This window comes from Bufo gargarizans, chromosome 2 (assembly GCF_014858855.1).
Source record: "Bufo gargarizans isolate SCDJY-AF-19 chromosome 2, ASM1485885v1, whole genome shotgun sequence".
Taxonomy (NCBI): domain Eukaryota; kingdom Metazoa; phylum Chordata; class Amphibia; order Anura; family Bufonidae; genus Bufo; species Bufo gargarizans.
Genome location: NC_058081.1, coordinates 595,479,138 through 595,623,316, shown reverse-complemented (window position 1 = coordinate 595,623,316; position 144,179 = coordinate 595,479,138). Strand labels below are relative to the sequence as shown.

The window sequence follows — 144,179 nt, the reverse complement described above, 5'->3', positions numbered from 1 at the left end:
GAGATAGTGTGCACACGTCAGTATATTTGTGGAATTGGAGTAGTGTGGGTCCTATGGTGGGGTGAGCAGAGAAAACAGTCAGTGTCCGCACCATTGCCCAGGGCAGGAGTGCTAAAGGGGTCCGGGAGCATTGCTGTTCAATGGTAACCCATTGTTTAAAGGAAGCGTGTTGACACCAGTCCATCACCTGCTGAAGCATGGTGGCGGCATAATATTTTCTAAGGTCTGGGATACCCAGTCCCCCCCCCGTTCCTTCGGTACATGAAGCAGAGAGCGGGCCAGTCTCGGGCTCTTGCCCGCCCAGATAAAATTAAAAAGGTCTTGGTGTATTTTGACAAAGAAATTGGGAGGCAGTTTAATCGGGAGGGTCTGAAATACACTCACCTAAAGAATTATTAGGAACACCATACTAATACAGTGTTTGACCCCCTTTTGCCTTCAGAACTGCCTTAATTCTACGTGGCATTGATTCAACAAGGTGCTGATAGCATTCTTTAGAAATGTTGGCCCATCTTGCAGTTGATGGAGATTTGAGGGCTGCACATCCAGGGCACGAAGCTCCCGTTCCACCACATCCCAAAGATGCTCTATTGGGTTGAGAGCTGGTGACTGTGGGGGCCATTTTAGTACAGTGAACTCATTGTCATGTTCAAGAAACCAATTTGAAATGATTTGAGCTTTGTGACATGGTGCATTATCCTGCTGGAGGTAGCCATCAGAGGATGGGTACATGGTGGTCATGAAGGGATGGACATGGTCAGAAACAATGCTCAGGTAGCCCGTGGCATTTAAACGATGGCCGATTGGCACTAAGGGGCCTAAAGTGTGCCCAGAAAACATCTCCCACACCATTACACCACCACCACCACCAGCCTGCACAGTGGTAACAAGGCATGATGGATACATGTTCTCATTCTGTTTACGCCAAATTCGGACTCTACCATTTGAATGTCTCAACAGAAATCGAGACTCATCAGACCAGGCAACATTTTTCCAGTCTTCAACAGTCCAATTTTGGTGAGCTCGTGGAAATTGTAGCCCCTTTTTCCTATTTGTAGTGGAAAGGAGTGGTACCCAGTGGGGTCTTCTGCTGTTGTAGCCCACCTTTCTTTCCCATTCTGACATTCAGTTTGGAGTTCAGGAGATTGTCTTGACCATGACCACAACCCTACATGCGTTGAAAGCAACTCCTATGTGATTGGTTGACTAGATAATCGCATTAATGAGAAATAGAACAGGTGTTCCTAATACGGTAATTCTTTAGGTGAGTGTAGGTACAGTAGGCAAAGCAGGACATTCATTTTAAAGATGGCGCAACGGCCAAAATAAGTGTACATACCCTCTGCTTATTTTGTGAGGTCTCCTTTAATCTGACCTAACAAGGGGGAATAGTTCCTGCTGTAAATTTCTCTAAGGTCTTTCGGGATCCAAGTTTTCAAATATTTAACCGCTCCAACAGACCATTGGAATGGGAAATAGGTCATTAAGTTGGATTCCAGGGAGCTTGACAAAATATTGTGAACATTGGGTCATCGGCGTATGCCGCAATTTTATATTACTGCCCCCCTACTGAAAGACCCGTGATATTAGGGTTCGACCAGATTGTTCAGAGTAAAGGCTCTAAGGAGAGTACAAAAATCAAGGGTGATAGGGGTCAATCCGATCTGGTCCCGTTTCTTATTTCAAACCGTATGTGATAAAAAAAATCATTCACCTTCGTTGCCACATAGGGGCAGGTATATAGGGAACGGATCCAGGCCAACATTAAGCCATCTATGCCTACATGGTCTAGGACTTCAAATATCCACTGCCAACTCACCCTATCAAAAGCCTTTTCAGCGTCTGTGGACAACAGGCAGAAAGGTATGTGCTGAAGATTAGCTTGGTGAACCAGGTTCAGTACTTTAGTGGTATTGTCTCGAGCCTCCCTGGATGGGATGAAGCCCACTTTGTCAGAGTGGATCAGGCTTGATAATAGGGGAGCCAGGCACGTGGCTAAGATTTTAGCAAACAGCTTGAGGTCCACATTAAGTAATGAGATTGGGCGATAACTTGCGTAGGCTGCTGGATCCTTTCCCTCTTTATATATAACTGTAATGTGCACATGAGTCATGTCTCTGGGAAGGGGAGTTCCTGTTGCTACTATGTTCAGGGCCTTAATAAGTGGAGTCTGCAGTAGAGGTAAGTACTTCTTATAATAAGATGCAGGTAGTCGATCTGGACCAGGGGTTTTGCTCGGCTGCATGGTTTTTAAGACTTCCGAGAGATCTTCTCACCGAAATGGAGATCTCTATCATAAGTGGCATCAAAACTTTGGACCAACGTGTTCAGCCACTTCCCATGGCCACCGGGACAGTTTCCATGCGTGCCTCCTGTTCCGGGGGCTGTGTTCCTCGGGGGAGTCTGCGTGGAAACTTCTTGCTGGTGTGCAAGGGAGGGGAGGGTGGTTGAGGCATGAAAATAGGGACATCCAGCCAGTCTAGCAGAGAGAGGGCAGTGATGTCCAAGAACCGAGCCAAGTCCTCTGTTTGGTTTGGAGAGTGCAGAGTGAAGGAGAGTCAGTTTTTACGGATAATTAGATGAAAAGTAGGTGGCTCCTGCTTCTGTGATCAATTGTAGGATATGTTTGAGGGTGCGACTCATTAGCAGGGTTCACCTTCGACACATCTGGCAAAAGTTGGATTTGGTTCCCTGCGAACATTGTGCGGCTCTGTCTTCAGGCCCGTTGTAGAATTTCCTCTTTTTCCCTGAAATAGTGAACCCTGCATAAAACATCTCTAGGGGCTGAGTTGTTTGGGCGTCTTGAACCTAACACTCCATGGACTCTGTGCAGTTCTATTACGGCATCTGGAGGTCTGGCTAGGAGAGAGTTGAAGATGCAGGTAACCACTTTACGTAGATCAGAAGCAGGCACCTCCTCTGGAATCCCACGTAGTTTGATGTTGTTGCGTCGACCTCTGTTTTCTTGGTCATCTACTTGTAGTAGTATGTGTCTGTTCAAAGCCTTTCACATTTTCTTCAACTGTAGTAAGGCGAGATTCTAGTGCAGACGAGACCTGTATTTGTGTGGCTACTTGAGTGGAGATGTTACACAGGTCTGTCTTGACAGCAGCAATGGCCTGAGCTTGTTTGGATTCCACCTGTGATATCATGGCTTCCATATCATGTTTAGTCGGCAGGTTACCAAGGAGGGCCCATATATCTTTTCATTTTGGGCGTTTAGAACGTCTGCTGCCCACTGAAGAGGCAGAGGATGAGGATTCAGAGAACTCTAAGAAAGCAGGGGTTTGGAAAAGTGCAGGCGCAGACACGGGGTCTAGCAGGTTGTCAGGCACAGGAGAAGGTCTGCCATTAGTGTCTGGAACAAAGTCCTTAGCCATAGGGGAAAGGGAGCCCCGGTGAGTCATCTGGGTATGTGGTCTGTCTTCCAGCTTGAGTGATATGTCTCCAGCTTTAGCTCTGGGCAATAGCAGCATGGAATGTGGCAATTTGGTGGACACTGGTGCTGGAGAGGCTGGGAAGCGCGCAGGTGGAGTGTCACTCACCAGGCCTGTCGCTATGCTTGTGTCCATCAGCAGTAAGTCTCCCTGTGACATGGAGGAGAGGGGTTGTTGTGGCAGACGCCGGGAGCTGTGGAGGCAGCTGTTCTGGAGCTGAGGGTCGTCCATGAGGAGCGGAGCTCGGCAGCGCTATTCTCGTAGCTTCCCGCTCTGCAGTTGGCGCCATCTTGGAACCTGTAGCCGGGCGCTCTGCGGTCAAGGCCTGGTTGAAATAGTGAGCTATTTTAGGTTCTGGGGCCAAGAAAGAGGAGCCCCGGCGCCCGATCGTCTGACCATCCTTTCTTAAAGCTGGTAGTGTCCGGCTGACCATTAAATAGATAAGTTGGAGAGGCCCAGGGTCCGGGAGCTCAGCGCTGTGCATCTTCACGGCTGCATGCTCAGGCCACGCCACGATATATAGGATTTCTGAGTAAAAAGCAGAGCAATTCATGACAGGACTCCAAAGAGAGACAGTAAGAGTCCTGATTACCCCGCCCACACAGGATAACGGACAGCTGTCCATGAATTAGTGTGTGTGTGTGTGTGTGTGTGGAGAAAACTGTCAATCATCCTGTGTGGGTGGGGCAATCAGGACTCTTACTGGTTCTCCTAGGAGTCCTGCCAAGATTTATACTGTTTTGTACGAAGAAATCCTACTCAAAATCATATAAACCTATACATCACCGAGCTCAGCTTCTCTCCCTCTATGATATCCTGCTTATATAGGGCAGGTAACAGGTTCACTTTAAGTGTCACATCTATTAGGACCTTGACAAGATAGAGTTTCTAAAGGCGTTAAAAATGTGTATGGAGCTGGAGGGTGAATAACTTGATCCCTAGCTGGCGTCCTTCACGCCATAGTATTTCTATCACAGCCCAGTGTTCACTTTGTATGTTGCCGCTTGTATTTCAGAGTGTGCATGTACAGTTTGAAACCCAACACTCTTACACTGCGACCTAAGGCACACTTTTTCACGCTTGTGGAGTCTGATTATCCACAGCTCTGCACATACATGTTTAAGAGGTTAAATTAACATCAATGTGTTTTTGGTGAACTCTTCGTCCAGAACCGTGCTGACTGATAACATCAAATGTTAGAAATCCTCAATGCCCGTGGCTACAATACTTGACATGAAGTTTTCATCATGTGAATGTGACATGTTAAATTATACTTAAGACACTCTTCTGTTCTCCTGTGCTTGAATGAAAACGAATCTCATACATATTTGTACAGATTCTAACCAGACAGTAATATAAAATAGGTTTGTATCTTGTTATTACCAATAGAGATGAGCGAAGTATTTAAAACATTCGATTTGGCTGCTTCGTTGAATTTTATGAAAAAAATCTGCTTTGTGACTAATTACTTTGTCACAAAACGCATTTCTTTGTAAGTAGTGGGTGCAATGACAGGGAGCGGCAATTGCGCTGATCCATTTCATTGTAACCCTCAGATGCTGGGTTCATACATGATTGCAGCATCTGATATAAATAAAAGAGTGTAAAATAAAAAAATAAATATATATACTTACCTGATCTATTTGCTCGCAATGGGCTGGCTGCCGCCATCTTGCTAGCCGGCAGACTTGGTGACGTTATAAGTCACTGCGCACAGGATTTCGGCAGAGATATTCAAGCTGAATGGCGGCGGGCAGCCAGTTGTGAGCAAATGGAGAAGGTATTATTTTTTTGTTGTTATACACAATTTCAGGTTAAATGACTTCACTACCGCGAAGCACGAGGAAATTTGACTTTGCGGTGAATCGAATTTATCCTGAAATTCGGATCGAAGTCCACGGATTTGCTCATACCTAATTACCAATAATCAATTTATCAAGGAAGGTTGGTAACATTTTGTGGTTATATTGACTAGAATGGCTGCACCTCTATCAAGCATATGTTTATGGCATACCGAGTCTATGGTCTATTTTGAGAAGGGGGGTGTCTATTTCTCACCACTATGAAACCTGTGGCTACCCACCAGTCTCCATATACCGTATTTTTTGCTTTATAAGACGCCCCCGCAACTAGGTTTTAGAGGAGGAAAATAGGGGGAAAAAAATTTAATATTTCATACTGTTATAAGGGATCTTCGGATGACACACTGTTATGAGGATAATTGGGAGATCGGTGGATGAGGCGCTGTTGTGTGACTATAATCCCCCTCATCCTAAAGAATACAACCATGTACTGCAGTACATTGGTGTATTCTTAAGGATGAGGGGTTATAGTCACATTTAATATTAACAATGTCCAGGGACTATACTGAATTTGGCATGTGTCTATATTAAATATGACTATAACCCTCCTCATCCTTAAGAATACACCCATGTAATGCATTACATGGGTCCATTCCTATGGATAGTGGGGTTATACTCATATTTAACACACAGTTAATTTTTGGCCCCTGAACTGTCACTCACCCAGGGCCTTCAGGTGCAGGGAATAGCACAGGGTGATGGAGGCCACTAAAACGCCTTCCTTCCTCCTATCTCACATCAGCAGTGCTCTGTAGCAACATCGCTCATGGCCGGGCTGGAAGGAGGGCGTAAACTTATAGGTGGAGGCGGAAGTTCCCGCCTGCGCTTACCACCAATTAGCAGTATATGTGGGCGGCAGAGGAGTAGGAGAACTGCTGTACTCTCTCCTCCACCTCTTCTATGGAGCGGACCCAAGCGGCAGCTACGTATTAACTGCCGCCGCCCACCCCACACTTAAATCGCAGGAACAGGAGTAGGCTGAGTAAAATCTCCTGCGATCCTGCAATACTGCTGGCCAGCTTGATTTTCTGCATCTATTGCTTTATAAGATGCACTGAGTTTTTACTCCCACTTTGGGGGGGAAAGAAAGTGCGTCTTATAAAGCGAAAAATACGGTATCTCAAGGCGTTTTAAAAAATATATTACTAACCTGCCACTGGTACTCCAGATCCAGCGCTGAGCTCCCTTTCCTCCACTTCCAGCCCTACTGTACCAGAAGTACGACGTGCCTTCTCTATACATGTCACCATTATCCTTTAACCTCTTCCGGACACAGTACGCCCTGATGTCCCGGTACTTAAGGACCCAGGGCGGAGCAGGCACCTTGGCTAAATGTGCAGGGGGGGGGTCAATTTCGACCTGCGCTCTGCGGCTCCTACCTGGTGCGGCGGCAGCAATGCCATCGGGTCCCCATGCGGCTGTAGGGGAGACCTGATGGCATGCCTTCCTGTTACGAGCCTGTGAGATCCAGCCCCCTGGACCTCACAGGCCGGAAGGTGTATGAGTAATACACACAGTATTACTCATACAGCCAATGCATTCCAATACAGAAGTATTGGAATGCATTGTAAAGGATTAGACCCACAAAAGTTGAAGTCCCAAAGCGGGACAAAAAAAAATTAAGTGAAAAAAAAGTTGGAAAAATAAAGTTTTCCCCCCAAAAAATTTAAAGTTTCAAGTAAAAATAAACAAAAACGTCCTTAGGTATTGCCGCGTCCGTATCGACCGGCTCTATAAACATATCACATGACCTAACACCTCAGATGAACACCGTAAAAAATAAAAAATAAAAACTGTGCTAAATAAACCATTTTTTTGTCACCTTACATCACAAAAAATACAACAGCCAGCGATCAAAAAGGCGTTTGTCCACCAAAATAGTAACAATCTAACCGTCACCTCACCCCGCAAAAAATTGAGCCCCTACCTGAAACAATCGCCCAAAAAATAAAAAAACTATGGCTCAGAATATGGAGACACTAAAAAAAATTTTGGGGTTTAAAAAAAGCTGTTATTGTGTAAAACTTACATAAATAAAAAAAAGTATACATATTAGGTATCACCGCGTCTGTATCGACCGGCTCTAAAAAAAATATCACATGACCTAACCCCTCAGATGAACACCGTAAAAAATAAAAAATAAAAACTGTGCTAAATAAACAGTTTTTTGTCACCCTTCATCACACAAAGTGTAATAGCAAGCGATCAAAAAGTCATATGCACCCCAAAATAATGCCAATCAAACCGTCATTTCATCCTGCAAAAATCATACCCAAGATAATCGCCCAAAAACTTAAAAAACTATGGCTCTCAGACTATGGAAACACTACATGATTTTTTTGTTTAAAAAATGAAATCATTGTGTAAAACTTACATAAATAAAAAAAAAGTATACATATTAGGTATCGCCCCGTCCGTGACAAACTGGTCTATAAAAATACCACATGAGATAACCTGTCAGATGAATGTTGTAAATAACAAAAAATAAAAACGGTGCCAAAACCGCTATTTCTTGTTACCTTGCCTCACAAAAAGTGTAATATAGAGCAACCAAAAATCATATGTACCCTGAAATAGTACCAACAAAACTGCCACCATATCCTGTATTTTATAAAATGGGGTCACTTTTTTTGAGTTTCTACTCTAGGGGTGCATCAGGGGGGCTTCAAATGGAACATGGTGTCAAAAAACCAGTCCAGCAAAATCTGCCTTCCAAAAACCTTATGGCATTCCTTTCCTTCTGTGCCCTGCCGTGTGCCCGTATAGCGGTTTACGACCATATATGGGGTGTTTCTGTAAACTAAAGAATCAGGGCCAAATTTTGAAATTGTATCTCTATTTTCCATTAATTCTTGTGGAACACCTAAAGGGTTAACAAAGTTTTTAAAATCAGTGTTGAATACCTTTAGGGGTGTAGTTTCTAGAATGGGGTCACTTTTTTGGAGTTTCTACTCTAGGGGTGCATCAGGGAGGCATCAAATGAGACATGGTGTCAAAAAACTAGTCCATCAAAATCTGCCTTCCAAAAACAGTATGGCATTCCTTTCCTTCTGCGCCCTGCCGTGTTCCCGTACAGTGGTTTACGACCACATATGGGATATTTTCTGTAAACTACAGAATCAGAGCCATAAATTGAGTTTGGTTTGGCTGTTAACCCTTGCTTTGTAACTGAAAGAAATTATTAAAATGGAAAATCTGCCAAAAAGTGAAATTTTGAAATTTGAAATTGTATCTCTATTTTCCATTAATTCTTGTGGAACACCTAAAGGGTTAACAAAGTTTGTAAAAATCAGTTTTGAATACCTTGAGGGGTGTAGTTTCTAGAATGGGGTCATTTTTGGGTGGTTTCTATTATGTAAGCCTCACAAAGTGACTTCAGATCTGGACTGGTTCTTGAAAAGTGGGTTTTTGAAAATTTCAGAAAAAGTGGCCACCAGAATCTACGAGAGGTGAGATCGACCATGGATCTGCTCCAAGGGTGTCCTGTAAGAACAGTACAGTGATGTTCCTCGAACACCTTGTGCTGTAATTCCAAAGAAACAAACAACTTTCCCGGAGGACAAGAATCCAGTGCATCTCCCTGGGCCTCCAACATCTCTGCCTCAAGGTCAGGATAAAGGGCAGATATTACTACCCCTTCAGACAAGATAGGACCAGAATCTTCCAAATCCCCCCCCCCCCTTTTAGGAAAGCTACACGACAAGGCATCCGCCTTGATGTTCTTAATCCCAGGGCGATAGGTGACAATGAAATTAAATCTGGTGAAAAACAACGACCATCTGGCCTGCCTTCGGTTGAGACGTTTACCTGACTCCAGGTAAGTCCGATTTTTGTGATCGGTAATTACCGTAATAGGATGCATCGCTCCTTCCAACCAATGACGCCATTCCTCAAAAGCCAACTTAATGGTCAGCAATTCTCTATTGCCTACGTCATCATTTCTTTCAGCAGCCAAGAGTTTCTAAGAAAAGAAAGCACATGGGTGCCATTTACTAGATGAAGGACCCTGCGAGAAGACTGCTCCTACCCCTACCTAGAATGTGTCAACTTCCACAATAAATGACTGTGACACATCCGGCTGCACACCTATATAATAGCAGAAGCAAAACACTTCTTCACTGCTGAAAAGGCTTGTAATGCCACATTAGGCCAAACTGAGACATCCGAACCTTTCCTAGTCATGTCTATTAAAGGTTTAACCACAGTCGAGTAGTTCAAAATAAATTTGCAGTAGTAGTTGGTGAACCCCAAAAATCACATAAGTGCTTTCAGATTTTTGGGTCGATTCCAGTACAACAGAGCACAGACCTTTTTAGGATCCATACTAAAACCTGAAGATGAGAGTAGGTAACCCAGGAATTGCACTTCCGGAACTGCAAATACACACTTCTCCATCTTAGCATACAATTTATTCTATCTTAGGATTTGTAACACGTGATCCTGATGAGTTCCCATGTCTGGAGAATAAATTAGTATATCATCCAGATACAACACAACAAACCTGCCCACCAGATGATGAACGATGTAATTAATGAAATGTTGAAAAACCGCAGGAGAATTGGTCAACCCAAAAGGCATGACCAAATTCTCAAAATGACCTTCAGGGATATTAAAGGCTGTCTTCCATTCGCCCTCTCCTTGATTCTTACCAGATTATATGTCCCCCTCAAGTCCAACTTAGAGAACACATTGGCACCGACAATCTGATTGAACAAATCCGGGTTCAAAGGAAGGAGATAAGGATCATGGACAGTAATGCGATTAAGCTCACGGAAGTCCAAACAAGGCCTAAGAGTTCCGTCCTTTTTCTTAACAAAGAAGAACCCTGCATCCACTGGGGATTTGGATGGTCTAATATGACCTTTAGCCAAACTCTCGGTAATATATTCTCGCATGGCTACTCTTTCAGGTTCAGAAAGATTATACAACCGAGACTTGAGCTCCGGGAATAAGGTTGACAGGGCAATCATACTCCCGATGTGGAGGTAACTCCTGGTCTCCTCTTTCAGAGAATACATTGGAAAAATCTGAAATAAATGAAGAAATGAACTTTAGTGGTTATAACAGAAAGCGAAGTGCTAAGACAGTTGTCTATGCAATAATCACTCCAATCAAGAATCTGTCTCGCTTGCCAATCGATGGTAGGATTATGTTTGCTTAACCGTTTGTGGTGATGTGAACAGTGAAATGTGTGAGAGTCCCGGAAGCAACTGGATGAGGTAAGTAAGAACCAGGATGGTGCTAGCTTAATCAAACAGTTGCTGGAGCTATTTTCTTTATTTGTTGTATGGCCTGGATTTTATTTGGATTGGGAAGGTAGGTTTGGTAGTGGGAGCTTTCCAATCCACCCCATTCCAGGGAAGGTTTTCCCCTAGCATGAGGGATCCCCAGGTGTAATCCACCTGGGATCGTTAGTGGGAAGTAAAAGCCCATCCCAGACTGTCAGTCTGGGGAAGAGACAGAGGATTGTGATACAGAGACCTGCGGAGGCTCTGTGTAGTCTCAGTCATGAGGGCTGAGGAGCCACAAGGCTATGTGACGCCTGATACCTTCCCGTGTGTGGACTGTTTGTGGACTGTTTGGCTGTGCAAAGCCGGACCGACTTGCACGTGTGAACGGTGCTTTACAACAGAGGTATGTATTTATATTTTGTATCGGTAGTGCCCAGACAGGCTGTTTATTTTGTTTTGTTTTGTTGATGCTGAAGTGCCATAATAAATCATAAGTTTGGACCTTAAACTTGGTGTCTGGCAAAGAAGTCTGAAGTAAAGCGATCCCTTACACATGGTAAACCTGGCACCAAGGGAGCAGGCAGACCCTCCAGCACAACACACAAAATGGATTCTTGATGAAAATCACCCACCTTTAAACAAATGTCCTGCACCATTTGTGATAAACATTTTTTGCGTGAGTGGAGCGGAATCAATTGCAAACACCAAAATATTTTTGTCCAATGCACTTGTTGTCAATCTATGCATACGAACGAACTAACCACCAACTAGATTAACCCCTGCCCCAATGTCAATAAATACTTCAATTCCCACAGTTTTGGAGTCTAGCGCCACCTTGGCAGGCAGGAGAAATCGGGTACTACCGGCGGCCGTCACCTCATATGATAGTAAGTCCTGAGTGTGAGGAACCTTAGATCTCTCCCTCAGGCGTCCATAAATACGTACAGCAAGGGACTTAGCCGCCTCCAATGACTCGGGATATTCGTGAAACCCCAATGCGTCCTTCAGGCTCTCAGATAGCCCTTGACAGAATTGACTACGGAGAGCTGGATCATTCCACTCCGTATCCGTAGCCCATCTCCTAAATTCTGAGCAATCGGTCTCCGCAGAACGCCCTCCCTGCCCGTAAGCCTTGCAGCTTGGTCTCGGCCAGAGAGATCTGATCTGGGTCATCATAGATAAGCCCTAGAGTTCTGAAAAACTAATCTATTGACTGGAGGCACTGTGATCCGGTCGGCAACGAAAAAGCCCAAGACTGAGCGTCACCTTTTAGTATAGAAATGATTATACCCACTCTTTGACTCTCTTCCCCAGAAGAGCATGGACGCAGTTTAAAATATAATTTGCACAACTCCCTGAACCGACTAAAATTGTCACTTACCCCGGAAAATCTGTCCGGAAGAGCCACCTTGGGTTCAGGGCAGGCCTGGTTCCCTGGTCGGAACCAGCCACCTGTGGTCTCTGGATCTGTGAGACGGTCGTGTGGAGGTCAGCTACCTCCAGAGGACAGCCCCTGGAGTTGTCCGACTAGTGCAGACATTGGATCCATTGCCGCACTGATACAAACAAAATGGCGGTTTAACGGTGGTTGATAATGTCACAAATAGTGGGGAGGGGAGGGACACCAGAATAACAACAGAAAGGAAAAGACAAAGAAGTAGGCCTCAAGGCTAGGGAGAGGGGAACGGTCACCTCCTAGAAAACCCCTAGACCTGGCCCTGACTCCTGTCAGTATGAATAGACTCTGAAGGAGCCCTGAAATGCCCTAGAGGTTGTGACAGGGAATGAGACTACTAGTTCCTTCCCAGGTGAACGAACCAGCGTCTTCATGAGGCCTAGTAACAACAAGCACAAGGGAACAACCAAATACAAAGAGCAGTACAACTTATCTTATAGAAAATAGATGAGCAGAAACAACGGAAAGGTCCACACACCAACTCTTCCAAATCCAAGCAGAGAATATCAACCGCATGGCATAAAGTGTGAGACCAAACTAAATAGGGAAGCAGTAATAACCACAAGCTGCACATGACAAGAAGTGTGGTCATTACCAAACAACAACACTGAGAATCAAGAGACTGTCAGTTAACCTCATGTGCAGTCAGTCTCTCAGATCTTCTAACCTCTGTCACAGGAGGTACAGTGAAAACACCCCGATCTGCCACCTGAAAACCATAGTTTTTAACCTGTCAAAAGATATGGATTGCCTGATGAACAAGCGTTTGCTCGTTCATCGGGCAATCAGTGGCAGTATTACACTTCAAGGTTATCGCTAACCAGCGTTACTATGAATGCTCATTAGCGATCATCTTCCAAAAAATAGGCAGATGTAATACAAGCTTAACCCTTTAGTGACCACCAATATGCCTTTTTACAGCGGTCACTAAGGAGCCTTCGGCTGAGCTCCTGTGGGGCGGAGAGCAGGGGCCTGGCTCTCACATGAGCGCTGCGGCCCTGCTCTAACAGCCCGGACTGGCAGGAGTGCCAATCTGGGCTGTTTAACACTTTACACGCCGCGGGCAATGGCGCCTGCCGCATCTAAAGTGCTGACAGAGGTGCCGATGTGTGTGAAGGCTGGCTAGGGTCTCGTGTAGGCCCCAGACCAGCCTTGAGTAATTTCCAGCAGGCTGTGCCTCTCTGGCACAGCCTGCTGGTCAATGTCAGAATAGCACTGACTTTAAAATGCAATGCACTTGACTATAGGGATAATGCATTTAAAATCAATCAAAAGCTGTCTGTTATAGTCCCCTTGTGGGGCTATTAAGTGGTAAAAAAAGAAAAAGAAAAAAAAGACACATTTATAAAAAAATCATATTAAAAAATTAAGCTTTTTTTACATTGAAATTACGCTTTTCAATGAAAAAAAACAACTCCCCCATATGTTTGATATTGCTAATGACCTGGACTACATAAATATCATGTAAATTATCCTTTCCGGTGAATGCCGGAAAAAATAATAATAAAAAAAAAGACAGAATTGCTCATTAATTCTTAGTTGCCACCCCAAAAATGTAATAACAAGCAATCAAAAAGCGCCATTTACTTAAAAATGATACCAATGAAAAATACACGTCGTCCTGCAAAAATCAAGCCCTCACAACTCCATAGAAAAAAAAAAGTTATGGGTATTGGGAAGCGGCGATGCAAAAACATTTTTTTCTTTTAAAAAAAAAGAGGTTTTTATGCAAAAAAAGTTGTAAAATGTAAAAAGCAATATATGTATTTTGTATCACTGTAATCGTACTGACCCAGAGACTAAATATATTATGTTATTTATACCGAAAAATTAACGCCGTAAAATTTATAAGGTAAAAGCGCAGTGACAGTATTGCTGTTTTTGCCATTTCCCTCCCTGAAAGAGTTATTAAAAGTTCATCAGAAAGTTATGTGTACCTCAAAATGGCACCATTAAAAACTACAACTTGTCCCTCAAAAAAAAAAACAAGCCCTCATAAAACTATATAGACGGAAAAATTTAAAAGTTATAGCTCTTTGAACGTGACAATGAAAAACGCTTGGTAAGTAAGGCCCAAAACAGGCTGGTCACTAAGGGGTTAAAGGCTATGTACACCTTCAGAGGCAATTTTTTCAATTGGCCTTTATTATGGAGCAGTTCACAAAGGGTTAACTGTTTTTCTAGCTTTGTGACTAGCACTTTCACTTTGTGCTGGTCATCTAATAAACCTTATCTCTGAACTACTGAGCTGTCCTAAACACTTATTTAAGCCTCATTCTTATCAGTAAGATAAGAACTGAGCTATAATGAGTGTTTAGGAGGTCAGAGAACAGAGATAAAGAGTCTGTCTGCTCCTGGTCTGATGGAAAAGACAGAAAATCCAAAGGGTGCTACTAGAGCATGTCAGCTCTGTACAGAAGAAAGGACCCAATATTTTTTATAAAGACCAATAAAAAAAATTATTCTTAGCTCGAAATGAGTACAAAAAAGGTGTAGATGGCCTTTAAGGCTTCAGCAGTCCCTCAGATCTACAGTACAGAAGGTGGGCTGTGTTGTCACTACATAACCCATAAGTGAGTAGATGAAATCTTCTATCTCTTTAAGGCCTCTTTCACACTACAGTATGTTGAATTCAGTGTTTTGCGTTCCGTTTTTCACGGATCCGTTGTTCCGTTTTTTGCTTCCGTTGTGGTTCCGTTTCCGTTCCGTTGTTCCGTTCCGTTTTTCCGTATGGCAAATACAGTATACAGTAATTTCATATAAAAAATTGGGCTGGGCATAACATTTTCAATAGATGGTTCCGCAAAAAACGGAACGGAAACGGAAGACATACGGATGCATTTCCGTATGTGTTCCGTTTTTTTTGCGGACCCATTGACTTGAATGGAGCCACGGACTGTGATTTGCAGCCAAATATAGGACATGTTCTATCTTTTCAACAGAACGGAAAAACGGAAATACGGAAACGGAATGCATACGGAACACATTCCGTTTTTTTGCGGAACCATTGAAATGAATGGTTCCGTATACGGACCGTATACGGAACGCAAAAAACGGACCGTATACGGAACGCAAAAAACTGTAGTGTGAAAGAGGCCTAAGGCAATGAAACAACAGTGTGAAACTTTGGCTGCTGCTGTAACTTCTGATCCACTCATTTCTGGTTGTATTTACGTTTTGGGCTGGTCCTCAATAACATAAGCATCCAAACAGAACAGAATGTTAAGTATCGTTTGCGGTATAAACTGCATAATCGCGGCACGATTGTCCTTTATATTGAAACGACTCCCAATTGCTGCATAAATCATTCATAATGTTTAATTATGTGTACAGAAGTGACACTTTAATGTTTGTGGCTGTGGATAGTTATTAGAAGATACCGCAGGATTATTTTTGGAGCCCTCGTGATACATCAGTCTATTATTTTCCTCCACTCATTTTATAACATGGAGAACACGCAATACATCATCATGAACTGCGCCCTTACTGTTCCTGAATTGTTGTTGGTTTGTTTATGCAGCGGCTGCCTGGGAGGAGCGAGTGGAGGATGGGAGTGGTAGTGGCTCTGGCAATAATAATAAGTTGTCACAGTGGCAATCCTCCCACGATGCCCTCCTAGGGCCATGCAGTGGTAGATGGGCACACTTTCTTCCCTTGGGCACACTCTGATATTGGGGCTCCTGTCTGATGGTAGTTGGGGTGACCTTGGTGTTGGGTATTTTGGCAGAGTGCAAGGCCAGTAGATGGTGCTGGTAAATAAATAAGTCTCTCTCTTTACTAAACTTCAGGATAGGAGTTAAAGTTTTTATAATATTCCCTAAACACACCTATTATCTCAAATTGCAGCAATATTTACCGCTGTCTCCATCTTTCTAATTATCCTAGACAAGAATGTACCTGGTCTACCCCCTTCCCAGTATCTTCTATTTTTAACAAATAAATCCATATTCTTTGCTTCTTCCCTAAAGGCTCCTGCACACGAACGTGTGATGCCCGTTGTCTTATTGCGGACCGCATTTGCGGACCCGCAATACACAGGCGCCGTTCCGTTGGCATTCCGCAAAATGGATGCGGACCCATTCACTTCAATAAGTCCTCAAATCCGGAGATGCTGAATGGTGTGGAACGCAAGCATGGAACGGAAACCCACCGAAGCACTACGGAGTACTTCCGTGGGGTTTCGTCCCGTACTTCCGTTCTGCAAAAGAATAGAACATGTCCTATCTTTTTGAGGAACGGGCGGATCGCGGACCCAAATAAAGTGAATGGGTCCGCGATCTGCTGCGGCTGCCCTATGTTCGGTGTTCGTGCATTGCAACCTGCAATTTGCGGGTCGCAGCATGGCCACCGGGCGCACACGTTCGTGTGCAGGAGGCCTAAGATAGTTATTATAATTATTAGCCGCCCATTAACCAAGCTTCTCTTGTTTTCTCTGTGTTTTGAGTGATCATCTTTACCTCCTTATTTTCCAATATTAACCTTAAATCAAGCTCCTTTTTCTTAAAGCCTTTTTTTTAACTCAATAATCTTTTTATTTAGCAGCCCTCTCACATAAGCCTTGGCAGCATCCCAGACCATATTTACCCCAGCTGAATCCTTGTTTAATTTAAAAAAAGATTAAATCTCTTTCAAATTGCTCCTCTCGCCCCAAGACTTAAAGGTTCTTATCTGCCAACACATTCTATGTTTCTATGTTTCTATTAGGCCTATGTGCCATTGTGTATGGGTGTGTGGGTCTTCGGATGCTGTCTTAAGGAGTTGCAACCTTTTTTCATCTTATATTTACTGGATAACAGGGTACAAATATATGAAAAGTAGAGATTTCAGCTCACCCACCGTCCTCCCTTCCCGTGCACGGATCCCGGACCAGGAATCGATCGGAACAGTGGAGGGGGTCCAGCGGCAGGCTCAGGATGAAATCTAGTTTTTTTGTTTCTTCATTGTAGGATCTGTGGGCTGACCAGACAGGCAAGGTCTACGCGTTTCGACCACGTGGTGGTCATGAGTAAGACGTACAACCGAGGCGAGTGGACTTTGCCTGTCTGGTCAGTCTATGGATTTTGTAGTGAAGAGGTAGGGAGATTGGATTTTGAATGGAAAAATACTTCTCATAATAAAAACACTCTTCTAAGGAAATCTGAATTTCTGAGATATACAGTATGCTAGGGGATTATTGTGCAAAGATGATGTGCTTTCTGTTGTGTCAAGCTATAAAAAAAATAAATAAATAAAAAATCAGGATAGGAGTAGTAGTACATCCGGCAGTGTCAAGGTTTAGCTCCTAGAAAATTACGGTGTACGGATAGCAGCAATGCTGGGGGTTGTAGAGCTCTTTCTAAAGTCTCTCTCTCTCTCTCAGTAGAATCCAAGGCTGGAAACTAAGGTTCTTATAAACTCTTCTGTAATTGCCAGGCTGAGGGCCACAGACATAAGATACAGCTGGCCTAGCCATCTCAAAGTGTTGAAGGCCAAAGTGTGGATGGCAATATTCCCTCTCTCAGCGCCAAAGTCTCTATCAACTTTAAATTAGCACAGTACCTTGCTGTCTGACTCCAGTGCAAGGCCTTGCAGATTCTGGACCTGCTAATCTTCCTTCTCTTTCTGGAAGACCTTGGATAAAGTTGCTTCTTTAGTTGTAAATGTATCAGAGTTCAGAGATGATGGTTCTCTGAGCACAGGCCTAGTACTGAGGAGCAAAGACATGTAAAACCTCTCACTTGCTTTGCTTCTGTTTAGACTTTTGTAGGAACTCCCTCTAGGGGACGACCCAGGTCCATTTCCTAGTATCTTAAAGGGCTGAGTAAAGGTTATTAACCCTGACCTATCCATACAATACCATTAAGTAAGTGTATGTAGTAAATCAAGACATTTCAATTAACCAGATAATTCAACAATAAACTATTTTGCAGTGACCTTGTTCTGTGGTACTGCATTTATACAACCGCTATAGAAGAGATACATTGTTTCCTATGTGAGTGTCATTACTTTAGATGGTCAGGCTATCACTCAAAGTTTAGGCATGTCACTCACATTAAAGGATCTTTCTCAAGAAGACAAACCCATTTATAACCTCTCACGACCCTTGGTCATGGTCGTGACTCCTTGGGAGCCGCATGCGGTTGCCCGCGGCTTGGTGTTGTCAACCGCAGCTGGGGCACTTAGTTGTTTGCCTCAGGTGCGGTTGCCGCAGACAATAGGCATGTGTGCGGTTGCCCTTGGCAACGTGTGATATTGTGCACCTCCTTGTTTGTTTGTTGTGCACGAGGTGATGTTTGTATGCACTTGGACTCCTCCCTCCACCTGCGGTTGTCCGCGGCAACGTCTGGTGCTGTTTGCATGCTGTGGAAGTGTCTCGGCCTGTGGGCTGTTCTTGAGGACACGGTTGCCACGCATGCTGTTGCCGTCGGAGATAGGTGAGTGAGTTTGTGTGTATGCACGTTTGTATGTCTGTGTGCACTTTGTGTTGTGTGGTGTGCACTGACATCCGTTCCTTCACTGTGGCTGTCTGTGGTTATGTTTGGTGTTTTCCCTTCTGTGGTGCTGGAAGGGTTAACTCCCTTCCCAGTGTGTCTGTTGAGTCACTGGGCGTGTTTGACCGTTGGGTGTGGCCACTTGGCCTATAAAGCCTCAGTTCCTGGCTTGGTTCAGTAGGTTGCTCTCAGCCATGCTGGCTGGAGCAGCCTCCTGTCTCCTCCATCTGCCTGGTGAGGACCATCCTTCTGGTCATAAAACCTTTGTTACCTTGTCTGATGTTATGTTTATGTGTATGTGGTTGCTGGCTTGTTGCACCTTATGGTTCCCTGGTTCCCTGTGTGATGTATGGTGTGTGCTGTTGTCTTTTCTGTTGTTGTAGACAGACAGCACTTTTGCATGGGTTCCGGGCGGTGTGTTTGTGGCAGGTAGGTGAGGTTGTAGTTCCACATACCTGCCACTGCCATAAGTGGTATTGGATTCCCCTTATTTACCAGCTTGGCCTTTCTAGGCTCCTGTTCCTCCGTGTTCTGGAGGAACAGGTAGTCTATCCAGCTCCTAGCCTATGGACCTGCGGAGGGATAGTAGGGACCCGAGGTTCCTGCGCATGGGTCCTCCTACCCTAAAGGTCGGCCCATGCAGGTTAGGAGTTAGGGTCAGATCAGGGAGACTTTAGGAGGTGACCTGCTCCCTGATCCTGTGGTCCTGGCCTTGCAGCGACCCAACATCTACGGGTACCGCACGGCTGGGGGTTTCCCCCACCGCCAGCCGTGACATAACCCCTATTTCTGCATATGGATATCATGTAGGATCACCGTGTAATACTACATTTCCCCCAATGACCATGAAAACGGCTCTAATCTGAAAATGGGTTGTCTAAGCCATGCCTCAAACTCCACCCAGTGCCTATTTATACACGCCCAGTCCCACCCAGTCCTATTAGTGCCCACTTATGGTAATTATTCTCCCTTTGAGACCCCCACACAGTAGTCAGCTCACATTCTGCCCCCACACAGTAGTTATTTCCCCCTTTAAGTAGTGCCCCCGTACTGTTAATAAAAAAAAGTAATACTCACCTAGTCCTGTTCAGACGATAATTGGAGCACATTGTGTCTGCTGGGCTGTTTAGGAGGAGTGCACAGGCCATTAGGCACAATGTGTCAATGTCTCGCACCTGCAGGAGAGCGCAAGCCAGTAAAATGGCTCCCTGCTACACCATTGCATTCAACTGTATCTGCGTTATCAGAATGCAGATACAGTTGAAAGCGAGACATATTTTAGCCATCCCTGGACCACGGGACAGCCACTGAAATATGGGACTGTCCCACCGGATCCGGTATGGTTTCTCTTGGTGCCCCTTTCCCCATGCTGCCCACTTCCTGTACTACACTGCTGCCGGGGCGGACTGGCTATAGATCCTACAGTGAATATTTCTTGTGGGCTGATGTCAAGGGGCAGCCAGAGCCCTCTATATGGCCATCAGCTAGGTAAGTAATGACCTGACTCTCCCAGACCTTCTGTAGGCTTGGAGAATCAAGTACTTATGTACCTGCACAGCGGCCCCAGGCATCCTCCAGACTCCTGAATTCAGCTATATTGCCATCCTGAGGCAACTGGAGTAGGAGCACAGCATGTGGCAGCTGCTGAGGAGGTATTATTTTATGCTGCACTGTTGTATTTGGCTCTGCTGGAGCGGTATTTTGTACCGCAATATGGTAATGTTGGCCCCCATCTACTGTCAGTTTGGACCAGTGTATTACTGTAGTGCAGCGGCGGCATGAAGCGCACGGCATCATAGCAACCAATGACTCTGTGCGCTCCTGCTGTCAGCAGGATGCCAGGCCGGGATACCATGAACCGCTCTCGTCCGTGTTCCACGGCCGTTTGCATTCGGCCTAATACTAAGGAAATCCTGCAAACATGACTGGTAGGTGCGTCCCGAGGACCGAAGTTGAGAAACCCTGGCCTAGGGCAACATGAGATGTACCATAAATATTGCCCATGCGGTAACAGATCCACATGTCCCATTCATCTTAGCCTCCATTGGGTTGGTATTCATCCAGGATACCGTTTTTTGTTTTTTTTTGCGGTATTTCACAAAGAGACTTCCAGTTACAAAAATATACTGCTTGGTATACATATTTTTTTTACTTGGGGGCTAATGTGTCATATGTCTGAGGTTTCCATTTATAGATGTTTTTTTGCAGTTTACAACTAATAAAAGATGACTTGATATTTGCTCATATACTTGTTCGTGACTCCGGCACAAAGGCCTCCTTTATCCCTAAGCTTATTAATAATACACCTACCAACCTGCCTGGTGTTTTCTTTGTGGTATTGCCAGAATCCATTGTCTCCTCTCTAAAACCATCAGAAAAAATTCCCACATACACGCCTGTTCTTTCACACGTTACCTACAACTACAACGCCCTTGCTCCCCTATTTCTAATTCTTCTCTCCTACTGCTAGGGGCACTATAGGCAAGCAACAATGTCAGCCAGTGAGGCACCTATACTTTTTGGACAATTGGAAAATTGTATGTTTGGAGTCATCAGAGCCAAGTTTCACACAGTTTCTTTTCTATTTTTGGTGACTTTTGCAAGGATTTTGTGCTGCAATTTTTTATGCGTATTTGGTTAATTTAGAAAAAAAAAAAAGACTTGATGTAAGTGTATGGGAATTATGAAGCACAGAACATACATTCATTTTTTTTGTGGTGTTTTTTTTAACATGCCATGTATTTTGTTTAGTCCATGTTTTTTTCTCATTTGCAGGCATTTTTTTGCATCTATTAGGTTTTTTTTTTGCCCATATTTTAAAAAAATGCAATACGCCAGGGCCGATTTTAGAACTGTGGCCCTGGGCAAAATTAAAAGTGGGGCTCGAAATCCTGAAATTTTGGCCTTGCAGTCTTGGTCAGTTATTCCATCAGTTATTGTGAGCCAAAAGCAGGTGCGGCTCTAAACACAGAACAGGTACAGATCTTTCCCTATACCACTCCTGGTTTTGGCTCACAATCACTGATGGAAATAACTGACGTGTGGCCTAAGCTGCTTATCCTGCAGCTTCTTTGGGTTTGTTCACACAGAGTATTTTCTGTGCTTAAAAAAACCTAATGCAGAATCCGCATCAGTTTTTCCTTTTTTTTTGTGTTTTTTTTTAATGTGTTTTTGTTTTCTTATGCATTTGATGCAGTTTTGGCGTGGATTTTTATTCCTTCCCACTTCCAATAGGAATTCTGGACTTGGACCCCACGTTATGAATGTCCAGAACACTTCTTTATTTTTCATGGTGCAGTTTATAAAACCACAAAAAGGTGTTGTCCCATCCGGGCTCCTGAAGTTATGCTGCACATGCACACTGTAATGGAGGATCTGTGGATGACACCGTTATGGGGATCTGTGGATGACACCGTTATGGGGATCTGTGGATGACACCGTTATGGGGATCTGTGGAGGACACACTGTTGTGGGGGACCCGTGGAGGACACACTGTTGTGGGGGACCCGTGGAGGACACACTGTTGTGGGGGACCCGTGAAGGACACACTGTTGTGGGGGACCCGTGAAGGACACACTGTTGTGGGGGACCCGTGAAGGACACACTGTTGTGGGGGACCCGTGAAGGACACACTGTTGTGGGGGACCCGTGAAGGACACACTGTTGTGGGGGACCCGTGAAGGACACACTGTTGTGGGGGACCCGTGAAGGACACACTGTTGTGGGGGACCCGTGAAGGACACACTGTTGTGGGGGACCCGTGAAGGACACACTTATGGGGGATCTGGCTGTGATACTGCCTCAATGTGGGACATAGCTTTACAGATTCCTTTATTAGCAACCCTGGTCTGCTCCCCTGCTAATTTGGACTCAGGTTCTTAATCTATACTCCAACGCCCCCCCCCCCCCCAATTAACAATACAGACCACCTAAACAATGCCGTCTTCATAAGTTTAACTAGTCATGCAGAATTTAACGCAGCATGGCCACGTCACAAGCACCACACGAGCATGCCGTTTGGTTGTGCCCTGGAGTCACATGGAGCCCACAGGACACAAGGAGCTCACACAGGGGTACAGGGAGCACACACAGGGGGTACAGGGAGCTCACAAGGGGGGCACAGGAAGCATACATAGCGGACACAGGGATCACACACAGGTAGCACACAGGGAGCTTACATACGAAACACAGAGAACACACACAGGGGGCACAGGGAGCGCACACAGCAGGCACAGGGGGTACAGTGAGCTCACACCGGGGCGCAGGAAGCACACACAGCGGACACAGGGATCACACACAGGGAGCACACAGAGGGGGCATAGGGAGCTCACACAGGGGCACAGGGAGCTTACATATGAAACACAGAGAGCACACACAGAGGGCACAGGGAGCGGGCACAAGGATCACACACAGGGAGCACACAGAGGGGGCATAGGGAGCTTACACAGCGGCTACAGAGGAGCGCACTCAGAGGGGGCCGAGGGAGCTCACACAGTGGGCACAGGGATCACACAGGAGGCACAGGGAGCACACACAGAGGGGGCACAGGAAGGGCACACAGGGAGCGCACACAGTGGGCACAGGGAGCAACACAGGAGGTACAGGGAGCTCACAAGGGGGGCACAGGGAGCGCACACATGGAGCACACAGGGGGCACAGGGATCGGGCACAGGGAGCAACACAGGAGGTACAGGGAGCACATAGGAGAGGGCACAGGAAGCACATAGGAGGGGGACTTACCAGCTGGAGAGGGAACAGGCCGGGTGCTTTGATAAGAGGGTCCTGGGAGCCCCCTGCAGTCCAGGAGCTGAGGTCAGAGTCTGGGGGTCGGATGCAGAAGAAGGCCCAGCCATCCCAGTATGAAGTTTAGGCCTACAGCTTGGAGCAAGTGCAGGCAATGGATGGGGCGGAGCTTAGTTAACTCCACCCACAAAGAACGTCGGCCGGTCTGTGGCATCACTCACCATTGTGGATAATGCAGCATGCTGGGCTGTCACTGAGGTCTGGGCGACTGTTCTTACATGGACCGCTGCAGCATGGTAAAGAGACACTGGGGAGCATGTGGAGGAGGAAAAAAAAGGAATTGAATAAAAAAAAAAAAATCTCCTATGCTGAGCCTACTTAAGTATCTAACAGCAGGGGTCCCCTTTTGGAAAGGGGGCCCTGGGCAATTGCCCTGTTTTCACCCCTCTAACGCCAGCCCTGCGTGTTGCTTTTTTTATATAACATTTTTACTTTGTGTTTTCTTACAATGGATTTTTTTATATTGATCAACATAGTTTCCAGTTTCAAAAATGAATAGATTGATTAAAATGCCACAGAAAACGCAATAAAACATTAAAACACACTTTTTGTAAAATAAAAAAATGGCACCAAAGTGCCATAAGAATGTCAAATGCGAAATAAAAAATGTATGTGGCATTATATGTATATTGTGTGTGTGTATATATATATATATATATATATATATTTTTTTTTTTTTTACATTAAAACATCAAAATATATGAAGCCTTGAGGGCTGCCACACTGTATTTTTTTTTTCTAACTTTTTTTTGTTTTTGCTAGTTGTCATAAAGCCACCAAAAAAAATCAGTGGCTCACATTTACTAATGCACCTATACCATGGTATTTGGCTCTGTTGGAGTGGTATAATGTGCCACAATATGGTATTGCTTGCCTCGCCTGCTTGTGTTGGCCCTGACTTCCATCAATTTGGACCAGACTACAAAACAGGGCCACTTTAAGTTCCAAGTCCGCCCCTGAAAGTAGTTATCCCATGACTAATGCAAAAAATGAAAATCACATATATAGTGTGATGACAATCTCTATCTAACAAAGCTGGAATCAGCCCTATACCTCACATGGATTCAGAGATCTCCACATTCATTGTTCTGCTAGATTTATATCAAGCTGGCCGCTCAAGAGGAGTGTCTTTTCTGCTGCAGATAAGGGTGTGTGTCCATGCTCTCCCTATCACAGCTCAGGAGGCGTGTCCATGCTCTCCCTATCACAGCTCAGGAGGCGTGTCCATGCTCTCCCTATCACAGCTCAGGAGGCGTGTCCATGCTCTCCCTATCACAGCTCAGGAGGTGGGTCCCTGCTCTCCCTATCACAGCTCAGGGGGCGTGTCCATGCTCTCCCTATCACAACTCAGGAGGCGTGTCCATGCTCTCCCTATCACAGCTCAGGAGGCGTGTCCATGCTCTCCCTATTACAGCTCAGGAGGCGTGTCCATGCTCTCCCTATCACAACTCAGGAGGCGTGTCCATGCTCTCCCTATCACAGCTCAGGAGGCAGCTGAAGGATGAAACTGAGCATGTGCGGCCATCTCAGTGAGCCGGACAAAGAAATAAGAAAAAAATAAACAGAAGGTGTTGCTATACAGATACATTTTATTGAATATATCAGTCGCTTTGCTACATTTTTAATTACATGCAATTACAAAAGTATTAGATCCAGTTGCTGATTTGAAAACTGGATAATATTTTCATGGGAACAACCCCTTTAATGGTATGTATCATTATTTTATGCTTTTAATATGTTAATGCCCTGTAATCTGCCATCTGATCTCTGTATGGATCAGTCAAGCTTAATTATCCTGACTCAGCCCCTACAGGAAGTTAGGTGTGGGATTTATGTCTGCCCCTCACTCTAGTCTAGAGTTAGCAGAGGAAGTGAGATGTTGTGCAGATTTAGACACGGTCTTGACCACCTAAATCTCAATCCTGTACCCCTTCAGTTAGGAATTACAACCAGCATTGCAAGAGTAATGTTGTCAGCCTTAGATTCTGAAGAGAGAGGGAAGATAGAGAGGAAGGAGTACTACAATTCAGATTCTTGCTCAAATCCATATATTGCTGTCTGGGAATATTTGCACTGTAAATAATTTGGAAATGTGTTTAGATACCATTGGATGTACTACAACTCCCATTCTGCACTCAAGTAAAGAGAGACATTTATTTTCCTACAACTGACCTGGTTACTGACTCCAGCATCATACACCGGTCACTACACCTACATGCCCTGCCTTGCATCCATACAAAACAAGAACAACAAGGGCACCCCAACAACCTGGCTGGAGTCCCAATATCATGTTGTGCCGGGAGGGAAGAAAGGGTGTGTCCTTCTATTCCTGCCCTGGCCTTAGGGAGCGTCAGTGTGAGGATTGCCACTGTGAATAAGTATTGCAGCCAAGTGATCCGCTCCTCCTGGGCTTGCGGCATATCCCTGCACCATATTTATTATCCAGCCTGAGCCCCTCTGATAAATCTGGAGAGGCTAAACAGTCTGTTTACGCTTGCGCCATCTATAGGATTAGTTAATCTGTCCTAGTGTCTGCATGACGCTTTATATGCTACTGTACTGTACTCAGTGCCTTTCATTTGCAAAAAATAAAAAAATGCAGCAAAAAACACAGCATTTTTGCAAAACAGACGTAGCGCGACACCAGCTTTACTCAGATTTTCATATTTCAATTCTAAGGTCTCTTGAAAAAAATTGCTAATTGCGGGTTTCCCCACTGTTTGGAGCCTCATCCATCAGCTGTGATGGAACTCAGCAGCAAGTGTTCAGTTGCTCCACAGCGCCACCGCGGTGGAAATGCAGCTTGCACACCTCTTTGCTTGCAAGTTAAAACATATTGCAGCATCAATATTTTAAGGGTTAATATGAAACATTTCCCACATTGCGTTTTTGTCATATTCAGTCTTTTCCCCTGGGGTTAAAGAAAAAGTTTTTATGGGTCATTAAAATGTGATTAACATCTCTGTGGAGAAGGGCTGAACTGCTTATCAGCTCCACTTTAATAGGGCTGTTAAAAATACTAGGATTGACAGATGAGCAGGGTGAGTTCCCTCCCTCTCCTTCAAGTAGCAGCTACAGGAAAGAAGGATATATTTGGTGAAATGAGCAGCCCGGAGAGCAACTGCCAATTTGCAGCTGGGGAGAGACAGAGTGAGAGAGAAATTGAGACAGGACTGGGACACAGAAAGAAGGAATAAACCATCATTCTGAACAATCAGAATCACAGGGAGAAATTTCTACAGGACTTTTCCCCCACAATTTTTACCTATTTTTGAGCCTTTTTTTTTAACCCAGTGAGCCAAGAGCAGATATTTAGACTTCTGCATGTTATCATGATTTATCTGTGAAAGGACACAACTTTTATTTTTAAGAATTAATGCTCAGCAGAAGTGTGAGGCGGCTGCCAACGAGTAGTGTTTTGTGGAGACACTTCATCAGATTCTGAATTTTATCCTAAAGGTTGCATCAAGTCAAGCAGAAGACATCAGGTTGTCGGCTTACAGTAACAGAGGAGAATGACTACTGATCATCAGAGTTTCCGTTTCCTATTGTCCACCTAATGGGTCCACTCATTGATCATCATTACCAAGGAAGGTCTAAACCGATGGGGCTTTTTGCTGGCAGATGTGGGCTCAGATGTCACCCTGATCCCTTTAATGTTACAGACTTCATAGTTGAGTGATTTTTAATTATACTGTTTGGACTTTTGAAGAAATTGATGGGAGAACATTTGCTTTCACCTTCTCACCTACTTGTCATGTGTAAAAAGTCCTGGCGGAGTTAAGTAGATTGATGCTTTATCTTGACCCTTTTTGTCTTGGCAAGTGCTTATCTACACTGAAGGATCACTTTCCACTTGTTTTATTCCTCTCAGCATCTTCTTGAAGGTACTTGGAGCTTTCCACAGTTTAACTTTGTAAACTCTGAAGGATATATTCACCAGGCATAATGAGGTGTTGGGTATGGCTCCTGGTGGCCACACTACTGTGCCAGCAACTTGCAATTTTCCCGGTCCTGGCAGCTAAAAAAGAACGTAAAAGGGGAAAAGATCTACATCAGTTCATTGATCCTTTTAATGTTACACTGTCCAACAGTGAGGAGGTACATGAACTTGACAAGGTATGTGAGCCATGCATAGACACCTCCACTGCCTCTTACCTTCTACGCAAGTCACTTCGCATCATCCTTACAAAATCACTTATTTTCATGTGATTTATTTTACTGCTCGAGTGTTCCAGGCATGTTTGGTGCTAAAATGACCTCAAACAATGGGGAAGTTCAGGAATAGGTTTAGTTAGAACCTAGAATGTCATAGAAAACTCGTAGGAGAAAATTCAGAGATGACTTCATGATCATTCATGAAGCTATGGGTTGGAGAGATGTTCACTGATAGCTACCTTAATTTTTTTTTATTCTTTATTCTAATTATAGTCTTTGCCCTGTTTAATTATAATATGGTAGAATGACCTCTTTAGGTTAGGTTGTAAAAGTTCAACCAGACCTTACAAAAATACTTCCATTATAGAAAATGTGAATATATCTCATTGTCTCTAATTGTAAAACTGTACTTATACAGTATATGTGTGGTTATGCATTTATATATATGGGGTAACCCATAGTAAATACATTGTAATCTACATTATGCTAAAGATACACCTGGGGGAATGTGGGAAGGTTTTATGGGTAGGTTGAAAGAATGAAATGAATCTGCTGTTATTTTGAAAGTATATTGGACTACTAATAGAGACATGGTCACCTCTCATAAGTACATTTTACTGTTTGTTATTAGGCAGTGTGAGATAAATAAAATATATAACGACCATTACTTCAGTAACTTTTAGATATATTCCCAAGTTTTACTGATTTGGGCCAACTTCTCTATATCAGAAGGAACAAGTAAGGCTGGCACCTGATCCTTACATTTGAAAGAGTTGTGTAGAACACAAGATCTTCTGTGTAGGGTCATGGCCATTTAAAGTCAAAGAAATGTACGTGAAATGACTTGATATATTGTTTGCTATATCTTCAGAATGAATGGGCGACACTGTCAAGAGGAGTAGGATTTCTTGAGAGAGTCTCGGTTTGGCTGTGAAGAGGTAGAGATGAGCAATTGAGCGTAAGCTGTTGAGATAATGAGGGTGAGCGTCTGGAATGAAAGAGATGCATTTCAGGAAGAGAGAGGTGTTTACGTTGTGGGCGGCACTGGAATGTAGTGGAAATATTGGACTCAGGCATGTTGGTTGCGTTGGGACCAGAGAAATGGGTTGCCAACATGAAGTGGTAAATAAAATGTACACAGGAGACAGATGATGGGGCTGGGACGAGTTGAGCACAAGATGGAAATATATATAGACAGAAATAACTGGGAGGCAGTTAGATAAGAATGTTCTGCAGAAATAACCCATAGGCATCCACATAAAGGAAGCACGTATGCCGAGGAGTGATGTCATGAAATACCTGCTGTATGCATGGATTATACAGAATATAGAAGTGAATGAAGGGCTACTAGAGATGGGGGAGAGGGATTGCAAATATTGTAATAATAAGGTGCAACTCGGGGGGTGAAATCTGTGGAAAATCCACAACACAATCGATGACAGATTTAACATGTGCAGATTTTGCTCAGATTTGGTGCAGTGGAAGTAATTCTGCTGCAGAAAACTGGTGCATACCCCTAGGGTACGACCACATGTTCAGGTTTCTGGAGGCAGTTTTGGAAGCTAAAACCAGGAGTGAATTGAAAAAAGAGGAGTCCTATCCGTCCTTTATACTTTTTCTCCTTTTATGATTCACCCCTGATTTGGGCTTTCAAAAATGCAGGAAACCTGACTGTGTGGCCATACCCCCATAGTAGAAAAATACTTGGTGCCACTTATCAGGGTATTAAATGCCACAAACCATCTGTACCATGTACATTGCTTACATCTCAGCAATAATTTTGGCAGTTTTGTACTATAAATTATAATAAATGTATCTGTCTGAGGGAGCTTTGTCCCCTTCTGCAAAATGTGGCTTTTTGTACGCCAGAAAATTGACGTACAGCATTGATAGTCATCACACACACCATGCACACAATTATCTAGTACAAACAAAACACAATGGGACAGATTTACTAACGTGTCTGCGGCAAAAATCTGTCTAAAAAAGTGGTGAAATCTGGCGCATCTATGGTTTCTACACTTTTTCTTGCATGCGAGACAAGGGGCGGGACTTATCAGAAATGGGCAGGGCCTAAGATGCACCGTTCGACAACAAAATTGCGCCACAAATTCACACTAACGGCAGGAGTTCCGGTGTTCTAACAAAAATCCTTACTTCATGAAAATACCTTATCCCTCGTGACTTCCGGGGGTGTGCGCCTCAACCCCCAGGGGTGTGCGCTTCAGCGCAAGCGCACTACCATGGTACGGGTAAGGTAAAATTACAGGAGCGCTGACTAATGGACACCGTGCGTGCGCCCTCAGGGCTAAGATCTGACAGTCTTTTCTCCTTACCCTCACACTGCGCACGTGCGGATTGTGAAATCTCCTTACCCTCACAAGGGTTAGGGGTTAGGGTTAAGGGTTAGGATTAGGGTTATGCCCCCCAATATGCTTCACCCACCACCCACCCCCCGGATGGCAAAAGGAGATTTCACAATCCGCGCATGCGCAGTGTGAGGGTAAGGAGAAAAGACCGTCAGATCTCCTTACCCCTGAGGGCACATGCGCAGTGTCCGTGAGTCAGTGCTCCCTGCAATTTTACCTTACCCGTGTCGTGGTAGTGCGCTTGCACTGAAGCGTACACCCCCGGAAGTTGAGGTACAGAACCCCGGAAGTCACGAGGGGTAATGTATTTTCACGAAGTAAGGATTTTTGTTAGGACACCGGCAGAGATCAGCCGACCGCAGCTCTCTGAATCCAGCATTGCCAGAAGGTACCAGAATGCCTGCCAGCCCCATTAACTATAATGGGGTCCAATGGAGATACCCGGCAAATATGCACACAGTGGTTTTTGTCCCAGCAATGTCCGCCAGACCTGCTGGCCAGAACACCCAACTGCAGGTCTGAAAGAAGCCTGTTATCACTCCACACCCTTGGCACTAGGTTCCATGTCTCTGGGGTCATAGCAGTGGTTATTTGCTACTTTTCGCAGATCATTGACCTCTTAACACATGGCAGCAGCTACAGTAGCCACTGTAATTACTGTAATTCCTGCCCGTGACACCTTTTGACCATGGACCACACAGTCTTTAGGCCAATGTAATCTTTAGTTAGGCACTGTCAACTTAAAAAGCTCGCAGCTCAGAAGAACACAGTATGGCAGCACTGGTAAACTACTGCACGTTCCGGTATGGCTCACACTTATAGAATAGTGCTGTCAATCTGAGGACTTAATAATAGTAAAAAATGATGGACTCAGGAGGAGGAAGGAACCAAAATGGCCACCAGCACGAGTCTCTTATACTCAGAAGAAGGTTGTGCAGTTCCAAGGAGTTTTTAAAGGGCATTTTTAAGGAGTCTGGATTGCCATTTTTTATTTTCCTACTGCCCCCCGTTTCACCGCTGTGATATACACAGTCCAGACTGCTGTGCTAACATAATGGAGAGGACTCCTGTGTGCATGGACAGCAGTCCTGACAGTGTACTTCAGTACAGCCTTAAAGAGCAGATTTGTCCCTATGACACTGGCTGACCTGTTACATGTGCACTTGGCAGCTGAAGACATCTGTGTTGGTCCCATGTCCATATGTGTCCGCATTGCTGAGAAACATGATGTTTTAATATATGCAAATGAGCCTCTGGGAGCAACGGGGGCGTTACCATTACACCTAGAGGCTCAGCAATCTCTGCAACTGCTGCTCCCTCTGCACTTTCATTGATAGGACCAGGTAGTGAAAGCATCATCACGCCTGCCCGGCCTGGTTATTCAAAATGCAAATGAGCCTCTAGGAGCAACTGGGGCGCTGCCATTGCAGAGAGAGCTGAGCCCATTGCTACTAGAGGCTCATTTGCATGTATTTAAGCATCATTTTTCTCAGCATTGCGGCCACATATGAACATGGGAGCAACACAGATGCCTTCAGATGCCAAGCACACATGGAACAGGTCAGCCAGTGTCATAGGTACAAATCTGCTGACAGATGCCCTTTAAAGCTGTAATGAAGTATACTGTCAGGACTGCCGTGCATGTGCACAGGAGTCCTCTCCATTATGCTAGCACAGCTGACAGTGGCGGAACAGGGGACAGTAGGGGGAAAAAAATGGCGATCCAGACTACTTATATGTACTCAGGGCCGTCTTTACCAAGGGGCAAAAGGGGCAGCTGCCCTGGGCTTAGTTGCTCCTGGGGGGCCCAAGGCAGCTGCCTCTTGAGCCCTGCTAGCTACTGCCCCGGGTGTCAGGCTGTTGGCTACACAGGCATCATGATCGTACTGTGTTAATGATCTTAATTCTAGGACCTTAATGAGTTTTGCTCTAGGACCTTAATGACATCATTACCATGTGACCAGTAACCTAGCAATTACTGGTCACATGGCTATGAAGTCATCACAGGTCCTATCAGGAGTGTTGCAAAAGTTAACTGTGGAGCTTTTTTGTGTAAAGATTACATCAGAAAAAGGTGACAGGGGCTGTTATGTTAATATACTGTAAACCACTGTATAGTGGGGTGCTGTATACTGTGTGGTGGGCTGTATATTGTGTGGTGGGCTGTATATTGTGTGGTGGGCTGTATACTGGGGGGGGGGGGTGGCCTGTATACTGTGTGGTGGGCTGTATACTGGGGGGGGGTGGCCTGTATACTGTGTGGTGGGCTGTATAGTGTGGGGGGCCTGTATAGTGTGGGGGGGGCCTGTATAGTGGGGGGGGGGGGAGTTCTATACTGCTGTACTGTATAGTGTGGGGGGCTGTATCGTGTATAGTTTGGGGTGCTGTATACAGTGAGGTGTTGTATACCGTGAGGTGCTGTATACTGTGGGCTGCTATACTGCTCTACTATATACTGTGGGGTACTGTATAGTGTGGGGTGCTAAACTGCATATTGTGTGGTGCTGTATACTATAGGGTGCTATACTGCATACTGTGGGGTGCTGGGGTGCACTGTAATGCTAGGGTGAGCCGAGCCCTGGTCTCCTTCCTGCAGAGCGGTGTCCACTTCCAGCCCAGAACACTGATCCTGAGCCGCTGAAGTCTTCAGAACTGGAAGTATTTACAGTCATTCACTGGACTCTACCAGATGTGTGGATTTTTTGTGTGTGTGTTGTGGTGGAGGGCGTGATTGCCTGCTAAGGTGTGGGAAGGCGGGATCCAGGGGGCCCAAGTAAATTTTTGCCCAGGGTCCAATCAATATTAAAGACGGCCCTGTATGTACTGCATATAATAGTCCAGAATCATGGTGACAGGTTTTTATAGTGTTGGAGATAAAATATCCACTTTGGAAAATACCTTCTTGTTAGATAGGATTGGTGATAATGAACTGATCACATCATTTCCCACATCTGGGACCTTATTTTGTGTGGAAACCCAAGAAAATCCCTGCAGTATCACCACATGGGGAAAAAAGGTATTACAAGACCTTAATAGATTTCAGTGGACTGTCTGTATAAGGGCTCGTTCACAGGAACGTATGGGTTCCGTTGCCAAATTGCGGACCGCATATGCGGATCCGCAATAAACGGACACCGTGTGCAAATCCGGAGCAATGCGGAACGGAAGCACGGAACGGAAACCCACGGAAGCACTATGGCGTGTTCTGTGGGGTTCTGTTCCGTACTTCTGTTCCGCACAAAGCTAGAACATGTACTATCTTTTTGCGGAACGGATGGATGCGGACCCATTCAAGTTGAATGGGTCTGGATCCATCCCGGAGGCCCCACGAACGTTCTCCGTGCATTGCGGACCGCAAATTGTGGCCCCGATGCACGGAACGGAACCCATGCGTTTGTGTGAACAAGCCCTAATATGCAGACATGCTATCGTAGGTCCTCCAGAGAGAGAGAGAGAAGCTCCTTCTATTGAATAATAGATAAGGGCAGTGACTGGTGGACCCCTCTGATAAGGCATTTGAAATTGGTTCTTTTTAACCAGACAACCTCTATAAATGCTGCCACTGAGTAAATTATCATCCAGCTAATGGCTTCTTTATACTTGTCCTAAATGATGTATCTACAGATAGAAGAATTCTCCACTTAATTACTGTTATTTGTTTCAAAGATGCACAAATACTTTTTTTTATAACTGTCCGAGGAACTTGTGGATCTCTGCTACTGGACAACTACTCCCAGTATGATCTGTCAATCACAGGTAGAACACAATAAAGCGGGGGGAGTGGATATCACTGTCACCAGCTGCCACCAGTCACTTCTGGAAACACCTAATGTAATACAAGATCAAAACAATGAAAATGATCTCTTCACATCATAGGAAATAAGGAAACAAATAATCCCATTTCTTGACTATTTAAAAATAGATAGTGTATAAAATACCAGGAAATTATCAACTCACAGCTCTAGCTTTAAAGAGGACCTTTCATCAGTTTTGACATAGGCTAATTAGGGTATTACCTTGTAGGGCGGCCCCCACTGATGCCAAGGGTGTTTTTGTTTTTTAAGCCAGCCCCCCCTCGCTCCTTCTCCCTGGATGTGAGCTGTCCTTTTTGATTGAATCGCGCTCACAGCCAGGGAGGAGACGCCCACAGAAAAAGACTGCGTCTCATCCCCGTTGCAATGTTACAGCTCTTTACAATACAGTGCGCCAAAATATCGGGGGCCACAGCGGACGAACGGTAAGGGGGGGGGGTGGGGTTAAAACAAAAAAAAACACTTATGGCATCAGTGGGGGCCACCCTACAAGGTAATACCATAATTAGCCTATGTCGAAACTGATAAAAGGTCTTCTTTAAAAAAAAGTCTGCAATTATCAAATACCTGATGTTCCACAGCCTAAGGCTACATGCACACGACCGTGACGTTTTTTGCGGTCCGCAAACCGCGGATCTGCAAAAAACGGAAGCCGCCAGTGTGCCTTCCGCAATTTGCAGAGCTGAACAGGCGGCCCATTGTAGAAATGTCTATTCTTGTCCGCAAAACGGACAAGAATAGGACATGCTATATTTTTTTTGCGGGGCCACAGAACGGTGCAACAGATGCGGACAGCACACGGAGTGCTGTCCGCATCTTTTACGGCCCCATTGAAGTGAATGGGTCCGCACCCGAGCCGCCAAAACTGCTAACAATGACAGACATGAGGTGCAGCTGCAGATAGTAGCACTGTATATAGTGTACATGTTCTACTCCTCAATACCCCACTATTGCATAGGTGGGCAGCTAACTGAAAGCAAAGTCACATGATAGTTTTGAGGGTCACAAGACATGTATAGTGCCACAAAACATGCTGGTTAATATAGCGATAGAGTTCAGTATGCAGAGATGAATGCTCCCACAATGAAAGCACTTACTGCCCAATACCTTTCCACTAACTCCCACTTGTCCCTACCTGGTGCAATCGCCTCATTGGCAGTGCACCCCTGGACAGGAGCTGAGCGGACCCCATTAACTTCTATGGGAGAGTCTTCTAGGCATGGGGGGAGTAGACAAGCTGTGATATCACCTATTGTGAATATGCTAATCCTGCCTGTAATGATAAGAAGATGACTACAGTCCAAGAAGTGGCACCTATTATTAGACTTAGAGGCCAGTCTTAAATCTACAGGATTTGCAGAATTATAGGATTTTTTCCGAAATATACAGTTTATAGTGACATGGAAAATTAAATACACCACCACCAAAAAATTTTAAAAATGTGTTTAACAAAAAACTTGATGTAAAGAATTGGTTATTATTTTTTGATGCCACGTTCCCTTTAAGCAGACATATTGTTCGTCAAGATCAATGACCCCCGCTGTGATGTGAGTACAGGCTGTGCTCTCCATGATTTGGAACACTTTCGAGCGCTGCGATCCACTGGCACATGTAAAGTGTCTGTATACACGAGGGCTCGGAGACAAGGCATGTCAGACAAAATATTTAAATTAACTTGATAGTATTTACTCCTATTGGTAAATTATATGCGTTGTGATCCTGAGCCTGAGATTGAGAAGAAAAAGCATAACAATAACGAGTGTTGGGCTAATGCACTGTATAAATATTATTGCCTAGAAGAATTTTTGGAGAAGGAAAGCTGATCGCAGCCATTGTTTACCAAGAAACACTGTCCAGGGTGGGGATTGAAACTGCACAATGTATATTTTTACTTTCCAGACAGGTGTCAATGAGGATTATTCTGGATTATTATTCTGCAGAGATAAAGTCAGCGAATAGTGCCCAAGGATTCCCAGGAAGGATTCTGAGAGAGGAGTGTGGACACAACAATGGTTAGGAATAGGATTAGGAAGTTGCAGGATGAAAGAGTCCGGAGTGAGAGAAGTGATTGTGAAGTGTGTTAAGAAAATAAGATCTTCATCAACTCGAAATACTCTTCTGAGTGATGTGTGAGTCTCAGCAATTACAACAATGAAGACAGAACCTTGCGTCTTTGACCTGTTAAGTGACCACAGGGTAGGAAGAGCTTTGATCTCCACCCCAGGGGTAGGACGTGGCAGTGTGTGAAAGACAGGGGGCTACACTGGACTGGAAGCCACTGAGGTGACCAAGCTCAATAATTGGTTACGGATGAGGAGCCCCTTTGATTTTCTCAGTGGCTGTGAGCTGTCTTCATATATGTGATTATTAATGATAGTGATGAATATTCTGCTGATATTACAGTACTAACAGTAATAACTCATAGGTTATCCATGCTGGACTAGTTACAACCATGTCTGTTTTAAAGTAAATTCACCAGAGAATAACATATTTTCTTAGAACACTATGTAGTTCTGTACCGTTGTTATTCCCCCTGAAAAGGTATGAACGTCTACTGGGAGTTACCATTCCCCTAGTCAATAGAGCAGGTCTTTACACGTCTCACAATTGTGGAAGAGACCTGCCCATTGACATAGATATTGTAGCCCCTATTTGTCAAGTTATTCGTACATTTCCAGGAGGAATAGAACAAGAAAGGCAAACTCTATAGTTCTATGAAAATGTGCTTTTGCATTGTTAAGAAATGCAGGAATTTAATAAAACAGGTCAGACATCATATAGTCCATGACAGTCTCTTTCTAACAAAGCTAGAACCAGCCCTGTACCTCACATGGATCCAGAGATCTCCACATTCATTGCTCCAAAGGCTGTAGTAGATGTATTTCAAGCTGGCAGCTCAGGGGCTGTGTCCTTTCTGCTGCCTATGATAGCTGCTGGAGGATGGAACTGAGCATTTGCATCCTCCTCAGTGAGGTGGACAGAGAAATTAGAAAAAGAGCAAACAGCAGGGGGTGCTATGCAGATAGACTTAATAGAATAACTCAGTGGCTATATAAAATTTTTAATTACATGCAGAGCTTTTTTTCTCAGAGAAAAGGTGGTGGAACTCACCCCCCCCCCTCCCCTGGCCATGCCCCTACCCACCCCTAGGACCGCCCCCTAAAACCACCCCTTTAGAGAACAGGGATGCAAGTAAAATTTGGTGGGGCTATAAAAGTCCAGCCCAGCAAAGAAACCCCCTAGATGGGGATGGCACTGTTAATGGGGGATCTGGGGATGGCACTGTTATGGGGTGGAGGGTCTGTGGATGGCACTGTTATGGGGGATCTGTGGATGGCATCCACAGATCCCCATCCTATAACAGTGCCATCCACAGACCCCCCCCCATCTTATAACAGTGCCATCCACAGACCCCCCCCTTAACAGTGCCATCCACAGACCCCCCCCCACCCCATAACAGTGCCACCCACAGACCCCCCCCACCCCATAACAGTGCCATCCACAGACCCCCCCACCACATAACAGTGCCATCCACAGATCCCCCACCCTATAACAGTGCCATCCACAGACCCCCCTATCCTATAACAGTGACATCCACAGACCCCCCCTTAACAGTGCCATCCACAGACCCCCCCACCCCATAACAGTGCCATCCACAGACCCCCCCACCCCATAACAGTGCCATCCACAGACCCCCCCACCCCATAACAGTGCCATCCACAGATCCCCCATCCTATAACAGTGCTATCCACAGACCCCCCCATCCTATAACAGTGCCATCCACAGACCCCCCCACCCCATAACAGTGCCATCCACAGACCCCCCACCCCATAACAGTGCCATCCACAGACCCCCCCACCCCATAACAGCGCCATCCACAGACCCCCCCTTAACAGTGTTATCCACAGACCCCCCCACCCCATAACAGTGCCATACACAGACCCCCCCACCCCATAACAGTGCCATCCACAGACCCCCCCTTAACAGTGTTATCCACAGACCCCCCCACCCCATAACAGTGCCATCCACAGACCCCCCCACCCCATAACAGTGTCATCCACAGACCCCCCATTGCCGCTCCAGTACAGTTATAAAATGTGTAATTCAATTAATAATGATTCCTGCTGCCCCCTCTGTAGTATAACATTCAATATATCCTACTCACAGGGCTACTGTTATATCGTAATGCAGGCCGGCCGGGCAGACGAGCGGCAGCGTGACTGACTGACGTCACGTGCCTGCGCCGCTTGCTTCATTCATAAAGTAGGCCGGGCAGGCACGTGACGTCAGTGAGTGACGCTGCCGGTCGTCTGCCCGGCCGGCCTGCATTACGATATAACAGTAGCCCTGTGAGTAGGATATATTGAATGTTATACTACAGAGGGGGCAGCAGGAATCATTATTAATTGAATTACACATTTTATAAGTGTACTGGAGCGGCGGGGCCGGAGCACAGTGAACGCACCGGCCCCCAGCTCCTCCTCCCAGTCCCTCCCCGCTGATACATCGCAGCCTGCGATGCTGGAGCATGGCAGGCTGCGATGTCAAAAGGTGGCGGAATGCCGTTCCGGTGCGTTCCGCCAGAAAAAAAGCCCTGATTACATGCAATTACAAAAGTATTCAGATCCTGGTGCTGGTTTGAAAACTAGAGTATTTTTCATGGGACAACCCCTTTAAGTGAAGTGAGAAAAAATGATGTGAAGGACTTGCTAAAACAGCATCTAAGGAAAGGTTCTTTGGTTACATCAGTGTGAAGGGATTTGCATCTCCACCAGTTCCATTCTTCCTTTGTATCAGTGCTTCTAAAATTTTAGACCCATCCAACTTATTTTACCTGTCCTCATTTTTGAAGGAAAGTAGCTTCCAAATGCAGGACTGAAGTCCAAATAATGCATTAGTCAGGTGGAAGTAAATGTATTTGCTTGAATGTGTTTGGGATGCAGCCTAAATATGTGTCTTAAAGGGTTCCTCCGGAACAGGATAGGTCATCAATATCAGATTGATAGGTGTCAGCTCAGTATTTGCAGGAACTCTAGTGCTGTGTAGTTGCTGTGCCTGTTTTTCTGTAGCACTACTCCCATCCACTACATAGTGGACATAGCTGTGTAGTTCCGGGGCCTGGTTCCAGAGCTCCTGCAAACAGCTTTGGTAATGCCAGGAGTCAGTCTCCTGCCAATCCAATATTGACCAGGATCGTGGTGCTAGCTGCTTACAAGTGGAGATAGAAGCTTTAGAAACCGAGTAGAAAATGAGAGTTGCGGCTATAAGCAGCTCTCACTTCACCCAGCTCTATTTCCAGATGTATTGTGGGTAGAACCACAATCCTGGTCTTGTTTTTAAGCTGAGATTGCTCATACATCTGGCTGATATACAGCCTGAGATACAGCCATCATTACACCTGAAGTGCCACCCTGCTACGATATAGGAGAAACGTCCTTGGCAGGGAAACATTAAGGCTGTATTGCACTGGTATATTTTCTGCCAGATGATCCCTAACAAATGTTTATAGTAACGCTCATTAGCAATCATCTGAAAGTGTAATACAGCCGCCGATTACCCGAAGAATGCTGTGGAGGAGATTACTGCATGTAATAGCAGCGGTCTCCTCCGCTAGCAAGCAGGCGATTGCCGGGAAGGAATTCTTCCTTCCCGACACTTGCCTGTAGGATCGCTAGGTCTAACATAGGTTTTAAAGTTGTTTTCCTATGATTTGACTACGACAAGTTATCAATGTCTGATCAATGGTGGTCCACCATGATGAGTAAAAAAGATGAACAGAATTGACAGAAGAAAAAAATAGCATGGTTCTTTTCTAGGGGGGGGGGGGGGGGGGGGTCTAACTTTCTTATCTCATGTCTACTCATTCTTGAGAACAGAGGAGATCACTTTGGTGAAATGTCTCAATCACTTATATGAAAAACATGTGGAAACCTCCTTTATGCTTCTTAAGCTGAGTGCAACATTACAAAAATAAGGCAGTTTCACTTTAACAGCACGTGCCGTATCTTCTGTGATGTCAGGAATCAAAGGGATATTTCAGCACAGGGCTGGAATTACCTGCTTACATTTCCTTTCATGCTTGAAAAGGCCACAAGAAGCTCAGATTGGACTTGAAGTGTCAATTTCAAAGTACAGTACTCTTGTATTACACAATCAAACAACTAATTTCAGGAGCTGATCTGCTGATAGGAGATTTGTATAAATCACAGAGCTCGGCTACAAATGCTCAATTCCCTGGTGTGAGATGATATTTGTCGCTTGGCTACAGTACAAACACAGATTTGGTGAGTCTAACAGACTGCACTAGTAAAAGGAGACGCATTATTCCCTGGTTCTTAGGATAAAAATAGCGGCGCTGACTTTTACATTACCAGACGAGGCTGAACACAAGACGAGATGTTTGAGTAAGTTATCTACATCTGTAATATATTGTGTGTCCCTGCACTCAATGATGTATCACCCACGCCTCCATTATAATATCCAGAGCTCGTCCATACACAATGTTAGGCCCCATGCACACGACAACAATGCAAAAAAAATAAAAAATAAAAATGCGGATCAGATATGGACCCATTCATTTCACTGGAGCTGCAAACAATGCGGACGGCACACCATGTGCTGTCGGCAGCCATTTGTCTGTTCCACTGGCCTGCAAAAAAGAACGTGTACTATTTTTGTCCGTTTTGCAGACAATAAAAGGCATTTTTAACATAGGGCAGGACACGCGAAAAGGGAAAATGTGAAACGCACACCGCTGGTATCTGTGTTTGGCGGATCTGCAATTTCTGGACAGCTGAGTGCATGGAGCCTTAGCCAAAGAATATACTTTATACAGTGACGACCAGTGTGCCCTCATAGGCAGTGCCAACCAGAGAGTACTTATAGACAGTGTCAGCCAGAAAGTGTTCCCAGAAATTGATCCTATTTATTACTGCCAGCCACAGATTGCCCTAAAAAATAGACACTCAGAGAGTGCACCCCTTAAAGAGGTTATCTGGGATCAAGAAAAAAGTGGCCAAGGGGTGTAAATGGCATACAACAATGAGACCACTGAGGCCAGTGATTGGCTGCAGAGGCCAGTGATTGGCTGCAGAGGCCAGTGATTGGCTGCAGAGGCCAGTGATTGGCTGCAGAGGTCAGTGATTGGCTGCAGAGGTCAGTGATTGGCTGCAGAGGTCAGTGATTGGCTGCAGAGGTCAGGCGTTGATGTGATGTCACCACTGCAGCACAGTAAGCAAAGCCCGGTGGGGGGCACTGGAGAGGCGGAGGAAAGGTAAGTCATTTTTATTTTATTCTGCTATGCAATTCACTTGCTAATTTTTTTCTTGAACCCAGACAACGTTTAAATGCTGCCAACCAGAAATGCCCTTCTAGGGGAGTCCCCAGGCATGGGATCCAGCCGGTTCTCTCCGGTTCTGCCGAACCGTTTGTTAAAATTACAGGCGGTTCGCAGGACCGGTGAGAAGCAGGGATCCCGACCCGGTCCTGCAGCTGCGCCTGCACCAGTGGCGTAGCTATAGGGGTGGGGGGGGCGGAGCGGAAGCCGAGAGGAGAGGCCCTGTGTGACGCGCACTGTGCAGGGCAGCTGGGCAGGCGAAGTGAGGAGGGGCCGGGGGAGCGGCTTCAGTTGAGGTGCGACGCAGGACTTAGTCACGTACCTCACTGTGACCTCCTGCGGCGGATCTCGCGAGATGACGCGATGACGCGGCGCGGGAAGGCACAGTGAGCGAGGCATTGGTGACCGCCTGTACCAGGATGCCACAAGCTGTGAAGGAGAGAGAGGTAAGTAGTATTAATTATTTCTCCTAAGCAGGTGCCTACTCCACCTTCCCCTCATCCTGACCCAATGTTTAGATTCTTTTAGCCAAACAAGAGTTATGGATGGGGTTGATGACAATATTTAAGGTGGCCACACACAGGGAAACACATCTATTTTGCCCACAGAGTAAGAGCAGCTTTTTTAAGCGGTACTCCACTATGTAATGGCCCCCTCTTTATTATTAATATAATGGCCCCCTCTTTATTATTAATATAATGGCCCCCTCTTTGTTATTAATGTAATGGCCCCCTCTTTGTTATTAAAGTGGGGGCCATTATATTAATAATAAAGAGGGGGCCATTATATTAATAATAAAGTGGGGGCCATTATATTAATAATAAAGTGGGGGCCATTATATTAATAATAAAGTGGGGGCCATTACATTAAAAATAAAGAGTGGGCCATTATAATAATAATAAAGAGGGGGCCGTTACAGTAATAACAAAGAGGGGGCCGTTACAGTAATAACAAAGAGGGGGCCGTTACAGTAATAACAAAGAGGGGGCCGTTACAGTAATAACAAAGAGGGGGCCGTTACAGTAATAACAAAGAGGGGGCCATTATATTAATAATAAAGAGGGGGCCATTATATTAATAATAAAGAGGGGGCCATTATATTAATAAAAAAGAGGGGGTCATTATATTAATAATAAAGAGTGGGCCATTATAATAATAATAAAGAGGGGGCCATTACAGTAATAACAAAGAGGGGGCCTAAGGCTTTTTAAAAGTTGAGTGGTATGTGTGTAGTGTATATATAGTGTATTTGTGTGTAGTGTATATATGGTGTATGTAAATATGTCGTGACTGTGTTGCATATATATGGTGTATGTATATATGTGTCATGACTCGTGACGCGCTGCGTATCCACCGCTGAGTAGGGAACCTGTTGTTAAAAATTTGAATCCCACCCCTGGGAGTCCCATTTTTACGAGACAGGTATGCTGATGGTTGGTCTATATAGAGACATGTCTGCTGACAGATTCACATTAAAGGCCAGAGCCCTGCTGTTGGGTGACGCGTGAGGTGTCCCAGACTGTTCTGTTGGCATTGGCACATGCTAAAGTCATTAAGCATACCAGGCCCTGTCACACCAATCAGGTGGGCTGAGAGAGTAGCTTCTCCTCGTGCGAACATTTAGTATAGGTTCTCCAAAATGTATGTAGAGGGAAATGCCAAGGGCTCTATAGGTGTTTCATAACCAGAGGCAGATGGTTGGTAAAAAACATGTCCATCCTTGAGGATATCTCGAGGAAGGATCACAATCTAAGGCCTCATGCACACGACCGTTGTTTTGTTCCGTTCCGCAAAATGGGGTTCCGTTGTTCCGTGATCCGTTTCCGTTTTTGTTTCCGTGTGTCTTCCTTTATTTTTGGCGGATCACCAGACATGAAGGAAAGTAAAAAAAAGTCAAGTTTGCCATGCAAATGATAGGAAAAAAACGGACGCGGAGACACGAATGACAATCTTGTGTGCCTCCGCGTTTTTTCACGGTCCCATTCACTTGAATGGGTGTGCGAACCGTTTTCCGTGAAAAAAATAGGACAGGTTATATTTTTTTGACGGACTGGAACCACGGATCACGGACGCGGATGACAAACGGTGCATTAGCCGAGTTTTCAACTGACCCATTGAAAGTCAATGGGTCTGCAGAAAATCACGAAAAACGGAACAACGGACACGGAATGAAACAACGGTCGTGTGCATGAGGCCTAAGGCTTCTTTCACATTAGCGTTTTCAATTCCGCTTCAGTTTTGTCCCCATTCATTGTCAATGGGGACAAAACTGAACTGAACAAAACGAAATGCTCTAAAATGCATTCCGTTAAGTTTGGTTGCGTCCCCAAGCAAGCAGCGTTTTCTGTCTGGGATGTGGTGCGGAGCAAGACGGATCCATCCTGACACACAATGTAAGTTAATGGGGACGGATCCGTTTTCTCTGACAATGACGGATCCGTCTTCAACACCATTGAAAGTCAATGGGGGACGGATCCGTTTTTTATTGTGTCAGATTTTGTCAGAGAAAACGGATCCGTCCCCATTAACTTACATCGTGTGTCAGGACGGATCCGTTTTCTCTGACAAAATCTGACACAATAAAAAACGGATCCGTCCCCCATTGACTTTCAATGGTGTTGAAGACGGATCCGTCATGGCTAGAGAAGACATAATACAACCGAATCCGTTCATGACGGATGCATGCGGTTGTATTATGGTAACGGAAGCATTTTTGCAAATCCATGATGGATCCGCAAAAAATGCTAATTTGAAAGTAGCCTTACAGAACCCCACAATTTCATTAGAAGGTGATGCTTCCAACATGTTGAAAAGGTTTCTCGCTCAATATTAAGATTGGCAGACAAATCCATTATGACCTTTTGCAAGAAGTCATTTTTGGCCCAATCCAACCTCAGTAAATGGAACAAGTTCAGCAATGAAGATGTTTTAAACCTGAAAGTTTAATGTGATTATTGTCAACAAGTAGTAGTAAAGTTATGGCTGGATGCTTTATACTGCAATTTCCTGACAGCTTTGTCTCATGGACTCCACAACTTGGAATTAGTTGTCTGTTTTTTGGATCCCAAAAGTTGTGAGATGTCAACTATATTTTTTGGGATGTCTCAAGCCATTGCCATGCAAACACATGGGGGAGATCAAATTGGGTGTAAAGGAAAACTAAGTTACCCACAGCAACCAATCAAATTCCACTTTTTATTGTCCAAAGAAGTTTTGAAAAATGAAAAGTGGCACGTTTTACTTTACGCCCGTTTTGATGTTCTGCACCATTGACTTCAACTAGTGTATTTATTAAAGATGAGATTATGGCTAATGCTCATTACATGTCTAGGGACCAGCTCAGGTTGGCAGTTTCCCATTATTTAAGGTGGCCTTACACATTAGATGGAAGCAGGTTGATGGTTGAACCACAATTGAGCAAGTGATTGTCTTGTGAACAATCCTTACAGTGAGTCATAGACATTTTACTCCATATATCCAGTCGTTCAAACTGGCCATTCATGTTCAATGACATTGGGTGAAGAATAAATGATCTTTCTAAGAACTTTCTTGAAAAGATCCTTTGTGGACTAGAAACTACAGGAAGAACATTTGAAACACCTCCAAACTTTGGTGGTCTCTCATTGTTCAGCTAAAATGGTCATTTATTATGAGACGGCCATATGCACACGGCCGTTGTTCGGGTCCGTATCCGAGCCGCAGTTGTTGCAGCTTGGGTGCGGACCCATTTATTTCATTGGGGCCGCAAAAGATGCGGACAGCACTCCGTGTGCTGTCCGCACCCGTTGCTCCGTTCCGAGGCTCCGCCCAAAAAAATAACATGTCCTATTCTTGTCCATTTTGCGGACAAGAATAGGCATTTCTACAATGGGCCGCCCCTTCCGTAAATTGCAGAAGGCACCGTGGTTTGCGGATCCGTGGTTTGCAGACCGCAAAAAACGGAACGGTTATGTGCATGAGGCCTTAATCTGATGAATAATCTGTTTTGATCAACTTTAGACTAACATGTACAGCCACTGCTACAGAAGCTGTAAACCTTAGGGTCTATTCACATGTCCGTATGAATGGGTCCGCATCCGTTCCGCAATTTTGCGGCTCAGGTGCGGACCCATACATTTCAATGTGGTGGCAAAAGATGCGGACAGCACACCATGTGCTTCAGTGAAAAGTTCCAGCAAACCGCCAATATGTTGCAAAATGTTATTCTTCTTTATTTCATGACTCAATTGATTGTTTCATACAACGCGTTTCGGCATGTAGCCTTTATCAATGGAAACATAATATGATTCACAATGGCTCTTATATACACTCACCTAAAGAATTATTAGGAACACCTGTTCTATTTCTCATTAATGCGATTATCTAGTCAACCAATCACATGGCAGTTGCTTTAATGCATGTAGGGTTGTGGTCCTGGTCAAGACAATCTCCTGAACTCCAAACTGAATGTCAGAATGGGAAAGAAAGGTGGGCTACAACAGCAGAAGACCCCACCGGGTACCACTCATCTCCACTACAAATAGGAAAAAGAGGCTACAATTTGCACGAGCTCACCAAAATTGGACTGTTGAAGACTGGAAAAATGTTGCCTGGTCTGGTGAGTCTCGATTTATGTTGAGACATTCAAATGGTAGAGTCCGAATTTGGCGTAAACAGAATGAGAGCATGTATCCATCATGCCTTGTTACCACTGTGCAGGCTGGTGGTGGTGGTGTAATGGTGTGAGGGATGTTTTCTGGGCACACTTTAGGCCCCTTAGTGCCAATTGGCCATCGTTTAAATGCCACGGGCTACTGTTTCTGACCATGTCCATCTCTTCATGACCACCATGTACCCATCCTCTGATGGCTACTTTCAGCAGGATAAGGCACCATGTCGCGAAGCTTGAATCATTTCAAATAGGTTTCTTGAACATGACAATTAGTTCACTGTACTAAAATGTCCCCCACAGTCACCAGATCTCAACCCAATAGAGCATCTTTGGGATGTGGTGGAACGGAAGCTTCGTGCCCTGGATGTGCATCCCTCAAATCTGCATCAACTGCAAGATGCTATCCTATCAATATGGGCCAACATTTCTAAAGAATTCTATCAGCACCTTGTTGAATCAATGCCACGTAGAATTAATGCAGTTCTGAAGGCAAAAGGGGGTCCAACACCGTATTAGTATCGTGTTCCTAATAATTCTTTAGGTGAGTGTGTATAATATGTATCAAACAGAAGTGACATTGATTGATACATATTATATTTAAGAGCCATTGTGAACCATATTTTGTATCCATTGATAAAGGCTATATGCTGTAACGGGTTATATGAAACAATCAATTGAGTCATGAAATAAAGAAGAAGAACATTTTACAACATATTGGCGGTTTGCAGGAATTTTTCACTGATCCACGTAGAGCGACACTCCTTTCCTAAACATGGTGTCAGTCATGTGAACTGTCATATGACCCTCACAAGTATCATGTGACCTGGCTTTTAGTTAACTTCCCAGGTATCTTAACAGGTGAATAGTAGTGTATTGAGGAGCAGAACATGTACAGGATATACCGTACTGCTACCTGCAGCAGTATCTCATGACTGTCAGGGTCTGTGTGGAAACAGATCTTCGTGTATTTGTTTTTCTTAACACTAAACTTTATTAACAACATGACAACATCACCTAATGACAGGCGGCCATGTAAATACACACAGTGATGTACTTATTGTAATAACCACAATAAAAATCCTGATTCCACCACTAGTCCTATTTACTTATCACATGAATGTGTCCTGTGTGCAAACACCTTCAATTGCTTTTCAATGGCTTTTGCCTCAAGATAATGAAATGAGTTAAGAGATTGGAGTTAACAGCGGGAGTGCTAACCATGGTACATCTGTATGTCATGTAACGCTGCTGCTTACTGAATCTCAGGTATTATACGATGAGAAGAGTGTGCCATGACTAATGCCATGGATGTTTCAGGTAGTCCGCACAGGACTAATACATGGGCTATACCGTTCTGATGCCTAATAAAAGATGTTTATGCATCATTTTACATACATATATATTAGAAAATTTTATGATTTCCTCTTATATATACAAATAAATGGAAAACATAAATAAAAACTGGAGTACCCCTTTAATGTGACTTCAATGTCAGTCAGCACTCCAGTAGATTCATTCCAACTTTCTCTCCTGCATGTTATAGCAAGAGGGGCGAAACTAAGCACTAGGAAAATAATCTGGCACTCCGGTGACGCCAATGTGATGGCTTCCACTCATACTGAAGCCATGGCAGATGTGTCTGATCCATATACTGATGACTCCAAAGGACAAAACGGACTTATAATGAGATCTGCTCGATGTTGTCAGGATGCGGTTATGTAAGGATAAGAATAGCGCTGTCTGCAGAGATTTTCTTGCCATTGAAACCCTACTGGAAAGTCCATAATACATGTGTGAACAGGCTCCATTGTTTATTTCTAGTACAGGGAGACAATTTTTCAGCTATTTTCAGGTTGCATGAATTTATGACTATTTCCATATTATTATTATATGGGTTTTTTGATCATTTATTTTCTCTAGAGGATACAGCAAACCCCATTCCAAATGAAATGGAGTGGTGGGTAATAGGAAAAATAGATAGGAAAGGGATGGCACAGATTTATATGCAATGGAAGATGAACATATAGGGCCAGATGTATCATTACATTTACATCTCACTCCACTTTTACATACAGTCGTGGCCAAAAGTTTTGAGAATTACATAAATATTGGAAATTGGAAAAGTTGCTGCTTAAGTTTTTATAATAGCAATTTGCATATACTCCAGAATGTTATGAAGAGTGATCAGATGAATTGCATAGTCCTTCTTTGCCATGAAAAGTAACTTAATCCCCCAAAAAAATTTCCACTGCATTTCATTGCTGTCATTAAAAGACCTGCTGTGATCATTTCAGGTTAACTCAGGTGAGAATGTTGACGAGCACAAGGCTGGAGATCATTATGTCAGGCTGATTGGGTTAAAATGGCAGACTTGACCTGTTAAAAGGAGGGTGATGCTTGAAATCATTGTTCTTCCATTGTTAACCATGGTGACCTGCAAAGAAATGCGTGCAGCCATCATTGCGTTGCATAAAAATGGCTTCACAGGCAAGGATATTGTGGCTACTAAGATTGCACCTCAATCAACAATTTATAGGATCATCAAGAACTTCAAGGAAAGAGGTTTAATTCTTATTAAGAAGGCTTCAGGGCGTCCAAGAAAGTCCAGCAAGCGCCAGGATCGTCTCCTAAAGAGGATTCAGCTGCGGGATCGGAGTGCCATCAGTGTAGAGCTTGCTTAGGAATGGCAGCAGGCAGGTGTAAGCGCATCTGCACGCACAGTGAGGCAAAGACTTTTGGAAGATGGCCTGGTGTCAAGAAGGGCAGCAAAGAAGCCACTTCTCTCCAAAAAAAACCATCAGGGACAGATTGATCTTCTGCAAAAAATATGGTGAATGGACTGCTGAGGACTGGGGAAAAGTCATATTCTCCGATGAAGCCTCTTTCCGATTGTTTGGGGCATCAGGAAAAAGGCTTGTCCGGAGAAGAAAAGGTGAGCGCTACCATCAGTCCTGTGTCATGCCAACAGTAAAGCATCCTGAGACCATTCATGTGTGGGGTTGCTTCTCATCCAAGGGAGTGGGCTCACTCACAATTTTGCCCGAAAACACAGCCATGAATAAAGAATGGTACCAAAACACCCTCTAACAGCAACGTCTTCCAACAATCCAACAACAGTTTGGTGAAGAACAATGCATTTTCCAGCACGATGGAGCACCGTGCCATAAGGCAAAAGTGATAACTAAGTGGCTTGGGGACCAAAACGTTGACATTTTGGGTCCATGGCCTGGAAACTCCCCAGATCTTAATATCATTGAGAACTTGTGGTCAATCCTCAAGAGGCGGGTGGACAAACAAAACCCACTAATTCTGACAAACTCCTATGAAAGAATGGGTTGCTATCAGTCAGGAATTGGCCCAGAAGTTGATTGAGAGCATGCCCAGTCGAATTGCAGAGGTCCTGAACAAGAAGGGCCAACATTGCAAATACTGACTCTTTGCATAAATGTCATGTAATTGTCGATAAAAGCCTTTGAAACGTATGAAGTGCATGTAATTATATTTCACTACATCACAGAAACAACTGAAACAAAGATCTAAAAGCAGTTTAGCAGCAAACTTTGTGAAAACAAATATTTGTGTCATTCTCAAAACTTTTGGCCACGACTGTAGGATCAAAGTCACTTTTGGCTAAGTCAGATTTACTAATGGTCCTTTAATACTGTGATAGAGGTGGTTTGACAGTAGCAGTTTATCCTTCAGTAAGCGGCTTTACAAAAGTCGCACGTCTTTACGAAAAAGTCGCATGTTCTATTAAAAAGTAGCATAAGATAAGCATGAATATAGTAAATCCGGCACTCTTCACTTGATTAACCACACTGAGAGCGATATAGGTATATAGTATATTTATTTATTTGTTTGTTTAGACTATAGTTATAGAGGTATGTTGTAAAAGTGCATAAATTTGCAAAGATAATAAAAAATGTATAAGGTATATATAAAAAGTATATAAAATATATCTATATTCCAGGTAAAAAAATAAAAATTTGTAAAAAAAAAAGGGGTAAATTAGTCAGGAATCTGTATCAAGAATCTAGATATCTTCACTGTTCGTCTGTCAGACGTATAGTTAATATGGGTGATTGCAGGTATGGGGATATATAGATGTATAGGTGGCAAATTGATCAGCCGGTGATCACTTTTACCATATAGTTCTATACATTAATCACCTAATGGCGAAATATCGTTCTGAGATCCATTAGTTCAAGAATCTCTAAATATGTAGTGTTCAGTCCATATAATAGGAGGATGACAGTTAGTGATATATTTAGCTTCTCTCCTTGTTCGTATGCCAGTCACTGTGGACCATGGGATGTATAGAGTTGCAAAAAAATGAATGAATTTTTTTGGGGATGTATCAATCAATTTGTTATGCCTAGTGCGGCGTCCCGCACCTTGTTAGGCTCACACCCTGACTGAACGTACCTTTCTCCGTTGATGCCGCTCGTTACAGCCGCCGATGCGCCTTCCAGGATTATCTCCTTCGGCGTCCCACGTGTCTGTGAAGTCACTGGCGTCCCACATGTCTCAGGTCTGTTCGGCGTTCGCTGGGTTCACGGTCTTTTGGGGAAGGTCTTAGGATGGAAGCGCTTTCCAGGGTCTCCACGGAATGTATCTGGTTAGAGCATTTTGTTGCGGGTCTGTCTGTTTCTCTACCGTACGCATTTCGGGGGTCTTAACTGCCTCCTTCATCAGTGGTTGGCCGCTATTTGTCAGTTGATTGGTTTATATACTCTGTGTCTGATTGAAAGTCTGGACTGGATTGTATTGGGGATCTGATAAATCCCATAGGTGTGGCTTCTTTTTCTCTGTATTTAATGTTTCCATTGAAAACACGATTGTAATTTTTTGGGGAAAGTTACAGAGGGTGTGCTGGTCCTAGTGGGGGTTACTTTAGGACATTTCTCTTTTTTGGACAGCTTTTCTAGTAAAATCGCTTCTGCGGTAGTGGTGCGTTTTTTCAATGTTGTTGTGTGTTTTTTGTATATAGTTTGCACTTGGTGTTTCTAAGTGTTTTTCATATCAAAGTTTCTTTTCTAGGTCCCTATTTTAAGGAGGTTTTTCATTTATTGTTCCCCTGATGTCAGGATTAAAGGTGGAATCTTTGTGTTTAGGGGTGTAGATAAAGTGATAAATGAAGTGAAAAATAGAGAGTGAGAGCAATCTTGTGGTGTATTATTTAAAAGTATTTTTGGTTTTCAACATGGTTAAATCGCTTGTGCGGTACTTGTGCGTTTTTTATAATGTCAATGCGTTTTTTTGTATATGGTTTGCACCTGGTGTTTCTGAGGGTTTTCCATATCAAAATTTCTTTTCTAGGTCCCTATTTTTGAGGAGTTTTTTTCATTTATTTTTCCCCTGGTGTCAGGACATTGTGGGTCAGTATTAGGGGTAAGATCTTTATATTTAGAGGTGTGGGTAGAGTGATAAATAAAGTGAAAACAGGGGAGAGTAAGATCAATCTTGTGGTGTTTATTTAAAAGTATTTTTGGTTTTCAACATGGTTAAATCGCTTGTGCGGTACTTGTGCCTTTTTTCTAATGTCAATGTGTTTTTTATATATGGTTTGCACCTGATGTTTCTAAGTATTTTCCATATTAAAATTTCTTTTCTAGGTCCCTATTTTTGAGGAAGTTTTTCATTTATTGTTATCTAGGGGTGAAGTAAAGTGAGATGAGTCGGGTGCAGTGCCATTATTAGAGATATGAGGCAGTTTTAGTGTAGTCCATTGTTGTCGGCCCTAGAGGGACATTATCCGGGGCATCTGGCTAAGTAGGTGTATCTTCTGGTCATATGTATCATACTGGAAATGTGTAAGGTTATATATTTCGATGTTGCTTGAATCTTCCTTCGTGGAGTCTTTCTTATTCATATGAGGAACAGAGACAGATGTTGTCCTTATAGGGACTGTATGATGTATCCATTGTAGTGTGTTAGTTATGGTGATCTGTTCCAGAGTGAATTTTGTCACAGACACGTGGGACGCCGAAGGAGATAATCCTGGCGCATCGGCGGCTGTAACGAGCGACATCAACAGAGAAAGGTACCTTCAGTCAGGGTGTGAGCCTAACAACGTGCGGGAAGCCGCACTAGGCATAACAAACTGACTGATACATCCCAAAAGGAAATTCATTCATTTGCACCTCTATACATCCCATGGTCCACAGTGACTGGCATACGAACAAGGAGAGAAGCTAAATATATCACTAACTCTCATCCTCCTATTATATGGACTGAACACTACATGGATATATTTAGAGATTCTTGAACTAATGGATCTCAGAACGATATTTCGCCATTAGGTGATTAATGTATAGAACTATATGGTAAAAGTGATCACCGGCTGATCAATTTGCCACCTATACATCTATATATCCCCATACCTGCAATCACCTATATTAACTATACGTCTGACAGACGAACAGTGAAGATATCTAGATTCTTGATACAGATTCCTGACGCAGGACTGCAAATACAAGGAAACTCCCCTTCACCTAAAAGGGTGAAAACAAGATACGCATCTCATGCACCCCATGCATGTACATTTTTTCTAACTCTTAATTAATTAATCTTTTTTCTTAAACTAACTAATTTACCCCTTTTTTTACCAAATCTTTTTTTTTTTTACCTGGAATATATATATATATATATTTTATATACTTTTTATATATACCCTATACATTTATTATCTTTGCAAATGTATGCACTTTTACAACATACCTCTATAACTATCTAAGTCTAAACAAACAAATAAATAAATATACTATATACCTATATCGCTCTCAGTGTGGTTAATCAAGTGAAGAGTGCCGGTTTTACTACATTTATTTCTATATTCCACTTTTTCTGATTGGGTGAATCAGCTAAACCTGAGCACCTATACATGGTATTGGTTGGGTGAGCCACCCGTTACCCACAATTATAAGATAAGCATGGTCCTCACTGGAGTGAAATTGTGCAATTTTTTTTGTCGCAATAGTAAGTCTGTCTAGAGATTGATTTACATAAGAAAACACGCCCATTTTCAGAAAACTGGCGAGCATAGCGCAGAGCCAATAAAAGTCCCACATTTTTGCGCAGTTTTACCAATTGCGCAAAAATTTGTGACTTTTTCACTCCATTATTTTGACTTGAGCTAATGATAAATCTGTCCCATAGTAATAAAGTATATTCAGTCATGGATAAAAAATTGAAATGGATGGCCGTACATGTATCTTGGGATCCATTTTGAAATCTGTTGATTATGAAACTTAGACCTTATTCACACTTAGACAATTATGAATCCACAAGACTGAGGTTTTTTTTTACTTTTTTTTCTTCCCCACTTTTTATCAATTTTATGAGCAATGGATGACGAAAAACCAGATCATGCATAGATGCATGCCTCCCAAGTGTCCCTTTTTTTTGGAGGGACAGTCCCTCTTTTTGACTTAAGTCTCTCTGTCCCTGTTTGCTCCTTAAATGTCCCTCTTTTTGACCTGGGAAATAATTGTGCATTAATAAACTTACTAAACTGTTCCAGAAATTATCCGCCTGGTTCCTACCTGTATGTTAGACCTCAACATATATATATATATTGTAAGAAGGAATAAGGAGCCGTCTTTGACGGAAGATACGTGTCACCGAGCTTCCTGGCCTCGGTGAGGTAAGAACCGGGTTTTTTTCCTGAAGTGTCAGGTCTGTAGTGCAATCTGACACTTCAACTGTTAGAATGGCTGTAAAGCCAATCCGGGCCGGTTCTTATTGGGAGCAGCCAAAGAGCAGGGTGGGTGGCTGTTCCCCACGGTTCCAGGCCGGGTTTTGGCTGGAATATAAAAAACCCAGCCAGCATGTTCAGGTGGGAAATTATCCTCCATGACAGAGGAGCTGAGGAGTCTGTGGTTTGAGACACTGAGGGATCTGTTTGTGTGAGCCATAGGCTGGGGAAAACAGGCCACTAAAGACTGCTGCGGACTCTGGGTGAAAATCATCTGCTGACCAGGTGACGTCTTTTTGCACTGTGAACTTTGTGTGGTGTGAACAGGCACCAAGACTGAACACTTTCGTTTGGCTTGTTTTCTGGCTATGTGTGAATAAACACTGAACTTTGATTTAAACCTTGTTTTTGCCTCTGTACTGCGTCCGCTTACCCTGCCTACCAAAGCGAATCCCCACATTTGGTGTCGGATGCGGGCAAACGCAGTGAGGCAGGCCTGAAGGCCGAAAAGTTTTTGTTTATCCGGGCACAAGTGCATGTCCTACATTAAGCCGGCAAGGTTACGACCCGTATCCCCTGACAAAATGGAGGCGGTCGTGAAGGCCCTCGTGGAGGCTAACTTGCAGCAGCGGGAGGCTAACAAGCAGCAACAAGAAATGAACCAGCTGCTATTGCAACATGTGATGGCGTTGCAGGCGTCAGGAGCGTCCCAGAATGTCCACGATGCCCGGAAAGCTGTCCGCGCGGCAATTCCGAAGATGACCCCCTCGGATGACGTCGAGACCTATCTGGCGGTCTTCGAAAAAGTGGCCGTGAGGGAAAAGTTACCCCGAGACCAGTGGGCTGAGGTCGTTGCTCCGTTCCTAGCGTCCGGTCCCCAGCAAGTATTGTTTGATCTCCCCGATGATCAGGCGGCCGACTACCCGACAGTAAAAGGTGAGATCCTGGCGAGACTCGGGGTGAATGTATTGGTCCGGGCCCAGAGGGTGCATCGGTGGGAATTTAACCCGGCTGAACCCGCTAGACCACAATATTATGATCTGCTGCACCGTTTGCAAAAATGGCTGCAGCCGGACATGTTGACTCCCACTGCTATGTTGGATCGGCTGTTGGCGGATGTGTTTTGGAGGGCTTTGCCGTACCCTCTCCAGCACTGGATCGGCCAGGTGTCTCCGAATAATGCCCTGGAGATGGTCGACCTGGTGGAGCGCTATGAGGCCACCAGAAATCTACAGGGGGGTTCTTTTGGGAGGGGGCCAGTCAAACCCCGGAAAACTCCGCCCCAGACCCGGCGGCCGGTGCCAGCTAGACCCGCCCGGGATGTACCCCCTGCCGACCTAAACCCGGTGGTCTGCTGGCGTTGTCAGGAGCCTGGACACATAAGGGCGGACTGTCCCCATCGGGGGGAACCCATGGACACCAACTATGGCTTCCGCCACTCATTATATGCCAGGATGTTGTGTGCCACAGGAACTTCAGAGACTATGGACAATAGCCACCTGTGCCAGGTGGAAGTGGGGGGCACTCTGGCGGTGGCTCTGCTGGATTCAGGGAGCCTGGTGTCCCTGGTAAGAGCTGCCCTGGTGCGGCCGGCTGAGTATACTGGCCGAAAAGTCGGTGTTGTTTGCATACATGGGGACTTAAAGGAGTATCCCACCGCCCGGGTCTCTCTGTCAATGGTGGCCGGCAGGTGGATGCATGAGGTGGCCGTCTCCACAAAGCTACCATATGAATTGATCATTGGGAGAGACTTCCCCGGGTTCCCGGCACTCTGGCCGGATACGAAAGTTACCCGGGAGACAGATGTACCCCTAGCAGAGTGGCCTGACTCAGGGGGGAGGCCAGAACCTTGGGAACCGGAGTCAGAAGGACCAGCTGTAGGGGTGACCGCCACTTCGGTGGAAGAGGGGGAGACAACCCCGTTAAGTGTGATGGTGGGAGACGTAGAGGATTTGCCGCCGGGTCCTGAGCTGGCAGACCTCAATGTCTCTAGGGATAATTTCGGTACAGCACAACACCAGGATCCGACTCTATCTCGAGCCTGGGAAAATGTGGTAGTAGTTGAGGGTGAGCCGCAACAACCGGGGGCCGAATCTATGTTCCCCCGTTTTGTGGTTCAACAGGAGATGCTGTACCGGGTAAATAAACTACGGGGTGAACATATTGAACAGCTGGTGGTGCCCCAGGCATATCGCAAGCTCGTGTTGAAATTAGCCCACCAACATGTTCTTGGGGGACACCTGGGCCAGCAGAAAACGCAGGACCGGATTTTACAGCGGTTTTACTGGCCCAGTGTGTTCAGAGAGGTAGAAGAGTTCTGCAAGTCTTGCCCAACCTGCCAGATAACCAGCCCCCAGCCACATTTCCGTAGTCCTCTGGTCCCTCTCCCGATTATTGAGGTTCCCTTCGAGCGGATCGCTATGGATCTTATAGGCCCAGTACCGAAGTCAGCTAGAGGGCACCAGCACATCCTGGTCATCCTCGACTACGCCACGCGGTACCCGGAGGCGGTGCCATTGCGTCATACGTCAGCCAAACTCATAGCTAAGGAGTTAATGGAAATGTTTTCTAGAGTGGGTCTGCCTAAGGAGGTTCTAACTGACCAAGGGACCCCATTTATGTCCAAGGTCATGAGGGAACTCTGTAAGTTGCTCCAAATAAAACAGTTACGGACATCCGTGTATCATCCGCAAACGGATGGCCTGGTAGAGAGGTTTAACCAGACGTTAAAAAATATGCTGAAAAGAGTGGTGTCTAAGGATGGGAGAGACTGGGATCTCCTTCTGCCCTATCTCATGTTCTCAGTGCGAGAAGTGCCCCAGGCCTCTACTGGGTTCTCGCCCTTCGAACTACTATACGGCAGACACCCTCGTGGTTTATTAGACGTCGCCAAAGAGGCGTGGGAACAACTAAACCACACCGCACAAAAGTGTAGTTGAGTATGTCACCCAGATGCAGGGACGGATGGAAACAGTGTTACCTCTGGTTAGGGAGCATATGGAGGCAGCGCAGCGAGCCCAGAGTAAGGTCTATAATCGGCAGGCTCGGGTCCGAAACTTTAACCCGGGTGATCGGGTGTTGGTTCTGGTACCAACGGTAGATAGTAAGTTCCTAGCTAGGTGGCAGGGGCCCTACGAGGTACTAGAAAAAATTGGACCAGTAGATTACAAAGTACACCAGCCAGGGAGGCGAAAGCCGGAGCAGGTGTACCATGTGAATCTGCTCAAGCCGTGGAAGGAAAGGGAAACCTGTACGGAAGACAGCCCACGACCAGGGTTCCTAGGGGAAGCGGTTTTGGCCCCTCAGTCTGAAGCAGGGGAAGCGGCTGTCACAGTGAAAATTGCTGACAGCCTCTCCTCTAAACAGGCTCAGGAAGCCAGGGAGTTCATTAGTCGGAATACGGATGTGTTCTCAGACCTCCCTGGACGCACGTCCGTAATCCGGCATGACATTGTCACTGAGCCTCAGGCGAAAGTCCGGTTAAAACCTTACCGGGTACCCGAGGCTAGGCGACAAGCCATCACGGAGGAAGTGCAGCTAATGCTCCAGCTGGGTGTCATCGAGGAGTCAAAAAGTGAGTGGGCCAGTCCGATAGTATTAATACCCAAGCCAGACGGGACATTGCGGTTTTGTAATGACTTCCGCAAACTTAATGAGGTGTCCAAGTTTGACGCGTATCCCATGCCCCGAGTGGATGAGCTTATTGAAAAGTTGGGCCAAGCCCGGTATTTTTCTGTGTTGGACCTCACCAAAGGGTACTGGCAGGTACCCTTGACGGAGGCTGCCAAAGAAAAAACGGCTTTCGTCACGCCAGAGGGGCTGTATCAGTACAAGGTATTACCCTTTGGTCTACATGGCGCTCCCGCCACGTTTCAAAGGTTAATGGATATTGTACTCCGTCCACATCGTCGATACGCTTCAGCGTACCTGGACGATATCGTTGTCCATAGCAACGACTGGGAAAGTCACTTACCTAAAGTCCAGGCTGTAGTGGACTCCCTTAGGAAGGCTGGCTTAACCGCTAACCCAAAAAAGTGCTCGATAGGGTTAGAAGAGACCAAGTACCTGGGGTATGTCATTGGGCGCGGAGTGATCAAACCTCAGGTGAACAACATTGAGGCAATTAGGAATTGGCCCCGACCTGTCTCTACTCGGCAAGTAAAATCGTTCCTGGGTATGGTGGGGTACTATATGAGGTTTGTCCCCAATTTTGCTACAGTCGCCGCACCATTGACAGGCCTTTTGAAGGGACGCAAGTCAGTGACTGTCCACTGGAATGAGCAGGCGGAAAAGGCTTTCTCCGCTTTGAAGTCGGCCCTGTGTGGGTCCCCGGTTTTGGTGGCGCCCGACTTCAAAAGGGAGTTTATAGTGCAGACCGATGCCTCTGAGGTAGGTCTCGGTGCTGTACTATCTCAAGATATTGACGGGGAGGAGCATCCCGTTGTCTTCCTCAGCTGAGACTAGGTACAGTATAGTGGAGAGAGAGTGCCTGGCCATCAAGTGGGCACTCGAGTCTCTCCGCTACTACCTTTTGGGGAGAAGGTTCCGTCTGGTGACCGACCACTCCCCTTTGAAATGGATGAGCCAGGCCAAAGAGAGGAATGCTCGGGTCACCAGGTGGTTCTTATCTTTGCAAAATTTTAAGTTTTCCGTGGAACACAGGGCAGGCAGGTTACAGGGAAACGCGGATGCCCTATCCCGCGTACACTGTCTGGCAAGTGTTCACCCCCTCAGGGTTGAACAAAGGGGGGAGGTATGTAAGAAGGAACAAGGAGCCGTCTTTGACGGAAGATACGTGTCACCGAGGTTCCTGGCCTTGGTGAGGTAAGAACCGGGTTTTTTTCCTGAAGTGTCAGGTCTGTAGTGCAATCTGACACTTCAACTGTTAGAATGGCTGTAAAGCCAATCCGGGCCGGTTCTTATTGGGAGCAGCCAAAGAGCAGGGTGGGTGGCTGTTCCCCACGGTTCCAGGCCGGGTTTTGGCTGGAATATAAAAAACCCAGCCAGCATGTTCAGGTGGGAAATTATCCTCCATGACAGAGGAGCTGAGGAGTCTGTGGTTTGAGATACTGAGGGATCTGTTTGTGTGAGCCATAGGCTGGGGAAAACAGGCCACTAAAGACTGCTGCGGACTCTGGGTGAAAATCATCTGCTGACCAGGTGACGTCTTTTTGCACTGTGAACTTTGTGTGGTGTGAACAGGCACCAAGACTGAACACTTTTGTTTGGCTTGTTTTCTGGCTATGTGTGAATAAACACTGAACTTTGATTTAAACCTTGTTTTTGCCTCTGTACTGCGTCCGCTTACCCTGCCTACCAAAGCGAATCCCCACAATATATATATATATATATATATATATATATATATATATATATGTTTTTCATTATTTGACCTTAAAATGTTTCTAACCAAATGATTTTTTGTGTTCCAACACAAAAAAATAAACTGTCCTGAACATGCTGTAAAAAAAAGAACTTATACCCACCTCACCGATCCCCCACTGCTGCTGTTTTGACCATTCCTGGTCCCCGTTGCACCCCACATCCTGCTACTGCCTCAACGTGGCAGGAAATGGCTGTGACTGATGCTCAACCAATCACTGGCTGCAGCCAATACCCGCCTCAGCCAGTGATTGAGGTGTAAGGGGCCCTCTTTGACCATCCAAAAAAGTTGGATGCATAGTTGTCATGCGTAGATGGCCTCGGTGTGTTCTCCATGCCTTTTATGAACTCCTTGAATGGAATGGATGCATTCTGTCCACAAAACGGACCAAAGCAGTGCACGCTCCCATGTTTTTCCCGTGGAGCATCTGTCCACAGAAAAACATGGACGTCTGAATACACATGTAGAGTTTAATGGATCCTTGTGCTGTCCGTGGAGAACACAGCACATAGATGTGCATCAATGAAGTGTGAACAAGGCCGTATACTGGACTTGTATCAGGGTGGTGTGCGTGCAGTGCAGAAATCTTTTTCCGTATGCTGGTGTACATAATCAACATCAAGATGTCCAGTTCCCGTGGATGTCACCGTCACCAGACAAGCGCTGATTTATGAATCCGCTGCAGTGGCACCCGGAACTGTGAGGCTGTGTGCACTCACCATGCCACCTCTCCTAAGCTGCTGTGTATTAGGCTTTATGTGCAGTAGGACGGAGCCTGGCAGCACCTGAATTGGCAGCCGTGCCTCAGTGCCTCAACTTAAAGCTGCCAAAACAAAGAAGATCCCGGCCAGCGAGAGCTGGGACTGCTTCTGCATGCCATAGTAATTAAATAATCGCTGTGCAAAGGGGGCTCCTTCCAGAAGCCATTCAGACTTCACAACAGTACTTGGGCGAAAAGTGCGTGACTGTTTGTCTATCATAAAAACGGGCTGAGAGGCTTCTTTTTTTGGGGGGTGGATGAGGGGCTCACATATATATCGTGAAATATGAGTAATATTTCAGGCTTGGAGTTGAGGTATTTCAAAAAGGTAGAGAAAGTTTTACATTTTGTAGATTGTAGATTTTAGTATATATTTTTTTTATCCATCGATTTATTCTGCCCTATTTGACGGCAGCATAAACTGGAGACCCTGAGCAAAACGCTGGGTCACTGATTTGAATTGACCAGGGGCGGACTGGGAACTTAATGTGGCCCTGGAAAAAAAAAAAGTGTTCCCATGTTGTAGGTGGGTCCAAGTTGGCAGAAGACAGAGAAACACATGTAGGTAGGGACGACAGAAGTAGGCGGGACAAGCAATACCATAGTGGAGAACAAAATACCGCCCCCAAGGAAAACAGCATATGTACAATATGCCACAGTTTAAACCTGCAGAAACTTTGCTTTAGGCCTCATGCACACGACCGTATGTATTTTGCGGGTCGCAAAAAATACGGATGACGTCCGTGTGCATTCTGTATTTTGCGGATCGCAGACCTATTCAAGTCAATGGGTCCGCTCTGCAGATGGGATTCACAAGGCCAATGCATTGTGGCCCGCATGGACATGAACAACTTAGGATACATTCACATGAACATAAGGCCTCATGCACACGACCGTTGTTCTGGTCCGCTTCCGAGCCGCAGTTTTGGCGGCTAGGGTGCGGACCCATTCACTTCAGTGGGGGCTCAAAAGATGCGGACAGCACTCCGTTGTGCTGTCCGCATCCGTTGCTCCGTTCCGTGGCCCCGCAAAAAAAAATATAACATGTCCTATTCTTGTCCATTTTGCGGACAAGAATAGGCATTTCTACAATGGGCTGCCTGTTCCGTTCCGCAAATTGCGGAAGGCACACAGGCGGCTTCCCTGTTTTGCGGATCCGAAATTTGCGTACCGCAAAAAACTGAACGGTCGTGTGCATGAGGCCTAATAGTGTGCGAATTAAAGAATGAAACCATGCACATTTCCATTATATCAGGGATAGCCAACCTGCGGCTCTCCAGCTGTAAAACCACAATTCCTACGATGTCCTGCTGTAGGCAGTCTTTGCATGCTGGGAGTTGTAGTTTTGCAACAGCTGGAGAGCCGCAGGTTGGCCATTCCTGCATTATATGTATGCATTGCTATATTTAGGTGCTCTATAGAAAAACTTGTTGGATGACCTACTTTCAGTTGTCCTATAGGGAATTCTGAATTATTTAGCTGGAATCCTCCATTCAGGACCCTCATCTATTAGCCAGATCAGAAAGCAGCTACAAGGAGTTTCTCTGGAGGACCCAGCATATCTTCCTGTTACATGGAAAGCCCTATGATTTCAGTGGGAGCTATGTAATGCTTCATATGACCTGCGGAGGTGCTGCAGAGAAGTTGAACATTTGCTTTAAGGATCTTCCACAAATTACAGCTAATCACTAGGACCGATTAGCGGGATCGTGATGGAGATAGAAACATTATTTTCATCAGCTCCATCAAAACCAGTATGTATCTAATAAGAAGGCAATAGGTTGTAAAATGCGCATCTCGACAGCCTGCAAAGTGCTGTAGAGACAAAGGCTATTTATTACCCATATTGCACAAGACATATCTTGGCCTTGCCGTCTTCTCTAGCCGCACCAGAAGAAATCATTGTTCATTTTTTTATTATTAGAAATAAAATTGACATTTTTACAAGCGCAGCGGTCTTGCCCAATGGCTATTATTCTCATTGCTGCGTTTTATTACATCCTGTTTGAAGTGTGGCTGGCACATACCACCCCCTCATTTCACTAATGGGGAAAGCACACTTTTGCAGAAAGCAGCTGACTTCTTTAACCTGTTCTTGGCCAGGGACTGAGTCTTCCAGCAGATGCCATTCTAGGTGCAGAACATCAGGAACAAGGTCTTGGAGGCCACTTTATACAAATGTATTTATGCGAAGGCTATCAACCATAAAAGATATATCATGTCTTTGTTACACTGCACCCATCATCTGCTGTGGGATGTGGCTTTATGTGATGCCATGGCAGGCGTCTCTTTTGAATGTTTATTTTCCATCTCAATGCCATATTGTTAGGGTGTGAATAGTATTTTAGGCACCCTCGGGCAATGTACCTGTGACGCAAGATTCCTTAAAGGGTGGGATTTTCAGGAAATGTAGTTGTTCAATAACAAGAGTTGCCAGGGTGGTTTCTAAGGGTAGCAGAGATGCTCAATTATTCAGGATGGCATGTAGGACATGGTTGTCAGGCTCGCTCCTCTCCAGCTTGCGTTTATATGGAGAACAGGTGGCAAATTGTTGAGAAAAATAGCTTTTATGACCAATCATTTACTTTATAAGTGTTTACTATGTAAGAGAAGGCATGGGTGCATGGACCTGGGTCCATACATAGTTCAATAGTAGGCGGCTCGGTGGCTAATTCGCTAGCACTGTCGTCTTGGATTCCTGCAGCCCCGGGTCCCTCCTTGGTAATTTTAAATAAGCAATACTGCCATAATAAGGGCTCGTGGACATGGGTGTGCATTCTGAGAGCTATTCTGTGGACCTCAGTGAGTCTTCTTATGCCTCGGTTTCATACAGAGGCTTGAAGAGTTCTTTTCCTTAAAAATAATTGAGAATTGGAAAGAAAAAGAAAATGTTTACTATGAACAGCCACGAAGAGAGTTAAATGATAAGATTTTGACTGCCTGCAACTGCCACTAGAGGGAGCTTGGGAGCTTATTGCATACTGTTAAAGGGACACTCCAGCATTTTTATTTTTTAATATACCAGGTAGTCATGGAAGCAGATACACAGTGATTAATGACATCACATTAACCCCTTATGCAGTGGGCCACTGGCGCATTGCACAACTACAACTTGTCACGATGTAGTAGGAGAGAACACCAAAAGACAACAAGACGGAAGGGAAAAGACACTAGGCCTCACCGCTAGGGAAGGAAAAGGGTCACCACCTATGAAACCCTGCTCCTGGCCCTAACTCCTATCCGCATGGGCACCTCTCGATGGTAGAGATGCCCATACACAGGAACCTAGAAAACCGTGGTGGCCCTCAGGAGCCCTAGACTTAATTACAGGGCAGAGACTACCTGCTCCTTCCTTGGTGAAGGAACCAGCGTCTCACTGAGGCCTAGTAAACAACAGAGGGGGGGGGGGGGAATAAAAAACACAACAAGCAGAACACTTAACTTCTAAGGATGATGGATGATGGATGATCAGGACTTCAACTAGAACCACACTTCAGCTCTTCCAAAACCAAATGAAGCTATCCAGAGCAAGGAGTGATGGGTGAAGTCAAACTAAATAGGGGTAGGTAAAGGTCACATGATCCATACCTGAACAGGAGGTGTGGACATACAAGCAACACACAGACATAGTGAAACCAAAAGAGGCTGTCAGATCACTAATGAGCAGATAATCTTTCAGACACAACTACTACTATGTGTTATTTCGATTCTATCGGCCATGCACATTATGTATTAACTCAGTGAGTCTTCACCTATTCCAGAAGCCATCTCTCCCCCCCCCCCCCCCTCTCTTCCTCTCCAGCAGAAGTAACGGTAAAAGTTTTTGTCCCTCTGAAGCTGATGGGACGGAAATAGGAAGATCAAGTAAAAAAAAAAAAGTCGGGATCTGAGCAGAACGATCTGTTTATCAGCGTGTAGAAGAGCAGGGCAGGATTTTCCTTGCTCTGATCCCACACTGTAGTTCTCAATAGTCTCTTCACGCAGCAGAGACCTTTGGTTTATACAGAAGCTCAAGGGCCAGGAAACAGATCATACTGTGATCACGTGACTTGGAGACGAAGGACAAAAAAAACTCAGCAGAGTGTCCCTTCAATATATTGAACTCAATAATAAACCACCATTTATTACGCTCCTGCAGACAGCCAAAATGTTACCAAGACCATTCCGGGAATTTGGAGGGTTTTTTTTAGCAGGAAAACGAAGATCCAACTGTTATAAGGATATATTAATACATTTTGAACATAAAAATGACATGGTGGTGAACACCATCTGATCTAAAGGTCAAATATAACTCCTAACCTCCGGCTCCCCAGCTGTTGCAATTCCCAGCATATACACTTGTTGGATTATTCTCGGAATTCCCATAGATGTGAATGGAACACGCTGGGAGTTGTAGTGCCTGGGTTTGCTGACCCCTGTGACTACAGCATACAGTTACATAATCAGCTGTAGAGTTGTAGCACCATCGTTAGGATATTCAGAAGTTTGACTTTTTGACAGGATCTAAAGGTTCTTATTTGTTTTCTCCGAGAATATGAAAGTACTCCAGTACTTGGGCTGAAGTCTGACTTTTTTTTCTTTCTTTTTTTTTTCTGTGAATCGGGCTGTGTTTATATAGGGTTCAAGAAATAGAACTGGGGCTGTAATGACATCCTGTACCTTTCCTTAGATTATTTCCCTATGTAGATGGTTTCATTGCACATACGGAGTCCAGTAGTTATTATACTAGTAGGTGCCATGGACACTTCATTTGTTCTTAGACGTAAGCTTTTCTTTTACCACCTTGGCGGGTTTAAAGTGTTACAGGATGCACAAAAGGCACGGCAGGCAGGCTCATGGTGTTTGCTGCTCTGAAGTCAACTGGAATCAGAGCCCATTGAATCCAACTATGAAGCAGAGAAATGGTAACTAGAATAGCATTTCAATAGTTCACTGTAGAGCTTTCTTTCGGAGCTAGGCAAAGGGGGCATGCCCTGATGCTTACCGCCAAATGAAGACTTTAATGTATGCCAGTGTATGTATTCAGTGGCATATGTTGCCTGAAGACTTTTATTATAAAAAAGAGAATAGTTGTAGTAGTTGTGCAATGCGCCAGTGGCCCACTGCATAAGGGGTTAATGTGATGTCATTATTCACTGTGTATCTCAAGGGTCATGTGTGGGGAGTGGGGAGTTAACTCACCAGCCCAGCCCCTGAGCCCAGTAAGGGCTCATTCACACAAACATATTTTTTTCCGTCCCGTTTTTTTTTACAGGTCTGTATGCGGAACCATTCATATCAATGGGGCTTGAAAAAAACGGAAATGACTCAGTGTGCATTCCGTGTCCATTCTGCAAAAAAATAGAACATGTCCTATTCTTGCCCATTTTGCGGACAAGGACAGGCATTGTTACAATTTATCCACACAAAAAAATGTATGCAACACGATTTTTTTTTGCGGATCCGTGTTTTGTGGACCGCAAAATACATACGGTCGTGTGCGTGCATCACCTCTGCTGACATGCGTGTTTTAATAGCTTCATGCATTCCAGGTGTAATAACAATTCTGGAGCATCTATTCTTATGGCTCTATGTTGTGCCATTCCTTTATTATTTCTACTAGAAGTTATGAATGAATTTCTAGCAGTCTGCAGTGAGGGTACAGAGGGGTGGTAACCACTTGGGGGGGGTGTCCCTGCACAGTCTGGAAATGGCAGCAGTGATTGGATAGAGTCAGTCTGTGCAGGGACACACCCCCAACGGGTTACCTCCCCTCTGTACCCTTACTGCAGACTTCTAGCAATTAGTTCTAGTAGAAATAATAAAGGAATGGCACAACATAGAGCCGTAAGAATAGATGCTCCAGAATTGTTATTACACTGGGAATGCATGAAGCTATTAAAACAGGCATGTCAGGAGAGGTGACAGGTCCTCTTTAAGTTATGCAGTATATGTTTGAAATTATCTATAGTTTCCAACACAAGGGAATCTCACAAGAAACATACTGGGGCATATGCCAGCGGCACACTCAGACATGCATGCAGACTGCAGGGGATATGCCAGAAAAGAGCCTAAACCATTTACTAATCTGCATGTGGCAAAAAATATATATTACATTCATATCAAAATAGAAAATACATTTGAAGAGCTCATCCACCAAAATTTAGTTTTAGAAAAATCTAGTTAACATGTCAGCTTGTCCTCTCTCATTCTCAGCTCTCTGCCAACTAGGCCTTTAGGTGAAGACCTATTTAAAGAGGACCCGTAACCTCTCCTGACATGTCTGTTTTAACAACTACATGTGACTCTATGATGTGCTATTCCTTTATTACTGCTAGAAGTGATGAGAAAATTGCTAGCAGTTTGTATTGAAGGTCCAGCTGGGTGTTACCACTTGGGGGGGGGGTCCCTGCACAATATGAGACCATCTAATCAGCGCTGCCAGTGTCAGAATGTATGGGGACCCATAACTGGTAAGTCTACTTTCACAGCGGCATTATTGCTATACGGTTTTGAGATCCGGCATAGGATCTCAAAACCACAGCAAAACACTTCCGTTCTAATTATACAACTGCCCACTTCCGTTCAGTATGGATCCGGTTGTATTATATTGAAAATGAAGAGACCGGATCCAGCACTAAAACCATTGTAAGTCAATGGATGCCGGATTCTTTTTTTTTTCATGTCTGAAAAAAACTGATCCAACACCATTGACCTACATGGTTTTTGGTGCTGGATCCGGGTTTTTCAGTTTCCCATGTTGCACACAAAAACGCTGCTTGCAGCCGTTTTGTGTCCGGCATGAGAACGCAACAAACCGGAGCGGAATGCATTGTGGTGCACTCGTTGTGGTTTGTTCACTTTTGTCCCCATTGATAATGAAGGGGGACAAAGCGTTGTGCTGCGGCTTTGAGAGCCTGTGCCGCATCTCAAAACCAGAAAGCACAACGAAGATGTGGGCTCCACCCCTATCACACATTGGGGGCATATCCTAGCGATATGCCCCCAATGTCCAAGATGAGACAGTCCCTTTACGCTTTATATTATTTATGATAACAAACAGTAAAAAATGATATTCACTGAAAATATAATACTTACTGACATAGATATTGGATTCCTTTACCTTTCTTTTTTGTTTAGCTTCCTGATTCTCCTGGTCCTGAAAAGCCAGATCCTGCAACAACTTGGGTTACATTCAGAGACCGAATTGATGATGGTGTATACCCAAAAAAGAAATGTAAATCTAATAAGAATTCTGTGAGTATCTGAATGTTGTTTTTTTTTTTCACCTTTCCCCTGAAAAACCAAGAAAAAAACTAACTCAGGATAAAAGATTGGGACTGGGAATACTGCAAAAGTATCAGTATTTGTTACTCGTTTAATCATGTGAATATAATAATAATGTAATGCTATTTATTAGTCATTGCTTATATTTTTGGTGGAGGGAACCTTTTAAAGTGATTCCACACCCCACCGATCAGCTGTTACTTTATACAGATGCAGCATCCGCCCAGGGGCGTAACTACCATAGCGGCAGACCAGACGACTGCTACGGGGCCTACGGCAAGAGGGGGCCCGGTCCTAGTTGGGATTATCTCCTCTTCTACTGAAGGGGAAAACTTGGTCAGGACTCTACCCTGTAAAGGAACAACTTTTAGCAAATGAGGCAGTGAAAAAAATCCTTTAGTCCTGTGTGGGGGCTTGGTTTTATCCTTGCTATGGGGCCCTTTCTTCTCTATGTACGCCACTGCATGCGCCATTAGTGGTTTGACGCGTTATCCTGACAGTGTAACTTGATGACGACTCTGAACTTTAGAAGCTGTGCACAAACAAAGCCAGCGCGATAAGCTTGTGTGTTAACGCGCCAGGAATACTTTAACGCTTGCTAGATCTGTATCTCCAATGCTGGAGGCCATCAAAATCCTGGACAATCCCTGAAACCTCTAAAATGTATTTTCCCAAAGCTAATATAAGGCTTTCATGTCCTTTTAGGATTAATACATGGAAATAACTGTCGAAGGCATGTAAAGGTTATGGCTACATCTGGGCCCTGATGCCGCAGGGAGTCTAAAGGTTTCCTCTGCTAAATCTAAGACTACATTTTGCATAATGATTGGGAGGCATTGTTATGGATTTTGCATTGGGTTCCAACAGCTTCAAGTGATGTCTCTGGATTGATATATTAACCAGGCTAATGTACTTGACTAATTATGTTTTCCTTCATCATCAGAGACTATCGGGGCCACAAGGCCCACCAGGGCCACAAGGACCTCCTGGACCTCCAGGAATGCCAGGAGCTGAGGTCACACATGAAGTTTTATTGCAGGAGTTCAAACAGATGCTCAGAGGTAGGTATAGGAGGTAGAGTTATAGATCTATGGGTTGACGATTACCGATTAGCAGACAATCTCTGTGAAGTTATTCTCCTATTATCACTAGAGGAGATATGTGAAGGACCGGTCCATGAATCAAGGAATAAATGCGCCCACTGGTATAACTAGATAACCTACTAGAGTTTGGGACTCTTATCTATTAGCCTATGCAAAGAAAGGGATTGCAAAGTGGAGCAAGCCTGAGAGGGGAGAGCAAGAGGATGGGAGTGGCAGTACTGGCAAGTATTGGAGTAGTAGTTGCAGTAGTCACGATGGCAGTCCTTACTCTGACACTCCCTGAGTTGAGTAATAATGGGACGGGCAGAACCCTTCTTCCCATTGGGGCACAACCTGGTCCTGGGGCTCCTGCCTGATGTTAGGGGGTGTGCCCTTAGTGTCAGAGGATCTTGGGGTGCAAGGCAGAGCTCCCTTAAGGTATCGGCCAAGAGGGCAATGGTGTAACAGTGCATGTAGGCAATGCAAGGCAATAAGGAGGTTGGATTTGGAGGTAACAAGTCAACTGTACTTTACAGAGACATTTTGGGCATATGTCACAGGCACTTGCAAAATTAAGTTTAGTCTCTTCCCAAATCAGCTAAGGGGTGAAAATTCTCTCAATATTATTGCAATGCCCAACTGCAGGGGGCAGTCCTCAAATGGATGGCCAGTCTGTCTCAGTACTGTGGTGGACACTGGAAGCAATATAACCCAGACCATATGCAGTGAAGTCTTCAGCCAAACACGAAGGCAAGAAAAAAAAAAAACTATGTCTCCCATCTACAGCCTGTAAGACAGTCACATTAAACCTTTTTCAGTGAACCATAGTACATTATAGCATTAACTTTTTTTTTATCATTGAACCACCAGGCCAGTGCAAAAGTATGCCCTGGAGGACCCCACATGTCTATTTATTACAGAGACAGCCCATTGGCTTTAATGGGAACAGTATAATGCTTTATAGGAGAAGTAAACACATGTCGCTGGCTTCTCACTGTGTTCCCCCTCCTCAGAGTCCTGGCAGCAGGACACCTTGTAACATAGTGGCATAGTAAGGCTTAAAAAAGACATCTGTTCATCCAGTTCAGGCTGTTATCCTGAAAAGTTGATCCAGAGGAAGGCAAGAAAAGCCCTCACGAGGTGTAGAAGCCAATTTTCCGCATTTTTAGGGGAAAAAATTCCTTCCGACTCCAATGAGGGAATCAGAATAATTGTCTGGATTAACAACTCTTCTCCAGAATTCTAGATGGGGTTCGCATCGTGTTTTTCCCATCCGTTTGACGTATACAAAAAATGTATACATAAAACGGATACCTCCCGCTCATGCCATACAGTGGCATCTGTACTTTTTTTTGCCATTGTAAGGCCTCTTTCAAATGTGCGGGTGCGTTGCGGAAACGCGCATGATTTTTCCGCGCGAGTGCAAAACATTGTAATGCGTTTTGCACTCGCGTGAGAAAAATCGCGCATGTTTGGTACTGTAGATTGTATTATTTTCCCTTATAACATGGTTATAAGGGAAAATAATAGCATTCTGAATACAGAATGCATAGCAAAATAGCGCTGGAGTGGTTAAAAAAAAAAACAAAAAAAACATTTAACTCACCTTAGCCCAGTTGATCGCACAGCCCGGCTTCTCGTCTGTCTCCTTTGCTGAACAGGACCTGTGGTGAGCATTCATTGCAGGAACAGGACCTGTGGTGACGTCACTCAGGTCATCACATGATCCATCACCATGGTAAAAGATCATGTGATGGATCATGTGATGACCGGAGTGACGTCACCACAGGTCCTGTTCAGCAAAGGAGACAGACGAGAAGCCAGGCTGTGCGATCAACTGGACTAAGGTGAGTTAAATTATAAAAAAAAATAAAAAAATTAACCCCTGCAGCGCTATTTTACTATGCATTCTGTATTCAGAATGCTATTATTTTCCCTTATAACCATGTTATAAGGGAAAATAATAGTGATCGGGTCTCCATCCCGATCGTCTCCTAGCAACCGTGTGTGAAAATCACACCGCATCCGCACTTGCTTGCGGATGCTTGCGATTTTCATGCAACCCCATTTATTTCTATGGGGCCTGCGTTACGTGAAAAACGCACAAAGAGGAGAATACTGCGATTTTCACGCAACGCACAAGTGATGCGCGAAAAATCACCGCTCATGTGAACAGCCCCATAGAAATGAATGGGTCGGGATTCAGTGCGGGTGCAATGCGTTCAACTCGCGCATCGCATCCGCGCGGAATACTCGCCCATGTGAAAGGGGCCTAAGAAGAAAGTATACTTTTTTTACTGGACTGTGCAGGGTACAAGATTGTGGTCTGCTGCGTTTTTGTATTCTTTTTTTTCTTATGTATATGTCAAACGGAGGCATAAAACGTGATGTGAACGCACCCTAACCTGTAATATTACTACACTCCGGAAATACATCCAGGCCCCTCTTGAACTATTTTAGTGAACTCACTGCTCTTACCGTAAAGAATCCTCTTCTATGTTTGTGTACAAACCTTCTTTCCTCCAGACGCAGAGGATGTCCCCTCGTCACAGTCACAGCCCTGAGGATAAATAGCTGATGGGAGAGATCTCTGTACTGACCCCTGATATATGTATACATAGTTATTAGATCTCCCCTCAGTCGTCTTTTTTCTAAAGTGAATAATCCTAATTTTGATCATCTTTCCGGGTCCTGTAGTCCACCCATTCCAGTTATCCACCCATTCCAGTTATTACTTTAGTTGCCCTTCTCTGAACCCTCTCCAGCTCTGCTATGTCTGCCTTGTTCACAGGAGCCCAGAACTGTACACAGTACTCCATGTGTGGTCTGACTAATGATTTGTAAAGTGGTAGGACTATGTTCTCATCACTGGCATCTGGGCCCCTTTTGATGCATTATCTTATTGGCCTTGGCAGCAGCTCCCTGACACTAGCTTCTACAGCTTAGTTTGCTGTTCGCTAATATTTCTAAGTCTTTTTCCATGTCAATGTTACCCAGTGTTTTACCATTTAGTATGTTCAGATGACTTGCGTTATTCCTTCCCATGTGCATAACCTTACATTTGTCAGTGTTTAACCTTATCTGACTGCCACTTCTCTGCCCAAGCCTCCAATCTATCCAGATATTGATATTGATATTTTGCAGTGCAAGCCTTCTACAAGATAATTAATAAATATACTGAAGAAGATAGGGCCCAATACTTACCCCTGAGGTACTCCGCTAGTGACATGGACCCAATCTGAGAGTGTACTATTAATAACCACCCTCTGTTTTCTATCACTGAGCCTGTTACTTACCCACATACAGGCATTTTCCCCCAGTCCAAGCATTATCATTATATGTACTCTGTGATTTGCTTATTTTGCGCCGCAATCTGCGGCAGAAATACACCTAATATTGATGTATTTCTGTTAGTAAATAACCTCCTTAATTTTTTTTAATTAAATTATGCATTGTTTTCAGCTCAAAAAATGCAAATTACAAAGGTTTCCCCCGCAAAAAAGGTGTATCCTAGTACGAATGTGGATATTTCAGTTATTACTTTGTTAAAGGGCATCTGTCAGCAGTTTTTACCATGCTAAACAGCTGACAGCACTAAGACAGTGCCGAGGAGAGAGGGACAAACACACCAATTGTGGAGCTTTTATTGTCAGGACAGGAGTGAATAGAAACTTGTATTCTGCTAGATTCTGCTCCTTAAAGTGGCTCACTTCTCAGTGAAGCTCCGCCTCTAGTGCACTGAATTAGCAGAAACTTTCAGAATAATAGTTTATATTCTCACTGCTCCTGATGATCAAAGCTCCACAAGAAGTATGTGTGTCCTGCTTTTACTTCCTAAAAACCAAAGCGATATTCTTAAAGTTTTGTTTATAACATGCTTTTCATATGAAATTGTTATTTCTTAGAAGCCACAGAGCGTCGATCAACATCTGGAGATAGTGCTGATCACTCCAGTGAACCTCCACCCCCAATGCTCCCAATTAAGGACCTCTATCCATACAGGCGAATAGATGAAGCTTTTCATTGCCGACTGAAGGGTTCGATAATGGTGGACAAAAGGACATTGGCAGAACTTCAAAATTTTCAGCTGGTAAGGAATAGGAAGAAAGAGAAAATAGAAAGACAGTACCACAGGTGGTCAACTAGGTCCTTGGGCATTAACGACTGGCCCCTTTACCAACCACTGTTGGCACTGGGCCATCAGACAGTGATTTCCAGATAATAAGTTCACTCCTAATCAGTACATTAGAATCAATCACATCTGGTTAACTATAGGGAATAGAGTGTACTATAACAGGGATGGCCAAACTACAAATCCCAGCATGCCCAGACTGCCTACAGCTATCAGCCTACAGCAGGGCATGATGGGAGTTGTAATTTTACAATAGCTGGAGAGCCGCACTATACCCTGTTCTATAACCTAAAGACCAATTCCCCTAACACATAAAAATATTCCCGCACGCACTCTCTATCACGGAGTGCCTTTTTATAGTAGTTGTGTCGTGGGCTGGTGTGACGTATAACTTCGCTACATAGTTTTCCTTGTCAGTGGTTGAATGGGCTTGGAATGGAAGGACTATTTCATGGGGTCAGAATCATGCTCAGAGCTGCACCCACCTTCTGCCATTAGCGGGATAAAATATTGCATTGCCCATCAGGGGGCGACAGTGAGTACAAGTGAAAGCACTTCCCAAAGTAAAAAGAATTTGATATTTCTAGTTCATTTTGAGGCATCAGAAGGTAACTCTCTGGATTTCCGATTTATTTTAAAGAGGACCCGTCACCTCTTCTGAAATGTCTTTAGCAACTTCTTGCATGTAATATCAATTCTGCAACATCTATTCCTATGTTTCCATGTTGTATCATTCCTTTATTAGAACTTCTAGAAGTTATGAATGAATTGCCAGCAGTTTGCAGCAAAGGTCCAGCTGGGTGTTACCAGTTGGTATGTGTGGGGGGGGTGTCCCTGCACATTCTGACATTATCCAGTCAGTGCTGCCAGTGTCAGTCCAAACTGGTAACACTCATCTTGAACTTCGCTGCAAACTGCAGGCAATTCATTCATAACTTGTAGAAGTTTTAATAAAGGAATGGTACAACATAGAAACAAGAGCTATTATTACATGGGGAATGCAAACAATTACTAAAACAGACATGTAAGGAGAGGTGACGGGTCCCCTTTAAGGACACTCAATGTACTATTGAGGCTAGTATATGCACTCCTGAATCAGCTTGTCACGTCTTGCTTGTTATCATTGTGCCTAGTTGTCCCCATTATGCCTCTTTCGTTAGGCTGGGGAGGCACAGCAATCTTGGCTGTTACACCCATCTCACAACCAATGATTACTATGTAGCAACACATCTGTTGAGCCAAATGGGTTACAACTCACAAGATGCTGCAACCCCAGAATTGCAAAAATTCTAGAAGTGCTGGGGTTATTTTATGTTTCTGGGGGCGCGGTACCTTGGGAGTCACGTTGCGATCCCATTCAATAGTTGCAGTGCTACACATCAATCATTGGTCATGCAACAGATGTCTTAGTTACCAAAACTCAGTTACCCGATGATGTGACAATTTCTACCCTAACTAGACTTCTGCACCTTGCTATTCCTTTTCATTTGTCATCTCTCTTGACATATTTCTTTTAGGAAATCCTTGTATTTCTTATAAAAATGCCAGTTCTGGAGCACCTTCTCCTACAAGTCTGCTTGGTGTCACCAGGAGATTCCCGCCACAATGCCTTGTAGGTCTAGCTCAGCTAAATGTAATGATCCATTGCTTCATTCTGGAGAAAAAGTCCTTATAATCCATTTGTAAACGAGCTCTTAGGTGCACTGAGGGCGGGGCCAAGCCATGCTGTGCACCTTTGTCCCTCCTACTTCTTCTGAAAGAAAGAGAGGGAGGAGCTGGCAGAGGAAGCAGGAGGAGAAGGGTGCACACAGTGCCTTGGACCAGCCCTCGGTGCACTTTACTGTTTCTATGTGGATTTCCAGAATGAAGCAACAGGTCAGTGAAAGTGAAAGGTATCATTACATTCAGCTGAGCTAGATCTACGAGACATTGTGCCAGATCTGCAGGTGACACAGTCCCTTTAATTCTTCTGAAAATGTAGGGTGTCAATAGGGTGTGTCTCTACTCAGTCTGACGCTGTCAGCATTGATTGGACACTGTCAGAGTTTTTGGGGACACCCCATACAACAAGGGGAATGATGTCAATATATGTCATACATTCCCAGGAGTAATAATAGAGGAACCGCACAATGCACAGTTCTAAGTAAAGATGCTCCAGAATTGAGGTTTCTTGGTCTTTTCTTTACATCTCTTACTGCCAGTCCCGCATCTCGGCTTTTGCTCACACTTTCTGTCTCACATTAGTACACAACTCTTGAATTTGATATTACCGGAGTTGGACTTTTAGTAACTATAAGTATATGCTGTTTTGTTTCAAATGCAGCCAGCGGCTAAAGGCGCCTTCCTGCGTGGTTCTGGAATGAACCTGCCGACGGGTCGGTTTACAGCTACTATTCCTGGAATTTACCAGTTTTCTGCTCATGTTCATATAGGTGAGTGAGCTCGATGGCGTCCGCTTTAGTCACAGGATGTAAGATATCGTATAAGGCGAATTCCGGTGTCAGGCATTTCTTTTGTCTGCTGTAACCTGCACATAGCCCCACCATGAGGAGATCCCCTTTCCACCCCGTTACATCATGGGATCAGTGCAGGTTCTGCAGACCGACTTATCGCAGTGAATTCTTCCCATGCCTTAGCGGTGGCTACTGACTGTATATACAGATGACACCCTGGACAACCTGCTATAATGGTCGGGAACGGACTGTGGCATCTAATTTGTTAGACAGAGGTGGGGGCTCCCTCCTGCAGGGGTGCAAAGTGGTGCTATGGCAGGTGAGGGCCTAACAATGTCTGCATTGTACTGTTCATAAGCCAGAGGTAGGGCTTAACAGGCTGCCCATTAGTGTAACACTGATAGGTATATTACTGTACATTGCAAATAAGATGTATTAAAATGACGGAAAATAATGCACTAACACAATAGATGCATATATTATATATGGACTAAGCGCTTATTCTGATATGAAAAAATCTGAGAATCTCTGCCAATATATTTTGATCCAAACACATCTGTGCCCACCTACCAGCTCCAAGGTGGTCTCAGTCAGGCAGGTCCTACTCTAAACCTACTTATGCCGTTGGGAATCTTTGTTCAGGAGAGCAGATCCTGCACATATAGTGTGCGCTCCTTGTTAACTCTATGTGCACCAAGCAACCAATGAGAGGAAGAGCGCGCACAGCTACTGTATATGTATCACCTAATCAAAGTCGTCTGTTAGATAGGAGGGGCAAAATCCACAGGAATGCTACTCCCAAGATAGAAACACATGTACACTTGAAGGTGCCACTCTTTCAAGCACATAAATTCATTAAAAATGCAAGAAAAATATACAAAACATCCTGCACGATATGATAGTTACAAATTTCTTAGCAATTGTGCAAAACAAAAAACATGAAAAAATGAAATACGTTTAGTGTCACTGTAAATGTAATGAAACACAAAATACAGTTACCATATCTTTACCACAAAATGAAAGCCTTAAAAACAAAACTCAAAAATAATGGCAACATATATATATTTTTTTCTTTCTACAGCCCCCAAAACAATAGAAAAGGTATAGGATACATTTACATGTATCCCAAAATGGTGCCATGAACAATACAACTCACTCTCCTATAGTTAGATCAACAGAAAAATAAAAACGTTATGGCTATTGAAATGTAAAGATAAAAAAAAAACGCTGCAGCCGTATCTCCTGCAGTACTATGAAGTCCTCACACATAATATCCTAATATTTGGATCTTAATAAACTAATTCATTTTATTTACTTATTTTATGCACTTATATAGCGCTACTATATTCCGCAGCGCTTTACAGACATTAGCATCCAACTGTCCCCAATGGGGCTCACAAGCTAAGGTCCCTATCAGTATGGAATAGAAAAAGTGTATCCAGCACCCTAGATACTTGAGTGAAGGTTTCTGTATTTCCAGCAGTGAGTATTACAGTATTAATAAAACAAGTCCTCGTCACATCCCGCTTTAGTCTACGCGTTTTGAACAAACAATGTTCTTACTCATGACTAATGTCATAAGTAAGAACATTGTTTGTTCCAAATGCGCAGACTAAAGCGGGATGTGACGAGGACGTGCTTTATTAATACTGTAATACTCACTGCTGGAAATACAGAAACCTTCACTCAAGTATCTATGGTGCTGGATCCACTTTTTCTATTACAAGCTTTGATGTCTGACTAACAATTTCTGTGCACCAAGGGGTAAACATTAGGATAACAACTACAGGTGAGCTGGATTCCTTTGTTATACATCCCTATCAGTATGTCTTTGGAGTGTGGGAGGAAACCTGCGCAAACACGGGGAGAACATACAAACTCCATGCAGATGTCCTTGGTCGGATTCGAACCTAGGACCCCAGCGCTAACCACTGAGCCACCGTGCTGCCACACCTTGCTAAAACAGTATTGTGTATGGCGTCTGCATTCAGAAAGCGTGGACCCAGGCTACTTTCACACTAGCGTTTTTGTTGGATCTGGCAGGGTTTAGCAAAAACGCTTCCGTTACTGATAATACAACCCTCTGCATCCGTTATGAACGGATCCGGTTGTATTATCTTTAACATACCCAAGACGGATCCGTCATGAACTCTACTGAAAGTCAATGGGGGACGGATCTGTTTTCTATTGTGTCAGATTGTGTCAGAGAAAACGGATCCGTCCAGATTGACTTGCATTAGGTATATGCCGGATCCGTCTTGCTCCACATCACAGGTGTATGAGAACGGAACGGAAGTCATTTTGGAGCACTCCATTCTGTTCAGTTATATTTTGTCCCCATTGACAATGAATGGGGAAAAAACTGAAGCATTTTTTTCTTCCGGTATTAAGACCCTATGTCGGATCTCAATACCGGAAAGTATTAACGCTAGTGTGAAAGTAGCCTTAGAACATAAAAATGATGTAAAGTAATCTCTAATAATTCCTTAAATGCTTAAAGGGATTTTCCAGACTTTGAATATTGATAACTATCCTCAGGATAGGTCATCAATGTCAGATCGGCAGGGGTCCGACACCTGGGACCCCGTTGATTAGCTACAGTATTTTGAGAAGGCAGCGTCCCTCCTGCGAGCGCAGTTGCCTTCTTGCAGCTTACCAAGCACATTGCCGTACATTGTATAGCGGCAGTGCTTGGTATCCTACTCAGCCCCATTCACTAGAGTGAGGTTGAGCTGCTCCTAGGCCACGTGACCGATGAACATGACGTCACATAGCCTAGGTAAAGCAGAATGAAGGCCACGGCACTCACAGGAGCACTGCTGCCTTCTCAAACAGCTGATCGGCGGGGGTCCTGGATGTTGGACCCCCATGACCAGATACTGATTACCTATCCAGAGGTCATCAAAATCAGTAAGGCCTTTTGCTCACGACCGTATGGCTTTTTCTGTGTTTTGCACTCCGTTTTAAACAGATCCGACTTTTGTTTCAGAAGTTTTTCCGTCACCATTCCTCTTCTGTTCCGTTCCGAATTAGTTTCCGTTTTTTGCGGATCGCAAACAGAAATGGAAGCATGGCGTATACAGTATACAGTAATTACATAGAAAAATTGGGCTGGGAATAAAATTTTCAATAGATGGTTCAGAAAAAACAGAACGGATAAGGAAGACATACGGATGCATTCCGTATCCGTTCCGTTTATTTTTTTCTACAGCCCCATTCACTTAAATGGAGCCACGAAACGTGATTTGCGGGCAATAATAGGACAGAGTCTATCTTTAATCGGAACGGAAAAACGGAAATACGGAATGCATACGGAGTACATTCCGCTTTTTTTGCGGACCCATTGAAATTAATGGTTTAGTATACGGAACGCAAAAAACGGAACGTAAACGAAAAAAATAACACGTTTGTATGCAAGAGGCCTTAGAGTCTTACACGACTGATGCCAGGCAGTAAATGAGTGCCAACTGATGATATACAAGTTAATTAGCTCTCGTTTAAACTGCATGAGCAGATGCAAGGTTAAAGCAGGACAGACAATTGTAATGGCGCTCATTTGTACTCCGTATTAGTGTTGAGCGTGAATATTCGAATTGCGAATATTTTTCTCGAATATCGCGATTTTGAGATTTCGAGAATATTTAGAATATAGTGCTATATATTCGCGAAATAGAATATTCGTTTTTTTTTTGTTTTTTTTTATGCTCCATTCAGTGCCCGTTGCCGTGCTCATGGAGCGTCCCCATCACCATGGGGACGCTCCATATACTAGAATGTACTGTCGGATTAGAGAATTACGTTGAAATCACCATGCGATTATTTCGTGTTATATTAATCGCATCGCAATTTCAGCTTCGCACTGCTATATTCCATATATGTGTATTTTACGAAATTTCATACTATTGCTCTAACTTCGTCTTTTAGAATATTACGAATATTCTAAAAGACGAAGTTAGAGCAATATTACAAAATTTCGTAAAATACACATATATATTGTAATTTAGCTAATATAGTGCTATAATCATTTTTTTTTCTCTAATTTTTTTTCCCTCTTCTGAACTTAAGTTTTGTAAAATATGTACACTGTTAAAAAAAAATTATATAGCAGTATATTAGCTAAATTACAATATATATGTGTATTTTACGAAATTTCGTAATATTGCTCTAACTTCGTCTTTTAGAATATTCGTAATATTCTAAAAGACGAAGTTAGAGCAATAGTACGAAATTTCGTAAAATACACATATATGGAATATAGCAGTGCGAAGCTGAAATTGCGATGCGATTAATATAACACGAAATAATCGCATGGTGATTTCTACTTAGTACTGCTATATAGAACACACAGAGAGAATGCACCAAACAGATATAACACTGACTATGCTGGCAAGACATAAGTAAAGGTATTAAAAGCTGAGACTTTTGCCAATATGTTCCAGTCATGGAGATATCGGAGCCCATCATGCACCACGTCACGGTTCTCAGCATGGCAAGGGGTCCTAACCCCTACTCTGACTATGGTGTGAACACGGTCTGGGGATGATATAATTCAGCTCACAGCCAAGCTCCCCACAATTGCCCAGCATGAATACTGCGGTAGTACAATGTGAATGAAGCCAGGCCGCGAGCCACACCCACACCAGACCATGTGATGGAGGCTACCAGGTGCAAAAAAGTGTTAGAGTGCCAAGTAAAGGCAAACGCACTCAAATCTAGCAAGGCAGAAAATGAAAAACAAAAAAAAAAATGTGGCAATTCTGGAGGAGCTGCTCAGCCCATGACACTGTAGCGTGTCTTTTGTTAGGGGAGCAGCCCGACCGCATGTGGACCGCAGTAATCGACTAACCCCAGCAAAATATGCATACAATGGAGGATATCGACGCGGTCCACATGCACCACAAGAGCAAACTACACAGAATGTAGCAATCATATAGAACACACAGAGAGAATGCACCAAACAGATATAACACTGACTATGCTGGCAAGACATAAGTAAAGGTATTAAAAGCTGAGACTTTTGCCAATATGTTCCAGTCATGGAGATATCGGAGCCCACATGCACCACGTCACGGTTCTCAGCATGGCAAGGGGTCCTAACCACTACTCTGACTATGGTGTGAACACGGTCTGGGGATGATATAATTCAGCTCACAGCTGAATTTTTTTGTTTTTCATTTTCTGTCTTGCTAGATTTGAGTGTGTTTGCCTTTACTTGGCACTCTAACACTTTTTTGCACCTGGTAACCTCCATCACATGGTCTGGTGTGGGTGTGGCTCGCGGCCTGGCTTCATCCACATTGTACAACCGCAGTATTCATGCTGGGCAATTGTGGGGAGCTTGGCTGTGAGCTGAATTATATCATCCCCAGACCGTGTTCACACCATAGTCAGAATAGTGGTTAGGACCCCTTGCCATGCTGAGAACCGTGACGTGGTGCATGTGGGCTCCGATATCTCCATGACTGGAACATATTGGCAAAAGTCTCAGCTTTTAATACCTTTACTTATGTCTTGCCAGCATAGTCAGTGTTATATCTGTTTGGTGCATTCTCTCTGTGTGTTCTATATGATTGCTACATTCTGTGTAGTTTGCTCTTGTGGTGCATGTGGACCGCGTCGATATCCTCCATTGTATGCATATTTTGCTGGGGTTAGTCGATTACTGCGGTCCACATGCGGTCGGGCTGCTCCCCTAACAAAAGACACGCTACAGTGTCATGGGCTGAGCAGCTCCTCCAGAATTGCCACAATTTTTTATTTTATTTTTTTGTTTTTCATTTTCTGTCTTGTTAGTACTGCTATAGTCCATCAGTTGAAATCGCCATGCATATAACTCGAAGTATAGTACTGCTATATTCCATATTCGCCGAATATGGACTATAGCAGTACTAAGTAGAAATCACCATGCGATTTATTTCGAGTTATATTCATCGCATCGCAATTTCAGCTTCACACTGCTATATTCCATATATGTGTATTTTACGAAATTTCCTACTATTGCTCTAACTTCGTCTTTTAGAATATTACGAATATTCTAAAAGACGAAGTTAGAGCAATATTACGAAATTTCGTAAAATACACATATATATTGTAATTTAGCTAATATACTGCTATATTAACTTTTTTTACAGTGTACATATTTTACAAAGCTTAAGTTCAGAAGAGGGAAAAAAAATGAAAGAAAAAAAATGATTATAGCACTATATTAGCTAAATTACAATATATATGTGTATTTTACGAAATTTCGTAATATTGCTCTAACTTCGTCTTTTAGAATATTCGTAATATTCTAAAAGACGAAGTTAGAGCAATAGTACGAAATTTCATAAAATACCATTGCCTTATATTATTATACTAGAAAAATCGCAACACGCGATTAAAATAATTGCATATTATTCGCGGAAAAATTAAATAATTACGAATATTCGATTTCGACGAATATAACACGAATATTCACTCGAATATTCGCGATATATCGCGAAATCGAATATGGCACCTCTCGCTCATCACTACTCCGTATACTTTGCTTATTGCCAGCAGCACATCCCCTGTACTGCCAGTGATTGACATCTTTGGGGCCAGTGTCGGATTGGCCCACCAGAGTACCAGAGGATCATCCAGTGAGCCCAGGCTTCTATACTAAAGATCCCATTTAGAGCTGCCTTTGGAACCAGTCACTCTCCACTAGGGTCTAGTTATTTGATTCAAATCCTATTAGAGTTTATTGATGATTTAGGAGTTGGGCCTCGACAATAATTTTCTCTGGTGGGCCCCAAGGAACCCCAGTCTGACACTGGTTGAGGCCACATCAAAGATGCGAACACCCCACAAATGAGTGTTTTCCTAGTTTCTCAGGTGATCTGCAGCACTCTGCTATTTTCAGAAGTCCCACTAATGGAGAGCGCACCACGCCAGCGTGGCCACCACTCCGTTCACTTCTGTAGGACTGTCGGACATAGCTGAGCTAGTCCTCGGCTATTTTAGGCAGTCCTATAGAAATGAATGGAGGGCGGCCGTCCATGCGCAGTTGCTCTCCACTCACTTTGGGGGTCCCATTCTGAAGATAGGTGCGAGCGCCACCTCTGGAATTTGCATCTGACATTGGTGGCATATCCTAGCAATATGCCATCAAGTTCTAAGATGAGACAACCCCGTTTACAAAGTATCTAAAATGTGTTTTTTTTATACCAGACAAAACCTTTAATATTGTGCTTTGGATGTATAAATTTAGAGAACTTTTTTTGCCAGATCTATCAAGTGTCATCTGAGTAGCAGTTGGAGATGATTACTCAGGATTATTTTTTATCCTAAAAACAGTCATCTGATTGCATATTCTCAGAATAATACTTTGGTTCTACTGTATTACATGCAGAAGTACTGCTTTTACTAAGCTGTGTCCTTCAATGTTGATTGTAGATCACAGTGAGATGAAGAACAAAGGACAGTTACGTCCACGGGACAGTATCCGCGTCCTGATATGTATTGAGTCCCTCTGTCACGGATATACGTGAGTATAGTGTAACTATTGTCAAAGCATTTTAGGTATTTGGGTTAAATACATTGAGATAGTAAAAGGGGTCTGTTTTTTGGGGGGGGAAATAGCACCATATTGTCCCTGTGTCTGGAAAGAGAGGGAGCAGCAGCTGCAGAAGGAGCAGATCCTCTAGGTGTAACAACAACGCCCCTGTTGCTCCTAGAGGCTAATTTGCATATATTAAAATCAATGCAGACACATATGAACATGGGACCAACACAGATGTCTTCTGCTGCCAAGCGCACATGTAACAGGTCAGACAGTGTCATAGGGACAAATCTGCTGACAGATAAGAAATTTAACGCATAAATTGACCTGCGTTGCACATTGCAAAGGGAATCTGTCCCCAGTGACCTCCCTACCAAACTCTTTGCATAGACACATAGCTGTGGTTCACCTGATTAAAACACTGTTTTTCTTGATCCGAGGCTCCCTTCCCGCGTTATGATACTTTTTCTTAATATGCAAATGAGGCCTTTGGTGCAACGAGGGTGTCAACATTACTCTTTGCACCCAAACTCTGCTCCTTTCTGTGGCTAGCCCCTTCCTCACTGCTTTGATTGACAGGGTGAGATAGTGGCAAAGCAGCGAGGGAGAGGATGGCCACAGAAAGGAGTACAACAGTGATGGCCTCATTTCACCAAAGGCCTAATTTGCATATTAAGAAAAGGTATGATAACTCAGGAATGAAGCCTTGGATCAACAAAAGAAAAACTGTGTTTTAATCAGGTGAACTACAACTGTTTGTGGTTTGATAGGAAGGTTGCAGTGACAGATTCCCTTTAAATCTACAGCATGTTAATATATAATACACAAAAATACACACCTCCGCTCAGGCCTATGTATAAAGACAGAGCATGGATTAACTGGAGCACGGATTAGTAAGTATGAAAAGAAAATCCAGCACATGGTGTCTCCATTCAATATCCAGTGTTTAACTAAGTCCAAATTAAAAACAGTATACCATAAGCAAAAGACTACAGGAAAGGTCTATGCGTTTCGAACGGTTAGTTCTATCTTAATCATGACCTTCTGTAACTGCAAACAAGCATACCTGATATTTAAAAGCAAAAATAATCACTTAGAAGCCAATGAGGTCTCCTTCTGTCCATTGTGTCTATGGCCCATATTAAAAACAGCTCAGGCAAGATGACAGCCCCCATAATAGTGTTCAGGAATTAGAATGAAAAAATCTGCAATCAGAAAACAAAAACAGATTAGACAAAAAGGATATTTGTCACCATCTGGTTTTAACTGGTATAAAAAGTTTTGGTAACACATTTAATTTAAAGAACAGGGATCTATTATAGTCAAAGGTTTTGTATCATGGCACAAACAAAGGAGATTTCTGAGGACCTCAGAAGAAGAGTTGTTGATGCTCATCAGGCTGAAAAAGGGTTGCAAAACCATCTCTAAAGAATTTGGACTCCACCAATGCACAAACTATGTACAAATGGAGGAAATTCAAGACAAAATTTACACCAAGATCAAGGTCACAAAGGAACCCAAGGTAACCTCTAACCTGTGCAGTTTCCTAAAAAATCACCTGACCAAGCCAGAAGACTACTGGAACAATGTATTATGGATGGTTGAGACCAAAATACAACTTTTGGTTTTTAACGAGAAGCGTTATGTTTGGAGAAATTAAAACTTCCTCCCATCTATGAAACATGGTGGTGGTAGTATCATGGTTTGGGCCACTTTTTCAGGACAGGTTGCCATCATTGATGCAATAATAAAGTTTGAATTATACCAGCAAATTCTAAAGGAAAATGTCAGGACATCTGTTCATGAGCTGAATCTCAAGAGAATTTGGGTCATGCAGCAAGAAAATCAAACCTAAGCTCACAAGTCCTTCTACCAAAAAAGGTAAAGAAGAATAAAGTTAAAATCCTTAACCCTATAGAAATGTTGTGGAAGGACCTGAAGCCAGCCGTTCATGGGAGGAAACCCACTAACACAAGACAGGTGAAGCTGTTTTGTGTGGAGGAATGGGTGATGTGCAGGACTAATCAATATTTAATTTCAATTAAGAACATGCCCCTAAAACATACATAAAATATGGTACATCAATAAGTATGTCCCAATCAATTGCAATGCACACTCAGTTTCAGGATGTTATATACTCTATCCGCCGAATGGCTATATATAGCAATGTAAACTATTGTCCACAATCAGCAATGCTGTCCCAATGGATTCCAGCAAAAGTCCAGCAACTACAAGCTTGTGATAATAATGTCCCGCAAGTAGGTAGAGCAGATGTATGTGTTTGCATCCACTGACAGCCGAACTATTAATCGGCCTATTCACTCCAGTGCACTTCCAATATAATGCCCGCAGTCAGGAGCTCGCAGTCAAGAACTTGAAAAATGCTTTAGTACAACAAAGTTTGTGCTCCAAAACGAGCCCGGTCTTACCCTTCACCGCTGTTGTAGCGTTGTTCCAGGAGGCCGCACACCCGCAGCGTCCCACGTGGTTATTACCACTATCCCATTGAGTGTTGTCCTTTGAAGTGTGCCCCCCCACACCTGTTTTTTCTAGACAAATCTTTACATTTGGTCCTAAGGGTGGGACTAGGGGGTGTGCACCTTATCCATATAGGAAGAGGGTGAGCCACCGTTTTCTTTATATTCTCACTAATCAATATTTACCAGAAAAGTTTGGTTGCAGTTAGGGCTCATGCACACGACCGTATGTATTTTACGGTCCGCAAAAAACTGATCCTCAAAAAATATGGATGACATCCGTGTGCATTCCGTATTTTGTGGAATGGAACAGCTGGCCTTTCTTAGAACTGCACTATCCTTGTCCGTAATGCGGACAATAATAGGACATGTTCTATTTTTTGGCGGAACGGAAATACGGACATACGGAAACGGAATGCACGTGGATTAACTTCCGTTTTTTTCACGGACGCATTGAAGTGAATGCTTCTGCATACGGTCCGCAAAAAAACAAAAACGGACACGGAAAAAAATTAAAAAAACGTTTGTGTGCATGAGCCCTTATCGCTGCAGAAGGAGGTCACACCAGATACTAAAAGCAAAGGTTCACATACTTTTTTTTGTAGTTTTAGGTCAAATTTATGCAGAGATACAGAAACTCTGAAGGGTTCACAAACTTTCAAGCACCACTGTATCCTGAATTATATTTAGTTTTGAGCTGCGTTCACAATTCTTGAGGCTTCAGATCTGAAATCTCCCGGCGTGTTCATTGTCAGCACACAGCTGTTTTGGAGATTGTAACAGCTCTGAGAATTGAGGTTTTTACACCAGCCACTGGACAGTAATTTAATGTAGGAAAAAGTAATGAACCCAATGCATCATATGAGCTCAGCTAAGCCGTTAGATCGAGTCTGACTACACGCATGTTGACTGTTTCCAATGACAGAGACAATAGTTAATAGAGCTCTGAGCTATAGTGAAGACTATCATTTAGAATCAGTGCAAGATAAGTAAAATGTCACACCTTTGCAGAGTTACTTAATGATTAGTAAACTAAATTTGTACATATGGAATTCACCTAGCGCGGTTATATAATTTTCTGTAGAGAATGCAGAAAGAAATTCTTGATTTACTTGCTAATTATTTATAAAGTGCTGGTCAGTCTATTGTATGCAAGAAATGTCATCCTATGATGATCCAAGGAGTGTGATTTGGAAATCTTAGAAGTTTCTACGACGTTGGAACATCACATTCATTGCTTTTTGTTGAAGTGTTTTTACAGAAATTTTGGCATTCTTTCAGACATTTTTATGAGAATGCACTCAATTAAAGCAAGCATCTTATTCTAGATCGGTTCTGACATCTGCTGAAGGCTTCTGCCTCTCCCATTAGAGTAGAAAGTGTTAAAACACATTAGAGCAAGAAAAGGTTTTCCCTTCTAATTCATATAACTGTAGCTTATAATAAAAGCTCAGAATAATTGTAGCAAAGTGAATTTACAGGAAGGTCTGAAAAAATGAAAAATATGATTACGTGCCAAATGTCTTTTCAACGTATCACCATATTTACCTTCCCCAAATCACCCCCTCAGGTCCTGCCCCTCCTCCTGTTCCTTGGCAGGTACACCAAGACAGAATCAGGTTTTGCACTTGTAATGCTAGAGACCTTCTGTCGTCAGTGTGATCTCATGCCCCAGCAATGTTCCATTTGCGTCCTCTTCTGCCCACCAGCCTGGCACTTGTTATTTCCCAGCAGAGTTTGCTCCTCGGCATCATTTTCCAGTAAACTGTCTTTTTTATTGTTATGAAAGGTCTAGCTGATATTGTGTCTCAGGAGGAATGGAATTGTCAAGGAGCTGGAAAAGCGCCTTACACTTCACAAAGAACCTTCCCTGTGCTCCAGCACTTACTAATGAAGGCGAAAGGAATTCTGAGGACAAAACGTCTAAAACGTGGAATATTCCCTTGTGAATACCTACCCTTAGGGGCTTCACATAGTCTTAGAAATATTCTAATCATGTTATGTAACATAAAAAAAGTAACTTATTTGGGTGTAATCAAGCAGGACTGAGCTGATCCATCAAAGTACCAAAGGACCCTTCGGTAGTCAAGGTTTTGGGCCTCAAAGGTCCAGCAGAGGACAATCCTGTTTTGAGCTGACTTTGAAGCCAAGCACTTGCCACTAGCGTCTAGTTTATATGGGACGAGCCATAAAGAAGCTCTAAGCCAGAAGAATAGTTTCCTCAAGTGGGTGCAAGGAATTCCAATCTGACACTGTACACATGTGGAAAAGAATATTTAAGTGGGTCCAATAGCGGTCCAATAGAGGACTGACCATTGCGCCTAGACTGATTGGGCATCTAAGAGAATCCAGCTTAGCCCCTAAGTGGTCCACAGAGCTCATCTCCACCACCAAAACTACCCTTACCCTAAACCTAACCCTATCATACTAAAGAGACCACACAGAATACCTAGAAAACCTTCCACAGCTCCCCAAAACACAACACTTTCCTAAATGCTATCTTAGAGTCATGTGACAGAAACCTCTCAGAAGCCCATATACTCTAGGCATTCCCATGAACTGACTCCTAAACCACTTAAGAGGGGCCTAAATAGCATGCAGCTCCAAATCTTCCTTCCGAAACTACTGTATATCTGCTAGACGCCCTACTGTTAATAGATCCGACTCCATGACAGATTAGCCCCAAACAGCTCGAGTAGTTGACACCTGTAAACTGGTATGCGACTGTAATAAATCTGGAATCTGATAATACTATTGTAAATATGCAAGATCTACTAGATGATGTAACAATTGAAGCTCTGTGACACCGGATATCATCTTACTGTAATGCCTTCAGTTTCCAGTATCTTGGTAAATCTAATACCACATGACGGGAACAACGAACCTTGACAATAAAAGAATCGTCCATCCAGTGAAAGGCTAAAAGCACAAAGAATAGTCCACAACTGAACCTTAACTCATAATGACATAAGATTAATGTATTGCCAGCTTAGAATGGCCTGACTCCTGACTGCTTCCCATTTGGGAAGGTCCACACTAAGGAACCAGCGAGCGAGCTGGGCTATGCTGTTACACATGTGGAACCTGCATCTATGTGCCATAAACAATTGCGATGGGAATATCCCTTTAATTAATAAATTAATAAAGGCATTGTCTTGCTTAGAAAACTCATTTTTACGTGCCCTATTATGTCAGCACAGTGGGTCCGATGTCTAGGATTTTCATCTCTTGTCCAGAGTGAAAAGCTCTTACAGAGACCATCTTGTGATCTGGAGGACTTGTCTAGTCCGGCATCACACTAAGGGCTCATTCAGACGGCCGTATAATGTCCGCAAAAATGCGGATCAGTTTTTTTGCGAACAGTTCAGTATGTCCGCAAAAAAACGGACCGCATTCCGTTTTTTTGCTGATTCATAGACTTCAATAGAGCCATGTCTTGATTTTCACTGACAAGTATAGGACATGTTTAATTTTTTTGCTGAGCTGTGCAATGGAAGAAAAGGCCCCCCCCCCTAGAAGCGAATGGGACAGCATCTAATCCGCAAAAAAACTGATCCGCATTTTTGCGGACAGCATACGGTCGTCTGAATGAGCCCTTAGTCTATTGATTTGAATGAGTATTATGTAGTGTTTAATTTCCCCTGTGTTGACGCTGTAGGGAAATTGAATACTTACTTCCAGGTTCTCTCCTAGATTAGAGCTGATTGTGGAAGGCCTCCACAGAGGGACACTTTGTGATTATCTTATTGTCAAGGAACCCCTCAAACAAGTAGGGATTCTTCCAAGCGGTGAACCCTTTTAAGATACGGTGCTATCACACTGTAGGAGACTTAAAGGGGTTGTCCTGCCTTGGAGCCAACAACCCCTTTGGTCCGAACACTGTGCCCCTGAAGAAAAAATATAATATACAAATAAAAATAAAAAGGATTTTTACTGCACACCTCGCCTGATAGATCCAGCCCAGCAGCGCCATAAGGATAAAAGGTTCCAGCATCTTCTTTTTAACCTACCTGAAGAAAAAAAAGGAAGACTCACCTGTCATGGTCCCGCCACTGCTCTGTTCACAGCCGCTTCCAGTCCCATGACTGCTGTGGCCAATCACAGGCCTCAGCGGTCACAGAAGCTTTAACGGTACATAACTGATGTGACATAGCGTCGAAGCCGTGTGATTGGCTGCAGGGATCATGAGACCATGAAAATCCTGTGTGGACCAGAACAAGCAGTGGTCGGACCACGGACAAGTGAGTCTTCCTTTTTTATTAGTCTGGACCAAAGGGTTTTATCGGACTCAAGGTCGGACAAACCCTTTAAAAGGTATACCCATTATTTATGAACAGTAATAGAAAATTCCTTTAAAAATCTAAATCGGCAAAAAACAAAAAAAAACAACCCAAATCAATTCATTTCTTAAAGGCTTTATCCCAGGAACTGTTTTTATCACCTATCCACAGGACCCCTAGAGATCCCAAGAACAGAGGGTCCCTATGTTCCCACTCTGAATGAAACAGTAGTGGCATGTTGCTTCACTGCTTCATTCACCTCAATGAGACTGACATACACAGTGCTCCGTCAGTCCGGTAGAAGTCAGTGGAGCAGTGGAACTGACATGGGCACCACTGCTCCATTTAAAGAGGGGCTGGGGAGCCTCTGTTCTGAGGAATGTTAAGGACCCTAGTAATTTGACCCACCGGTGATCTGACAATTATCATCATGAATAATATTGTCTATGTAGTTGGCCAATTCGAGGTATGTAAGCCCTGCCCCAGTAATGCCCAATTTCTGTCCCAGGAATGGCCATTTGTGGGTGCAGCTTCCATAAACCCCATCCACGTTCAGGTTGGAATAGCCTAAATTTACTGAAGCTGTGTCTGAAAATTAGGGACAGTCCCTGCAAATTCAGCATTGATGGTAACTAGGTGACTGACGGCATTTTTAGTCCATTGCAGTCAGCCCATAGATGAAGAATGGGATGTGACTCAAATTTTAAATGCATTTTTATTAGAAAGTGACTGATTTTGTGTTTTATCAACATATTAAACTGCTTGATAGTGACAAGATGCTTCACGATGCGAATTGGCTTTCCGATTCCATTCGGGTCTGAATAAATTTGATCTGAATTAAAAGTGCCCTGATTGGGGAAAAAAAAACTTTTTGAAGAATTTGTGTCAAATTTCCAAATTTTAGAATAGATCACTCATCTGTAGTCTTGCTCCTGCTGCACTCCAGATGACCGCCATATGGAAGCTATGCAAATCTTGCATGCAGACATCGACCCTATGTAACAAGGCCTTCATCTTATTGGACACTGCTTTCTTTATTGTACTTTGCAGACTATTGGAGTTTTGTAGGAATACTAATACTTTCCTAGCAGTTGTTGCCAACGAGCAGCTTGTCCCTGCCTCTGCACATTTCACAGTTAATATTTGGTGGTGGGGGAGTGGACACTGTGTCATCATCCTGGAAGAATCTCAGGCAGAGGGATGCATGTCAAGGCTAGCTCTCGCCTGGCACCAAGTACTGCACACCGCTAGCATGCTGGCGATGTCAGCCTTATGTGTGTACTGCAGTCATTCACATCTTTCACAGCCTCAGGGAACTTAGAGGCAGAGACTGGAAATGACTGAACTTTACTCTTTCCGTCCAGACAAGAATGTATACCAGTTCTGGGTGTAGTATACACCTTTCTTGAACTTCCTCTTGTGTATTAGACAACTGCACATTGTACCAGCGGGGATTCCAAAATGTGGAAATCTGAAAATAGAGCAGGGAAGCCACCAGGCATTCAAGTCATTAAAGCTGTTTTACAGCAGCCTGTTTCTGTTAGGCCCATTTCACACGGGCGAGTTTGCCGCGCGGGTGCAATGCGTGAGTTGAACACATTGCACCCGCACTGAATCCGGACCCATTCATTTCTATAGGGCTGTCTATGGGGCTGTGCACATGAGCAGTGATTTTCACGCATCACTTGTGCGTTGCGTGAAAATCACAGCATGTTTTATATTGTGCGTTTTTCATAGAAGTGAATGGGGCTGCGTGCAAATAGCAAGCATCCGCAAGCAACTGCGAATGCGGTGTGATTTTCACACATGGTTTCTAGGTGACGATCGGCATGGGGACCCGATCATTATTATTTTCCCTTATAACATGGTTATAAGGGAAAATAATAGCATTCTTAATACAGAATGCTAAGTAAATTAGGGATGGAGTGGTTAAAAAATAAAAAAAATTAAATTAAACTCACCTCATCCACTTGTTCACGCAGCCCGGCTTGTCTTCTTTCTTCTTCTTTGATGACCTGGGAGGAAAAGGACCTTTGGTGATGTCACTGCGCTCATCACATGGTCCGTCACATGGTCCATCGCCATGGTGATGGACCATGTGGTGAGCGCAGTGATGTCACTGCGCTCACCAGGTCCTTTTCTCTCAGGTCCTGAAAGAAGACAAGCTGGGCTGCGCGAACAAGTGGATGAGGTGAGTTAAATTATTATTAATTTTTTTTTTAACCCCTCCATCCCTAATTTACTTAGCATTCTGTATTAAGAATGCTATTATTTTCCCATGTTATAAGGGAAAATATTAAAATCTACAGAATACCTAACCCAAAACCGAACTTCAGTGAAGAAGTCTGGGTTTGGGTACCACATTTAGTTTTTTTTCACGCACGTGCAAAATGCATTGCACACGCGCAGAAAAAACTGAAGAACCCAATGCAATCGCATACAAAACTCACCCCACCCGCAGGCAAAAATCGCACAATTTTCCCGCGACGCACCCGCATCCTATCCGGCCCTCACACACGACGCCCGTGTGAAAGAGGCCTTACAGAAATTCGATCAGAGCGGAAGCGTCCTTGTACTATACTAAACATTAGTCCAGTTAGGCTACATTCACATATGTGTTTGTAATTCCAATATTCTGTTCCAGCAAAAAACGGAATATCCAAAATGCTGCGATATTATGTCCTGAACAAGTCCAGTTTTTGTGCCGGATCCCGTTACAGTGAAGGGAATCTATCGGGCACCGATAGTGTTGGGCATATGCCGGATACAGCAATTGCAGTATTCTGCTCCTTTGCCGGAATAGAATTCCAGACTTATAAGTGCATAAGCGCATTATAAGTGCCTAACTGAGCACATGAAGTGGCACACTTACTAAAGACTGGCATTTGTTATGCCAGTCTTCGTAAAATTTCAAATGGATAAGATGCTCCAAATTTATTAGCAAGAGCTGGCGTTGACATTAGTTATAATTCACACCTTTTTATGGCGTATAAAAGGGGAGATCCAGCACCTAATTTTTGACCCTCATAGGTAGGTTCATATTCTGTTAATGGCTAGCTGTTTGATACTAATTCATATACTTAGCAGCATATGTCTTTAGGTTTAGGAATGGTAATAGTCTCTATACATCTCCATATGGGTGATTGCATTTAGAATGATAACGCCTAGTGCACCCCAGCTTTATAGTTTAAAAGAGCTTACCTTCCTGCTGACATATACCATTGATGGTCCTTTCTATGTTAAATAGTCCTGTATAAGTAATAGGTGCTTTAGTTATTAGATTCCTTTATCACAAAGGCTCATTATTATTGGTCTAATTCAATGTTATAATGGTATAATCATGTTTACAATTACGATTGTTCAATAAAGATCATGTATAATTTTTAAAAAATGTAATGGGATTTTGTGTACTCATTTAGTGAAGTTTATTATTGATATTTCTGAGTATCCCGGTAACAGTTTAGTTACTTATTTTGACCGATTAGGTATTGTTTCTGATGGCGTATATTATGTAAAATGTGTCAGGCGTACCCTTCTGCGAAGGATACTTTTACACTTGTGTTGTTAATTCCGGTATTGATATCGGAATTAAAAGGATCTGTTTTGATCCTTGAGTATGCATCCGTTCCGTTAGGATGCGGTTGTGTGAAATCAAAACGGATCAGTCACTGAATACATTGAAAGTCAATGGGTGAGGGTCCTGTTTTTTTTCAGAGGCAAATACGTGTTTTTTTTCATTTTTATGACCGGACACAAATCCGCAGCATGCAGCGGTCAAGAAACGGAATGCTGCCGGAACGGAAGACATCGTGATGCATTCTGAACGGATCTCTTTCCATTCAGAATGCATGAGGACTAAATGGAAAAGTTTTTTTCTGGTATTGAGATCCTCTGCCGAATCTCAATACTGGAAAGCAACGCAAGTATGAAAGTAGCCTTAGGCCGCATTCACACATACGTGGATTTTCATGGACCGCGGTCCAAGGAAACCCGGCTTGCCGTCCTGCTGAGTGCGCAAGCGCATGGTGTCATTGGTTGCTATGACGCCGTGCGCTTCATGCTGCCGCCACTATACAGCAATGGTCTATTTGAGTGTATTACTGTACAGCGGCGGTGGCACGAAGCGCACAGCGTCATAGCAACCAATGACGCCGTGCGCTCGTGCACTCAGCAGGACGTACTAGTACTAGTGTGTCTGTTGTACTGTCTTGTACCTAATCATTTATTTAATCCTTAGGTCCCTAGAAGTCATTGCTGGATTGGAAAGTAACAGCAGAATATTCACTGTACATGTCCAGGGATTGCTGCAGTTACAGGTAGGAATCTGTCTCTGGTTCTAGTATCTGAGCAGTGTTTATCCCTGTTATGTGTGACAATGTTTAGTTCTGTTATTAGAGTCCTGTGCGTTTCTGTGATTTGTAGAACGTATGGCACGAGGATGAAGCCGCTGTGTGGCCACTTACTGTTTTTCCCTGTTAAATACACTATTTGCTTCTGTCATTTCTATTATTTATTGTACTATTAGTAGTTGCTTCAAGCGTTGTTCACTTTATCCTTGTCATTTCTTCTTCGTGGCTTCGTGTGTAGACACTATATGGTAGTTTTGTGCAGGCAACATAACCATGGCCCCATTGTTTTATCACTCTACAACATTTATTTATTTTTATAATATTTTATATATATTTATTATTTGCACAGTGTATGACACTCCGCTGCGGAGTATCTTGGCGCTATATAAATAAAGATTAATATTATTATTATTATGACACCATCATTTTTGCATTGTTCGGCCTGTGTGGCCTAGTCTTTTATAAACTTTTTTTTTATATTTTTATACTTTAGTCTACATGGTTTCATTATGTGGAAAGTACTCCACGTGGGACGTATATCTCTATGCCTTGACTGGTGTGTACCGGGCCTACTCTTCAGATCCAGTCTGGCCAATAAGGAAGGTCCAGGCCAGGGACAGACTCAGAACTTAAAGTGGTTACATGTTGTAGGCGGTTCAAATTGAATGAAGGTGGGGTAACACAAGTAGGCAGGTAAAACAAAATTAGGACAACAGAAGTAGGTGGGGCCAGCAACACTGTAGTGCAGCACAAAACACCGCCCCAGCAGAACCAAATATGACAGTGCAGCACAAAACACCGCCCCAGCAGAACCAAATATGACAGTGCAGCACAAAACACTGCCACCTACACTACAGTATTCAGCTGCATTACTGTCCTAAAGATGGTGATACAGTTGAATTCAGGAGGGGGACCTGCGGCTGCTAGCCAGGGACATAATAGGTACCTCATGTTCCTAGCATTAGTGTTGAAAGCATCCGATCGTTAAGTACCCAGCGGCCGTGAGGAGGGCTCAGGTGGCCCACTGGGCATCAGTCCACTGAGAAATTTCCCTGACGGGTCTATGGCCAGTCCGTCACGCCAGGCAATTAATTATCATATACTGTTTCTAAGATGCTTTTTCTAGCTTGTAGATATATTGATTCCCTATAATTTTGTATCAACTGTGAATAGAAACATCCCCCTTTATGTTAAGGACCTATAATTCAAGTTAGACCCCTGTACATTAAAATGAATTATAGCTTCATCAGCCGTAGCTCCCGTTGACTTTAGGACCAGAGCAGAGCCATAACAGCCAGTAAACTAGACCATAAAACCTGATGAATAACCCCTTTATTACCGTTAACTGTCCGTTCAATTATAGCTGCTTGGGGAAGCGATATATAGCTTTCTCAGTTTTCATTTTAAGTCCAAGGCACTTTGTGGAGTTACTCTACGTTTCCCAAGATGCCATTCACTTTGGTATTTTGGTATTTCAAGTGCCCCACAAGGCTGATCTATAAAGAGAATTCCTTTAGCCTGTGTTTATTTGAAACTTTTCGTTTCATTGAAAACCTTGGAATCATAAAATTCTGCAGAGCCATCCTTTCTTCAGTTACTTTTCTGGAACATTAGTAGTTGTCTCCGTGAGACAGCTAAAACTTACAGTTATTGTTTTTGGACGCCCCAGACACCATCCAGTGAGCCATTAGATACTCATCGTGGCATTTGTTATTCTTATGGATGAGCATCTGTAAAAATTTGATTTGCTACTTTGCATTGGTTCCAAGAAATTGGACTGGAAACTGTTTTCTTAACGACAGTTTATAAAAGCAACGAACCGTGTAGATGTGCCGTATGCAAATACCAGTACAAGCGCCTTCATTCAATAGTCTGGAGGGGCCGTGGAGGCAATGAGTGATTTTACCAAACACATTGAGATGTATATATTGAAAAATCCATAGAAAATGCGCTCACAAGGAAAATGTTTATTTCAAGGTATGACATCTTGATTCTCAAACAAACTCGCCTGGGAACCTTACATAAACACTGCAAGGAAGTGAGCTCTTTATCGGCAGGGGGCTCATTACTACAATCGCTAATTTTGCCACCCAAGGTTATAAGAAAAGTAAAAAATGTAATATATGATATCATCAGAAAAATACTTGTTTAAAGGGCATCTGTCAGCAGATTTGTCCCTATGACACTGGCTGACCTGTTACATGTGCACTTGGCAGCTGAAGGCATCTGTGTTGGTCCCATGTTCATATGTGCCCGCATTGCTGAGAAAGTTAAGTTTTAATATATGTAAATGAGCCTCTAGGAGCAACGGGGGCGTTGCCATTACTCCACTGTGATTGACAGGGCCAGGCAGTGTAAGCATCATCACGCCTGGTCCTGTCAAAGTGCAGAGGGCGCGGCAGTAGCAGAGAGAGCTGAGCCTCTAGGTGTAATGGCAACGCCCCTGTTGCTCCTAGAGGATCATTTACATATATTAAAACATCATGTTTCTCAGCTATGCAGCACATATGAACATGGGACCAACACAGATGTCTTCAGCTGCCAAGTGCACATGAAACAGGTCAGCCAGTGTCATAGGGAGAAATCTGCTGCCCTGTAAATTAAGTTTTTGTGTTAAACATATTTTTAAGAATTTTTGGTGATAATACTTGTAATTATCTATGTCCCTATATGTTTTATTTTTTAAAATCCCCAAAAATTCTGCAGTTTTCAGACTGGCCACAAATCCCCAAAAATTCTGCAGTTTTCAGACTGGCCACTAAGTCTACTTTCACACTAGCGTTTTGGCTTTCTGTTTGTGAGATGCGTTCAGGGCTCTCACAATCGGTCCAAAATGGATCAGTTTTGCCCTAATGCATTCTGAATGGAAAGGATCCGCTCAGAATGCATCAGTTTGGCTCCGTTCTGTCTCCATTCCGCTTTGGAGACGGACACCAAAACGCTGCTTGCAGCTGTCCGTCTGATGAAACTAAGCCAAACGGATCCATCCTGGCACACAATGTAAGTCAATGGGGACGGATCCGTTTTCTCTGACACAATCTAGCACAATAGATATATATATATATATATATATAGTTGAAGAAAAAATGGCGGCACTGGTGCTTTAAGTTACAAAAGGTAGGGTGCACGTCCCGAGGGGAATAGGCTTCTTACCCCAATTAGTAAATCCGGAAAAACGAGAGGCACTCCAATGAAAAAGAAATAGTGAACCTTTATTCACCCAGGTGCAACGTTTCGGCTCTGCTCTTGAGCCTTTTTCAAGCATAAATACAACTCCACAACACAGCCTTAAATACAGGTGAATTAATTAACAAATAGATCATGTGGTCATACTCCACCCAGTGGGTGTGACAAAATCGTAACCATGACAGAATGCACAGTGTTGCATTCTGTCATGGTTACGATTTTGTCACACCCACTGGGTGGAGTATGACCACATGATCTATTTGTTAATTAATTCACCTGTATTTAAGGCTGTGTTGTGGAGTTGTATTTATGCTTGAAAAAGGCTCAAGAGCAGAGCCGAAACGTTGCACCTGGGTGAATAAAGGTTCACTATTTCTTTTTCATTGGAGTGCCTCTCGTTTTTCCGGATTTATATATATATATATATATATATGTATATACGATACTATACACTTTATTGATCCAGAGGGAAATTTCAGTATCATACAATACAATATATAAAATGGACATTGACAATAAGGCATTGTCACAGCTTATATACTCCCCCTCCCTGCACAATGACTTCTAAACTGGCCACAGAGCTGTCTAGAAAGTCTTCCATAGAATGCAATGAACGGCTACTAATGGTCCATGTGGCTGCTGTAAAGTATATTTTTTAATGCATCTAACAGCGGTTCTGGCAAGATGTCAGCTACACTATCTGGTTTTATTTAGTAAAAGAACATATAGGTAATACATTTCCTTTTAAATATGGTCACTCTAAGGCCTCTTTCACACGGGCGTCATATTTTTGGCCCGGATAAGAGGCGTGTGCGTTGCGGGAAAATGCGCGATTTTTCTGCGTTTGTGCAAAACATTGTAATGCGTTTTGCACTTGCGTGAGAAAAATCGCGCATGTTTGGTACCCAAACCCGAACTTCTTCACAAAAGTTCGGGCTTGGGATTGATGTTCTGAAGATTGTATTATTTTCCCTTATAACATGGTTATAAGGGAAAATAATAGCATTCTGAATACAGAATGCATAGTAAAACAGCGCTAGAGGGGTTAAAAAAATAATAAAAAAATTAACTCACCTTAGTCCACTTAATCGCGAAGCCCGGCATCTCCTTGTGTCTCCTCTGCGCTGAACAGGACCTGGGGTGAGCTGCTCCATTAAATAGAGGTTAAGGACCTATGATGACGTCACTCCGGTCATCACATGGTACGTCACATGATCTTTTACCATGGTGATTCACCATGGTAAAAGACCATGTGATGACCGGAGTGACGTCATCAAAGGTCCTTAACTGGTATTTAATGGAGCAGCTCACCCCAGGTCCTGTTCAGCAGAGGAGACACAAGGAGATGCCGGCTTCGCAATCAAGTGGACTAAGGTGAGTTAAATTTTTTTTAAAATTTTTTTAACCCCTCTAGCGCTGTTTTACGATGCATTCTGTATTCAGAATGCTATTATTTTCCCTTATAACCATGTTATAAGGGAAAATAATAATGATTGGGTCTCCATCCCGATCGTCTCCTAGCAACCGTGCGTGAAAATCGCACCGCATCCGTACTTGCTTGCGGATGCTATGCGATTTTCACGCTTCCCATTCACTTCTATGGGGCCTGCGTCGCGTGAAAATCGGACAATATAGAGCATGCTGCGATTTTCACTCAACGCACAAGTGATGCGTGAAAATCACCGCTCACGTGCACAGCCCCATAGAAATGAATGGGTCAGGATTCAGTGCAGGTGCAATACGTTCACCGCACGCATCGCACCCGCACGGAAAACTCGCCCGTGTGAAAGGGGCTTAAGGTTTCATGCACCGCCGTTGGACGGCCGTTCTGTGCAGTGGGCCGGACCCATTCAATAAAATATTTTTTTGCAGTTTGGAACCACGGAAAGAAACACCACGGAAGCACCCGTAGTGCTTCCGTGACTCCGTTCCGCATCTCCGGAATTGCAGACCCATTCAAGTGATGCGGGGTGCGGCCGTGGATTGCCCACCCACCATTTGCAGGCCATGGCCGCCAAGCGGCCATGTGCATGAGGCCTAACAGGGACAGTTGGGGACTGAGTACTTTTTTTTTTTTTTTATTCTGTTTATTTGGAGCAGATTCATCAAAAAGAAACAAGGCACAGGTCATGTACCCACATATCATACATTACACATACTTTCCCCCCATGGTCTCCAGAGAAATCCAGGGGGTCACAAACAGTTACATGAGGAACATGAGTTTAGTATACATGAATCTGACTGCATTTTTCAATTTTCCTGAAAGAAGTAAAAGCAAAAAGAAGCCAGAAAGAAATAAAGAAAAGAAAGGAAAGAGGGGGGAGGGACAGAAATAGGGGGGGGGGGGGAGGCAGGACTATACTGCCAGGGGTCCCAGGGTATTACCCAGAGAAGCTTTAAGATACCATGAGGTATACTGAAAGGGCTTCACCAGTTCCCTAGTCTCTGGCGGACTAAAGTGCGCGGCAATAAAAGTACGCCATTTATTAAAGAATTTGGAAGCTGAACCTTCTTTGTGCCTAGACGCTTCAATCCTTTCAAATCCCAAAAGAACTTTCAATTCAGAGACCACATCAGGGATGTCTGGCATGGCATCTGTAAGCCATCTTTGGAGCAAGACTCTTTTGGCTACTAATAAGACTGAGTGCAACAAAATCGGGATCCGAGTTTGGTTCACCGGGCGGATATAATGGAAGACCAGGGCCTGGGGTTCCATAGGCAATTCCACCGACCAGTTCTTCTTAATATAATCTATCACAGCGGCCCAAAATTTGACTACCTCAGGACACGTCCAAATGCCATGCCAGAAATCCGTAGCCGCCAACTTACAATTGGGACAATGTGTGATACGATCCGGAAACTGGGGAGAGGCCGGAAAGTTAAAACCATAGATTGCCCGATGCATCATCCTAAAAAAAGTTTCACGCCAAGTCTCACCTATCACGCACTGGCGTACCTTACTCCAACCTTCCAGGATCTTTACCCCAATCTCATCATCCATGGTGATGTGTTCCCATTTCTTAAAAAGTGTGGAAGCCTTGACCTTCGTGAAATTTCCTGAAAAGGCCCTATACAGCCTAGAGAGAGAAACTGTTTGGGGGGAGAAACTGAGGACTTCATCGAAGGAATTCTCCCTCGACAAATCGCGCAATCTATGTGAACAGAAACCCACAATCTGCATTATTTGCAGGAAATGGGAATCCAGCAGAGCGTATTTTTCCTTCAGTTCTTTTGGAGTCAGCCAGCGTTTGTCCCCCAGATGCATCAGATGCTCCGCCCTAGTCAAACCCCTAGATATCCACAGCTCAGGAGGTCTCAAACTAGTTCCGGAAGGGAATTCTGGATGACCCCATAACGGCATCCATTTGGAGATTGCATGAGGCAAGTTAAATGTCTTCCTAACCGCCTTCCAGGTTGCTATCGTATCTCTCAATAAAAGCGAAGATTTAATATCCCCAGGCAATGCAGACAGGTTAGAGTGAAGGCACGACACCAAGTTCCATGGGGCAACCAGATTTTGTTCCACCTCCCTGTTAGAGAAAAGATCCGTGTTGTGTACCCAGTCGGATACGTGACGCATGAGACATGCTAGATTGTATCCCCGTATATTCGGGAATTTTACTCCTCCCTCATAGCATAAGCTTCGAAAGAGAGATACGAGGGCGCCTGCCAGACCACAAAAACTTAGTAAAAGCCTTATTTAGTGCAGTGACATCTGTATGTTTCAGTAGGATCGGAAGTGTCTGGAGAGGGTAGAGCAGCTTAGAAAAACTCATCATCTTGATGAGCTGGCACCTCCCCTGCAGGGATAAGGGGAGTGAATGCCATCTCTCTAGTTCAGAAATTATTTTCGTTATGAGGGGAGGATAATTTAGCAAATACAGTGACCCCGGGAGCTTACCGATCTTGACCCCCAAGTACGTAACCTGTTTCTTAACAACAGATAAAGAGAGACCAGCATCCCGCCAAAGCTGCGGTGGGTTAGCGGCATGTAGCTCAAGAATCTCACTTTTAGACGAGTTTATTTTATACCCCGAGAAGGACCCAAAAAAACTCAGGAACTCCATTAAGGGGCCCAAGTGACGCTGGGGGGTATCCATGAAAATCAAAAGATCATCAGCATACAAGGTTAGTTTGACCTCCTTCTTGCCTATGGTAATGCCCTTGTATAAGTCAGAATCCTCTAGAAATCTGGCTAAAGGCTCGATGGCTAGGTCAAAAAGAGGGACTGAGTACTTGTATGTAGCACTTAGTATTTACAAGGTGATATTACTGTTAAATGCTATGGAAACCTTTGGGGACATTTCTCTCAGCTTGGGCTACAAATCATTTTTTTTAATAGGTCTTTCATCTACATCTTTCACTTTCACTGCATCTATAGATTGTTCTCTGACTCACACTGGATCCGTCAGGGAGCTGCAATGATGGCTACATCTGTAGCCCTTATCTCTGAACTCCTGACATATAGCTAAACTCTTATCAAACTGATAAGCATATAGTACTTTGACCTTGTTTAGATCAAACATGAACTACGAGTATAATCTTGCGAACACACCTTTAACAGGTATTGCAGCACAATAAAAAAATCTCGGACATGGCCTGCAAATTGTTAAAAAATTAAAGGGTTTATACTCACCTCACTGTTCCTGCCTCTGCTTCTAACAGTGCTTAGGTTCCTGGCCCTGTTCTCTACATTGCAAAAAATGGCTGGGAATGCCGCTCAGCCAATCACTGGCTGCATTGATAACCCGCCTCAGCCAGCGATTGGCTGAGTGGAAACCCCAGTCACTTCCTGCTATACTGGGACAGGCGCAGGAAGTGGCGCGCAGCAGGGATCCAGGTACCATCAGAATGGCAGTAATTAGTATCAGTGAGTACAAGCTCCTTTTTTTTTTTAACCATTTGCAGGCCATGCCCAAGCTTTTTTTTTATTGTCCTGGATTACCCCTTAAAGGGAAACAGTAAACTGTAAATATATGGTAAAAGGCTGAACTGTAAGTATATAATATAAGCAGGAATACAGTTTTCATAAATATGCTAATTTCTGTCTATTCTTTTTTATATTTACAGAGTGGGCAATATACGTCTATATTTATCGACAATGGTGCAGGGGCACCAATCACCGTCCAAAATGGCTCAGATTTTATGGGCATTTTCATGGGGCTGTAGATAAGATCCAAGGAGAGGCATCCAACTCCAGATCATCCTTAACCCTCCGATGTACACATTCACTCTGCAATGGAAGAAGCTTTCACAATAGCTGTTACCTGGGACCATCTCTTGTGTTACTGCTTAGTAACTGCTGCAATGCAAGAAGGAAACTTACTGACCCCCCCCACTGCTTGGTACATCTCCTTCTGAGCCTTACATTGCCATAGAGGCCAGCCATATAGCTCTGTAATGCAACATATAGTAGGCCCCCGCTGTCAGGGGAAGGGTTAATATTTACATGTCGGACTATGTAAAAACTAGTAACATTTAGGAGTCCTTTTCGTCATTGTTTGTTGGTGTTCGGTACATGTTATAAGAAGACGGGGGCATGAAGAAACATACAGGAGGAATGTCTAGAATGGACTAAGTCAATGGACACTATGCAAAGATATTGATGGCTGATTTAAAAGGGATCCACAGGAGGGTGCTGCTGATGTGCAATGTTGCGGGACTGGCGGCATTCTTTGCGTCACATGACATAATCGGATAAGGACTTGTCTCCAATCATAAGCAATGACACTTGTATTGATTTCTACATTATAAAATATTGCTTAAATGCCTGTAATTTAATAAAGAAAACAGTCACATTATACTATGACAACTATATACAATTATTTTTGTGTTTTTTGGTTGTTTGGTCGATATAACTCAACAGAATGTTAAGTAAAGCATGAACTGATAGAAAGTTATAAAAGCATAGTTATTCGTGGTAGGTGGTCCGTGCGCCTTCCCTGTCGGTTTGCTGGTGGTCTTGTCGTGTCCTGGTTTCTAGGTGTCAGGAGTTGTGATACAACCCTTATGTTTCTGAGATGCCCACTTGTTGACTTGGATATAGCTACAACAACATTCTTGACGTTATAGGTATTACATTCCACACCGGTAACAGAATCAAATTAAAGATTTAGATTACATATGTGTTAATATGAGGTAGTTGCCCAATATTTATAGTTTAATGCTGGCAGCATGGGCCCGAGAGGACTCAAGGCCTGCCACAGTAGAGTTCGGCTTATCATGAGAAAGACCTCTCTTGCCCACCCGCTGCTCATTGACAGTTTTCTCAGTGAGGATTGAGCTGCCAATCATTGGAAAGAGAGTAAGCTCATGAATAAACCGGACTCTTTTCTGGAAACCTGTGACTCTTCTAGGGCATGTGCTACCAGCATAAACTGTATGTACTCTGCCACCACTTCATATTAGCACATGAGTGATAAGCTGCTGAAATGAGTACCTCTGTCACTAGTTTATGTTGCTCTCTATAAAGGACATCACATATTTCCTTCAAACACAAGGGCGGATAATGGGGGGGGGGGGGGGGGGTCACCTGGCCGTGGGGCCTCCACCGGCCCTCACTTAAAAAAATTATTCACAGAACTGATAGTTATTAAAAGGGTTATCCAACTCTTTGTAACTGATAAACTATACTCCGGATAGGTCATCAGCATCTGATCTGTTGGGGTCCGGCTACCGGGACCCTCACCGATCAGCTGTTTGAAGAGGCGCTGTGGCCTTCTCACTGCTTATCCTAGGCCAATGACATTACTATCGGTCACGTAGCCTAGGCGCAGCTCAGCTCCTCAGAAGAGAGTCAGACAACTTCTAGTCTAACAATCTCTGTTACCACTACCACCATCTAGGCTTACTTCTTATGCACTGTGGTTGAATATAGCAGGTCAGTGCCACAACTCAATATTTTGCCCACCGTCCTTTACCAATGCTGGTCTGGCTGTACAAAGGCATGTCCTTGACCTTCATTGACAAATACAGGTTTGATCGGATGTCCACAATTGTCCAGCGGCTTAAAAAAATGACAGAGGGGTTAAATGATGAGAAAAGGGGAAGAATAGCTTGATCAAATGAAGCAAGCAACTCAGCTCACTGTACCACTGTCACCACCTTTCCAATGCCTTCTGGGGTCCCCTGATGGATTGTACTTTCTCGACACCCAGGAAATGCCCACTTAGCTAATCACTGTGACCAGTGGGGGACGCGGAAAAAGTTGATGGATTATATGTTTTATATTTTATACCATTCTTGCTCTTTTCTCAGAATTTTTTATTTATCAGGCAACCCATTTAAAGGAGTTTCTGAGATTTTAAATCCCCCCCCCCCCCCCAGCCAGTGGGACTTATGAAGAGAAACCTACATACTTGCTTCCTGCTGCTAGGTTCCAGCTCCGGGACAGTCTGTACTGCACAGGGTCAGCTTCACCTCTGCAGCCAATAACTGACCTCAGTGGTGACTAGGGCTTGCTAGTATTTACCAGCATAGCCAGTATTTCTGATACAAAGCCACTGCCGCTATTGTTTTTTTTACCGGCATTTATAAATGCCAGTATTTTTCTATGAAAGATTTTGCACATGCAAGGTCAATGATTTGCAACTTCTGATTCCTTGGTATGGTGCCAGCAGGAAGCTGGATGGGAGGAGATTAGGTGTAGCAGTGAGGGAATAAAGATGATTGGTTGTCAACAGCCCCAGCGAAATGATGAATAGGAGGAGTCAGACCAGTGGCGGATCCAGAGCCTGGTCTCGGGAGGGGCACTTCCAGATTATTTTCTCCCTGCCGCCACAAAACAATGGTGCTTATAGAACAGACTACACAGTGTAGAGGTATACTGTATATTGTGTGGCACAGTGTAGCGGTATACTGTACATTGTGTGGCACAGTGTAGAAGTATACTGTATATTGTGTTGCACAGTGTAGGCCAGTGATGGCTAACCTTGGCACTCCAGCTGTGGTAAAACTACAACTCCCAAGATGCCCCCCTTTCTTGGCTGCTCTCAGAACTCTATAGAAATAAATGGAGCATGCTGGGAGTCGTAGTTTCACCACAGCTGGAGTACCAAGGTTAGCCATCACTGGTGTAGGCTATATGTGTATAACATAAACATATTTCACATGAAAACTTACAGTTACTTGGCTTGGCCCTTGGGGTTCTCGGACACCACTTCAACACTTGGCCGGAGCTCGCCGGAGCTGTTGTGTTTTATCCTAATGAGAAAGATTTCATAATAAGGATTTGGAGAAGGGGCAGATGGATAGCAGAGCAGGGAGAGGCTGGTGCTGCTACTAGGGGGTCATACCATGGGGGAGTAATAAAGCCCACCATAATGCCCGCCCCCCAGTAGAAATAATTCTCCTTATAATGTGACAGTGCAAAAAATACCCCCTTGTAATGCCCCCAGTTGAGCTAATGTCCCCATAGTGTGCCAGTATAAAATACCCCTATATAGTGCCCCCAGTAAATGCCCCCATAGTGCTCCTCCCCCCTTCCTCCTAGTGCCCCCCCTAATGTACCAGTAAAAAATGCCCCATATATAGTGCCCCAGTAGATGCCCTCAGTGTCCCCCATAATTTGCAAGTATAAAATGCCCCCTTCTTAGTGCCCCCGTAGATGACCCCATAGTACTCCTCTCCCAACTTCCCCATAGTACCCACCATAATATGTCCCAGTATAAAATGCTACTGTACAGAGCCCCCCATATAAAATACCCCTTCTTTGTGGCCTCAGTAGATGCCCCTATAGTGCCCTCAATAAAGTGCCAGTAATAAGTGCCCCCAATAATGTGCCAGTAAAATGTGCCCCCATAGATGCCACCCAATCATGTGCCAGTAATAAGAGCCCCCATCATGTGCCAGTAATAAGAGCCCCCCCATCATGTGCCAGTAACAAGAGCCCCCCCATCATTTGCCAGTAACAAGATCCCCCCAACCATGTGCCAGCAATAAAAGCACACCCCATCATGATGGGGGGGCTCTTGTTACTGGCACATGATGGGGGGGGGGCTCTTATTACTGGCACATGATTGGGGGGCTCTTATTACTGGCACATGGTGGGGGGTGCTCTTATTACTGGCACATGATGGGGGCTCTTATTACTGGCACATGATGGGGTGCTCTTATTACTGGCACATGATGGGGGGGGGGCTCTTATTGCTGGCACATGATGGGGGTGCTCTTATTACTGGCACATGATGGGGGGGCTCTTATTACTGGCACATGATGGGGGGCTCTTATTACTGGCAGATGATGGGGGGCTCTTATTACTGGCAGATGATGGGGGGGCTCTTATTACTGGCAGGTGATGGGGGGCTCTTATTACTGGCACATGATGGGGGGGCTCTTATTACTGGCACATGATGGGGGGCTCTTATTACTGGCACATGATGGGGGTGCTTTTATTGCTGGCACATGATTGGGGGGGCTCTTGTTACTGGCGCAGGATGGGGGGCTCCTATTACTGGCACATGATTGGGTGGCACCTATAGGGGCACATTTTACTGGCACATGATGGGGGGGCTCTTATTACTGGCACATGATGAGGGGGTATGTACTATGTTACTATTATTATTGGGGGCACATTTTACTGGCACATTATTGGGGGCACTTATAACTGGCACATTATTGGGGGCACTATAGGGGCATCTACTGAGGCCACAAAGAAGGGGTATTTTATATGAGGGGGTCTGTACAGTAGCATTTTATACTGGGACACATTATGGTGGGTACTATGGGGAAGTTGGGAGAGGAGTACTATGAGGTCATCTATGGGGGGCACTAAGAAGGGGTATTTTATACTTGCAAATTATGGGGGACACTGAGGGCATCTACTAGGGCACTATTTATGGGGCATTTTATACTGGTACATTATGAGGGGCACTAGGAGTAAGGGGGAGAGGAGCACTATGGGGGCATTTACTGGGGGCACTATATAGGGGGATTTTATACTGGAACATTATGGGGGCACTATGGGGACATTAGCTCAACTGGGGGCATTACGAGCGGTATTTTTTGCACTGTCACATTATAGGGAGAATTATTTCGGGGGGGGGGGGGGGGGCATTATGGTGGGCTTTATTACTCCACCATGGTATGACCCCCTAGTAGCAGCACCGGCTCTCCCTTCTCTGCTATCCCTCTGCCCCTTCACCAAATCCTTATTATGAAATCTTTCTCATTAGGATAAAACACAACATCAGCTCCGCCGAGCCCCCGGCCAAGTGTTGAAGTGGCGTCCGAGATCCCCAAGGGCCAAGCCAAGTAATTGTAAGTTTTCATGTTAAATATGTTTATTATACACATATACCATACACTGTGCCACACAATATACAGTATACCTCTACACTGTGTAGTCTGTTCTATAAGCACCATTGTTTTGTTGCGGCTGACAGAAAATAATCTGGAAGTTCCCCTCCTGAGACCAGGCTCTGGATCCGCCACTGTGGCAGCCAGGCAGAAGTGGCTGATGGACTTCTGCCAACCACCAACCTGAGTCAGGGACTGAGTCTGGTCTAGGAACTGTTGGTGGACATCCAGGGGAATCCTGAGAGCTGCATCTACAATCCGATGAGAAGGAAAGACTAAGAACGATGTGTATATTTTGTGGCCATTGCTGGGTTGCCAACTTGTCACCTTTCCCAACAAAAAATACCAGCCAAGTTTACACAGGTAAAAATGAGTTGTGGTCTTGAGGGGTATGGCTTTGCATGAAATCTGCAGACAGCAAACAAGGAACATATGGCAGCACACCATTACTCATGGAAACAATAGAACTAGGAATTAGAGATTATTCTACAAGACATTTAAAATGGAAGCTCTTTGCACACATTTTTGATCAAACATGTGTCGGGCCCATCTACCGATGTCAAGATGGCTTCTCAACATTGTAGGCTTAGGTTAGGCCCATCTGCAGAAGCCACCTTGACGCCACAACGGAGAGTATAGCAGTGATGCTGGTAGACTCACCTCCTGTCTTCCTTTGTTATGTTCTCTAGGCTTTTACATGTGTAGACTTGGCCGGTATTTTTTGTTGGGAAAGGTGGCAGGTTGGCAACCCTAGTGGTGATGTATCCCCAAGCTGCACATGACCTAGGCAGCGATCCAGCAGTGACTTGCAGTGACTTGCAAAGAGCTGGCTCTGCCTGCATATCTGCTCTTTGGTTTTCATAACAAGGGCTGATTTGTTTTTTACACGCAAGGCTTCCCTGTAGTAAAGTCCTCACTATCAGGCCTAGATTATAGCTCAACCAGTGGCCATTACTTTGGTGGTCTAACTCAATACTTACATATTTAATGTAGTTTTGTGCTATACCTACTGACAGAAGAATACTGTAATTAATTTCCCTTCACTAGTGAATGGCCACATATGTATGGCCACTTTCCAGGGCTGCTCTCATTATTGGGATTGGTATGGATTTTAGAAACTGGATTCCCACCAAGCATACTTTTTCATGACACATGTTAAAAGTGAATTACTGTAATACTCAATTATGTGAGAATTTGCCAGAACAAACTGAGGAATGCAGAACCTATCTTTTTTAAATGGGCAACATCACCCATTTTCCTATCCAGGTCATTGTTGATGGCTCTTCTCCGGATAAGAACATGCGCGGGTGCTGGAGAGGAGTCTCCATCTGTGGTTACAAACGGCTTTACAGAAAATACTCTTCTAATGTTACTTGTGGGTAAGTAAACATATTCAATTATGCAAATGATATTTGAAACATGGCAGTAAAAAGTATTATATAAGCATTTTGTACTCCACTAAAATATCATACTACTGAGGAAACAAGTTGAAAGACATTTCATGAAATGGATAGTTTTTCTTGGTTTGTCTGTTTTACCAGTAGAGACTTTCCTCTAGTTAAGTATGGTAGGATATCCGTTCACCATAGTGTAGGGTATTTGTATTAATACTATTGTAACACTTTAGGGAGTCTGCTTTGAACTTGGTTTAGTCCTTTTAAAATGAGTCTGTTTAGCATGGTCAAAACTGCTGACATGGGCTGGCGAGAGCAGTCCAAAAATACCTTTTGCAGAGCCTTTTCCATCCGGTGTAGTGTGAATGTGAAGTTTTGCTCTGATAAATTCTGTTTTTGCAAGTGCAATGGCGGTGGTGCTTCACTGTGAAGTGCTCTCTGATCTCTGCATTGAGCTCCTTCACAGCCCCTCCCCTCTGCTCTGAGTGACAACTGTATTTGTCTCCTGGTTGGATGTTATAGCTGTTATTCAGAGCAGAGGGGAGGAACTGTGAATCAACTCCATGCAGCGAGCACTTAACAGTGAATCTCCGCCTCCAGTGCACAAACAATCAAAATCTGGCAGAATAAAACATCATATTCATACTACTCCACAAAATCTATGTTTTGTACTGCCCTCACCAGCCTCTACCTAGTGCAGTCAGCAGTTCAGCATGATCAAAACTACTGATGACCTCCCTAGAACAAGGTTACTGTAAAAGGGTCATTGTTGTAATGTTTTATTGTTAAGTAAAATGTTCTGATTTACTGTATTTATCAACCTAATAACACTGTATGGACAGCTAAAGGCTACATTCTTGGCTCATCTCCTTATGATGCCAGGAGACAGAACTAGGTCTACCCACTAGATAGTTTTTGGAATGTAGAGTTTGTGCTTATCTGAGGAATAGAGGACCTGCAAATGTAAGCTTCTCAGAGCTAGGTCTGAGCTCAGAGAACTCTCATCCCAGAGACAATCTACAGCCAAGGAAGCATCTGCTACACAAAAATGCTTCAGACAAAGAGAATTTAGAAGGTTCAGACTCTACAAGGCCATGTACTTGAGTCAGTCATCAAGGTATTGTGCATGTTTTTGGCATAAAGATTTTGCTGCTGTGAGAGGGGACATTGCTGGTGAACCTTTCCACACTTTGAGATGGTCCGGCCAACTGTATCTTAAATCTGCACCCCTCAGTCTGGGAATTTGAAGAAACTTTTATCAAGAACGTCATCACCAGCCTAATGTTCTAAAGAGTAACTGCACTTTATTGGAGAGAGACTTATTCATACCAAGAGGCCTGGTTACTGACCACCATTCACCAACCATTGCACCTGCCCTCCTGTCTTGAACACTTATCACCAAGGGCATCCCAACTACTACCAAACAGGAGTCCCAATATCAGGGTGTCCTCCTAGGGAAAAGGGTTTACCCTTCAGTCACTGCACAGCCCCAGGGAAAGCCAGAGGGGAGATTTATACTGTAATCTGTGAGTACAACAACCACCCTCCCGGTCCACAACTACCACTTCCATCCTCCCCTTCCCTTCCCTGTGCCCACTGCAAATGTAATATCAATACTCTTAGTTTAATTAATAAATTAAAATATGTGAAAGTGCACACACGTCTTTAAACATACAATTGTGACCAAAAGTTTAGAGACCGACACAAATTTTGTTTTTTGCAGAGTAAGTATTTCAGTTTTTATGGTGACAATTTGCATTAACTAGATTGCTATGAAGAATGATCAGATGAATTGCAATAGATTTAAAAATCATTCCTTGTCATAAAAATGAATCACAAAAATCTCATATCCACTGCATTTCAGCCCTGCCACAAAATGACCTGCTAACATCCTTTCCGTGATCTTATTCATTCAGGAGAAAGTGTTAACAAGGACAAGGCAGTTGGTATCAATCTGCCACACTGATTGAATGAGCAGAGCAGACTGGTTGTTTTAAAAGGGGTGGTGCATGAAATCATTGTCTTCTGTTAACCATGGTTACCTCTAAGAAAACTCATGCAGTCATCATTGCTTTGCATCAAAGGCCTTCACAGGCAAGGCTATTGCCGCTTGCAAGATTACACCTAAATCAACCATTTATTGGATCAAGAACTTCAAGGAGAGAGGTTCTGTTGCTGTAAAGAAGGCTTAAGTGCACCCAAGAAAGTCCAGCAAGTGACATGACAGTCTCCTAAAGAGGATTCAGCTATGAGCTTGGGCCACCACCTGTGCAGAACTTTTTCAGGAATGGCAGCAGGCAGGTGTGAGTCCATCTGCACGTACAGTGTGCCGAAAGGATTTTGGAGGATGGCCTGGTGTCAAGAAGGTAGCAAAGAAGTCACTTCTCTTCAAGGAAAACATCAAGGACAGACTGACATTCTACAGGAAGTACAGGGATTGGACTGCAAAGGTAAAGTTAATTTCTCTGATTAAACCTCCTTCAGACTGTTTGAGACATTGGAAAAACCATTGCCAGGAGAAGAAAAGGCGAACGCTACCATGAGTCCTGTGTCAGGGCAACAGTAAAGCATTTGGAGACTATTAATCTGTGGGGTTCCTTCTCATCCAAGGTGGTGGGTTCACTCACAATTTTGCCTAAGAACAATGCCATGAATAAAGAATGGTATCAAAACATGCTCCAACTTCTCCCAACAATCTAGGAGCAATTTGGTGATGAACAATTTTATTTCCAGCATGATGGAGAACCATGTCAAAAGGCAAAAGTGATAACTAAGCAGCTCAGGGAACTAAACATTGAAAGTTTGGGTCTATGGCCAGGAAACACCCCAACTCACAATCCTATTGAGAACCTGAGGTCAATCCTCAAAAAGCAAGTGGACAAACAAAACACAGAAATTGTGATAAGTTCAAAACACTGATTAGATAAGAATGGATTGCCATTAGAGTTGAGCGAACACCTGGATGTTCGGGTTCGAGAAGTTCGGCCGAACATCCCGGAAATGTTCGGGTTCGGGATCCGAACCCGATCCGAACTTCGTCCCGAACCCGAACCCCATTGAAGTCAATGGGGACCCGAACTTTTCGGCACTAAAAAGGCTGTAAAACAGCCCAGGAAAGAGCTAGAGGGCTGCAAAAGGCAGCAACATGTAGGTAAATCCCCTGCAAACAAATGTGGATAGGGAAATGAATTAAAATAAAAATTAAATAAATAAAAATTAACCAAAATCAATTGGAGAGAGGTTCCATAGCAGAGAATCTGGCTTCCCGTCACCCACCACTGGAACAGTCCATTCTCAGATATTTAGGCCCCGGCACCCAGGCAGAGGAGAGAGGTCCCGTAACAGAGAATCTGTCTTCATGTCAGCAGAGAATTAGTCTGCATGTCATAGCAGAGAATGAGGCTTCACGTCAGCCACCACTGCAACAGTCCATTGGCATATATTTAGGCCCAGCACCCAGGCAGAGGAGGGAGGTCCCGTAACAGAGAATCTGTCTTCATGTCAGCAGAGAATTAGTCTGCATGTCATAGCAGAGAATGAGGCTTCACGTCAGCCACCACTGCAACAGTCCATTGGCATATATTTAGGCCCAGCACACACACAGGCAGAGGAGAGAGGTCCCGTAACAGAGAATCTGGCTTCATGTCAGCAGAGAATCAGTCTGCATGTCATAGCAGAGAATGAGGCTTCACGTCAGCCACCACTGACACAGTCCATTGGCATATATTTAGGCCCAGCACACACACAGGCAGAGGAGAGAGGTCCCGTAACAGAGGATCTGGCTTCATGTCAGCAGAGAATCAGTCTGCATGTCATAGCAGAGAATCAGGCTTCACGTCAGCCACCACTGCAACAGTCCATTGTCATAAATTTAGGCCCAGCACCCAGGCAGAGGAGAGAGGTCCCGTAACAGACAATCTGGCTTCATGTCAGCAGAGAATTAGTCTGCATGTCATAGCAGAGAATGAGGCTTCACGTCAGCCACCACTGCAACAGTCCATTGGCATATATTTAGGCCTAGCACACAGGCAGAGGAGAGAGGTCCCGTAACAGACAATCTGGCTTCATGTCAGCAGAGAATCAGTCTGCATGTCATAGCAGAGAATGAGGCTTCACGTCACCCACCACTGCAACAGTCCATTGGCATATATTTAGGCCTAGCACACAGGCAGAGCAGAGAGGTCCCGTAACAGACAATCTGGCTTCATGACAGCAGAGAATCAGTCTGCATGTCATAGCAGAGAATGAGGCTTCACGTCACCCACCACTGCAACAGTCCATTGGCATATATTTAGGCCTAGCACACAGGCAGAGCAGAGAGGTCCCGTAACAGACGATCTGGCTTCATGTCAGCAGAGAATCAGTCTGCATGTCATAGCAGAGAATGAGGCTTCACGTCAGCCACCACTGCAACAGTCCATTGGCATATATTTAGGCCTAGCACACAGGCAGAGGAGAGAGGTCCCGTAACAGACAATCTGGCTTCATGTCAGCAGAGAATCAGTCTGCATGTCATAGCAGAGAATGAGGCTTCACGTCACCCACCACTGCAACAGTCCATTGGCATATATTTAGGCCCAGCACCCAGGCAGAGGAGGGAGGTCCCGTAACAGAGAATCTGTCTTCATGTCAGCAGAGAATTAGTCTGCATGTCATAGCAGAGAATGAGGCTTCACGTCAGCCACCACTGCAACAGTCCATTGGCATATATTTAGGCCCAGCACCCAGGCAGAGGAGGGAGGTCCCGTAACAGACAATCTGGCTTCATGTCAGCAGAGAATCAGTCTGCATGTCATAGCAGAGAATGAGGCTTCACGTCACCCACCACTGCAACAGTCCATTGGCATATATTTAGGCCCAGCACCCAGGCAGAGGAGGGAGGTCCCGTAACAGAGAATCTGTCTTCATGTCAGCAGAGAATTAGTCTGCATGTCATAGCAGAGAATGAGGCTTCACGTCAGCCACCACTGCAACAGTCCATTGGCATATATTTAGGCCCAGCACCCAGGCAGAGGAGGGAGGTCCCGTAACAGAGAATCTGTCTTCATGTCAGCAGAGAATCAGTCTGCATGTCATAGCAGAGAATGAGGCTTCACGTCAGCCACCACTGCAACAGTCCATTGGCATATATTTAGGCCCAGCACACACACAGGCAGAGGAGAGAGGTCCCGTAACAGACAATCTGGCTTCATGTCAGCAGAGAATTAGTCTGCATGTCATAGCAGAGAATGAGGCTTCACGTCAGCCACCACTGCAACAGTCCATTGGCATATATTTAGGCCCAGCACACACACAGGCAGAGGAGAGAGGTCCCGTAACAGAGAATCTGTCTTCATGTCAGCAGAGAATTAGTCTGCATGTCATAGCAGAGAATGAGGCTTCACGTCAGCCACCACTGCAACAGTCCATTGGCATATATTTAGGCCCAGCACACACACAGGCAGAGGAGAGAGGTCCCGTAACAGACAATCTGGCTTCATGTCAGCAGAGAATTAGTCTGCATGTCATAGCAGAGAATGAGGCTTCACGTCAGCCACCACTGCAACAGTCCATTGGCATATATTTAGGCCCAGCACACACACAGGCAGAGGAGAGAGGTCCCGTAACAGAGAATCTGTCTTCATGTCAGCAGAGAATTAGTCTGCATGTCATAGCAGAGAATCAGGCTTCACGTCACCCACCACTGCAACAGTCCATTGGCATATATTTAGGCCCAGCACCCAGGCAGAGGAGGGAGGTCCCGTAACAGAGAATCTGTCTTCATGTCAGCAGAGAATTAGTCTGCATGTCATAGCAGAGAATGAGGCTTCACGTCACCCACCACTGCAACAGTCCATTGGCATATATTTAGGCCTAGCACACAGGCAGAGGAGAGGTTCATTCAACTTTGGGTAGCCTCGCAATATAATGGTAAAATGAAAATAAAAATAGGATTGAATGAGGAAGTGCCCTGGAGTCCAATAATATATGGTTATGGGGAGGTAGTTAATGTCTAATCTGGACAAGGGACGGACAGGTCCTGTGGGATCCATGCCTGGTTCATTTTTATGAACGTCAGCTTGTCCACATTGGCTGTAGACAGGCGGCTGCGTTTGTCTGTAATGACGCCCCCTGCCGTGCTGAATACACGTTCAGACAAAACGCTGGCTGCCGGGCAGGCCAGCACCTCCAAGGCATAAAAGGCTAGCTCTGGCCACGTGGACAATTTAGAGACCCAGAAGTTGAATGGGGCCGAACCATCAGTCAGTACGTGGAGGGGTGTGCACACGTACTGTTCCACCATGTTAGTGAAATGTTGCCTCCTGCTAACACGTTGCGTATCAGGTGGTGGTGCAGTTAGCTGTGGCGTGTTGACAAAAGTTTTCCACATCTCTGCCATGCTAACCCTGCCCTCAGAGGAGCTGGCCGTGACACAGCTGCCTTGGCGACCTCTTGCTCCTCCTCTGCCTTGGCCTTGGGCTTCCACTTGTTCCCCTGTGACATTTGGGAATGCTCTCAGTAGCGCGTCTACCAACGTGCGCTTGTACTCGCGCATCTTCCTATCACGCTCCAGTGCAGGAAGTAAGGTGGGCACATTGTCTTTGTAGCGTGGATCCAGCAGGGTGGCAACCCAGTAGTCCGCACAGGTTAAAATGTGGGCAACTCTGCTGTCGTTGCGCAGGCACTGCAGCATGTAGTCGCTCATGTGTGCCAGGCTGCCCAGGGGTAAGGACAAGCTGTCCTCTGTGGGAGGCGTATCGTCATCGTCCTGCCTTTCCCCCCAGCCACGCACCAGTGATGGACCCGAGCTGCGTTGGGTGCCACCCCGCTGTGACCATGCTTCATCCTCATCCTCCTCCACCTCCTCCTCATCCTCGTCCTCCTCGTCCTCCAGTAGTGGGCCCTGGCTGGCCACATTTGTACCTGGCCTCTGCTGTTGCCATAAACCTCCCTCTGAGTCACTTCGAAGAGACTGGCCTGAAAGTGCTAAAAATGACCCCTCTTCCTCCTCCTCCTCCTCCTCCTGGGCCACCTCCTCTTCCATCATCGCCCTAAGTGTTTTCTCAAGGAGACATAGAAGTGGTATTGTAACGCTGATAACGGTGTCATCGCCACTGGCCATGTTGGTGGAGTACTCGAAACAGCGCAACAGGGCACACAGGTCTCGCATGGAGGCCCAGTCATTGGTGGTGAAGTGGTGCTGTTCTGTAGTGCGACTGACCCGTGCGTGCTGCAGCTGAAACTCCACTATGGCCTGCTGCTGCTCGCACAGTCTGTCCAGCATGTGCAAGGTGGAGTTCCACCTGGTGGGCACGTCGCATATGAGGCGGTGAGCGGGAAGGCCGAAGTTACGCTGTAGCGCAGACAGGCGAGCAGCAGCAGGATGTGAACGCCGGAAGCGCGAACAGACGGCCCGCACTTTATGCAGCAGCTCTGACATGTCGGGGTAGTTGTGAATGAACTTCTGCACCACCAAATTCAGCACATGCGCCAAGCAAGGGATGTGCGTCAAATTGGCTAGTCCCAGAGCTGCAACGAGATTTCGCCCATTATCACACACCACCAGGCCGGGCTTGAGGCTCACCGGCAGCAACCACTCGTCGGTCTGTTGTTCTATACCCCGCCACAACTCCTGTGCGGTGTGGGGCCTGTCCCCCAAACATATGAGTTTCAGAATGGCCTGCTGACGTTTACCCCGGGCTGTGTTGAAGTTGGTGGTGAAGGTGTGTGGCTGACTGGATGAGCAGGTGGAAGAAGAGGAGGAGGAAGCCGAGAAGGAGGAGGTGGCAACAGGAGGCAAAAAATGTTGCCCTGCGATCCTTGGCGGCGGAAGGACGTGCGCCAAACAGCTCTCCGCCTGGGGCCCAGCTGCCACTACATTTACCCAGTGTGCAGTTAGGGAGATATAGCGTCCCTGGCCGTGCTTACTGGTCCACGTATCTGTGGTTAGGTGGACCTTGCCACAGATGGCGTTGCGCAGTGCACACTTGATTTTATCGGATACTTGGTTGTGCAGGGAAGGCACGGCTCTCTTGGAGAAGTAGTGCCGGCTGGGAACAACATACTGTGGGACAGCAAGCGACATGAGCTGTTTGAAGCTGTCTGTGTCCACCAGCCTAAATGACAGCATTTCATAGGCCAGTAGTTTAGAAATGCTGGCATTCAGGGCCAGGGATCGAGGGTGGCTAGGTGGGAATTTACGCTTTCTATCAAATGTTTGTGAGATGGAGAGCTGAACGCTGGCGTGTGACATGGTTGAGACGCTTGGTGACGGAGGTGGTGGTGGTGGTGTTGGTGGTACATCCCCTGTTTGCTGGGCGGCAGGTGCCAACGTTCCTCCAGAGGCGGAGGAAGAGGCCGAGGCGGCAGCAGCAGAATAGGCCGAGGCGGCAGCAGCAGAAGAGGTAGCAGGGGGAGCCTGAGTGACTTCCTTGGTTTTAAGGTGTTTACTCCACTGCAGTTCATGCTTTGCATGCAGGTGCCTGGTCATGCAGGTTGTGCTCAGGTTCAGAACGTTAATGCCTCGCTTCAGGCTCTGATGGCACAGCGTGCAAACCACTCGGGTCTTGTCGTCAGCACATTGTTTGAAGAAGTGCCATGCCAGGGAACTCCTTGAAGCTGCCTTTGGGGTGCTCGGTCCCAGATGGCGGCGGTCAGTAGCAGGCGGAGTCTCTTGGCGGCGGGTGTTCTGCTTTTGCCCACTGCTCCCTCTTTTGCTACGCTGTTGGCTCGGTCTCACCACTGCCTCTTCCTCCGAACTGTGAAAGTCAGTGGCACGACCTTCATTCCATGTGGGGTCTAGGACCTCATCGTCCCCTGCATCGTCTTCCACCCAGTCTTGATCCCTGACCTCCTGTTCAGTCTGCACACTGCAGAAAGACGCAGCAGTTGGCACCTGTGTTTCGTCATCATCAGAGACATGCTGAGGTGGTATTCCCATGTCCTCATCATCAGGAAACATAAGTGGTTGTGCGTCAGTGCATTCTATGTCTTTCACCGCTGGGGAAGGGCTAGGTGGATGCCCTTGGGAAACCCTGCCAGCGGAGTCTTCAAACAGCATAAGAGACTGCTGCATAACTTGAGGCTGAGACAGTTTCCCTGGTATGCATGGGGGTGATGTGACAGACTGATGGGGTTGGTTTTCAGGCGCCATCTGTGCGCTTTCTGCAGAAGACTGGGTGGGAGATAATGTGAACGTGCTGGATCCACTGTCGGCCACCCAATTGACTAATGCCTGTACCTGCTCAGGCCTTACCATCCTTAGAACGGCATTGGGCCCCACCATATATCGCTGTAAATTCTGGCGGCTACTGGGACCTGAGGTAGTTGGTACACTAGGACGTGTGGATGTGGCAGAACGGCCACGTCCTCTCCCAGCACCAGAGGGTCCACTAACACCACCACGACCATGTCCACGTCCGCGTCCCTTACTAGATGTTTTTCTCATTGTTATGGTTCACCACAACAACAAATATATTATTTGGCCCAATGTATTGTATTCAAATTCAGCGGGATATAAATTTGAGGCCTAGTATTTAGGCGCTGGGTGACCGGTATGGATTTAGTGACAGAATTAGACTTGGAAATGCACAGAAGCGTGTGTGTGAAGTTATTCTGAATGACCCTATGTGCACCTTCAATATGATCTACCCTTTTAGGGATAGATTTCAAATAGCTCTGATATAGCAGAAACGACTAAATTATGAAATTGCTAAATTGGGAATTGTATTTCAACCCAGAACAAAAAATGTGCTTTGACGGACACTAAATAACTTTCCCAGCCACAACAGGACAGCGGTAACGAGAGATTTAGCGGGATATAAATTTGAGGCCTAGTATTTAGGCGCTGGGTGACAGGTATGGGTTTAGTGACAGAATTAGATTTGGAAATGCACAGTAGCGGGTGTGTGAAGTTATTCTGAATGACCCTATGTGCACCTTGAATATTATATACCCTTTTAGGGATAGATTTCAAATAGCTCTGATATAGCAGAAACCACTAAATTATGAAATTGCTAAATTGGGAATTGTATTTCAACCCAGAACAAGAAATGTGCTTGAACGGACACTAAATAACTCGCCCAGCTACAGCACTAGGGACAGATTTAGCGGGATATAAATTTGAGGCCTAGTATTTAGGCGCTGGGTGACAGGTATGGGTTTAGTGCCAGAATTAGACTTGGAAATACACAGTAGCGGGTGTGTGTGAAGTTATTCTGAATGACCCAATGTGCACCTTGAATATTATATACCCTTTTAGGGATAGATTTCAAATAGCTCTGATATAGCAGAAACCACTAAATTATGAAATTGCTAAATTGGGAATTGTATTTCAACCCAGAACAAGAAATGTGCTTGAACGGACACTAAATAACTCGCCCAGCTACAGCACTAAGGACAGATTTAGCGGGATATAAATTTGAGGCCTAGTATTTAGGCGCTGGGTGACAGGTATGGGTTTAGTGCCAGAATTAGACTTGGAAATACACAGTAGCGGGTGTGTGTGAAGTTATTCTGAATGACCCAATGTGCACCTTGAATATTATATACCCTTTTAGGGATAGATTTCAAATAGCTCTGATATAGCAGAAACCACTAAATTATGAAATTGCTAAATTGGGAATTGTATTTCAACCCAGAACAAGAAATGTGCTTGAACGGACACTAAATAACTCGCCCAGCTACAGCACTAGGGACAGATTTAGCGGGATATAAATTTGAGGCCTAGTATTTAGGCGCTGGGTGACAGGTATGGGTTTAGTGCCAGAATTAGACTTGGAAATACACAGTAGCGGGTGTGTGTGAAGTTATTCTGAATGACCCAATGTGCACCTTGAATATTATATACCCTTTTAGGGATAGATTTCAAATAGCTCTGATATAGCAGAAACCACTAAATTATGAAATTGCTAAATTGGGAATTGTATTTCAACCCAGAACAAGAAATGTGCTTGAACGGACACTAAATAACTCGCCCAGCTACAGCACTAAGGACAGATTTAGCGGGATATAAATTTGAGGCCTAGTATTTAGGCGCTGGGTGACAGGTATGGGTTTAGTGCCAGAATTAGACTTGGAAATACACAGTAGCGGGTGTGTGTGAAGTTATTCTGAATGACCCAATGTGCACCTTGAATATTATATACCCTTTTAGGGATAGATTTCAAATAGCTCTGATATAGCAGAAACCACTAAATTATGAAATTGCTAAATTGGGAATTGTATTTCAACCCAGAACAAGAAATGTGCTTGAACGGACACTAAATAACTCGCCCAGCTACAGCACTAAGGACAGATTTAGCGGGATATAAATTTGAGGCCTAGTATTTAGGCGCTGGGTGACAGGTATGGGTTTAGTGCCAGAATTAGACTTGGAAATACACAGTAGCGGGTGTGTGTGAAGTTATTCTGAATGACCCAATGTGCACCTTGAATATTATATACCCTTTTAGGGATAGATTTCAAATAGCTCTGATATAGCAGAAACCACTAAATTATGAAATTGCTAAATTGGGAATTGTATTTCAACCCAGAACAAGAAATGTGCTTGAACGGACACTAAATAACTCGCCCAGCTACAGCACTAAGGACAGATTTAGCGGGATATAAATTTGAGGCCTAGTATTTAGGCGCTGGGTGACAGGTATGGGTTTAGTGCCAGAATTAGACTTGGAAATACACAGTAGCGGGTGTGTGTGAAGTTATTCTGAATGACCCAATGTGCACCTTGAATATTATATACCCTTTTAGGGATAGATTTCAAATAGCTCTGATATAGCAGAAACCGCTAAATTATGAAATTGCTAAATTGGGAATTGTATTTCAACCCAGAACAAGAAATGTGCTTGAACGGACACTAAATAACTCGCCCAGCTACAGCACTAGGGACAGATTTAGCGGGATATAAATTTGAGGCCTAGTATTTAGGCGCTGGGTGACAGGTATGGGTTTAGTGCCAGAATTAGACTTGGAAATACACAGTAGCGGGTGTGTGTGAAGTTATTCTGAATGACCCAATGTGCACCTTGAATATTATATACCCTTTTAGGGATAGATTTCAAATAGCTCTGATATAGCAGAAACCACTAAATTATGAAATTGCTAAATTGGGAATTGTATTTCAACCCAGAACAAGAAATGTGCTTGAACGGACACTAAATAACTCGCCCAGCTACAGCACTAAGGACAGATTTAGCGGGATATAAATTTGAGGCCTAGTATTTAGGCGCTGGGTGACAGGTATGGGTTTAGTGCCAGAATTAGACTTGGAAATACACAGTAGCGGGTGTGTGTGAAGTTATTCTGAATGACCCAATGTGCACCTTGAATATTATATACCCTTTTAGGGATAGATTTCAAATAGCTCTGATATAGCAGAAACCACTAAATTATGAAATTGCTAAATTGGGAATTGTATTTCAACCCAGAACAAGAAATGTGCTTGAACGGACACTAAATAACTCGCCCAGCTACAGCACTAAGGACAGATTTAGCGGGATATAAATTTGAGGCCTAGTATTTAGGCGCTGGGTGACAGGTATGGGTTTAGTGCCAGAATTAGACTTGGAAATACACAGTAGCGGGTGTGTGTGAAGTTATTCTGAATGACCCAATGTGCACCTTGAATATTATATACCTTTTAGGGATAGATTTCAAATAGCTCTGATATAGCAGAAACCACTAAATTATGAAATTGCTAAATTGGGAATTGTATTTCAACCCAGAACAAGAAATGTGCTTGAACGGACACTAAATAACTCGCCCAGCTACAGCACTAGGGACAGATTTAGCTGGATATAAATTTGAGGCCTAGTATTTAGGCGCTGGGTGACAGGTATGGGTTTAGTGCCAGAATTAGACTTGGAAATACACAGTAGCGGGTGTGTGTGAAGTTATTCTGAATGACCCAATGTGCACCTTGAATATTATATACCCTTTTAGGGATAGATTTCAAATAGCTCTGATATAGCAGAAACCACTAAATTATGAAATTGCTAAATTGGGAATTGTATTTCAACCCAGAACAAGAAATGTGCTTGAACGGACACTAAATAACTCGCCCAGCTACAGCACTAAGGACAGATTTAGCGGGATATAAATTTGAGGCCTAGTATTTAGGCGCTGGGTGACCGGTATGGATTTAGTGACAGAATTAGACTGGGATATGGCCAAAAAATAAACAGACTATTGCTGGTTAAATGCACTTGGTGTGACAGCTTCACCCTGATGTAGGCTTTAGCCAAAAAACAACCACACCATTGAGGGTTAAATGCACTTGGTGACAGGCGCAGCTTGCCCCTGATTTAGTATATGGCCAAAAAATGAACAGACTATTGCTGGTTAAATGCACTTGGTGTGACAGCTTCACCCTGATGTAGGCTTTAGCCAAAAAACAACCACACCATTGAGGGTTAAATGCACTTGGTGACAGGCGCAGCTTGCCCCTGATTTTGTATATGGCCAAAAAATGAACAGACTATTGCTGGTTAAATGCACTTGGTGTGACAGCTTCACCCTGATGTAGGCTTTAGCCAAAAAACAACCACACCATTGAGGGTTAAATGCACTTGGTCGCAGCTTGTGCTGGCGCACCACAAGACACAAAATGGCCGCCGATCACCCCAGAAAAATGTGACTGACAAACGGTCTGGGCAGCCTAAAAACAGTGAGCAATTGAGGATCAGCAGCTCAATGATCCACAGCTGCAGATCGATCAGTTAATCAAGTCCTTTGGAGGAGTTAATCTGCCTAATCTCGCCCTACTGTCGCAGCCGCAACCTCTCCCTACGCTAATCAGAGCAGAGTGACGGGCGGCGCTATGTGACTCCAGCTTAAATAGAGGCTGGGTCACATGGTGCTCTGGCCAATCACAGCCATGCCAATAGTAGGCATGGCTGTGATGGCCTCTTGGGGCAAGTAGTATGACGCTTGTTGATTGGCTGCTTTGCAGCCTTTCAAAAAGCGCCAAGAAAGCGTCACAAAAGCGCGAAGAAAGCGACGAACACCGAACCCGAACCCGGACTTTTACGAAAATGTCCGGGTTCGGGTCCGTGTCACGGACACCCCAAAATTCGGTACGAACCCGAACTATACAGTTCGAGTTCGCTCATCCCTAATTGCCATTAGTCAGGATTTGGCCCAGAAGCTGATATCCAGCATGTCAGGGTGAATGGCAGAAGTTTTAAAAAATAAAGGTCAACACTGAAAATACTGAGTCTTTGCATAAACTTGATGGGTTTCAATAAATGTTGAAAAATACTTATGAAATACTTAGAATTGTGCTTCAGCATACGATAGAAACATTTGACAAAAAGATAAAAAAATACTGAAGCAGCAAAATTTTTTGGGGGGGCCATGACTGTAATACACAAGTACTCATGGGATAGAAAGGGTCCCACAGACTCATATAAAATCTATGAGAGGAAGGTGGAGAAGAGTTATTTTTTGCTAGCAGCTATAAAGGTTTTTACAGGGAGATTTTCCAGCACTTGAAACGGAGTGCTTCTGATCCATTGAAGTGAATGTTATCTCCCATACACAGAGTGGTTCTGGACCTACATTTGCAGTGATGTACGATCAACACAAGAATTGGTGACTTATATGAGAGTCCAAAGTTCAACATCCAATATGGCAATGATTTCTAAGGCTTCAGTAAGAGCTTTTGACAGATAGGCTAAAGTAGTTTGGCTTTTAATTTTCAGCCTGAAATGCTTCCCAAATTTGTTTGACACAGAGAGTAGCAGGTTATATATCAACATGATGTTTTTTTCCAACATCTTCAGACAGAAGTTTAGGCTTTCCAGTATTTTGTTATTGTTACTTTTTTAGTGTAGAGGAATTTTTGAGCTTATGGATTGCTGCCAACCTTTCTTTGCCAAAATATAGATAGGTCTTGCTCTTGCCTCCCCTACAAGGGAGCCATAGAATTGGGTATTTATTTCTTATATTTCGATATCACTACCTATTCTGATCATAGATCAACCTTGTCCATTGGCCTAATATTGAATATCCGTAACAGTAACCTAGTAAGGCAGTTACAGAGAACACAGAGGTCTATGTGTTCATGTGTGGATTAGAATATGCTTAAATGGGATGTGTCATCATTATTACCATTTATCCTGTAACATGGCATGCTTCCCTCAAACTGGATGCATTCTCTAAAACTGGCACACTGCTACCCTACTTCTATAAAAGAGTCTAGGTTAACTTGACATCAATAATTTGACTCTTCCAAAAAACTGTAAATTATTAGCAGCAGTATGCTGGCAGTATGAACATATCGTTGGGCTCTTTTTGAAATGTTATCATCGAGAATGTATTGAGATTTCAATTGAAATTTTTCTAACACTTGAGACACAGTCACCGTAGACTACCCTTATATTTCATCTTAGACAGTCCACTGACAAAACACCAAGATGGAGGATTACATGGAGATTACACAGAGATTTCTTTATTCAGACTAACTCTAGATTTATTCTGACAACATTAAGAGTTTGTGATATTAACTTTCTTTACTTAATTGTAATGTGACTACAGTGAAATGTCGCCGCAGGTCTTGTATTACTAGATGCACCTGTTTCTAATATGAAAAGTCTCTTAAAGTCACTGACTACCTGACACTAATTACTTTACAGTTGTCTTAGAACCTGAAATCTATACATTAAGTCTCATTTTGAAACCTTTATTTAGGCCCAAACCTACTGAAATCTTAATGCTATGCTGACATCTTTAAGCTGTCTACTTTATAGAGGGTGGACTTCTTGGAGATTAGATTGATTGGTGGTGTACAACCCATTGCCTTTGAAATTTACTTCTTGTAATTTTGTGAAAAACCTTTCCCAAACCCTAAAATTTCTGTACATTCTGGTGCATTATTTTCTGCTCTATGACAGGAACCATTGTGGAATTATAACTACTGCACTTTGTCTTCACCAAGCTTATATCTCCACATGGGACCACCCTAACAGTTGGCACAAAGCAGCATTTGGCTTCTCTAACCCTGGATTTAAGTTTCAGGTTCTTAATGTGACAGTAACGTCCATGCAGACAGACTGAGTAGGTATTTGTCTTAGACAACTCACACTTATTGCTCTGGCTCTGTCTTGGCACACCATGAACTTCTTCTGTCCTCTGTTAAGGTTCTTTTATAAATAGGAAAGTATATAAATCATGGAGCTTAAGGATGGGGGTCAAGGGGCAACTAAGAGATGACAGATAATTAAACACAAGAAATGCTTTGTGGGATTTGTTTAGATTCAGAAAATAGAAAATCATTACCAGGAGATGAAAATAAAAGTTCAGTACAACGTGTAAGACGGAAGGTGGGACAGCAATGTCCCAAGATGTTCTTTAATAGTTTTACGATCAGGCTGGATATTGGTCAGTGTTGCCAACCTGAATTTGGCATCCCAAAATCACAGACAGCCAACATTTTTCTGGAACAAAATGGAAAACTATATAAAATATTAAAGATTATAGGTAATCTTTCTACTGATGGTCTGTTTGGGCTATCCAGAGCTTCTTCACTGTATGTCCGTGTACTCACGCAACCACTGCTCCTAATAGCTAGGTTAGAACAGCCTAGATGGCTGGCAATTCATCAAAACGACAATCCTGCTTCTCTCAGTCCAATGATTGGCCCCTTTCAAAGTCTGTCAGTTGGGCATGCATCACAGAGGCATGTCTAGCAGTCAATGATTTCTTACCAAGGGGTACAGTTCCAAAAGGTAGTCTGTGAGAGCCTTGGGCAGCATGAGAATCACCTTTATGTCCTCTTGTGGCAAGACCTGTTATCAGATGTGACATAACTACATGCTGAGTTCTGTAGCAATCCAACATTTCTATCTGCGTGCGTTTTTTTTCCCATTAAGTGTATATTCAATAGAGTCCACAGACCCATATTATCACAGAGAACTCAATAGAATATAGTAAACACATTCACCTTAGGCTATTTTCACACTCGCATCCGTTCAGATAATACAACCGCATGCATCCATTCAGAACAGATCCGTTTGTATTATCTTTAACATAGCCAAGACGGATCCGTCTTGAACACCATTGAAAGTCAATGTAGGACGGATCTGTTTTCTATTGTGCCAGATTGTGTCAGTGAAAACGGATCCGTCCCCATTGACTTACATTGTGTGTCAGGACGGATCCATTTGGCTCAGTTTTGTCAGACGGCTACCAAAACGCTACAAGCAGCGTTTTTGGTGTCCGCCTCCAAAACGGAATGGAGATGGAACGGAGCCAAACTGATACATTCTGAGCGGATCCTTTTCTATTCAGAATGCATTAGGGCAAAAATGATCCGTTTTGGACCGATTGTGAGAGCCCTGAACAGACCTCACAAATGGAAACCAAAACACCAGTGTGCAAGTAGACTTATAGACTTCTATGGTTTAAATTATATCTAACAAATGCATCCAAATATCCAAGAACTTTGTCAAATCTTAAAACTTTTAAACTTGTAAATATTCCAAATTAAAGGGAACCTGTCACTGGGATTTTGTGCATAGAGCTGAGGACATAGGTTGCTAGATGGCCGCTAGCACATCCACAATACCCAGTCCCCATAGCTCTGTGTGTTTTTATACTGCAATACCCAGTCCCCATAGCTCTGTGTGTTCAGGGACAGGACTCATCTCAGGTTAATTTGCATATGTATCAAATCGTTTTTTTTTCTTACACAATAAAAGCACACATAGCTATGGGGACTGAGTATTGCGGATGTGCTAGCGGCCATCTAGCAACCCATGTCCTCAGCTCTATACACAAAATCCAGGTGACAGGTTCCCTTTAACAGAATAGATTTCTCAAATTTAAAATTGATACCTTTTTCATGAAAACTAGTTTTCTGAACTAGCCAAATTATTTGGGGGCTAGTGGGTAAAGCTGGCAGAGGATAGTGAGCTTGAGGTACCTAAGACATAAGCGAAAACATTTTTTTTTTCTTCATTTTTTACTTTATAGATCAAGCACCTACTACTACTACTACTCCATAAATTCTACAATCATCTCCAGATGTGGCAACTACTATTGATCGAACACCTGACTCATATATCCCAAATAAAAGTCTAATACAGTAGAACGACTCAGCTTGTCATGGATGCTGACATCTATATCACGCACTGCCTCATGAGCCTTATGACAGCCTGGCTCAAAATAAAAGGTCTATAGATCATTATATAACTGGACGGCGTTCTCATCATGTCCCAGGATGCAAACCAGCTGGCAGAAGATGTAACACTTAACAACTGCTCCTGGTAGATCACTTATGCTGTTACGAATGTCTCAGATAAAGGCACACAGGTAATTGAACTATTAAAAACAGACCGTATCCATCAAAATAGAGTGAATCACTGAGAATGGGTGTTTTTTATAATCCATATAGCAATTTTGGCTTGGCCAAGCTAGCAGTGTAAGACTAGGGGCTTACTGAACATTCAGATGAAAGCCAAAGCAGTAGGTGCGGCTGATTATGTCTTCCAGTAACCTACTGTAATTAAAGGCATAATGGCAGTACAAAAGACGGAGGGTAAGAATAACATGTTTCCATCATGGCCAAGCTGCTGGTACTCACATCCATCAAGCAAAGACAGATGCGGATTGTCAAGAGAAAGTTTCCATCTTGATATCTCACAAAGCCAAAGGAAGAAAATATATATCAAAAGTACAGTATAAAACCCAAACACTGCACATAGACATGGTATAAAATACAACAAAAAAGCAGTACAGTACCATTAAAGAATAGCAAATGCAACCATAACAAAGTCACTAAACCTAATATTGTCCAAGTAATTATCCTTAGTTGGGTGCAGGCTTACTTTTGTATTCTTCAATGAAAATAGAGGTTGGAATTTCAGAAAAATGGCTGCCCCCATGCTCAATGATTTATCATACATTATCTTCAGAAATGTCAAGGATAGTTACATAATCTAGCCAACGGAGGTCCAACGGAGGTACAACGAAGGACAGTGCGACCTTCTCCTTGTCTTCCTTTGACTTCTACAGCACAGTGATGACCTAATTAGCACATGTATACATGGAATTACATATATGTAATACATTTATAACTGTTCATATATATTTTTCTATATCTTACTGACCATTTTACAGGTATGTGTCTACTGTTCCTAAATCTATAGGATATCTGTATGCTGAGAGGGAGGACTGAAGGAGACACTGGTCAGCATTTATCTATGCATTTAAAGGGAATATGTCTTCAGAAAATTACCTATTATTTAAATCCTGCTTTTATATAAAAATATATACCGTATTTTTCGCTTTATAAGACGCACCTGGTGATAAGACGCACCTAGGTTTTTGAGGAAAAAAATAAGAAAATAAATATTTTGAACCAAAAGGTGTGCTTTTGGTTGGTTTTGAACTAATGGTGGTCTGTGGATGACACTATTATGGGGGTCTGTGGATGACACTGTTATGGGGGGATCTGTGGATGACACTGTTATGGGGGGATCTGTGGATGACACTGTTATGGGGGATCTGTGGATGACACTGTTATGGGGGATGTCACAGCAGTCTTTACAGTACATGTAGAGTGTGTTTATTCAATCTTTAGCCAGTGGCTCTGGTTTGTTAAACTAGCATAATCTTCTGTAGAAGTACTCACTATAAAAGCGGCGGGCAGGCCGGCAGCATGACCTCACTCACTCATTCATGCTCCTCCCACTTCATGAATAGAGCAGGGGGAGCATAAATGAGTGAGAGAGGTTACACTGCCGGCCTGCCCGCCGCTTTGATAGTACTTCTACAGAAGATTACGCTAGTTTAATAAACCAGAGCCACTGGTTAAGGATTAATGGTCAGGCAGAACAGAGGAGAAGGAGATGCTCCTGCTGCTCTGGCTGTGGTGAGTGAAGGACGTGTGGGCTGGCCGCCCAATGATACTAAATGTCATGAATGGAAGAGCGGGCTGCCAGCATCATTTAGTGAAGCCGCCAGACTGCGCAAGGTGCTGCTTGGTCCCGTGATGTATGCGCGGGCTGGAGGCTTAACTGAAGGCTCTGCTGCCAGCCTGCGCTAACTCCCGCCCACCCACAGCTCAGGAGCCGTTAGTGAGAGCTCCTGAGCTGCCACAGCCAGCGCATTTGGGGTCACCTTGCGTTTATTGCGGTCAACTTTGGAGGGGAAAAAAGTACGTCTTATAAAGCGAAAAATACGGTATATTTGTTTTTAGAATTTTATGTTTTAAAAATGTTTACATGTATTTAAAAATGTATATAATCAGAATTTTCACACTAGGCCAAATAATAGATCAGGATTTCATATTCTTTACAGGTACAGGTTTTACAGGCCATCCCAGGTTTTCAGTAGCTATTTTGTTATCATCACAGGCAGAATTACAATTAACAGCTATCACCTCTTTATAGATAACACAGGATCCAACATTCACAATAACTGATATCACAGCTTATCTGCTCCCTCATGACCTTTGCACATGTCACAGAACATGCCTACAAAAATCACCCATAGAAGTCAATGAAGTCAGCTCCTATCTATTCTGCCCCGTGGCTGCTATCAAAGAACATAATCAGCACCTGACTTCCAGTTCGTCGGCACGGGAAAGGAATCACTCCAATGGAAATATAGAAAAAAATCCCAGCGGACGCTCTTCATCTTCAAAACATCTCTTTGTTTATTTCATTAATATGTATAAATATATATCTGTATTACTGAAATAAAGAAAGAGATGTTTTGAAGTCGAAGAGTGTCCGCTGAGATATTTTGCTATAGGTCTAAAAAATTGGGCATGGCCTGGGCGGGGAAGGGGATGAGCCGGCTAGGAGGCGGTCTTACATTTACATTTAGGCCGTCGCCTCTACATAACTTCAGCGGATCCACCTCCAGTGCAAGGTTTTATTAAGACCGGCTTTTAAAACTCCTGTCTTAATAAATGTGCCCCTTGATTTAAACAAAATGTAATTTTCTGTTGTCACATCCTCTAAAAGACAAGTTATATTGCAAAAATTTAAAATTTGAAAAGTTGTTTTGGAATGTGCACCAAATTTGTGCAATTTGTTCCCACTTTTGGCAATGATGTCGTTATCCCAAAAATGACGATATAAATGTTCTGTTTTTAATAAACTTGGAGCACATCTCTCCACCTTCTCTACATTGGCGTAAAATATAGCATTATTAGTAAAAGTGGACCAAGTATATAAATGGAAATAGTAGAACATTTATTGTAGTGTAAAAATCTCATCAAAGAAAATCTAATCAAAACCAAACAGATAGTAAAGCCAGTTTGAAATTTATGTCTGCAATATAACAAATATCAGAAAGAAAATGAAGGGGGCATTTATTTCTACTTCCCTGCATAAAAGTGTAATAAAAGGCACAGGTATAATATATAATAAGGGCTATGCATTTTTGCAGTTAATAAAACGTTAGTTATTGCTGCTATGAAAATGATTCATAAGGTTTAGCAGAAAGAATGCTGCATGCTACCATAAAATCACGGGCTTACTTATGAAAAATGATTTCTTTTCCATAATATGAAGAAATGAATGTGTATTTATTTTTATCCTAGGTTTTATAAAGTGTGTCTGTCACCTACTAACAGGTTAGGCATCATTTCGGCGTAGCCAAAATCACAATTCATTATGTACCTGAGGCATCACTGAGGTATTTAAAGGAAAATTCCTGCAATGTTTCACTATTATTATAACCTAACCTATAATTTTTTTATAAGAATATTCAAAGGGCTCAGGCTATTCCATTCTCAGTGACCACCGTCTGTGTTCTTAGGTTTCAGAACCTCAGAAGTGGTAGTCACCATGTTAGGAGCTGCAGTGGATCATTTTGCCTTAAAAATGATGTAGGTACAAATAGTACTGACACTCACCTAAAATGTCTCCTCTTGCTTATAATATTTCGGACAGTATTTCTGAGTAACACTACCTCCTAGTCTAGTAACACAACCTAGCCATATTAGGTGCTGAGGCAGTAGTTGCACAGGTGCAGTGACCCTGTTTGAGGTGGCCCCCAATGCTATGTTGCGTCCCCTGGGCTCCGTCTAGGTGTCACCTCGTGTTGCTGCCCTTCAAAAGGGCGGTAAGGCGTGGTACCCCCAAATGGGAAATAAGTCTAGAGAGTCATGATTTGCAATAAACCAATGGGCTTCTTTGCTGGAGGAGTACTAATCTCCCCTCTGATAGCAGAAGGTTCTGTGTTGAGAAAAGGCCTGAGCTAGCTCTCCCTCTTTTTCTTAGAAGGCTGGTACCGTGGCTAAAGGGCTGGTGGCTCACAGTCTGTGGCTCAGTCATCCAGCTGGCTCCCTGGTCAAAGAGTTGGTGACCCAAAGTCTGTGGCATAGTACCTCTAGCTCAGCATCATCTTCTGATGATTCATGCAGTCTGGCAGAGTCTCTCTCTTTGGTGTGCGCCGTGACACTGTTGTCGTGCTTGCAGTTGCCTGTGGCAACGTGTTGCTGTTTTAGCATGCGGGGGCAGAGTCACGGCCTTTGTTGTGGGCGCCGTTACATGGTTGCCATGCATGCAGTTGCCTTCGGCAACGTGTTGCTTTTTATGCTTCTGTGTGCACTTTCTCTTTAAGTTGTTTCCTCCTTCTGTGTGGTGGTCGTGGGGTTAATGTCTTCCTAGGTGTGGAACTGGGTGTGGTCTCTAGGCTCTATTTACCCTTGTGTTTTGAGCCTGAGATCAAGTTTTGTCTCCATCCTTGGTGTGGAGTGTTAATGTTCCTGGATTCCATCTGTCCTGTCTGCGGGCCTTCCTAGTAGAACATCAATGTCACCCCCTTGTTTCTATGTTCTATCCCCTACCCTTACCTGTTGTTGTGATTGGTGTGGGTTTAGGTATGGGTGTGTGGTGATGTCTTGTTTGGTGTACTATGTCTGGCATGCTTGGTGTTATGCCTGGCATGGTTGCTAGACATCCCTTTGTCTGTATCCACCTCCGGAAGGGGACCCCATTGTTTTCCTGAAGGGGTGAACCTAAAGACATGAGCAGCCTTGCCTGGAGCCACCTTGCATCCGGTGTCCGCATGGGGGTCCAGGTTGTTTTGGTGTCATTGTTCCATCTTTGCTGCGGCAGGTAAGTGTTTGATTTGTCTGGTGTGCTGTTGTTTTACTGGATGCTTACCTGCCATTCAGTTGCTGCTGATTCTATCTTTTTTCCATCTGTTACTAGGCCGCTGGAGACTCCAGTTCGACTGTTTCCTTGAGGAACTGGTTGTCTTTTATTCCTGACCCCTATGCAAGGGACTGTTAGGGTCAGCAGGATCCAGGTTTAAGTGTTTGAGCCCTCCCACCTTTAGGGGGCACTCATACGGTCAGGAGATCAGGGTCAGGATTAGGCTCCATTCACACGTCCGTTGTTTCTTTCCTGATCTGTTCCGTTTTTTGCGGAACAGATCTGGGCCAGATCTGGACCCATTCATTTTCAATGGGTCCTGAAAAAAAACGGACAGCACAATGTCAGATTTTTTTTCAGGACCCATTGAAAATGAATGGGTCCAGATCTGGTCCAGATCTGTTCAGCAAAAAACGGAACAGATCAGGAAAAAAACAACGACGTGTGAATGGAGCCTTAGGATGGCTGTAGGAGGTGACCTGCTCCCTTTCCATGTTTACGGGCTTAGTAATAGCTCTCACAATACGGTGGGGAGACAACTAGAGTCTCTGACTGCTCTACAGTTTCTAACTGGTCCAATACCTTCTAGTGAAGCTGGAGAATCACAGCCTAACAGAAACAATGTTGCAGTTCAAGGCTGCAATACACTTGTAACGCGTCTTAATACAAGTCAATGGGAATGACCAAGCAGTTTTCAGAAGTAAACAGTCTGACAGAGCTCAACCAGATAGTCAAAACTTCACAGTGTCTGGTTTTCCCCTCTGAAACTCAGCTGTGCATACAGTAGTTCACTATGACAGCACTGAAAAATTACCATATTATCAGTACATATGCTGGAAATTCCCAAAGTCTCTTTAAAAAAAAAAAATATGTTTATTAAGATTTTTCAATAGACAAATTTCTCAATTTACATGTCATCTGTATGAAGGTTATAACCACTTTACATGTACAAGATTAATCCTTCAGAACATCCCATTCTTCCCCTCACCCCCTTTCTCAGGTGATCTTTCTTTATTCCTTTATTCAAGTCATTTATTATAATATCAAGCCTCCTGTATGTTTTCGTTCATCTTTATTGAGCAGTTGTTATGTTAGTGCATTTCAGTTTCCTTAGTGTGCCAGCAATGGCTTCTGTGAGGTACCAGGTTGAATCTTCAAAAGGGGATATTAGTTTATGAATATCTGTCTGACATAAATGCACAAATAAATTGTCTCCATTTCTTGAAGAATGCAGTTGCCTGAGTTTCTTGCCTCCTCTCAGTTTCTACTCTCTCTAACATCATACAATGTTTCACCTGGGCAATCACCTCTGACGCATTGGGACACTCTGGGTGGAGTCACCTACTCAGAAGACGTCTCTTGGCTGCCAGGATGAATAGGTGTATAACCTCTGGCAGGTTATCCTTTCCCCCTGATGCCTGGAAGAGTATCATTTCTGGTGTCTCCTGGGGCATAGTCCCCAGTTTAGTTTTAAGTAGCTCATTTAACTGACTCCATTAACGTCTGGAAGCCGGACAAGCCCAAAGTCCATGGTATAGATCAGTATCTTCCAATTGACACTTGGGGCGTGCTACCAATCTACCTTGACGCATAGTTGTTTTGCCCTTCCGGAAACCATACAGTATATTGCCTTGTGTATAATCCTAAATTGTGTCTTCCTTCATAGTTCATTAACAGTCGCCTTTCTTACTCGAGTCCACCCTGTCAGGATGGCTTTATTTAGGGTATCAGTTGGGAAATCAGATTTCCAGCCTTTAAATATTGCGAAATCTTATGACTGCATTATTCAGTCTCTAATGTTGGCATATAGAATAGCTAAACTCAGTGTGTCAAATTCATTGACTCGAGTTTCTATAAAGTAGTCCTGTAGCTTTGCCCGTAAAGAGCAAATTATTTAGTGGTAGGCTAAAAAAGATAAGTTCTCTACATTATATTTGTTTTTAAATTCATTAAAAGTATAATATATTTTTTCTTCTAGGTGTCAAAAGTCAGATATAGTCCTCTGTGTACTAGAGTCATGAGACACGCTAAGTTTGGCCTGTGTCCCCCTCTCCGCCACAATCATTTTCAATAGGTCAAGGTATTTGGAGACCTGATACAACAGGCCATAGCTTTTGCGAACCACTTTCCATGACGCTATGTTGTCACTTGTATAGTTAAATCCTGCTTTGTTTAGACTTCCAGATAAATGTACTAAATTCCTTCTCAAGGAGTTTTATATCTGTGTGCTTTAGCAGTAGGGTAATTCTCTGCAGTGGGTAGAGGAGTTTTGGAAAACTCATCATCTTTAGGAGATGGCATTTACCCAAAAATGACAACAGCAAATGGTGCCTTTTTCTCAAGTTTCCCACTATTTACCTGATTAGAGGTGGATAGTTTAGCGAATATATGGTTTCCGGTGTTCTGCCAACTTGAATGCCTAAACATCTATATTAAGTCCTACTGATATGTATCTTATGATATATACCTTTCCATGTGTCTCGGGATGCACGAGGAGACAGATCTAGGAGCTCACAATTATTTTGGTTGACTTTGAAGCCCGAGAATGTCCCAAAACGCGAGAGTAGTGCAAATACGTGTGATAAATCCCTTTGTGGGCATGCAAGGAAGAGCAATATGTGGTCGGCAAATGCCCTGTATGTTTTGTGCTAAAAGGATGGCTCTGGATAGTGGTTCTAGTGCCAAATTGAAAATTGCGTCACCTCTGCCTGAAGTTGTAAAAATGACTGCCCCACAGTAGATGTTAGCGACTCCTGTAAGTCTGATAGGATCCTCTGTGCCACCTCCAAAGCCAGGCACTTGTAGTCGACCTGAGCGTGGTCTTCGGGTTCTTCTCCATAAGACACCCTCAATGTGTCAGAGCATGGAGGACTTGCTGAGCTCCGCCATTGCAGGCGCTGATGTGCATGGCGTGGTCTTCTCTGCCTTTCCAGCACCCTTTGCTTTGGTCTTACTCCCCATGGTGATATTTTTCCATGTATATGGAGGGTTGTGTATAACCAACTGATGGCAACTGAATGTCCCTCTATGGCGGGGGTATTAGGCTTTCTGACTGGCTTCTACGAGATCAGTTCCTAGTGGGGCTCTCCAATAAATTCCTACAAGATAAATTACAAGAGATGACCCGAACAATGGCCGATATGACATTCTACAGCGTTTATTTAGCCGCTGTAGAGAGGGAGGAAGAGCCCATACCTATGACAGCGAGAGTGGTGAATAGCACACATGTTACACGGGACCGGACGGGATCTAAAAAATCAGAGTCCTTAAAGGATGTGGTCCAGGCCCTGCAGGCGGAATTGAAAGAGCTTCGGCTGGAAGTGTCCCAGATGAAGGTAGAACCGTCCCGGCCTCCGGAAACTGTCCCCGCACCTCGTGTCACTCCACCCGGAACAACCCCCGTGAGGGGGCCGGGCAGAAGAGGGCCCTCTGTTGGGTTTGCCGAAAGTACGGCCATATGGCCAGAGAGTGCCCAGAACAGGTAGCGCCAGAGCCGACGTTAAACTTCCGACCGCTGCAGTAGCTGGGCGTCCTGTGGCGGTGCACTGGAAGTTAAGCCCTCTGCTTGAAGAACGTGATCTGTATGCCAGCAGCCCCGTATTAGAAGCAAAGCTGGAAGGCCGAAAAGTTTGCTGCCTAGTTGATACAGGGTCAGAGTGCACTCTAATGCCTTTGGAGTTCTTTGAGAGGCACTTCGGGCATATGATGAAGCCTGAAGATGGAAGCGTCATCAGGCTGACGGCTGCCAATAATAGAGAGATGGATGTTCAAGGGATAGTCTGGATGCGGGTCCGACTGTTTGGGCAAGACATCAGCAAGAAAGGGGTTGTGCTGGTGCAGGGCCGGACTGGCCATAGGGCAGACCGGGCATTTGCCCGGTGGGCCGGGCCGCCTGGTGGGCCGGGCCGAACACAAGCAGACGTTTTTTTATTTTTTTATTAATGTGGCAGGCAGCAAACAGCAACAGGACGGCCCGATGTGGGCGGAGCTAACATTGCCCCGCCCCTTTTCTACCCGCGAAGCGATTCCTGCAGCCTGAACCTTTCCTGCCCAGCAGCATGCTGAACATCAGTTGGATTGTCACCAGTTAACTGCACCAGTGATGTGAGTGACAGGGGAACTGGGGTTATATTCAGCTTTCCCAGACTGTGCACATGTGACATGCAGTACAGTAGGAAAGCTGGGTGAATTATATCATGAAATGTCATCCAGCTTCCCTGCTATCCTGCATGGCACAAGTGCAGAGGCATTAGAGTATGGGGGAGAGGCACAGCAGGAAAGCTGGGTGTCTATATATGTGTGCGTCCATGTATGTGGAGAGTGTGTGCATGTGTGCGTCCATGTATGTGGAGAGTGCGTGTATGTGTGCGTCCATGGATGTGGAGAGTGCGTGTATGACTGCGTCCGTGTATGTGGAGAGTGCGTGTATGTGTGCGTCCATGGATGTGGAGAGTGCGTGTATGTGTGCGTCCATGGATGTGGAGAGTGCGTGTATGACTGCGTCCGTGTATGTGGAGAGTGCGTGTATGACTGCGTCCGTGTATGTGGAGAGTGCGTGTATGACTGCGTCCGTGTATGTGGAGAGTGCGTGTGTGACTGCGTCCATGTATGTGGAGAGTGCGTGTATGACTGCGTCCATGTATGTGGAGAGTGCGTCCATGTATGTGGAGACTGCGTCCATGTATGTGGAGACTGTGTGTATGAGTGCGTCCATGTATGTGGAGAGTGCGTGTATGAGTGCGTCCATGTATGTGGAGAGTGCGTGTATGACTGCGTCCATGTATGTGGAGAGTGCGTGTATGACTGCGTCCATGTATGTGGAGAGTGCGTGTATGACTGCACTATGGGGGCATCTACTGGGGGCCCTATATACTGGCACGCATTATAGGTGGGTACTATGGAGAAGTGGGGGACAAGAGCACTATGAGGGCATTATATAGGGGCATTTAATACTGGCACCCATTTTGATGCCACTATGGGGAAGGGAGGAAAGGAGCATTATAGGGGTATCTATGTGGGGCATTTTATAGTGCCACATTATGGAGGGCACTATGGAGACGGGGAAGGAGCACTATGGGGGCATCTTCTGGGGGGACTATATAGGAGTATTTTATACAGGCACAAATTATAAGGTCACTATGGGCACCTAAGCTCAACTGGGCACTAAGTGTTTTTTGTAGTGGCACACAGTGCAGGTCATTAGAACACATGAGGGCACTCTGGGGACATTGGCTCTACTGGGGGCACTAAGAGGAGGTGTTTCTTTTTTACTGCCACACGACTGAGCATTTTTTGTACATTTTTTGTACAGTTCTTTTTGCAGTATAGTTTTGGGGAGCACAGCTTCTCAGTATTGGGGGTGCATGATGGGATGTTAATTGGAGGAAGATGGAAAAGTAGGAAACTAAGATGTCTGTCAAACTCTGCAGAGACGTGAGATGGCTGATAGAAATGATCACGGTGGTCTGGTCTGAATGGAGAAGATGAAGAAAGAGAACATCTACATCAGAGGAGACGTCACTGGATATAAGAGGTATGCGGCGCTGTATGAGGCTACTTTCACATCTGCGATAGTGATCCTGGCGGCTGTTTCAGCTGAGATTCACTGGATCCGGCACTGCTGGATGCAGACGGAATGCCCGCCAGTCCCATTAACTATAATGGGGTACGGCAGAGATCCGGCCACAATCTGGGAAAAATGCAGAGAATCAGCGGGACATAAACCGCTGCATGCTGTGCTTTGTGTCCAGTCGATTCCTTGCATTTTCTGCCGGATTAGGTGGCTGGATCGTACTAAGACCCCTAATGTCACCTGGGGACCCCCAAAGAACCTTGTGTGTTGGCTGAAGCCTTCCTATCTTACTGGTGGCTGGCCCTGCCTCTCAATTGTGCTTCCGATTTTGGCTCCGCCCCTAGACTGCAAGGGGGTGGGGCCTGTTGTGGGTCATGTGATTGGGCTGCTCAGTCAAAAATTCCCGGGCCTATTTTTTGTCCCAGTCCGGCCCTGTGCTGGTGGACCATTCATCCCGGAAAGGAATGGACATGACCCTGGGCATGAATATACTGAGAGACCTAGATCATGAACTCTATGCCAAGGAAGGGCCGAAGTACTGGCAAAGGGGCACCACACACTGGCCTACCCTGAAGGTCTTACAACAAATGGTGAGGAGCTGTAGCCTGCAAAAGAGTAACCTGTCTGGACGGGCCATTGGAGACGTCAGGGTGCTACGGAGGACTCCGTTGAAGATCCGACCTCGACAGGAGCGAATATTGATGCTGCCAGTGGGGGCTGGACGACGACTGAATGGACTGGAGGTCCTGATCGAGCTCGCTTATCAAGAAGAAATGCAGATTCGCCCACTGGTAGCCCAGGCCCTTGCCGTTGTGAAAGATGGATGTGTGCCTATACGCTGCTGTAATGTTGAGGACTGCGAGCAGGGCCGGTGCAAGGATTTTTGCCAACACAAGCAAAGCTACATTTTGGCGCCCCCCCCTCGCAGCTCACCTGGCCCTGGTCCCGTCTGCAGCAGCTGGCTTCTCCTCTGTGTGGCCCTGGTATCTTCAGACAATCGCTGGTTTTAGGACGGAAATTTTTCGCCCTATAAGACCTAGGTTTAGAGGAGGATAATAAGAAAAAAATATTTTCCATTACACCTCAGGTCAGACCAGCAATCAGACCCCCAATGTTAATCAGATCTCATCTCACAGCCCCAATCAGACCCCCAATGTTAATCAGCCCCCATGTAAGCCATCATGCCCCCCATGTCACATTTCTCCCCCTCCATGTCAAATCACCCCCCTGTGTCACATTAGCCCTCCATGTCACATTTCTCCCCCTCCATGTCATATTTTTCCGCCCTCCCCCAGGGTGCGCCCTAAGGCAGCCGCTTGGTCTGCCTTATGGTAGCACCGACCCTGACTGCGAGTTAACCGTTCCTGCAAACACCCTGCTGGCCAAAGTTTATGTGTCCGAAGGGGGTATCACTCGACGAAGGGGCTTTACGCTGCAGCCGGATAGGAGATCAGCCTGGACCTATGCTGTGGAGATCCATTCAAGGGAAACCCTGACAGTGGAATGGAACGGTCGAGGGATCATGGCCCTTATGGGGGTGGACTGCAGAACCCTGACCCCGGGGGAACAAAAGCTGCTGGAAGACACCCTCTGGGAATTTCAGGAGGCCTTCTCAATACATGATGAGGACTTTGGGTGTGCTACTGCCATCGAACATGAAATCCCAACCGGCGATGCTGCGACGATCAGGGAACGCTGCCGGCAGATCCCACCTAAGATATATCAGGAGGTGAAAGATATGGTGGCCAGCATGTTGGAGAACCAGGTGATCCAGGAAAGTCAAAGTCCGTGGGCTGCTCCGGTAGTTTTGGTGCGGAAGAAAGACGGGAGTCTCCGGTTCTGCATGGATGATCGGAAGCTGAATGCTCAGACCGTCCGGGATGCCTACCCCCTTCCGTGGATTGAAGAGTCATTATCAGCCCTAAGCCAAGCTAAGTTCTTCTCAACTCTTGACTTGGCTAGTGGGTACTGGCAGGTGCCGGTGGCCAAGAAGGACAAAGCCAAGACGGCCTTCATTCTACCTATGGGACTCTACGAGTTCAACCGGATGCCCTTCAACCTCTCCAATGCTCGGGGGACATTCCAGCGATTGATGGAACACTGTCTGGGGGACCTCAACTTCGAATTAGTATTAATATACCTGGATGACATAGTAGTGTTCGGGGCCTCCTTTGAAGATCATCTCCAGAAGCTGCGACAAGTCTTGGGACGGCTACGAGACCATAGGCTCAAGATCAAGCCAAAGAAATGCCAGCTGTTCCGACAGCAGATAGAGTACTTAGGACATGTGGTCACCCAGGAGGGGGTAAAACCGGCCCTCAGCAAGGTAGAGGCCGTTCAGAAGTGGCCCTGGCCAAGTACGCTACGGGAGGTACGGGCGTTCGTGGGACTGGCGGCTACTACAGGAGGTTTATACCCAAATTCGCTCATCTGGTGGGCCCATTAAACGAGTTGCTAAGAGGCACGGCTGGGGGCCTGAAGAAACTGGGGGCCCCGGCAACAAGAGGCCTTTGAAGCGGTGAAAGAGGCGCTGACCAATGCCCCTATCCTGACTTACGCACGGTTTGATACCCCATTCCTGCTGTATACTGATGGGAGCCTACATGGTCTGGGGGCTGTCTTGTCCCAAGTCCAGGATGGACGGGAGAGAGTCATCGCCTATGGGAGCCGGTCCCTAAGAGAGTCAGAACGCAACCCTGATAACTATAGCTCCTTTAAACTGGAACTACTGGCACTGGTGTGGGCCATGACTGAAAGGTTTGCAGAATACCTGACTGGTGCAGAAGTGACCGTGATGACGGACAACAACCTGTTGGCACACCTGGAGAATGCCAAGCTCGGCGGACTCGAGCAAAGATGGTGGGCCCGCCTCTCTAAGTACCAATACCACATCAAGTTCCGGTCCGGTAGGGAGAACAGCAACGCCGATGCACTCTCGAGTTCCAGTAGGACAGTCGACTCAGAAAGCCGATGAGGAGTTAGCGGATACTGAAACTCCTGACCTTGGTCGCTTATCTCTGTTCCCGTTATGTGGCACATTCAAGTGGGGTGGCATCTGGAATGATGCTGGTGCTGGGGAAAATTTTGACTGATTGGGAGAAAGTCCAGGATAGCTGCCGGGATTTGTGGAAGGTGAAAGAATGGGTTCGGAGCAAGATCTGGCCTCGGCCAGAAGAACGAGCCCTACTGACCCCAGAGGGTCAGAAGTTGTTAAGGCAGTAGGACAAGCTGACAATTACTCAGGGCCTCCTGTGCCGGATCATATACTTACAGTCAGAGCTGCAGTACCAGCAACAGATTGTCATTCCCATGTGGTTGGGACCGGAGGCCGCCAGAGAAGCTCATGAAAAGGGAGCTCATTTCGGGAGTGACAAAACGTTCAAGTGGCTCCAACAGCTGGTGTACTGCCAGATCTGGCCGACATAGTTGCCGCAGCATGTCTTAAGTGTCAATCCTGTGGGTTAAGAGTACTGAACAGCGGGCTCCTGTGCAGACCATCCACACCTCAGCGCCCCTAGAACTTCTGATGATCGATTATGTAGAGATCGTATATTCTACCTCGGGACATTCGTACTGTCTAGTTATGACAGATCACTTTACCAAGTATGGGGTGGCTGTGTCCACCAGAGAACAAACCGCAGAGTCGGCCGCTGAAGCTGTCTGTAAACACTTTATACAGGTGTTCGGGTGTCCACGGAGGATACATTCTGAACAGGGAGCATGCTTTCATGGGTACTCTAATGAATGAACTGTACCAACTGTATGGGATTGAATGCTCCCGAAACACTCCATATCACCCACAAGGAAACGGGGCGTGCGAATGCTTCAATCACACCTTGCTTCAGATACTGCGGACTCTGGAAGACAGTCAAAAAGCCCAGAGGCCCACATACCTACCTGAGTTGATGTGGGCCTATAATAACAGAGTACACAGTACCACCGGATACTCTCCACATATGCTCATGTTTGGACGAGCTGGACGGGAGATTGAAGAGCCCCCAGAAGTACCACAGCATGGGTGCAGGAGCACTGCCGCTGGCTAAGAGCGGTACACAAGGTTGTGGGGGAGCACCTGGAACAGGTGGTACACCCTAACCCAAGACCAGTGCAGAAAGATGGGTATGTCCCTGGTGATCGGGTGATGGTCAAAGCCAAACGGCCGTCAGGAAAGTTGGATGGGCGGTGGGAAGCAGCTCCATACACGGTGAAGAGAAGGGTAGACCCCGCTATTCCGGTCTATGAGGTAGAGCCAGTAGGGACAGGGGGACCCTCACGGAAATTACACAGTAATATGTTAAGATGTTGCAATTTTGATGAGCCACTGTGCGTAGAGGGGGAGCCTCCTCATGCTCAGGGTATGGAGGAAAGTCCCTCGGACGAGGAAGAGGAGGAATGGTGGGTCGTCCCTGCTCAAGTGTGCACAGAGATTTCCGGCCATGGCAGGTTTGCCACCCAGATGCAATGCTGAGCAATCAACAGCTCCTCTCTTGTCAAATATGCCTGATGTCCCCAGTATGTCTGAAACCCCCAATCTAAGAAGGTCAGCGAGGCCCAATGCTGGTGTGTCTCCACAGCGCTATGCTCAGAATGAGTTTGTATGGGGAGAGTTGCTGAGTGCGACAACTTCTAGTGGGGTGGCATGTGAGATTGTGAAACAGCTATTTCTGCATAGTGTCTGTACTTAAACTGTCATTTGGCATTCCGGGCACTAGAGGCCACTGTTTTGCAGCTACAGCCAGCACACTCTGAGATTTGAATGTGCAAAACAGATGATGACTCATGCTGCTGCCTGTGAGTGAACCAGAAACTATTGATCTGGTATGGTGGAAGGATTGTGCTGTGAGGGACTGAATCCGATTCCATCCTGGCTTGGAGATGTCTGGCAGTTAATCGACACTCAGAAGAAGGAGAGTAGCTGTTATACCCTGACTGAATCCAGCTCTTTTGAAAGAGAGGTTGTCCCAGGAAGACCAGTTCAGTGTGTGGACAGAAGGCCTCATCATCAAGCAAGGCCGCATGGTTGCTAAGAGGTTAGTGGCCATTCCTGGTAGGCTGCATCCTCTGGCCCAGAACGGAAGCAGGTCAGTACACCTGGTTACTGATTGTTATATTTTGTGGCGCCTGAAGTTACATAGACTAGCCTAGGCCTAGCATTAGTTAGTTAGGATTAGATCATTTTGCTAGGCTGTACTGTACTGTACTGGACTGCAGCGCAGTTATTGACTTGCAGGCTCTGCTGTGTTTGCCATCGGCTAGGGGTGTCCTCTGTAGCGGCACAGCATGACTTGCAGGCTCTGCTGTGTCCGCCATCGGCTAGGCCTGTCCAGTGGGCAGGGACATTGACTGTGGGTCCGAGGATATAGCATTTTCTATGCATGTTTGTATTGTTTTGGTGATGCTTATGTTATTACTTGTTGTCTAAGTAAAGTTTCTGCTCTTGCATAGTAAGCTGGTGTCAGTGTCGCTTTCCTTGTCGGTGACTTTGCTGTATTCTGGGGAGCCCACCCCGGTACATGACTTACAAGCACACACAGGGGTCACAGGCAGCGCACACAGCGGGCACAGGGAGCACACACAGCGGGCACAGGGAGCACACACAGCGGGCACAGGGAGCACACACAGGGGGTACAGGGATATTTTACAGGGGGCACAGGAAGCACACACACCAGGCACAGGGAGCACACACAGCAGGCACAGGCCGCACACAGAGGGGACATAGGGAGCTCACACAGGGGACAGGGAGCTTACATATGAAACACAGAAAGCACGCACAGGGGGCACACACAGTGGGTACAGGGAGCACACACAGGGGGTACAGGGAGCCCATACCGGGGGCGCAGGAAGCACACGCAGCGGGCACAGGGATCACACACAGGGAGCACACAAAGGGGGTACAGGGAGCACACACTATGGGTACAGGGAGCTCATACCAGGGGAACAGGAAGCACACACAGCGGGCACAGGGATCACACACAGGGAGCACAGGGATCACACACAGGGAGCACTCAAAGGGGGCAGAGGGAGCTCACACAGTGGGCACAGGGAGCACACAGCAGGCACAGGGAGCACACAGCAGGCACAGGGAGCGCACACAGCGGGCACGGAGCAACAAAGGAGGTACAGGGAGCACATAGGAGGGGCACAGGGAGCGCACAGAGGAAACACTGACCTGACAGTGGGAACTCACCGGTCAGTGACCATCAGTACTTGAGGGACAGGGCAGGGCTGCTACAATGAACGTGACCCCAGCAGCCCTGCACCCTCCACAGACACTGCTCCATGCCTTTTACACCATGGACTTACCAGCTGGAGAGGGAACAGGCCGGGTGGTTTGATAAGTGGGTCCTGGGAGCCCCCTGCAGTCCAGGAGCTGAGATCAGAGTCTGAGAGTCGGATGCAGAAGAAGGCCCAGCCATCCCAGTATGAAGTTTAGGCCTCCAACCAGGAGCAAGTGCAGGCAAAGGATGGGAGCTATGTTATCTCCACCCACACAGAACGTCCTGATGCAGGTCTGTGGCATCACTCACCATTGTGGATAACGCAGCGGGCTGGGCTGTCACTGAGGTCTGGGGTGACTGTGCGGGAGAAGAACAGCAGCCATGACTGTTTTTACAGGGACCACTGCAGCATGGTAAAAAGACACTGGGGAGCATGTGGAATAGGAAAATAAAGAATTGAATAAAAAATAAAATAAAAAATGTAATTTTTTTTTTTAAATAAATCTCCCACGCTCAGCATACTTAAGTATCTAACAGCAAGGGGCCCCTTTTGGAAAGAGGGCCCTGGGCAATTGCCCTGTTTGCCCCGCCCCCTAACGCCGGCCCTGGGTGGAGGGCACTGTTACAGGCGATGTCTCTGACGATCACCATTAGGGTTCATTTACACTTGGAAGAAATAGTTTGTTTTATCTGAACTTGTAGAAAAGCTTTAGCTCGACATCATTCAGATGAATGGAACTAATTTTTAGTCACAAAAATGTCTTTCAACAAATCGAGTAAGTCCTTTTATTGGTTTCCCAGTTTTCCCAGTTTTCCTCAAATCCTTAATGACATATAAATACATACCTCCCAAATTGCAAATAAGTATAAAGAATTATAACCCTGGCATATTATTTTTTTTACATTAAACCAAGCCTAAATCTGTCCAATCCCTATTCCCAATCCCACCCAGTCCCTTTTGTGGCCTCACAAATTAAAAGTGACCTTTTGTGCCCTCTTAGTGCCTACCCACAAAGTAGTGATACCCCTTAGTGTCCCAACATCGTAACAATGTCCCCTTAGTGCCCCCTCATAATAGTGATGCCTATTTAGTGCCATCCACACAGTAATGGTGCTCCCAGATAGTAATGATTTCCCTTTAGTATCCCTAGCAAAGTATGATTGTCCCATAAGCGGCACCAACACCGGAATGAAGCCCCCACACAGTGTCACACCCCTATAAGTGGCCCCCACACAGAGTTATGCTTTAATAGCACAACTTAAATACTCACCTACCCCACGTTTCCACGATGAACAGAGAAGAGCTTAGCTGCTCTCCCATCTGGTGCGATGATGTCACTTCATCCCGCCTGCCTGTCCCAAACCACCGGAAGGAGGGAATGCAGGGCTGGGAGCAGGTGACTCCCTGTTTCACTATTGTATTCACCTGTATCTG

The 144,179-nt window shown here is 44.5% G+C and overlaps 1 protein-coding gene across 1 annotated transcript; it reads left to right on the top strand.

The window, feature by feature from the left end:
* Window positions 1–26,296: 26,296 nt before the first annotated feature.
* On the top strand, window positions 26,297–101,972 carry C1QTNF12 (C1q and TNF related 12). The gene is made up of 8 exons (XM_044278268.1): window positions 26,297–27,378; window positions 66,544–66,660; window positions 67,634–67,751; window positions 71,678–71,862; window positions 74,228–74,336; window positions 81,774–81,864; window positions 92,874–92,952; window positions 101,242–101,972. Exons 1-8 carry the CDS (start codon window positions 27,208–27,210, stop codon window positions 101,338–101,340), a joined length of 969 nt encoding a protein of 322 aa, XP_044134203.1. The 5' UTR covers window positions 26,297–27,207; the 3' UTR covers window positions 101,341–101,972.
* Window positions 101,973–144,179: the final 42,207 nt, after the last annotated feature.

Excerpts from the sequence above, each read along its gene's own strand:
- C1QTNF12 (XM_044278268.1), top strand. The coding sequence starts at position 27,208 with ATGAGGTGTTGGGTATGGCTCCTGGTGGCCACACTACTGTGCCAGCAA. Across the intron at positions 27,379-66,543 it reads AGGTACATGAACTTGACAAG|CTTCCTGATTCTCCTGGTCC; the intron begins GTATGTGAGCCA and ends TTTTTTGTTTAG. Across the intron at positions 74,337-81,773 it reads TTCTGCTCATGTTCATATAG|ATCACAGTGAGATGAAGAAC; the intron begins GTGAGTGAGCTC and ends TGTTGATTGTAG.